The 144,179-nt window shown below is 39.9% G+C and overlaps 1 protein-coding gene and 1 non-coding gene across 2 annotated transcripts; one reads left to right on the forward strand and one right to left on the reverse strand.

Moving 5' to 3' along the window:
• The first annotated feature begins 984 nt into the window (after positions 1-984).
• On the forward strand, positions 985-99,049 carry DCHS2 (dachsous cadherin-related 2). The gene is made up of 20 exons (XM_054382945.1): positions 985-2,793; positions 43,356-43,547; positions 46,915-47,146; positions 58,211-58,447; positions 59,898-60,917; positions 62,167-62,354; positions 62,855-62,954; positions 67,811-67,968; positions 68,936-69,767; positions 70,331-70,570; positions 76,087-76,221; positions 76,462-76,671; positions 77,875-78,732; positions 83,674-83,784; positions 85,510-85,721; positions 87,153-87,304; positions 90,169-90,299; positions 91,835-92,118; positions 94,826-94,964; positions 96,444-99,049. Exons 1-20 carry the CDS (start codon positions 985-987, stop codon positions 99,047-99,049), a joined length of 9,846 nt encoding a protein of 3,281 aa, XP_054238920.1.
• On the reverse strand, positions 92,723-92,829 carry LOC128968752 (U6 spliceosomal RNA). Its single transcript, XR_008489140.1, has one exon. It is a non-coding gene; the product is annotated as a U6 spliceosomal RNA (small nuclear RNA).
• Positions 99,050-144,179: the final 45,130 nt, after the last annotated feature.

Raw genomic sequence — 144,179 nt, forward strand, 5'->3', positions numbered from 1 at the left:
GTCCTGTGACTGGGGAAAGTGGCAAATAGCAAAATGCCTGCCCTCCCAAATGCCCCTTCATAAGGGAGGGATGAACAACTGTTACTTTATTGTTTTAGTCCTGATTTCACTTGTCTGTACTTTTCTCTGACCAACTGCTAGGCTCTTGCCAGAAAGGTGAAATTAAGTTTGGTAAAGGAACAGTGTGAACAGCAAGAAATTGGCAACTCTAAGTATTGCACTTAGCTTTCACAGAAAGATGGTACTTAGTGTTTACATAATGCTGTACATTCTCAGTGTCACTGAGGAACACTAACTCAGCCTTAGCCCATTCCCAGTTAGCTATGGGAGTCAGGGATGGTGAAAAAAGAAAGCAATTCTGGCCTTGGTGAAGCTGATGGAAGTTTCTACTTAGAGCTCATTTCTGGTAAATGCTTCCCTGCTGTGCTGAGCGATGCTAGAACAGCGATCAAGCCTTTTCATGGTGCACGGCGACCAGAATATTAAGGCGAGAAAACTCCTGGCTGAATTCAGCAAACCCGTTTATCCTCGCAGATCTCTCTCTCATTTAATCTCCCCTCCTCCGTGAGCCATGCCTCACCGCTTTTCCCCATCAGCAGCTAACCCAGTTGATTCCCCGAAACATCAATTTCAGCCAAAGACCTCACCGATCCCAGGGCGGCCCCAGAGCAGGGTCGCGCCATACAAACCCTGCACGACGTGTCTGCGGGTGGGAGACGCCAACCCCCCGGGCGCGGGTGGGTGGGCGGCGGCCCGGCTGAGCTGCGAAGGACAGCGGGCCCTGCGGGGCGGGGGCTGTGCGGAGCGGCAGCTGTGCGGGGCGGCAGCTGCCTTCCCCGCCCCTCGCCCAGACTTGTCCTTCCCAGCACCGGCGGGGCCGCATATGGGATTTCCTCCGGCGGCGGCAGGGTGAAGGCACCTGCCAAGCGGCGGCGGGGAGCGTCGCGGAGCCGGCTGCCCTCGATGCTCGCTTAGCGGCGCAGCATGGCGCGACGGCTGAACGGCGGCAGGTGCCGGGGCGGGCGAGGCTGCGGTCCCCCGACGGGGTGGGCGCTGGCGCTGCTGCTGTCGCTGTGGCTATGCACGGCGGACGGCGGGTCGGCGCCGGTATATAACCTTAGTTTGTCAGTGGACGAGGGGCTGCCGGCCGAGACGTTGGTGGGGGACATCCGCGCGGGGCTGCCAGCCGGCGCGGGGCCGCCGGGGGGCTTTCTGCTGTCGGAAGGGAGCGGCGAGTCGGCGGTGCTGGCGGACTTCCACGTCCAGCCGGAGACGGGCATCATCCGCACAGCACGGCAGCTGGACCGGGAGCAGCGGGCCCGTTACAGCTTTGCAGCGGCTACGCTGCGCGGCGAGGTGGTGCATGTGGAGATCGTGGTCACCGACGTGAACGACCATCCGCCGCGCTTCCCGTGGGACTGCTTGCAACTCAACGTTTCCGAGCTCAGTCCGCCCGGCACCGCTTTCCGTCTCCCGGCCGCTAGGGATCCAGACGCCGGCCGCTATGGCACGCAGGGGTACGCGCTGTTGGAGGAAGGCAGCGCGGCAGGTGAGCCACCACTCTTCCAGCTGCGCTACGGGAACCCGGAGCCGCTGGAGCTGGTGCTGCTGCGGCGGCTGGACCGCGAGCGGGAGGAAGCGCACCGGATGGTGGTGGAGGCGTGGGACGGTGGCAGCCCCCGGCGCCGCGGCCGCCTGCAGGTGTCAGTGCGGGTGCTGGACGAAAACGACAACGCGCCCTCTTTCAGCCGCGCCGAGTACCGGGCGCGGCTGCGGGAGGACGCGCCCCCGGGCACTGCCGTCTGCCACCTGCGGGCCACTGACCCCGACCTGGGCCCCAACGGCGAGGTGCGCTATGCCATCAACCGCCGTCAGAGCGACCCCGACGGCTACTTCGCAGTGGAGGAGCGCAGCGGAGTGCTGCGCCTCCGCCGGCCGCTGGACCGCGAGACGCGGTCGCTCCACCGTCTAGTCGTGGAGGCGCGGGACGGCGGCGCCGAGCCCGAGGTCTCCAGCGCCCTGGTCTCCGTGGCCGTGCTGGACGTGAATGACAACCGCCCCACCGTCCGTCTGCTCTACCTCACCGAGAGCGGCGAACCACGGGTGTCCGAAGGGGCACGACCCGGTGACTACGTGGCCCGCGTCTCCGTCTTGGACGCCGACGAGGGCAGCCGCGAGGAGAGCGACGGCATCGCGCTAACCCTGCTGGGCGGCGACGGGGCCTTCGCGCTGCGGCTGGCCGGCGCCGGCATCTTCTTCCTCTTCGTGGCGGGGCCGCTGGATCGCGAGAGCCGCGACCTTTACGAGCTGCGGCTAGTGGCCACGGACGGCGGCGTGCCGCCGCTGTCCTCCGAGGAGTCGCTGCTGTTGCGCGTCGCCGACCTCAACGACGAGGCGCCCGTCTTCCCGCAGCCCCATTACCGCGTCTCCGTCTCCGAGACCGCCTCCCCCGGCACTGCCGTGCTCCGCCTCAGCGCCTCCGACGCCGACGAGCCGGGCTCGCCCAACGCCGAGGTGCGGTACGCGCTGGAGGGCGAGCCGGACGCCCTGTCCCTGCTGCGTATCGACGCGCGGAGTGGCGCCGTCAGCACCCGCGCCCGCCTGGACCGGGAGCGGCAGGCGGCGCTGGAGCTGCGCGTCGTGGCGCGGGACGGCGGGCGCCCGCCGCTTTCCGCCACCTGCCGCCTCAGCGTCCGCGTGGAGGACGCCAACGACAACGAGCCACGGTTCGAGCGGCAGCTCTATGGTGGTCGCATGCCCGAGCACGCCGCCCCTGGCCGCTGCCTCCTCCAGGTGAGCCGCCTCTTCGCCGCGGGAGGGGGCTCGGGCGCCGGAGCAGCGTCGAGTAGTCCCTCTGCTGCGGGAAGCGGTGTCAGTGGCGCTCAGTATCTGCATATTCGTAATACTGTAGTTCTTACCAGTGCCCTTAAAATAGCATTTCTTATCCCGTGAAACTTACAGCGTGGATACTGACAGACGTTCAGATCTTCAGAGAGGATCCGGTGTCGGCTCTCGTTAAATCCCAAGGGGAGCTGAGCTCCAGCAGTACTTTCGAGGGCGTGAGGTCATCCTCACTCAGAGTAAAATTAGTAAGACCCATCTCTGAGGATGAGTGTGACCTGCACGAAAGCAGAGAGAAGGCCAAACGATGTAACGGAATTAAAAAGCGCTCTTGGGACTTTGTAACAATTCCAGAGCGCTCTGCTAAGTTCATTCGGCCTCCACGGAAAGTGACTAATGTCAGTAGTCAAGTGAGGTTAGGTGGTGGCTTTGCAGGGCGAGGAGTTGCAGGTAGTCCTTTTGCCTTTATCTTGGAAGAACATCTCAGAATCGATACCTTTGAATATTCACTGCAGCTGATCCTAGCTAGGCGCAGGTAAAAGCCTTTCACCCTACATGCAGAAACTTACATGAATTTGAGGAAAACGTGCTTAAAGAGGAGACCCAGGGAGAGCTGTAGTGTGTTTTTTTGAAGAAAAATTCTTATCTCAAACTGAAAAGAAAATCCCATCACTGCCCTTTCTTTTGCTATCACCCATGGGGAAGAAAAAGGATATCCTGCAGTGATGGCTGCAGGAAAGCCCAGGGGAAGGTTTATAATGTAATTCTAAAAGTTCACTTTCTCCCGTGAGGAGGGAGGGACCTCATGGCAGCCCTAGACACTGCAGGCGAACTTGGGAGAGGGAGCAGAGGCTGGGTGGGTTGCTGGTGTCCATGGTGTTGAAAGGCAACAGAATAGAAGCCTCTGCCACCACCAGATACCATGGCTGGAGATGATGAATAGTAGTTTTTTGCTTTTGATTTAATCAGGTGGAAGCATCCTGAAGGATTCCTGAAGTGCTTTAAAGAAAATAACCTGTGATTGTGGGTTAGTTTGTTTTCTTGTACATTCTTATATACTAATAGTGCAGATTTTCTACCATGTCAAAGGTGTCAACACACTGCTTATATCATCTGTGGTCTATGTAATTTTGAAAGTGTCACCCCACTGGCATAATCCTCTTTGGAGGGTGTGAAGAAAAATTTCTGTATTGGTGGCTGAATATTAAACCTGGGATATTAAACAAGACTGAGGCTTGTGTTGGAATAGCAGATAAGCATCCCATGGGCTGCCAGCTGGTGTCTCTGCTTGTGGGTTAATCCTAGTCCATCACAGAGATGTCCAAATTTCATGCTAGACTGTATAGTAGGCTTAAGCTTTAAACATACTTACCTTTTAATCTTTAAGTTTATCTGTCTTTTAAAATAATCCTATTTTCCTTCTACTCAACCATTATGAGTAGGAAAAGCTATCATGAAGCAGGCAGCTTCATTTGTTTTGCTCCAGGAGGGGAGCTTGTGACAAGAATGAGAAAAATAGTTTTTATGTTGACCAAGGCTGTTTTTCAGGGTTTGTGGGATGGGTCCTGTGTTTAACTGGGCTCTTGAACTTGAAAGCTACCATGAAAAGGAGGTAACCATGTTATTGCAATGCCTGGAGAACTGGAAGTGAACCAAGACACCTAAGGAGGTGACCCCTGTCAATTTCTTCTACTAAGCAGCCAGGGGGGGCAGCAGAAGAGGACTAGTGTTGTTCATGAAACATTTGTGATAAACATTTGTGCTCATTTGTGGGTCACAATCATAGCAACTGGGAGTCTTCCAATCTTTCCTGTCTTTCCCCTCTGCAAGCGGAGGTGGCTCTTGCAGTAGTACATTACTGAAGTCTTCCTTAGTAACATGTTTGGGAACCAACTGATGATGAACCATCATTTATAGATCATGTGTCTGGGGCTTTCAGCACTAGTGCTTTGCTGTATCTCTGCCCAGCCACTAACTACTGGACAGTTTATTTCCTTGTGTGCTTGACTTTGTTGGTAACAGGAGATTTCTTTCCTTCTGGAAAATCTTTTACTCCTGCTGTGATTTTTATTTAGGTATGTCAGTCTGTCTTGTACTGGTTTCTCCTACTCTGCAGGAGTTTACTGGTTAGAAGAACCAGCTGTGCACTTGGAAGACATAGTTTTCAGCCACTTCTGAAAACACTGCTTTATTTCAAGACTTGTATGGGATTTTCTTTATTGACAATAGGCTCTCCCTCCAGTGCTCATTGACCAGTAAAGGAGAGTATGTGTCCTGAAAAATAAGTGGAGTTTGTTGGCATCAGCTAATACAAGAGAGAATAATTGTCAATATAATGATTGTATCATTGGGGAAAATAGCACACGTGGAGATCAGAAATCTGGGCAGACAAATGTGAGAAAGTCTAAATGAAAAAAGTGAAAATGGGAAAGTATTGGGATGTTGGACATTAGAAAGTTGAGCAAAGGTATGCAGTGAAACAAGTAAGTAAGATTCTTAAGATGTTGACAGCACTTATCATGTTTTTGTCCATTTTTGGATACTGAACTTCTGGTTTACTACCATTTGTTATTTATGCACCTTTGTTAAAAAATATACTGTGCTGGTGGAGTGATTAAAAATAAGCAAAACCAAAAATAATAGAGGCACTGAGAGAAAAAGGTGAATACAACTGTAGACCAAAGCAATTTGCAGTAACAAAAGTAGAAGCATAAGAAGTACTCTGTGTATGACGTTTGAGTAACACTTAGGATTCTGCAGATGTATCAATATCCCTGTTTCTTCATGTAGAGGTACCGTATATTATTTTAGAGTAGTCATTGCCTTATAGGTGGCATTTCTTACTCAGTGTGATGAGCTTTCAGTGTAATGCAAATCTGTTTCCTGAAGATTTTTATTATGACCTAGAAATAGGGTAAGATGGTGGAATGAGTAAGCACCTTGGGCTTTCTCCTGTGTTTCTTACTATAGCTTTCATCCCATTCTCAAGAACCAACCTGATCACAAATGGCCTGTGGACTGTTGGGTGATGGTGATGATTATGTCCTATTTCTGCTCTCCTTGGTACCAGCTTGGCAATCTTAGGTAGATTTAGCATCTGGTGGTGTATACCTCTGTGATGATTTTACCTCAGTGGTCTAAGAATGAGGAGCATGACAAAGTGTCTTTCTTCTAAGCAGTTCTCTTAATCCTATGAATAAATTAGGAAATTTGTCATAGACCTGCCTTGCTAACGTAGGTTTAATTCTGATGACAAAATTTGTTTTCAAGCATACTCACTGTTACAATTTTCTTTAGCACACTGTCTCCAAATCAAAGTACTGAGTTGCCAGGTTTATCAGGATTTTCAATCTTTGAGCCAAAGTGACAATACATTATACTTCTCTTTCTCACCTGGAGCAGGCCAAAACTTGATCTAAAGGGAAATAATTCAGCATATTAGGCTGGCACTAGTTTATCTTACATTTTACCTTTTACCTTGATGAGGTGCAAACACCCCATTCTGTTTTGTATCCTCCAGGGACTCCTGCATAAAAGGATATTTCTTCCTTACTGGGCTATGCAGAGCTTTTAGTTTAAAAAAGATTTGGTGATCATGGCGCCTTTCAGCTGAACTCACATTTTGAATTTAACAAAGGTGTTTATTTTGTGTTATACAGCATAGTACATTCTGTATATGTTTGGGGCTTGTGGGTTAAACTTCCTTCCACTGCCAGGGTATGCTGTAGCTTGTAAGGTACAGCTCTGTGACAGAAACATCACTCTATACTGCACATGCATTCTTAAGAAAAATATAATGAGTTATTTGCCTGCAGTTGCACCTAAGAGATAAAATTACTTGTCATAAATTAGTGACAGTCACGTTACTAGGCTTTTACTAAATTTATTTTCTTTTACAGGTTATTAGAAAAGACATTTGTTTGCTTTAGACCCATCCCTGTCAGAGCAGAAGAAGAGAAAAAACATATGTTACCTGTCAAATGATAAAGATCCGTATGCATTCCACTGTTATGACAACTGGTACTTTTCTGGTCTGTTCAGGAGGCTGTTTTAGCTCACTGACTAGAGCTACTTAGTTCCTTTTATTTAAAAAGAACACACTTTCTGATGCTGAGATTGTAGGGGGTTTGTAAATAAAACGACAGCAAGGAAAGAATTTGTTTAAAGCTCTTAAAGCTAGCCTGGGTATACCAGAAAGTATGGAATAATAAACTTGTCAGGTTTTAGAAAATAATATTTATGGCATATGTAAGAAGGATGCATGTGTTCTGAGGGTTTTAAAAAAAATGCTTAGTATATTTGAGAGAAGTTTTTCTTTTTGAAATACACATTTCCAAGAGGTACTTGCAGAATGAAAGGGGTCTTAAATAAGAAAAAAGCATTTTAATATTAATGCTCCATTCTTTTTCTGCTTTCTGCAAAAGAAAAAATAAAACTAAAAGGACAAAAAGAGATGGAGGATACACTTGCTGTGAAGGATGGAGACTTGGAGACTGTAGTCAGTTGTTGAACTACTGAGCAAGTAGCAGCATCTGCTGCAGACTGTGTTTTATTTCCTTTTCTCTCCCTGAATGTTGAAGCAAGGAGTTAAAAGGACAGTCAGTTCTCTGTTGGCTTTGGGTCTGGATCATTTAGTCCACACTGCAATTACTGAAACCAGAAATGAAGCCAGGAAACTAGGTTCACATAAGTTCCAAGCTATAAAATCCAACTCATCTTAGTTAGAGGTAAGACAAAAACAAGACAGAAGAGATCAGGCCAGGCATTCCTTTGTTGGCTTCTTGAGCTTTCCAGGTCTAATTTTCACTACATCCAATTTAAAGAAGCCAGCTACAGAGAAGATAGATTTTGTTTACTGACTTAGAATGCTACTGTGCTTTAAAATGAATACAACTGATAAGATGACCAACCCCCAGACTGAACTAGAGTGCAAAATTATTTATTTCTTCATTCAATTCATATTATTATCTTACTGACTCTGAAGCAGTTCTGTCATCATCTATCTGCTAGGTAGGTATATGATACTTTAGTAATTATTTCTCTCTAAATTCCCAACAAACATTCCTTTGCACTTCAGAAGCCATTCATTAGATTCTCAGTAGATTATAATAGCTTCGTCTCTAAAAAGCCACTTTTCAAGACTATCCACAACTTTTTCTTATCTATTGATATGTAACTTTAGAAATATGGATAATCTGGGCTCAGAGATCGATAAACGTCTGTGCAGTAGTCTGATTGCAGTGCTGAGCTGATTTCATGGAGGAAAAAATCAGAAAGCAGTATATTATTTTAATAACTTTCAAAGTAACTTTAAATGAATAGGCTTTCCACATACTCTTTTACTTGAGAGTTCTAATTATGGTGTCCTTCTATTTTTTTACAATAGGAAAACCATTCAATTTATTAATATTATTGTTTATAAGAATGAGAGTCTGTTCCTTGATCCTGTCCTTTCAGTGCCAGCATCCAACATGAAACGAATGCTTTGTAGATGTAAGAAGCTATGATCCTAAGAACGCAAGGATGTGAGAAGTGGGAGATGGAAGACTTACTTCTGCTGTTCTTAGTTTATAGTTACTCTTCAATATGACAAATATTAAATTTTTAGTGTCCAACACCCGTAGAAAACGTATCTCTGGAGGTAAGTAATTCTCCTCACCACTGTGCCGTAATGCATTTACAGCTGTTTACTACCTAAACCCACCACTAAGAGAACATATGAAGTACTGTAACATCAAAAACATTGTTATGGAAACATTTGGCTTTTATTTGAGAATTTAAAATTACATGGAAGTTTGAGAACAGAAACGTTTTAAAAATTGCTGCAGGAAAATGACCTGGTTTTCCAGTTCTCAAGGAAGTCTTTTTATTGATGTCATCAAGCTGGGTCCGGAAAAAGGGAAAGTTTGAAGCCTTGTGCATGGCTGAGACTGAGATTCTCTGCATACCTTGCTCTATAGCCATGAGGAGAGAAGAGATATATGATAAAGATATTGTTAAATAAATTAGATGTATCCCTAGCTCTGAGGTAATTGAAGATGAGTAATGATACTAAACAGTCTTAATCATGTCCTTTATATTATAGAAATTATATTTAGCTAAAAGACCACTCAGAGCACCAGTGGCAATGTAGAGTCCTTGAATGCTTCTGGCTACAAAGTTTGTAGAGTTTTGTGTACCATAACGAGTAAACATTCAGTTATGTGTCCAGCAAGTGTTCATTCATAGCCACTGACCTTCTGAAACAAGGATTGTGAACTACTTTTTTAGATGGAAGGCATTCCAACTCAGAAATGTAGTGGTTTTGCTAGCGTTCACCTTTATACAAAGAGCTGACTTCAGCAGTTGCATTATAATACACCTGAGCAAATTAGCAATAAGCTGTAAATGGCTGGGTATAGCTTGTCTGATAATTTATCTAATATTAATGTCAGTTTATCATCCATATAGGTTTTCACAAATTGCTAGATCAGCAGAAGGCTTAGTCTTTCCTGGAAAGTTTCCAAGCATTGGGAAACAAGTTAGTAATCTCTTCAGTTTCAGCTTACTGTGCAAACAGATTGACACACTGCAGAATGAGCCTTTTTATTTCACTTTGCTGCTCAAGTCATTCTTGCAAACTGTTATGAAGTGTAAATTCTCGCCGAAAATAAGCGGCGGAGATATTTATAAAGGCTTAATAAATATTTATTAACACTATATTACAAGTGATATATAATTGGTATTTACAGGTTCTAGTATTCAGTCGGAAAGAATCAATTCTGCAGAATGTATACATATATATATATAGGCACTTTGAATAGTTCGAGGAAATCTGTATGTTTAGAAAGCGAAACTAAATTGGAGTGAGGTAGAGAGAGAGAGGGGGTGAGTGCTTGTCGGGAATCGGCAAGCCCACAAACAGGCAGTTTGCACAAACTGCCCCAGAAACTCTATGAAGAAATGTTCAGTTTACTCACTAACTGAAGAAAGTTCTCGAGGTCCTTTTCTTGATACTGTTTGATAGTCCCGGAAATCGTAGCACGGATGTATCGTAATAACGTAATACAAATGGCGCCGGCCGCGTGGTGCCGTGCCGCGTGGTAGCGGCTTCTCTCGGAACAAAGGGTCCTGAAAGATTACCGGTGATTCGCGGAGGCTTTGCAAGTCAGTTCGCCGTTGTGCTGTGTAAACAAGCTTGCCGCTCCAGGGGAAAACCCTTGTCGATGCGGCCGCAGAATACGGCCAAAAGCGGCTCCTCTGCGAAGCTGGAGCGACCCTTTCCGCGATCTTACGGAGATCGGCTGGGGAGGGTGCTGGTCCTTTGGGCAGAAGCGGCGACCTGCGGCAATGCACTCGAACGCTGGCGGTTCGAGTCCCGGGCAATCCGGATCTCTCGGCGGCAGAAGGCACGAGGCAAACACGGGCACAGGCGCGGGTATCAACACGGAGCACCCAACACGGATACCGGGCACGGAACACGAGTTTACCGAAACAACTCCTATTTAACATTTGCCGCACGGACACTGGTCCAGTGAGCATCCTTGTTAAACAGAGCAATTGACCAATGAACTGGTGTTTCACCCAAATATAATGTGAACATAACTTGTCAACAAAGGGCAATGGGCATGTCGTCGGAGTGCCATTGTCCCAAATGACCCAGGAGATGGTCTACTCAGACAGAGTGGCGCCCAGCCTTCCCCCCCATACTCCAGAGGGGAGAGGGGGTTCCAGCTGAACACGTAGGCCATGTCCCACCACTTTAAGGATATAGCGTTGGGCATAGGCTTCTTTCACCATACAAACATCTAATTGCATGCTGAAGAAAACATGAATGATTTGCAGAGACTAAATTTCTGTTTTAAAATGCATGACTTTGATTTAGAACCTCTCTGGAAGTTTTATGGGCTTCAGTGTGTGTGTTTGGAGAACTTTGTTCTGCAGTGCATTAATGCTAACAAGTCAGAGCAATTCTTACTCTGCGTTCAGTGTAAAATTATGAGTAATAAGAACACAGCTGTAGGGAGGAGTGGGAGTCTCTATCCAACTGATTGTCCGTATCCTGCTGCAGGTGTCAACTGTACAGAGGCACAGACAGCAGCTGACAAAACACTTGGGGGAAAACACCACACAGCCCACTTGGCACAGGTCTTAACACGTAGGAGCCTGTGTGTGTATTGTTTCATACCAATATCCCATCTAGCCCTGTATGTTTTTTCTCACTGATGCTAAAAGCCTATGCCCTGAACAAGTGTAAGAACAGGGCAAACATACATGACTCCCTCCTGGATTTTTGGTGTCCAGCCATTTTCAGCTCAAGGACGTCTCAAACAAGGTAAGAGTTTCTATGTGTTTGTAACCTTGAATGGATTTTTTTTTTTTCTGTGAAACATACCTAGCCCTCAGCTTTTCCTAGTTATCATCATCAGCCATAGTGTACTGTGGCTCGGGGTATGCAGATCAGCTAGCTATTCCATGAGAAATAGCCCATTTACTTTTAAGCTGGAGCTAGGGAAAATGAGTGGTCCAGACTACTCCTATTTCACACATCTGTCACATCTCAGCTCCATCTTATTTCCAGTATTCATTAGCTGGGGAGAAAAAAAACCAAACCAAACAAACCCAACCAAAAAAAAAGGAACCAAAAATTCCAAACCCAACCCAAATTAGTATTTGGCCAGCAGCTACCCTTGAACATTGAATGCTGAATTGTGCCACTGGTGAAAATACTAAATTAAGCCTTGTCTGCAAAGATAATACAGTAGAAGAAAGTTCACATTTTACAGAATTTGATAGAAAGTAGTATCCTTTCTCACAGTGTGTGAAGAAAGTTTGATAATCTGTGTGAAAAGGCGTTTTAGGAGGAGGAATAGATTTTTAAAATACTACTTAGAAATCACGGTTCATTCAGTCTGTTCTAAGATCTTTGAGACTCCTCTGCAAAAGAACCTGTAAAATCTCAGGACTCTTTAATTTCACTGCCACTTAGGTGAAATAATTTTTCTGGTGAATGTTAACTTGCAAGGGATTTACATCATGCCTGGAGAACACGTCCAGTGGTAGTGTTTAGCATTGCAACAGAAGATGTGCAGATACTTCTCACCTTTTCATACTGAACTGCTCCCCTAAATATATTTGTATATATTACAATATTTACAGATGTATAAAAATGTGCAGCACACGAAACAGTTGTATAACAACACCTACGTGGCCAAATGTAGTAGCTGTCAGCATTTACAGTAACTGCTGCTGCACTCTAGTGAAGAAGGGATGCTTGTAAGGACCTGAGTGCTGGTCTGGCTATACTTGGATGTAAAATCTCTGCCAGTTCCTCTTGATGATTACATGAGAGTAGATGCAGGAGCAGGCTAAGATTACTGAATAAATTGGGCTGCATATGAAGTCAGTTTGTGTTCCTCATTCTATCCCATTATCTTAAGGAGTGTAAATAAAGTTTTGACTCATCTTTCTGTAGCAACTGACTGCGAGTTAGCAGTTCATTTTTGAAGGACAGCATTTATATTGCAATGATTTTTGTGCCTCTGTCCTTACTTCCACAAGCTACCCATCGATATGTGGGTTACTCTAGGCGCATCAGTTCTATGGGCTTTGAAATAGTACTTTGTTCAGAAGTAGCTTTTTGTTCTGTAACCAAAAGCACAGCGTTAGAGGTGCAGCTCTAGGTTCTGTCTTTTCCTCTCCTTTGCACTAAATGAAAACAAGCATTACATTTATGCCAGATTTTAATAACTCTGTTTCCTGTTGGATATGACTTCAAATAAAAATCAGGATGTTGTCATGCCTCTTTACTGGTGCTCACAAGCTGTACTGCTTTAAACCTAAAACTGTTTGAGTACCAACAATATTTGCTGTAATAAAAGGAAATGTACAGTCTTGACAGATGTCTCTGTCTCTTGCACTGACCTTGTGTAAATTGTTTTTGTCTCCCCTACCCCTTCCCTGTCCCCAGCTACTTCCCTCATGCAGAGAATTAGGTTGTCATGCCTATGTCTGCTCCACTTCCACTGGCTTATGCCTACATCTGGTACTGGAAAAGGGGTAACAGGAAGGGCAGGTTTTTAGCTAATATCTGACTGAACATATGCGAGACAAACAACTTGTATACATGTTCTGGGTTTTTTTAACATTTATAAACAAACACATATGTTTTAATGCAACGTTCAAGGAACTGGATATATCTTATCAGCCAGAGAAACTGCTGGAGACAACTGTATTCAGCCTCTGGTACATTACCTTATACATGACCTGTTGTTTTCAAATGTGTAAAACTCCATTAAATACAATTTTATACTACATACTCATTTTTTCCAGCTGTATTTTGTAGTTGCTTTGAATTTTGAACTCATGTCCAGACATGCCAGAGTAACAATTTAGCAAATCTTTTTCTCCCAAGGGTCCTTCTGTGGTGTGGCTGCATTGATAATAGACGTGTCCTTCTGTGGTGTGGCTGCATTGATAATAGACGTGTCGCTTGTGCAAAACTCTTTCCTCATAGACTGGTATCAGTCATAGAAACATTGGTATCTTTAGCACTGCTTCCATACACAAATGAGGTTACAGACAGATTATTAATTTTCTAAGATATACCTAGTTTGATTCTGTAAGAAATTCGTAGTGTTTTTATTAGGTAATTTTATGGATACAGTTTAGTTTGGTACTTGATCACTGTGATGCTTAATGACATTTCTGTGAGCTCGACGTACACTTAACGTGCATGGGCTCAATAAAGTGTGTCTGTCATTCTCTTCTGAAAAGATGCTCTCAAATGGAGGAGAATAAGCTCTTTGAAAGCTCTGTGATAATACTTACGTTATACCTTAAACGCATGCTGTATAGACAAGGGTTTTTTTTGGTGTACCCTTAGAAAATGTGGTAATGGCAAGAATGTATCAACATAGAATTTAAACCTTTGCATTTGCAGTTACATTTGGGGGAAGGGGAGCAGTAACCTAAATGTAAGTTGCTCAGTTTTCAACAGGCTGATGCCCATTTTGAGTGTTTTGTGTACTGCAGTGTTACTCTTGCTTCTGAAGGCATCAAACAGAATTTGATTTTACAGCTTTTTGAGAAATTAAATCACTGAAAGATTTCTTGGGCCATGCTGTAATTACTTTAGTGTGGTCATGTGGCTCTAAGGCAGCTTTAAAGCACTATTAGTAGCAAAGGTTAGCTGGTGCTTGGTGCCCTGTAAGGATCCAGTCTCCAGCTCATACTGCAAAACCAGGATGGTGCAAAAATTGCTCAGATTGAAGACTGACTGTTAACTTGGAGGACAAGATTCAGTAATGCTCGGTTTTAATGATGACTGAACCTGGCAATTCCTGCCTGCTTTCTGCTTTTTGTAGGTCTATAAGCAAGAAGTGTAAAATGCTACCATATGGAAATAGTACAGAACAACATTCAGTGACTGAGAGCTGCACAAGTTGTGAAGCAGTGGGGGAATAGGAGGCTCTCCTCAGAAAAGCTGTTGTGCCACAAGCATGCAGGAAACTTAGGAACAGAAGCCACAAGGACATCGGCCACAACTTACTCTTTGTGGACTTTCCAGGTTCTCTGGATTTTGGTGTCTGTGTGTTTCTGAGGGGAAAGAAAACACTGGATACGTGACACTAGGAGTAAGGGGATGAAATAAACTCCCAATACAAATGTGACCTGCTTTCCCAGAGCACAGAACTACTTCTTAATGTAACATATTCTAGAACAATATATATTTCCATCACTAGTAATAGTAGAATAATTGTTTTCTACAAAAGTTTGGTTGGAATACAAAGTCAGAGCTTAGAAAATTATTCCTCCTTTAGATTTATGTCTGTATAATTTTCAAAGGATCTAAGGGAGAGCATTTCATTCTGGTTTCAAAAAGAAGAAAGGCAGACTCCCATATATTTGGCCTCTCTTGTTTGTTTGTTTGTTTGCTCCCCTTTGTTACTACTGAAGTAAAATTCCACGTCCTGGAATTTCTTTATTCTTTTTTTAGCTGTCTTTGAGGTTGCTGTCTTCAGAAATAATTTTGGCAGCGCTGCAGTCATGTAATGATTTGCTCACATACCAGAATGCTTCTATGTTCCTTTTCCATTGGGAAAATCCGAACCTCAAATCTCTTAGGTTTGTAATTTGCAGTTAAAGAAGCAAGGTTTAAATTTTCATTGAACTAACCAGTAATTAAGTTTTAAAAAAATATATTTTAATCTTCCTTTGTGCCTTTGCCTGAAGAATGGGAAAAGACCTGACAGCTGAAGCACACTGCTTTTGATTTTCAGATATGTTTGTCTGAAGGGAGGACCCAAGCCAATATTTGGGAGTTAGACCAGAACATGTGTTACATTTCCAGAACCTTGTGGTTATGGAGCACAGGTTATTGCACAGTTTCTAAAACTGTTGTTGAAACACTGTGTTGAAAAACATTTATGTTTCCTGGGAGGTTTTTAATGGCTGTTGTACTTCATTGGAGGCCACTTAAAGCATACTTTTTGAGACTTTGATTTTACTCTATGGCATTATTGTTATTAAATGCTCATAATGGGAACCATGGCTAGGTCTATGAGCATGCACTAAATTTTGACTATTTTCTTAGAAGGTGACATTGCTTAGAGACATTGCTGGGGATTATCAGGTCCAAATCTCAGTATCCACCATTCCCAAAGGCTCCCGGTAATTACGCCTCCCCTTCTCCACCTCACATTTCTGGGAAGCAGAGCACAACTGCTGTGCCTTCTGAGTTGAAATGAATGGGTAGGAAGATGTTTTTGTCAAGTCTGTGGCTCTAGATGGACTACAAAGCCTCTGCCCCATCATCTATGCTTGGTATTTTACAAATAGGCACTGACAAGTTATTTGCACAGGAATGTTAATGCTCAACTGGTAATATCTCACTTAAATCAGTTTACATTTGTCTTTTTTTTTTTTTTTTTTAACATCTGGACCACTTTGACTCATAATCGTCCATGTTTTGTTTGGGTTTTTTTGTATGCTTGTTTGTTTTGATTTTTTTTTCCTCTTCAGTTCCCGGTGAATAAATTCCCATTTTAGGTGAAAAGAAAAATCAGTTTGTTGGTATGTAACTTCATATTTTTTATTCTGATTCTGTTTTTATTACTTCAGTCTACTAGTTCTTCTGTATAAAGATCATTTTGATCTTCTACATTGACAGCACTTTCTAGTTTCAAGAATTGGTGTTACTGACGTAGTCATATTTTTTTTTTCCTGGTTGATGAATAGCTATCAATACAACCAATACATTTGCTACTTCCCTTCTTCAAGACATCTTGTTTTCATTTCTTCTTTACAGAAGAAATGCAGAGAAATGTGTTTTCCATTGGTGGTTTTATAAAATCCAGATCAACTTACTTGTGTGTCCAGAAAAATCATTTATCAAAAGGACACTGAGGTACTTGGCCAAAAATGTTTCATTTTACCTTCTTTTCTGTCATCTCTTTATTCTTTGAAACTTGTTCTAAAATTTGTATCTGTTTAGGTCTGATAGGATTGTAGTGCCCACATTAAATTGTTCTTAAGTAACTGCAGTCCCTCAATTTGGTCTTTTCAAGAGAGATGGTTTTGTTAAGATCTAGAGTGATTATGGCTGCAAACTTGTAGTTTTATTTGTCAGATGCTTGATAATTCTAGGTTAGGTCTTCCACTTTGAATGATGTTTGAATTTTAACTTTAAGATGCATAACTTGCACTCTTGCATTCTCACTAGTTATGATGGCCACTATCATGGCTGATGTCAGAACTGAGGAAGGTACCCCTTCAGCTCTAGCATAATGGCCAATTTTAATAGCCTACCATCTTCTTTTCTTAGCACATCCATTTCTGCTTCTTTTCTGTCCATGAATACCTATATATTTTTGTAATGATTGAAGTCCAAGGCTTCTGTCACAACCAACCCCCTTTTTTATATCTTTGCTAACTACTCATTTTTAACGCTATGTATTTATCACTGAAAAACTTCAAGATGCAGACTAATTGTTGCTTATTCATCCATTTACTATAAACATAAGATACAAGTACATGATCTGAAATATTGATGTCCAATGGCTTTATTATTTTCATTGATTTGTGAGTCTCTGAGAAGTTATAGCTCCTCATTAAGAAATTACTCCTTGTGATTCTCTTTATTCAAGAGCATTATAATTCTCTCTGTATATCTTCAAATCTAACCCTAGGGCTGAAGAGGCCTGTAGAAGATGCTCAGCTTTATTCCATGAGATGCTGGGGAAATTTGTCCACAGAACAAAATACCCTCTGAACATTAGCTCAACAATTTACAGCTGTTAAATTCTCCTCCCTCTGAGGACCAACCAGCTATGTTTCTTTTCGCTCATAGACTTGGGTGTGAATTCTTTCTGCTTTTTCTGTTTAGTGGGTTTTTTTGTTTGTTTGTTTTTTCCCCTTTAAATAATGTACAGGTTAGCTGCATTTACTAGTAAAGTTCCTCCTCAGGTTGTACATTTCACTGATTGATGTGTTAGGGATTTATTTTGTTATTTTTTTAAGCTCTTGAAATCTGAAACTCTGGGGGGGTCTCTAAGCACCTGCTTGGAGGTATCATATATCTTTCAAGAGATTGGGATTCAGCCCAGCTCCTCTGGGCTTCTGCACTTTCTGATTTTTTTTTTTTTTTTATATCAACAAAGCTTTTATCACATTTTGTTCTCACATTAATCTTACATGTCTCCATTTAAGACTACATCTTCTTTCTTCTCTCTGAAAATTACTAAGATTGCCCACTATTTGAGCCCTTCTTTCAAATCTTTTAAAACTTGTGGTTTGTCTGCTGTTAGTGAATTTTAATTCCCTGGGCTGTGGAAAAACAGGAGAAAACTAATTTAATCAGCCTCATCCCATGAAAGGGTTTTTAATTCTCAATGGCCAGTCTGTCTGTTTGGGGTGGTATGGTTGCAAATGGTATGCTGAAAAAGCAGTATTTATAAAACAATTTCCAAATGTCTGTCAAAGTTCATGAGTCATTTACAGAGAAGGTTCCTGGACTGTCACAGTGAGTGTGGTTCTCACTGTGCTCATCTGGAGCGGAATTGTTAATGAATCCTTCAGAGACCCCAAAAGTCAGACAGTCATCCTACTTCTAAAAATATACCTTGTACTGACTTTGGTATTATTTTGCCTAACACCATTAAATCTGTTTAATTAAATCTGTGTTCATTTCAACTTGTTGGTCTTCTCTCCTTTTCCTGATTTACCTTGTTTGCTGGGGAGGGGTGACAAAGCAACTGCTATAGTTGAGCCCCAGGTATGGTCTTAATGTAGACAGACATTTTCTGTCTTTAGGTGTCTGTGTACCAAGTAGAAGGTAATCTGTCCATTCAAGATTCTTGTCATACTCCCTTGTGAAGTGGTAGTGTTACTTCTTTGAAAGATAATGAAAATGGGATTCAGTAGCATAAGAAAGCATAAGTTGAGCTCTCATTGGATGCTCTTGTTTAAAATGTGAATTTTGAGAGCGCTCTTTCACACGTAATTCCTTTAGAATTACTCAGATTGCTGGGTTAGTGCAGTTAATGTAGACCTTCTTGTAAACTGTAATATAGTACAGAGATTTGGATATTAAGAACATCATGTGTATTTGTGACAATTTTAGGAGGACTTTATATCTGTAGAAAGTTAGTAGGCTGTAAGCATATTAACCTCTTCCAGCTGTGGCATCAATAGTGTAGATGATCCTTATGTGATAAATTATTTGAAAACTTTAAAGATGGTTCAACCAAATTGTTTGGATTTTTCTTCTTTATGTGTTTTGGGATAATTTATCAATTTGCACTAACTCCAGCACCATCAGTCAGAAGTGCTTATGGGTGAATTTTTTTGGATCATCAGTGTGGTTTGACATTCAGACCATCAGCGCAGAATAAGTAGTAGAAAGATTAGGCTGTTATTGATTTATTCTCTGGCTCACATTTCCAGAGCTGTGGCTTCTGTCAGCTCTTTCATCACACTTATACAAGTTCAGTACTTAAGATCTTTTCCCGCCTTATCTGAGCTGAAAAACTAATATAGGCTTTACTTACAATGAATCTGAAATTTGTTTGGTTTGTGTTTTGTTGTTGTTGGTTGGCTGTTTTTTTCAGGTTAAATATGAAATTAACATGGTGTTGCAGGTTGGTTTTTGGTGATGTTGTTGTTTGGGTTTTTTGCTGTTGTGTTTGGTGTGGGTTTTTTTGAACCTTCAAGGAAAGCAAAGAAATTCAAGTAAATGATCTTTCTTTTTCTGTTAGCTCAGTTGCTAATTATCTCATACAGGCACCAGAACTTCTGTTTTCCAGAAGGAGGTGTGTGACAGCTGTGAGAGAAGGCTTTTCCTGATCATTAAAACCAGATGCAATTCAGACTATATCTTGCACAATCAAAGCCCTGTACTTGTGCTTGGAAAACACCTCTAGTCTTGAAGGTGTTCTTAATCATTGCATTATTATCCTGGCTGAGGCACTGTAGCATGTCAGGATGCTTCCCAGGGAACTGATGATAAGAAAACCAAATCATGAAATTCATCTTGCAGAAAGAGGAAAGGGAAGAGAAAAAAAGTCCTGGACAGGAAAGCAAGGTTGTCTTTCATAAAGGAGAGGTTGCTGTGAAATTTCATTTTTCCTTGTTTATACTCCCATACTGTTACTGCTGTTGGTTTATTTCCCACAGAGGACTTTTTTAATACTGAAAGCCTGACTTAATTGTCCAGAATTAAATAGCTCAATATAAAGTGGAGGACACTGAGTATCAGTGGTTGACTTGGGAGGGACCTTTAGTGAGGTTGTAGAAATGGCACAAAAATGTGAAAGCTTTCAGGAACTCCTCTGCAGGAGCACTGGAATTGGTAAGGGGTTACTTCAGAGCCTAATTGCTTTGTGCAGATGTTGGCAGTCTCAAAGGGGACAGTCTTGGCAGCACTCACATGGTGGGATGTAACACTTTAGGCAGTTAATTACCTAACAGGTTTAATTTCTGCAGGAGATTAGTGGATTCTTTCCCATTCTCTTAACATGTCACTTGGAGCATTTATGTACCCCCGCCTTTGCTTGCTAGTGGAGTATTATATCACTGCCCCCTGTGTTGTCAGTCTTTGTTTAGCTAGTGTGTGTTTTAAGCAGGGAGAAGGGATTGTTGGAAATGTAAACCCCGATGTCTCTTGTTCACAAAGCTTGCATTTCGGTAGTTATGTGTGCAGAAAGACTCTAGTGATTTCAGGTGTTTGCAAGTCTCTCAGGCTGTATTTTGCTTCAACACATTTTAGTGAACCCTGCCTTGTCTGTTTTATGTATATTATATATAATACGTAGTATTTCTGCCCTTTGACCATGTGACTAATTTGGTTTTCTTATTTGCTTTACAACTGAAGCTGTCTTGGCTTCCCACATCTGTCTTGTATGTTCTGTCTGGACAGGCATCTTCCTTCCAAAATTACTCACACAAAATGCATCTATGGCTGCACTGTGCTGTAATCCACAAAACTCTTCATATTGTCAGAAGTAGCATAGTAAACTGACAGATACATGAACTGTGAGGAGTGATTTTGATGGAATGTTTCCAACCATATAAAGACATTAGTTACATGGGGTTTATTTCTAGTTGTTCATATTAAATTTTTATAGTAATAATCAGTTCAATAGAATTGTTAGAATTTTTTATAGATGTGCCAGGAGGGTGACTTGCTGTATGTGCTGCTAAAAAAATACTGCTCGTATGAAAAATGTTTTTAATGTAATATAGATGGCAGTAGATTATCGAAGAAGCTTTTGTGTTTGTCAGCAACATTTGTGCTTTAATAGTTAGGAACACTTGGTTACGTCAACATGACAAATGCATAACTTTTAGTCCTGTTACGATGCATTTTTTGGTGCGTGGCAGGATTTCTTGTTTTTTAGTTAAGTCAGCCAAAGACTCTGTTCTGTTTCCTTGTCTTTCTACAGTGTGGTAGGTAAGTCTCAAACAGTCTTAACCAAGATAGTGGTTAGTCTGTTTCATTCCTCCAGAGAAGTGCTGGCATGTATTGCAAACTTCTCCAAACATCAAAGCTTTGTCTAGTAACTGTCATACTTCTGTGGTTCTGTAAATGTTGTTAGAGTTCTATATCAAAAGGTACATTTTTCTCCTGTATTCCTGCCATGATGATTCTTTTACTTCTGGTTCAATAATTGCAGACTTTAGCATATAGTCCTATTTCTGCATTCTTTGTCCACTCAAGTAGAAGGTTTTAATTGGTAAAAATGGGGTGAAACTAAGCACTCAGGGATGGTTTCTCAGTTCCTCTTCCTGCCGTTCTTCATTTTTCTCTTTTAGTACTGGCTGAGTGGAGGAGAAATGAGAACAAATGTCTTAGTCAAAGCTATTGATTACTCTCCTTGGGTAATGCTGTCTAAAGTTTTAAAGTAAAAGTAAAATCTCTCTTTCAGTCTAGTCCTATCCCTGTCAGTGTACTGGGGTTTTGTTAGTGTAAGAAAAAGCTTTTTCTTAAGTGCTTATGTTGAGTAACAATACTGTAAAAATACTTGATGCATCCTTGGGAGGTTTTCATTTAGTAGTTACATAAATTCTTAGCTTGTCGAAATAGCCATATTGAAAACATGTTGTACGTATTACTTCACCTGTAGTGAGTAGTATCTTAAAAAGCATTAAGATCTTCTCAGCTATGTTCGGTGTGGTTTTGAAAATGAAGGAGGTTTTTTGTGTCTGTCAGTAAATACATGGACTTCATAGGTAGACAGGGTAGGGTAAATAGTGTTGAAAAGGTGAGAATTTGCCTCTGTCTCCTCAACATTGTGTCAGATCTCATTCTTCCTCTAACATGTCAGCAACACCTTTTCTTTAGGCTCTGGAAGCTCTTCATAGAGAGAGTGATTTGCCATTGGAATGGGCTGCCCAGGGAGTTGGTGGAGTTGCTGTCCCTGGAGATGTTCAAGAAAAGACTGGATGAGGCACTTAGTGCCATGTTCTAGTTGATTGGATAGGGCTGGGTGATAGGTCAGACTGGATGATCTTGGAGGTCTCTTCCAACCTGGTTGATTCTATGAAATAGCTAGGTTTTTTTTCTTTGTCTGTAAGTCATCTTCAGTGTCTGTTTTTCCCCTCTTCTTGTTGATGTCCCTGAGTGTCCCTTGGACTCTTCGGAATCTCCCAGTGCTTGTGAAAGCCTCCATCCTTGCATTGTGGCACCTGACTGATTTTGTAGATTCTTCCTGCTGAATGGCTACTTTGTGTTTGTTGCTTTGTTGAGAAGGGAAGTTCTGTAATCATCTGGAAGGAATTTTATTTTGGTCAAGGGAAGGGATTAGATGTCTCTTTCAGAAACTAGTGGTGTCCTTGGCTAAGGTGCTGCTTTGCCTAAGGTAACACAACTATGTTTCTGCATTCGTTTGGTGGTGCTGACCAAATGCTGCTTACTTGGGGAGGAAGGGGATTGGTTTAGCTGTTACTGTTAGTTTAGGGAAATTAGTTTTGCCTTCTGTTTTGATAAAGCTGAGTTTTGCTACTTGAAACTGATGGTTCTGTCACTTTAGAAAAGCACTTTCTCACGTAGGCGAACCATTTCCAATGAAGGGGACTAAAAATAAGGATGGGAAGCTTGAATGAATGTTATTTAATGGAAAGTTAGTCAAAGAACAAACTTTGAGATGTGCTGAGTGATTGTGGCTGCTGAGCAATTGCCTTGCTGCTTTTTTACTCTGTTGAAGCCCTTCCAGGCTTTGAAGCCATATCCAGTTATCTGCTCTGTTACAGAAGAGTTGAGACCTAAAGGTGAAAAAAAAAGTGGGATCATTGTGATTAAGTCCAGCTGTTTGGGAATGGGATCCTCAGAGCTGCTCTGTCATTCTTCCCAACCTCTCAGAAGGCCAAATTGAGATGAATACCAGAACAGGTAGCCTAGTGTTCTGTAGGGAGATTAAATTTGATATGGTGGTACTTGAAAGGTGATAGGAGTTTCTAACCACTCTTATATTTCACTTAGGATAGCTTGGGTTCAGACATCCATGTAATATCCACATGCAAATCTTACCAAGGGAATAGTGCTTTTCTGTTTGATAGCAGAGAGGGATGTTAGCAGTATGCAAACCATTTTGTTTAATTTTTCCCCCATATTTTTTTGGAGAGGAAGAGCAAGGATGTTTTATGGTTTCCTGAAAGAGCTCTGAGCCAGCTCAGTGCAAGCCGTGTCACCCCTGCAAGGTGTTTATGGCAGTGACATCCCTAGCCAGGAGGAATCTTGCTTCCTGGCAGTTCCTGCATTGAGTTGGAGGCAATTCTTGTCAAGTCTCTTGTTTGGCTGCCTCAGGAATTAGTGGGGGCTATATTGCAGACAGTAACTAAACAGAGGAGTTGAATAAATTGAGAGCCAAATACAGTGTGCTTCAAAGGAAACCCTTCTCAAAAGAGTCTTAAAAGGGAGTATGACATAACTGAAAAACAAGGAAGAATTTACATTTGTCCTAATCCTACAAACCCAGATTCTTGGGAACAGCTTTGTATCATGTTGCTGATCAATATTCTTAGTCCTCCTTAGCCTTCAGGAATGGGACTGAATGTCTTGGGCTGATTACTGCTACTTCATTTGTCTTTGTCACAGAGACCACTGTGGAAGAAGCTGCTCTTCTTGTCAGCCAAGCAAAACAGTCCAAAAGTGTATGGGTAGTGAAACCTCTATACTAAGGACAGTGAAATCTTTGTGCTCTTGGTTGGTATTGATACACATCACCAAGAGTTTGTCCTGTCAGAGGAGAGAAGTGGTTTCATTTTGGCAGTGTTGTTAATTTGGGGCTTTTATGGGAATATGTTAAGGAAATTATTGAGAGTTTCCTACAAAATTCATCAAGTCTCATTACACTTGTTTGTATTCAGAGGTCCAAATGCAGTTGTTCACATGACATTATCTGGTTGCACACAAAATGACTGCTGTGTGACCTTTCAAGTTTGATAGGAGTAGTTTGCAATTGTGGGCAGGTTAACACAGTAGACAAAATAGTAAGAGTTACTTTACTGAGTGATTAAAGCCCAAAAAAAGAGGGGAAAAGACAACTGTTTAGATATTATTCAGAAAAAAATAAAAAGACCAAGACCTCAGCAGTAGCTGAGATTTACAGGATTCTTGATGCTCACTGAAAAAGGGCTCATATCGACTATATACTGGCTTAAAATTGATTCAACATTTCTAACCTTACATCTATATTGTAAATGTATTATGTATTTAAGCATGCTAGTGTGGGCCAGCTACTACAGCTTTGTACAGAGATGAACTCCACATGAAGAGCCATTTTCACATGCAATAGAGAGAATCTAGGACTATTCATTCTTCAAAGTGTTGCAGAAAAATGCTATTTCACTGCAGAACTTTTACTAAGCAAGCAGGAGGTTGTATCTTGGCTGCAGGTTTTTCTGATTTCCACTGCTTCAAAGTTCAAAACTGTAAATGTTTGTTATCTATAAACCAGCAGAAACTGCTTAATTTCCTATCTACTGTTGGCTACACAGGTAGAGATGAGGAGCTTTTAAGATGATTAAAGTGTTGATCAATGACCAATATAACCATGGGTGAAGTCAGATGATCTTTAAAACTGCTAATTCCTCAAAGAATGCAGAGGGACTGCATATAAAACATACAGGCATACTGCAAACACAATCACAGTAGGATTTGTTCACTGAAGACTGAGTTTCTACAGTTCATCTTTTGACGTGAGTCATTTGCTGTCCTGTAATTCTTGATTTTTTGAATTAATGAGTTTGTTTTCAATGTGAGATAACTCTGAAGGAAATGATTATATGATGAGTAGATATTCATTAAGGGTTTAATTCTTCCACTGAGTCCTGTGCTAATTTTAGTCACTTGAAGAGGCTTTGAACTGCTGTGTTTTGCAATGAGAGACATTTCTCAGCCAGTAATGAAATTATCCTATCCAGTATTGGCATAGCCTCTTTGGTTTTATTGCTGGAAGTCCAGAAATAACTATAGCACTGAGTTTTAGAGGGGGATTTTTTACACTTAATGCATGAATTCTATAGTTTGTTGAATTCGTGGAAAGCATTCCTTTTCCCTGTTGCATTCAATATTTGGGCATTGGTAGCCTGAGCTGCGGACAGGGCTCTTGACTGTAGTATCATCATCCACAGAAGCAATCATGCCTGCCTGAAGTTGCCTGGAAGCGGAGGGCTCGCACAAAGTTGTAGTCCAAAACACCTGGCTGTTCCAGACTTCTTGTCATTTGTCTTTATGCTTTTATTTTGCAAAACATTGTCAATACTCAATAGTAATTTGCTTTTGTTGTCTTTGGGAAAGTTATCTCAATGTGATTGATTTGGGCACAGGTACCAAACAAAGAAGCAAAGTTATGCCTGTGCATGTTTTATCACTGATATTATTGCCATGGAGTGATGTTATTTTCTATACTAGGTGTGAAACAGGCCTTGATAAGGCACAGGGTCTATGTTGCTTTCCCTTTAAATGCCAAGGTGATAATAGCCTAAAGCTAATGATCATTTTTCTGAACATTTCCAGTCTATTGCTAACATATTAAAAAAAAGTGGAATTGTTTACAAGGGAAAGATTATTAAAGGAGGGTAAATATATCGTGGCACAGTTTGCTTTGAATTCTATATTAATTTTTTAGTAATTCCATAATGAGCAAGAAATTGTATGAGTGTTTATTGGTAGGAAAGTTGTAGCTGAAGAATTTTGAAATATTGAAGATGTAATTCTCCTGTAATTGGAGTCTCTGAGGCTGGAGGGAAGCTACAGCAACTAGTAGTTTTTTTTTTCATTATGCTATAAACTTTAGATGGTGGGACAGAAAGGAGAGACTTGCAGAGAGGAGAATAATGCTGAGAGACCCCTTTTCTGCATGCTGGCCTGCATAACGGGCTTTTCTTTTGTCTGGAACCCACAGGTGGTGACAGTGGGGTTAATTTCAAAATGTGTTGGAGTGTAGTCATGGTCAGTTCAGATCAGTCCCTCAGGATTTCGTGCTGTAACAGAGACCACTGCCTATGCTGGGAAACGGATTTTCACATACTTTTTGCAAATGCCTTTAAGTGCTACTATAGTAGCATTATTAGAATCCTGAATTCCTTGTGCTGCAGGACAGTAGGAGTTCACAGAAATGTCTCCATGTTTTTTTTCCCACTTTGGCTTTTTATATGTCTTTATAATTTTATCTCTCTAGTATAGTTTTCTATAATTTTTATAGTAGAATTTTGTGACTTCTTTCCTGTCCTTTCTTAGTGGGTGAAAAATGCTTAACTGTATTTTTTTCTACACTGTCTCATGGCTTTAGAAATTTTGTTTGTTTTGTTTTGTTTTTTTTCTTCAGACTTTCTACAGTTTTCTTCCTGTCCTTGCTTTGGTCTCAGCCTATCCTTTTGCCTTCTTGTATATCATGTCCTTCTGAAAGTATTGGTGTGTGGCCATATATTTACAAAACAAATTGAATTGAATTTGCTCCTGAGATTTTGAGTTTGCTGTGTATGCGGAGCTGCATGTCTTCCTGGAGAAGCTGGGGCAAGCAAGAGCAGTGCATAATGCTGGTGTCAGCATCTTTACATGAAAGTTTGCTCTTCCCTTCAGTTTTTGCTGTGTTTTTTGTTGTTTTTGTTGGGTTTTTTGTTTGGTTGGTTCTTTTGGTTGGTTCTTTAAACATCAGCAAAATGTACATGCAGTTTGCTCTTTCAACTTGTTCTATTATTTTGTTTTAAAATTGTCTTTGTAGTGTAATTTAGATTACTAAATTCTTTCTCTTGAACTGAAGAAGCCTTTTTTCTTCTGCTAGAAGGCTGAGATGGAAGAACCATAATGACTTGAGTATTTTTTCTGTCTCTGAAATGATCTTTGAAATAGATGTTTGGTGTTTTGTTGTTTTTTTTTTTTTCCATAAATGGGTAGATTACTCTAATTGCTAGAAATGGACCAGGGTCAGAAAAGAAAGACCTTTGTACTGTGGACTGTGAAATGCCATAGCCAATGTAATGGTAGTATTGAGAGCAACTTCAGTGTGGAGGACTGTACCACTTGATACCCATGATGTGTATCCATTGCTTTCTCTGAAGGCTGAAGGTGTGGATTTCTCTGATCATCTTGTTTTCCCAGGGGTATGTGCTGAGTATCCCCTTTCCTCCTTTTCTGCTTTTTGTAATGAAATTGCCCAGCATTGTGTTTCATAGTCCTCAGTCTATGGGGTCAATACTCCCATAGCTTGTATTCATTATTACTAACCATAATAATCCAAGTCTTGTTCTGTCCCACAAAGTTTGACTAAGCAGCTCCTGATTTTGATGTATTCCCTAGCTTCTTAAGCAGTGCCTACAGATGGCTATAGAACGTTGTAGAAATAAACTTTTTTACAGAAGAGAAGGTAAAACACACCACAGGATTTTACAGAGGATTAGTTTGAAGTTCTAGCTTTTTGAACTGCCATAAAGAACAGCTTTTCATAATTGTGTAGGAAATTTAAGTAAGAGATTAGAAAATAACCTGGAAGGAAAAAAAAAGACTGTTTTTTGTTGCATTCTGTAGTTTTATGATGATTCTAGATTTTCTTCTGAAAGTAAAAGGAGACATTATTTTGTCTGTTCTTTAGTCATGTCTTGCCAGGCCAGATTTAGTACAGATGTGTGCTGTGATTCTGCTATGATAAAGGAGGGGTGGGAACCACTGATGAACCAAAAATTCCACTGTTATTCTTAGGACAAGACAACTGAACCTTCTCACCATTATTTCTAATTAGAAGAAAGGTCAACTCAGTTTGGTAGAGAACAGGTGAGCTGGCTCTCAGTCCTTGCCTGTGTCATTGTCTGCTCTACCTGCAGCAGTGTGTGGCACATGGTGCAGTAGCAGATTTAAGCTTGACAGACCATTCATGAATGACTATGTACAGCACACTGGTGTTGTCTGCACAACTGGAGTTGTCAGCCAGTGTTATGGACATATTTTAACTGCTGTGGCTAAACACAGAGAAGCAAGCTGAATCCTGCAGAGGAGTGGATGAAAGGGAGGAAGCTGCAGGAAATGAGGCCATACTGACCGTTGGGCAAGTCTCAGAAGGATCAGCAGATGATGCGAAGGCTCTTTTAAGGATAGTTATATTTAACTGTTTTCTTTGGCTTTACTGGAGACCTCTTAAAGAGTTTGCAGGAGTTGATACAGTCAACCTCCAGTAGCTATTATAGCGTGCTCACAGCACGAGTTGATACAGTCAACCTCCAGTAGCTATTATAGTGTGCTCACAGCACGAGTTGATACAGTCAACCTCCAGTAGCTATTATAGCGTGCTCACAGCACAACTAGGCAAAACCTGGGCGCTTCCTTGCCTTAATTCGTCAGCTTGGATTTTATAAAGTATAATACTACTGCTCATGCGTGCATGAAAGTGTATTTATTTGCTTGATATTTTCTCCTGATTTTAGCAATCCTTTGTGAATAAAGAATACTCCAGTTCCTGTGGACAGTTTACAGATACAGAAACCGTTTAAAATTGTCACTAGTGAAAGAAAAGAAATGAAAGTCTTACTGCTCCATCCTACAGTGCCTTTGGAGACTGCCTCTGCAGAGGCAGATGAAGAATGCATTGCAATGCCAAAGAAAGTGTCGCCCCTCAATGAGAATACAAAGTATATTTTTTCCCCTGTAAATCTTTATCTTGCTTAAAAATTCACTTGAGCATATTGCACAGCCCAGCAGTTAATTATTATAATCAATATTTGGCAAACATCCTCTGCAGTGCAGCAATCTTGTTTAGTTCAGCTCCTCTCAAGAAGGAGCATTTTCTTTGTTCAGTGTAAGCTGTTTATGAGTGTTAGTGGTAAAGTGGCTCTGTTAAGAATTATTGAAGATGGCTCACTGTGGCTCTGTTAAGAATTATTGAAGATGGCTCACTGTTCATGAGCTTTGCCTGTTACTAGCATAATCACTGTGCTTAATTTTTTTCTAGATGTACTTCCAATTATTTCTGCCTTTGCTTCAAAACTCACTCATTTTATGTCATCCCACCTGTGCTCCTGGTGCATGCAACATGCACGGTGTTACCAGATGTATGTTCAGACTGGGCTGCTGGAGTAAGCAGCTCAAATGACAGAGTTATGAACTTTAATGGAGCACAGAGAATGGTGACTGTGGAGATCATATTTCTATTTCCTGTCACAAAAATCTGCATCTGCAAAACAGAGCAGTTGACTGCTGCAGTGTGCAGGCTTCTCTAATTCTCTTAAGTGTGCTTGTGTAGAGCTGAATGGCCAGATGGACTAGGCTGACCTTGTGGTAGAGCAGATGCTTTCCCACCAAACCCTGTCACTCTTAGCATAATTAACTCTTTCATACAATTCTGAAATGTATTAACACCTTATGAGAAGAACCACATTTTAAAATGCAATTTTCCTACCTCTTTCTTGTTAAGATTACTCTCCTCTCTTTTCAGTCTTTGTTTTCACCTCTTTGAAAAGTAATTCTTCAATGGTAGCACACATGGTGTTTCATGGTGTTTTTTTTTCCCCTTGGAACAGACTTCTAAAAATGTAAATTTTTTTTTATTGTAACTTGTGTAGTTAAGCCATTGTATCTCCTCTAACTGCATGACACTCGCACCCACCCCACCCTAGGGTTAATTTAGGCTGCACAGGTGCCATGCTTGCTTTAGGTCATGTGTTCTTTCTTTGCTCCCTAATGGCAATTTGTATTCTTCAGCCTGTCAGTTGATTTCAGTCCTGCTCCATGCACCACTATTACATCCTACTATCAAATGTACACACTGAATGCTTCTAGGGCTAAAACAAATGATGTATTTTCAAATTTAAGGCATCTGCCAGTTAAGCAAATTCCATGCTTTGATGAAGTGACTCTGAACACCAGAAGCTGTAGGGGTATGCCACAGTGGTGTGTGGTACCATCATGATAAAGATCTGAAGGTGGCAGACCAACCAGTTCTTCCTTCTTGACCAAGGACTCTGGACCTCGAGGTATGTCCTTCTAAGAGATCTTATTATGCCTTTTCAACTTTTCATGAGTATTTGGTTGTTAGCAAGGATTAATTAGTCATTACCAGTGCTCCTATAGGCTCAAGAGACCTTACTGTAGTCCCTGGGGGCAGATTAATGGATGGATATTAAGGATTAGTAGACTAGCATCAGTGGAGAAAGAGATTGCACTGCACCTCTGTTTTCTAGGACACTGTCAGAGGCTGAGGCTTCCCTTTTCTACAGTGCTGACCAGCACCAGCTTCATAATTGGTCAAAGGGTTGTTTTCTTTTTATTGCTGAATAATGGGATTATGAAGATCCATTAGGCCAGCTTTTCAATGCAAGTTGTGACTGATGTCAAATATTTCCCACCTGAGAAATGGTGAATAGAAAATAAAGATTGTTATGACTTAAGTTGGCCAGAAGCATCACAGTAGAGAAATTCTGAAATAATAGTTCATAGTAGATATTAGGAACTTTCCTAATAGGTTTAGAAACTTTCTCTCATCTAAAAATATATTCAAATTGAAAAGACATAAATAAAAAAAAAAAGAAGAATTATTCCTAAAATTCTAGTTGTGACTTGTGTTGGCGAATAGTCTATCATCTTTGGAGAAAGCTTGGGCACTTAAGCATATAACAAGTAAAGACAGTTCATTCAGAGAAGTTTGGGAAAGAGTAAAACCCAGTCCTTGGGCTACTAACTTATTTAAGTGTTGAATCCTTTGTGGGGAAGGAGAAGAGAATAATTTTATTGACTATAGGGTTCTTGCATCTTACTTTTCAAGCCTTGGCACTGGCTGTTGTTCAGGTACAAGACCTGGTGCTAAAGATTCAAGTCATTCTGCTTGTCTGTAAGTTTTCTATCTTTATAATATTCCTTCAAAAGCTATATAGTTTCATTTGGGAAAGAAGGAGGGAGAAAAATCATACTGTGATGGGAGAAACTAGGAAAGAAGCTGTGATTCTGTACAGTAGAACAAATTCTTGAGGATAAAATATTCTGGTATATTTACAAGCCAAGTGTAAGCCAGTGGTGCAAAATGGAAATAGCACATGCTGTAGCTCATCTATCCCAATCTCTCTACTGTATGGTCTCCAGTGTCTCTTGTGTGGCTGAAATACTATAGTTTTTTTGTGAAATTTTAGCTGCTGTGATTCCCATATGTGTAGTTTAACAGGAGCCAGCTCTGTAAGAAACTGTTTGTTTAAAAAGTTAAATGAAAGGACTGTTGCTAGGTGTCTGCTCTGTAGCTGTTGGGGAGGGGGACCTGCCATTCCTTGTGGAGGTGCTGCAAAGGATGGGACCAAGGCTAGGAATGAAAATGACAGGGAGGAAGTTGAGAAAAACAAGCTGTGTTTTTGGCCAGATGGTGAAAAGTCGGCTGAGATGAACAAGCAGCATGAACAGGTACCAATATGAGAAATGGAAGCAATTGAGAGCAGAATCTCATTACTCAATTGTTCTCTATTCTAGCATATCTTTTTAGTTTCTCCAGAAAATGGGAGGGAAATTACTCAATAATGAAAATTAAAGAGCTAAAAATTTAGCATATAGATGTGACAAACTTGCATAAAAATATCTGGTTTGTTTATAGTTCAAATACCACACTACAAATGGTCTCATCCATTGGTTTGCAAAAAAATGTAATAAGGAAATGGGTTGTCTAAAAGTAGCACATGTGATAAAGTGATTTAGTATTAGAGGCACACTGCCTTAATAGTCAGGGAGGCCTCACTTCTCCCTAAACATATGGATGTACAAATACTTGGACATAAACTTCTTTTTGTAGTTGCTGTGCTTTTTATTTCTGCAGAGCAGGTACTGAAGGGTACCTCTACTTAATAGCATCATCTCACTTTTGCTTTGACCACTGAAGGGGCTACATCCAGAATATTCAGAAGCAGTCCCCAGAACAAAGTATTTCCTTTTCTTAAGAGAAAGGAAAAGACCTCAGTGAATTTTGGCACTGGGCAAATAGACCTAGATATCTGTTTTTCATCATCTCCCACTTCAAACCAACCCTGACTTCCTCAGTGCAAGTAGTATAGGAACATTGTAGGACTCCAGTGTCCTGTTTGTGGGAGAATTTCTTATCAGGAAAAAAAAAAGATGCTTCCGTCTGTATCACTGATGTGGCCAATTTATACCCTGTCAGCCCTTCTTGTTTCCTTCCTGGAATTTAATCCATCTGCTGCTTTTGCTAATTTAAAATTTGCTGCTAGGACACAATGTGCTTTCTTTAGATGCTATACTATAAAACATAGGCACATTCTGTGCTGTAGATGTGCCTGAGCTATTCCCACATACGATGTTCATTTTGTTATATGGTGTATTTTGCAAAGGCTTAAGGTTCATCAGGTATTAGATCATGCTGTTTAAAAGCTCTTTTGCTGCATAAGTTGAGGTATTGATGAATAAAGTGAATGAAGTTTGTAATGCATCAGCTGGGATGTAATGCATGGGATGGGATCTGCTTGTGCTTCAGGTTCATGGCTATAGTATTGGTTATTCTCTCCCCTTCCTCTTTGCTTTGACCCTGTTAGTTGGCTCTGGGCTGTTCTGACCTGGAAAGTTTTATAAACTGGCATTTCTCAGCTTCTGAGCTGTGTAGTGGGTATGGCCCACAGGGTACTCCTGGGTCCCCTCTGATGAAAGGGCCTCTGACATGCTGTCAAATGAAACGTGTATGTAATGCACCATCTGGCTGTGTACCCTGACTTTCATGCTGTAGTTAATGATCTAGATGGTACTGCATTCACTTGAAGATCTGTAGCTTGTGAAAGGATGTGTGCACAACAATTATTTTAATTATTGGTATGTATGGCTTAGTTGGCATGATAGTGCATATCAGGTAAATTTTACTAGCTCTTTACTGAACAAGGGCTTTGTTGTATACATACATGTAATTTTCATAATACTAGTTGGGAATGCTAATTAGGATTTGTAGTTTGGAAGCTCTGATGTAGATATTGGAAGCATTTAAAAGCTCCATCTTTATAACAACTTGTGTTAGCTTTAGAGTGTTGGTGACTGATGCTTCTATATGTTGTTGCTGAAGTATCATGGATCACAGGTGATACCCTTTAACTTTTTGCCATCTCCATATACTCAAAGCTGAGCCATCTGAATCATATTTGTAATATATATAGCTAAATGAAATTGAAGACATTGTTGGTTTAGTTACAAACATAGTGTGTACTCTGTGTTTTGTATTTCAGACCAAATAAAGTACTAAAGGCTTTTTTTTTTTTTTTTTTGTTAGTAGCCCATATTTTGCTTTGTGCCATGCGACTGAAGTTAAGATTTTTGCATGTTCTGTGCCTTTGATTTTTCTGGTGGTTGTTTATTGTTGCACATTTTAGTCTGCTAGTCTCTAAATTGTGTGGGACTTGTATAGAGCAAAAATAGATAGAAAGATATATGTGCAGTGTTGGAGAGTTAAGAAATAAAATTGATGTGTATGAAAAGTTGATTTAGAAGGAAGAATGGGAAAACTGTTTCTATACTTTGTCAGGCTTCATTTCTGCACCAATGATTTGGAGATGTATAGATCCCTTCTTCATTTTGTTTGTCTAGAATGAACAAAATGCAAAACAAAAGATTTCAACTGCTAAGAATACATTATTCAAGCTGTGAGTTTGGCCATGTTTTAAATTTTCCATAAAAGCAGAAATGAACTAAGAGCTCTCATCTGCTTATTTTCAAATATAAATTTGCTGTGATTTATAAGGCTCCAGTTACACAAAATATATGCTTTCTTTAGGGGAGAGTTTATTCCTTTTTGATGCTTAAGGACACAACTTTTTAAAGTAGTGCAGGCCTTATTTCTGAAAGCCAAGCTAAGGAGCTCATTGATGATTAGATGTAATTGTGTGATTTTGCACATAAGCGCATTAACAGATATTCATATGGGGATGGAGAGGCAGGGACTAGCTTTCTGAAGAGAGTCAGATGCCACAACCCTCAGATCCCTGTGAAGTTTGCAACAATCTGTGAGTTCTCTGGGCACACAAAGCCCTTAAGAAGAGGGGGGAAAAAATCAACCAAAAATCCAAAACACAAACCCAAACAAACAAAAAAACCTAAAGCCTGTTTCCTTCCCCTGCCCTGCAAAAAAACCCAAACAAAACCAAAGAAAAAAACCAACAAAAAAAAACCCCACAACCAAAAAAGTCCCCAACAACCTCAAGCCCCTCCAACCATGTGAACCAAACAAAAACCCCATAAACAAAAAACATCAACCCCAAAGTCTCCTGATTCTAAATGACGTTAAACTCATCTACAAAACGGCAGAGCTAGGAGCTGAACATTGTTAAACTCCAGAACACTCAAGGATTTGGTTTTAAGTTATTTTTTTCCCATCTCACATATTAAAATCACAGAATGTCAGGGGCTGGAAGGGACATTGAGAGATCATCTAGTCCAACCCCCCCTGCCAAAGCAGGATCACCTATACCAGGTCACATAGGAATTCATCCAGGCAGGTCTTGAATATCTCCAGAGAGGGAGACTCCACAACCCCCTGGGCAGCCTGTTCCAGTGTTCTGTCACCCTCATAGTGAAAGAATTCTTCCTCCTGTTTCCATGGAACTTCCTATGCCTCAACTTCCACCCATTGCCTCTTGTCCTGTCATTGGGCATCGCTGAGAAGAGCCTGACTCCATCCTCTTGGCACTCACCCTTTATGTATTTATAAATGTTAATGAGGTCACCCCTCAGTCTGCTCTTTTCCAAGCTGAAGAGCCCCAGCTCCCTCAGTCTCTCCTCTTAAGGAAGATGCTCTACTCCCTTAATCATTTTCATGGTTCTGCACTGTGAGGTAATTCAAGGTCATCTTTTATGTCATCCTAACTGCCAGAGGACATAAGATAATCAGGCTCTAGCATGTAATGAGCAGTGTCTGATTACCAGAAGGCGTTTCATATTTGCTAATATTTAGCAGACTGTTTTAAGAACATTCGTATTCAGAGTTTTAGAGATACAGAGTTAGAGAAATCTTTGCCAACCTATGCCAATATGTTGAAAAATCAACATGCAGATCCAAAACAAATTGAGGCAAAAAACCATTTGCTATGGTTGTCATAAAGTCTGATTTTTAATGGATGTAATAAAAGTAACTATTTAAAAAGTGTGTAGGTAAATTCAAACAAATCCATTCTCACTGAAGTCATTGACTCAGCAGACAAAAGGATGAATACTTGAAAAAGAAGTATGGCTAGAAGGAAGCTCACCACTAATTAAAGGAATAAACTGAAGTGGCAGGGCAAAAAGTGATGCCATGAAGACCCACGTGGCTTTGAATAACATGCTTGCTTTCTTTTCTGAGTATACCTTCCTGATTCATGGGAAAGGTGGTGACCAGCCAAGTGTCTGCTTTAACAAGCACCCATGCGCAATGCATAGAATAGCCCCAACTGTGATACAGGCATGGGAAGGACTGAGCTCTGGGTGAAACCTGTTGGAGACCTCTGAGCTTGAGCAAAGAGGTTTTTGGATTTTTGGAAGGAACCTTCTTCTAGGGCACTTTGGGCCAGTAATGATATCTGAAAGGTTGCATCTCTAGTGACAGCAGGTCTCTGGTTGGCCTGTCACCACTTTTACCCTCCCAGAGCAGCAATTTGCAAGTGCATTTGTGAGTGGCTATTTAGATGGCCCATGCATGGTCTTTGTTTACTATAAAGATGCAATAACAAATCCTTGAACAGAAAAATCAATTTCAGAGATTTCTACCTTAGCTACCTCATTGGTGTTACTCTGAAATGAACCAGGAAAATAATTTCTTGAATAATCTGACTAAATACAAATGAATCTTCCTGGGTTTAATTCTGTTTTCTATTATGTTAAATCCAAGAATTAAAATCTGATCCAAGCGATCTTGTTCCCAATGTGGCTTCATAAATAGTTACAGCAGTCTACCTGGGAGTATTGTTTGGGACACTGTGGTTTGTGGTAAGACTTAGCAGCTCAGATTGGTTTAGGGGTTTGGAAAATGCATGCACAAATTTTTAAGAGTGAGTTTCAGCCAAAGCCCATGCCGTTTCTGAAAGGGATTTTAGGTTCCACCTGGACTGCACTTTTCTGTCACCCTCCTACCACTTTCCTTGGGGCTACATGCATCAGGAACTAACTTGACTGGAATCAAGTATTGCACCAATAATGAAGCTTCTATGGTGAGTTTTTACTTGTCATCTCCTTGATCTATACTAGGAGTCCAGTTGCACAAATGTGTGTCAAAAGGAAGAGGCAGTTGGGTGCAAGGTTGCCTATCCACTCAAGCAGTTCTTTCTCTGCTTTGTGGCAGCCTCCTGTAATGTCTCTGTTAGAGGCACTAGTATAGTCAAAAGATCTTTGTATCATTAGTGTTCTGTTTTGAGGTCACACTCAGTGTTCAGGATGTGTAGTTTGATTGTTTAGGCTCAGTTACATATGGCATTGCATTTCATAATTATGTTGATTGATCTAAGCAAAATAAAAGGAATGATTATAATTAAAATAAATGCAATATATGCTGCCAATAAAACATCAATTCATCATTCATAGTAAGGCATTCTAGTGGGGAAAATATCTCCTCAGCAACAGGATAGCCAGTACCTTGGGTTGTGCTTTCTAAACCATCTTCTGTACAAAATATGTCTTTGTGTGAAATATAGTCTAGATTATTAAACCCAGGACTCCTTGCTTTGTGCAATTAACGAGGAATAGGGAAAATTTTGTGCTGTGCTGTTGCTTGGCAGAGATACTGACTAGGAGCTCAGTAGCTTACTAAAGTTGATGAATAAAAATGGATTTGTGCTTAAAGTCTTAATATTGCATAGAAAGGTTTTAGCATGTTATAAAATCTAAAATTATAGCAGAGTATATGAACAGCATTAATAAATGGGTGGAGCTGCTTTTACTGAAAAGCAGGAATCTTGGCTTTAAGGCTTTAATCCTGCAAATATTTGCTAGTCACTATGAAAATGAATTTTGCTTCCTCAGAAGTATATTCTCTTTCCGTTTTTGTTCTTTCAGTTTACACAAGCACTAAAAATAGTGTTCGACTTGTTTATATTTGTACCATAAGAAGGAAGACAAGGTAGACCAAACAGAATGACAGAGTAGATGATACTTTTACACACATTTTTTGGTGCTGGAACCTAAGCTTCCTAATTAAAAAATGCATTTTATAACCACTGCTCGATGATGAAATAATAGGTGTTAGGGGCACCGCTGCTTGCTGTGAATTCATACATCAATGGTCTCGAGTCTACTGGTGTGTTAAGAGGGATAAAGGCATACCTTCCAGGCTGGACCTGCTTCCCATGCTTCTGGATCCCAGCTAGCATCAAAGGGATCTAGCTGCTTGTACTGTTTTGCAGGAAGTACAGCAACAAAACTGAAGGCATATCAGAAACATTTTGGTTAATTAGGAGTAAACTCAGGCTCTGGCTAGCATCAGAGCAGGAAGTGCAGATTACTATACAGACTGAAATGCCTCTTTCTCTCTGGATCTGAACTTGGTTTGCTAGAATGTGTCTGGATTTTCATGAAAGCATGGTGCTGTAATGTTCTTAGGCTATTTTCTCCTCTTTTCATCTTTCTTGCTTTCTATAGACCAACTGAAAACAGCAAATCAAAAGATATGGCAATATTTTTATTGGCACATTTATTAATTGTCATCATTCAACATGCCACCATTGAGCACAGAGAATGTCCACCCTCTTTCTCTGCTTGTTTAGACTCCTGTACTTTCACTTTAGAGGATACTGATCTAATTAATGGAATGTTTCTGATGGGACCTGAATGAAGTAGTTAAGGTTTTGGAAAACTAACGACAGTTTTGAAGTGACCTGGAGAAATGGGCATCTGCTGCAGGAGAGGTTAGCAAGGTCATGTCTGTTGTTCTGCTGTGATAGTCTCCATGCCATAGCAGACTAAAAGAATGCAGAAAGATTGACATTAGTCAGATCCATTGACCTTGCTAGCGCAGTGGAGATATTTTGCTCCAGAGCAAGTATGACTAAGGATTTTGCTATTCCTTGGTTTTTAGAATATGTTCTACCTGTATTGCTTGGCAAAGTGAGTACGAATGACAATTCATCTTAAATTCCAGATTTTATTTTGATTTGTGGCTTTGAAGACAGGTCTCAGTTTGAGGATGAGGAGTGGAGCTTTTTCTATTGTCAGTGCAAGTTGTTGTTCAAGGACAGGCTGTTGAGTATTCAAGCAGACAGTTCCTGTTCTCAAAATCAAGGCTCATGTCTTTAGGACTTCAGCAAGTAGATCTGAAGTTTTTTTCCTGTTTGTGTGCATTAAACCTGCTCTGCCAGCAGTGACCATGCATGTTGAGACAAATAAAAACACAGAGAAGTAATGTATGTATTAAAACCATTCAGCTTTGGTATCAGCATTATTGTTCACACTACCTCAGGCAGCTATGAGTTAAGATTATTGGTTTGTATTTTGTACACTATTTTCTTGCCAACCAGGGTTATGAGTGAGGGCACTGAACTGAAGATGTCTGAGGGTGTTTCCGGCAGCCTGTACTCAAATCTCACAGGTACAGTTACGCTTCTTGTCAATTATAAACTACGAATCATTTCACTGCTGATATTTCTACAATCTCATTTTACAATCTCATTTTACTGACAGCTACAGGCTCTTCTTCTTATTCCATGTGGGCATGGACCTGGCAGGAAAATCTGCTGTAGCAGCTATGTCCACAGTACTGGTGTTCAACCTTTCTGGTGGTGGTTGGGGTTGTCTGTGTTTGGAATTGAAGCGCTTGTCTGGCAAGGGTCTGCCATTAGACATTGCTGCACTGCTACAAACAGGCCTGCTGTTCCTCAGTCCTTTAATGGGAAGGATGCTGGATTTTGTGGTGGTAATGTCTGCAGGACGGGGACTGTTTACATGTTCATCAGCAGCATTGTTGAATGTTGTTGAACCATTTCCTTTCACTTTCCATTCAGTTTCCCTGTGTCTATGTTGATCTGTTTTGTTCAGTCTTGTTACATTTTGATGCTGAATGTTTTGCAGTAGTAGAGTATGTTTTTATTTACCCTAGATTCTAATTTTCCTTAACTGTTGGCAATTAGCTTGCTTTTCACAATATCAATAAAACTGAGAAATTTAAACACACTTTTTATGCACAAAATAAGAATCTGTCTTATGTTCTGACAATTATGAGTCTCCCAAACAGATTTTTATGAATGCTGAAAGCTGTATCTTAGTTAACAGAAATTCAGTAGAGTAAACTTCACAAAATATGTGGTATGGGAGCAATTCTTAAGCCATTAAAAAAATATATTTTTTTTTTAAGTCTGATTTAACTGCTATCAGATGATTGCTGTCATGAGTTACTTGGCCAAACCGTCTGCTCTTTCCAATTGTAGTCTACTTTTGTTCTGTAGGTCTAAAACCGATAAAATTAATTCTGGCTGTCCACATTTGAAATTCAGCATTGCAATGCAGTCAGATCTAAGGCTGCATACTCCAAATCTTACAAATTATATTTATATAGGTCTTGACCCTTTGATCCACATAGTTAATAAGATTGTATTTTCTGATACAGTTTTGTGTAAGTAATTTCTCCAATTTTGCATATGATATTGACTCCACTTTTCAAAATCTATTATGTTTTTTGTGAAACAGGAAATAACACCTAGGAAAGAAAGTAATGGAAATGTGTAGACAGGAACTTTATTTTTAATCTTTTGAAATGGTAGGGTGCCATGGTTAAATGTACGCTTGAGGGTGTTAAAGCGGTGGAAATGAAAATTAAAATAAAATAACGGGTGAGACTTTTAAAATAGCTTGATGTTTAAAAACAATCTGGGCTTTAGGAACTGTAATTCTCTATAATGTTACTATTCATTTATTGGTAACACTGTCATGCTTGTGAAATGTGGAGACATACTGTCTGTTGCTGTGAGTTGTCATTCTACTGAAGTAAATGGAGTCAACAGAGGATTTGCCAAATGTTTGCTTTTTATAAGCAATACCATCTCTCCTTTCTCAGAATAGCACTGAAAAAATATTTCTATTCCCTTCAATTTAACTCTATTGCCAGCATTTTTTTTTTCCTTCAATCAAACCTGCCCATGTGTTACAGGGTTCTTTAGGTGACTGTTGATCCTTAAAACACAGTAGTTCCCTTTATTTTCTTTTGAGATCATCTGCTCTTTTCATATGCAGATAGCTGTTTATTCCAACACTGACTTTCTTTCATTGTCTTCTTACACCCTTTGTCTGCCAGTTTCTACTGGGTATGCTCCTCATGTGCTGGTTTGTTTGAGCATCATATAGATGGAGCAGCTTTTTAAAGTTGTTCTCCTTAATGTTTCTCTAGGTCTCGCTTTTTATCTTTCCTGAGAGGATGTTTATGTTTTGACCATTTGTAATAAAAATTTGCTTTTTTTTTGTCTGCTGGATTTACAGTCTAGACAGCATACAAAAGAGCTAAAGGATGTAGCTACAGAGAACACGAATAACAGAAGTCCAGCCAGTAGCTATCAATATTATGACTTTTGTTGGCTTTTAAAAATGATTCTTGGGGAAATACTTTGTCCTGTAGTTACTTATCCCCAAGTTTACACTTCTTAACGTGTCTTGCACTTAGCATATTGAAAACATACTCAGTGAAAGAACGAGAAAGGCTCTGTTGAGTATAACCTTTCCTTTTACCTTCTATATTTTCTTCTAGATCTCAGTCTAATATTCAGTCTGTCAGGACAGAAGTGTTACAGATTTGGTAGTCTTGCTTCCCACATCTCCAAAGCATATAAATCCTTTCAGCTCTATCACCTCAGTGATACTGCTGACATACAACACTCTTGATCAATTCACTGTGAAAATTCCTACTGCTGCCTTCATTTCCTCCTGTTTGCACTGCTGTAATTCACAGCTATCAGGCACTTAACAGCTGTAATACTCCATAGGATTAGTACTAGCACAGTATATTATCATAACCTGACTTTTTCTGGACTGTGATTACTGTGTGCTTTAATTTCTAAAATCTCTGATGACTTAGTCTCTGAACTGTAGCAGAAAACCTGAATTTGTTAGCATGTTTTCACTGGATTCCTCCTAAATCAGCTTGCATCAACTCAGTGATGTTTCCTAACCTAAATAATTCTATGATAATAGTTAATTGCTCCCCTGACCTCAGGTGTAGTGCTGTTCAACTTCAGCAGCCTGCTACAGTAAATTTTTAATTCACTTTTAATTCCACATTCTTCCTTCTTCAGAATAAAGCTTCTGTGTTGGATGATTAAAAAGAAGGACTATTAAGCAGGCAGAGATTGAATGGATGTGAGGAACTTGAACAGGGAGAAAGAGATTGTGCTTTTATAAATGCAAGAATTGATGCCACTTAATTCTGCTCCTTGTGATGATTAAAGTAATTAAATTTGATCACAGTTAGACCTTCAAATTTATATTGCTTTGAACCGAAGCATTTTTATTTAAATTTGTCATTTGTTCTGCCTTTGCCTGTGCTGCTGAAATTCTGCATCATTTACAAGAACAAACAAGTCACTGAACATAATGGGCTAAATTTCTAACAATACCCTTGAATTTCACACCCGGGATTAATCACACATGCAGACAAATGTTAGAATTTACACATGTAACTGCATGCAGGCACAGGGAAACAGAACCTTTCAGTATTGCACCTGTGTTAGATTTCAAGCAGAAGATACAAATTTAAATACTTTTCTTAAAAGAACCAAGTGAGTTATTGTTCCATAGCATCAGGGTAGGAGAGTCCCAAGAGCACACTAAGTTTAGGGTGTTTTAATTTTTTGTGACAGAAGTAACTAAATATGAGATTTGTGAAATATGTACATTGCAGACTTGATTTGTATACAGCTGTAAAGCATTTTTAGAGACAGGTCTTTGTTCAACTGAATCCAAGTGTGAGTTTTGCCTCTAACTTACCCAGAGTGAGTGGTTGGACTGGAGTCAGGAGTGGCCATGCATTGCACTCTTGCTACAGCTTTGGGATGCAAACTGCAAGGGAAGGGTATGGAGGACTTTATGAGCATAGGGCTCTGCTGGAGGAGCTTTCTGTTTTAAAACACCAGAAACTCTGATATAATGGTCTTTGGAGCTGTGAGAAATTGTTTGGCAGGGGAAAAATGCACTGGCGTATGTGTTGCAATTACAGTCACAGTAATACCTCTTCTGAAATACAGCAAATCCCAAACATCTCATGCAGAAGTGAAGAAATTCGCTTAAACAACCTTTGGTTGTCCTCAAACAAACAAACCACAATGAGAAAAAAATAATTGAAGTAACACATGTATCTTTTGGGCTGTCATTTTAAAATTCTGACAGAAGTAACTGACCTAGAGTAACTTTTTGCTTTTTACATGGTTTCTCTTTCCCCACTTCTGTTTTTCCACCTTCCCAAGCCATGTTTTTGTTCACTTGGCTTTAATTCTGTCCCAGTTCGTTATCTTAATGCCAAACCAGTTCCTCTCTGGGCAAAGAAGGGAGTGTGTTATGAAGGCACTGACTGGTCTTTAAGGCCATGTTTGTACTAGCAGGAGAAGTAAAGTAGAAAATGAAATGAACTGAGGAAGAGAAATCCTTTAACTCCAGTACTGACAAATTAGAGAACTAAAAATACTGGCATTCTTAATGTATACATATTTTACAAATTGTTTTCTTAGATATTTGTAAATTTCAGTGAAAGTTTTCACAATGGAACATACCAAAGAAGAGCTTTTGTAATCAGAGATCTTAGGGCAATAAAAGTAACAATGTACAAAACTACTCTGTTTATCAGATATGTATTTAATCAGTCTACCCCTGGTCCAAAGAACAAGAGCTGCACACTTGGGCATCCAATTGACTTTATGCTTGGTGTCTGGAAAAGCAGCACAGTTGTGTCACCAGTACAAATCCAGCCAGGCAGCTTTTATTCTGTGGCCCTACTGGGGATGTAGGAGTTGGTGGGAGTTGTGTTAGTAGAACTCTAGCTCTTTGGACAGAGGACTGGAGAGTAAAACCCTTCCAGTCATTAACTTGTATGGATCACTGTGCCACCATGCCTTGTTTCTAAATTTAGCTCTGAGGAGCCTTTTAGAAAATAGGTAAGAATGTCTTGCAGCACTTTCCTGATCTATGTGTGAGGTGGGATTTGTAGGACCTACCTCCGCTTCGAAAAACTGCGTGAAGGGAAAGTAGCTTAAGGTATGGCTACTGACATGGCTTAATATGTATGGCTTTTCCAGTCATGGAATGTCCACTTGATTGAGATGACTCACAGATAAACAAGGAATGTTACAGACAGATTTAATCAATCTTATATGCTTGTTGCAGTAATTACACTGTGAGTAGCAGAGTTCCTATTTTATAAACTGCAGATAACTTAGCAGAGTGTGTTTGTATTTATTATATGTATTTAGTATATGTGTTTGCACATTTACTTTTACAATACAAATGGGTAACTTTAAAAAAAGGATCTGGTTTTTGAATGAGTAATAGTTTCACTGGCTTTGTTTTTTTTTGTTGTTGTTTTTGTTTGGGTTTTGTTGGTTGGTTGGGGTTTTTTGTTTGTTTTAAATCTGTTGTTTCTTTGCAGGTCAAGGCAACAGATGCAGATGCTGATCAGTTTGGTGAAATTGAGTATTCTCTTTATGATGGATTTCGTTATTATGAGAAACCCAAAGCCTTCCATATTGACCCACATACTGGTCAGATCTGTGTGTCTCAAGATATTGACAGAGAAGAAAATCCAACCACTTATGATCTCTTAGTAAAAGCTATAGATGGGGTAAGTTTTGAATTTTCATACTGCCAGATTTGTGAATGCATTTGCAAACTTGGATGTGCTGCATACTTCTAAATAAGAACGTAATGAGTATGTAAAAAATGTTGGAATTTGAATAAATTATTATGCTTATAGAGGGCAGAAATTGTTACCGCATGGACCATAAATTTTGACCCAAATTGGTAAAATTGCCTGTAAAATCCCTAATTTCTCCTAAAGTTGTTGAAAACCATTTCTAAGATGCATTGGTCTCTGCTGATTTTCTTCCTCCTGTGGGAACAAGTGGGTTCTAGGTTACCTCTGCTCCCTGCTTTCCAAGATGACTACAGCAGTAATAAAACAGTAACTTGTGCCAGGGCTGTGTAGCTACTGTGAGTGCCAGTGAGCTTCCTGAATAAATTCTGTGTCCTTTCTAGCTAATGATGCCATTGCTGCTGCCGTGGCTGGTTACAGCCTCCCTGCAGCAGTATGTCTTAAAGTTTTCCTGCTTTACAAGATCTGGTGCTTGGAAGTGGATATTCAGAAAATATCAAGCACAGGGAAGTTGTATGTGCCTGAAATAGTCCATTACAGATCTGTTTGGAAAGGAGGATGAGGAGATGTTGATTGTGTGGGAGCACATCAAAATGTCTGGTGTACTCACTTGGCCTACCCAGTGCCATATAACAGAAAATTTTGGTAGTGCAACTTCTGGAAAAGACTAGAAGAAAACAGTTCCTGGATTCATTTGGTTATGAAAGTGTCCAAAGGTGGTGATTTACAGTGAGAAGCCTGTAAACCAAGCAATGCATTTCCTAATGCTGTAGTAGTGAACTGAGGAGACCAAAGGAAAAGGTTGCTGGTAGGCATATCTAAAAACTTTTTAAAATGTAGTTTTGCTAGAATTTTTATTTAAGTTTTGTTGTTGTTTAATTAATGCCTGTGCTTTTTTTTATTATGGTGCTCTGAAGAAACATAGTGAAAGATTTCATCTTTTTACTGAAAGTTAGCACTTTTTAGATCCTGTGGATTTCTCATGTAAAAATATGCACACCTGATACTAAAATACTAGAGCACCAAAAGTCAATATAGGCTTTTCTAAATTTTCCATATTCAGGATTACAGCAGGATACTTTGTCTCCTGCCATTCCACTGTTTTTGATGGCTTGAAGACATTAGGTGTAGAGTTCAAAGTAAAGGCTATGATCAGGGGAGAAAAGATAGAGAGGAAGAATGAAGGGTCAATGTTAACAAAGCAGGAGGAGAGAGATGAAAAGAAAAGAAAATAACATTTAATTAGAAAAGAGGAGGAAAATAAAGTATTTTCCAGGTGGTGCTCAGTTTATCTTACAGCAAAAGTATCCATTTTCTCCACCTGTTCATGCCTACTCCATTACATGGTTTTGGATCTTGTCGGTCATGTCTTTTATGCATTATGTGGAGAGCGTAGTGGGAGAACTGAAATTGCACCCAAGAGCCCATAGAGGGGCAAGTGGAAAACGGATTCTGTTATGCTGGTGTAAATAAACATTCCATGAGAGCCTGTGGAAGCACTCTCACTGATTAAGCTGAGACAAGACTGACCATCTTAGCTTTAGCCTTTTCAGTTGGCAGCATCAGTTGTGGTTCCAAAGTCACTGAGTCCACATACATATTTGGTACTCGTCCTTGAGACGCTTCTGTATGAAAAGGCATCATGTAGCTAGGTTTATAGAAGAATATTTGCACTGAATCCCACATCATCTGCATCTAACTCCCTCTCCTGAGCTGTGGCAGAGTGTAGAGCTGTTCCAGTAGAGAAGGTGACCCTCCTGTGATTGACATGCCAGCTCTTCCTGGAACACCCCGTGTTCAAACTGCACCCTTAATCACAACACCTGCATTTATGCACTTATGATAGATCAGAAACAGTTTCAGTAGGCATTTGGGGACTCTGAATTTACAGGCAGGTGCAAATTTCTTGTAATGGTGTTAAAACTGTATGTTTTTTTTTTTTTTTCTCTCTGGAAAAAAAATTAGATGAATCTCTATTGTTTGGGGAACCTCCACAGGCATTTGAGAGATTTAAATCACACGTACTGTGAAATCTGACAATACTGTCAATTCCAACTTTTTGTTGCATCAAATAGCAAAATAGAGGCTAAAAATTGAACATTTGAGAAAGGGATTTAAAAATTAACTGTGGCTTTCTGTTGCTTGTAACATATTTTGACAAATGTTATTTTTCAGCCAGCAACAGATCTGTTTAAATCAATCTTCATATTTTTCAAGATATGTTATGTCATGCTTGCTTCTGAGTAGATTAAGTGTATCCATGTGGTTAAAAGTAGAAGTATTTTGTTTCTTCTCACTTGGGATTATACTTAAAAAATGCTCATAGCCAAAACAAGAACTGGGCCATAACCAGTTAACATTGTAAGTTAATAAGTTAATACTGTACTTGACTTGTGTGAGGGAAATACACTGCTGCTTCAGGAAAAGAAGATATGTCTCTATTGTAAAATTTGATCTGTCTCCTGAGAGATTGATTCATTCTAAAGTAAATGGCAGAACCTAATTTCCAGAGACTTCTCAGTGTTTATGTAACTCCTTTGGATAAATGCAAATAGGATTGGATTTTTATGTCTGTTTAGCACTAAGGAAACTTGGAAAAAGCAGTTTAATGCAAGTTCTCACGAACTTTTGCAGTTTGGTTTCGTGCTGTTCCAACCATGTTTTTAGATGATTTTAATCCTGACCTCACTTCTTCCTTGTCCCTCTTCCCTTAATATTTCTGATTTCTGTCCTAAAGTACACAAAAGCTGTGGAGCTGCAGAGCATTTTCTGACAGAGTACATGGGTCTTCCCTTTTAGCTCCTGCACAGAGATTTCCTTCCTGTTGAAATCAAGGTATTGGAGAAGGGACTCACCCTGAAGTGGGGTAGGAGTATTGGCAGTGAGCCCAATAGGTCTGCATGTCTCTGCTTCTTCATATTTGCACAGGGTTTCATGGCTGTCTCAGTAGTTTTGAGGCTAATGGCAGCCCAGTACTCGTCACAGTGAAGGAAGGAGTGGTGTGTAGGTACTGCAGTAAAAAACAGGTGAAGTTAGGCTATCAAGGATTTGACATGCATAACACTGGTTAGGATTAACAAAAACAACTCTGTTCAGACTTCACTGTCTGAAGCTGAACTTCTTTGTGTGCTCAGTCATCCCACTAGAGTTGCTCTGAGTGCGTAGTTTGTCTAAACGTGGTATTTTGGGGTATTAATCGAAGTTGATTTTTAACAGACATTTTCATTGCTCGATGTTGTTGCAGCATGTTCCATTTCCTAATGACGGGCTGAAGCCAGATCTGCACTTCTAAAATTTATCTTGCTTTTTATTTTTACCTTTTTGCTTTATCCAACAGGGTGGGCTGAGTGCCCAAGCTTTTGTTCGCATTGAGATAGAAGATATTAATGATAATCAACCTGTTTTTGAACAAGAGGTCTATGTGACGAGCATCAGTAGTCATACACAGCCAGGAGCAGAGATCATCAATGTTGTTGCCACAGACAGAGATTCAGGAATATATGGCATTGTCACATATGAACTGGTCCCGGGAGAATTTTCTTCTTTTTTCACAGTGGATACATCCACAGGTACTGTGAGCCTATGGTTCAAAAAAGCTATAATTATAGAACGTGTCTTTACTTTGACTTTGTTTGTTTGTTTGCTTTTTATTTGGATTCATGTCATACAGTTGAAACTTAGACTCTGCTGGAAAGTAATTTTAGAGGAAGATGGAGGGTTTAGGTTTAACATGGAGCCTTTGCACTCACTGAAATAAACAAGAGAATGGGAAACTGTACATGCAAGTACAATACAGGGCAAGCAGTATGCCACTTGTCCACTGTTTTCAACTGCAAATCTATTCATTATTGTAAGGAAGTAATGAAGATGTTAGTGTTGTCTTTTTACAACAATATCTGAATTTTTCACTCTTGAGAAGCAATAAGAGATCCTTCAAGATACTTGTCCTTTCATTTAATCTCTCTGTTTCTGTACTAATCTTTTTTCTCCATACTATGCTAGGATAAGTCCCCATTCTGCTCATGGCCTTATTATATCCAGCTGCTTCCCTGTTTGATTCAGTGATAAACCTTTTCCTGCCTTTTACATCCTGATGTGACTCTGCATCCTTTTTGTTTTTTGAGAGAGCTTCAGTAAAGGAGTGACAATGAGAGCAAGAAAACAATTATAGAAAAGCAAACCTGGGTGAAGTCTTTTGAAGGCAGATTGAATTGAATTACTGTTCCATGGCCACAAAACAGCCCCTGTTCTGACCTTAAAATAGTTATCAACATCAGCTGGAAATAACATGAGCAGTGTATCTACAAATGTGGTTAACTAACCTGCATCTACTATTTTACTTGAGAACCAGCTCTTGCATATGGATGTATCCTGATCAATGATTTGGCTTTGTAATGGCCTTGGCACTTGGGACTGTTGTATATGTGTGTATATTAGCTGTTTGGAATACAAAATATTTCAAGGCTCTATTCTTTCAAAATATTGCATGTTTTCGCTTTTTTACATGGTCTCCAAAATATTCTGATGAACAGAAGAAACCAACCTTCCTAGGAAGTTGGTCTGCTTGTCTTGGCTATTTCAGAATTTACCTGACTGTGGACTTTTAAGTCTCTGTCAAATCAGAGTCTCTGGGGCATAGCCAATACCAAAAATGTATAAATCAATCAATAATTATGGAGCTGGATCTCCACAGTTAAATAATTGATCATTTGAAAACTGTTGTGATAGACTTGTCAGAGTCCCAGTGGTAGATGTGTTTTCTATATTATGGCGTCTAGATGGCAAATTTGAAAATCTATACATTGGTTTTCTTTACCTCCCTCCCTGCCCCTGATTCCCTTTTGCAGTTTTAAGAGAAATAGATAAAATGAAGTAAAAACCATAACCTGAATTCTTCATTGCTATGGCTACCTTCTGGCTGTTGCCTTGTCAAAGCAATTGTATGCATGTATCAAGAGAGCTTTTAGCTTTGCATAGGAGGCTGTGTTCACAGTTCAAGCTTCTTGAAGGGACTCTATCTTTTGTTTGAAGTACTGTGATATGGCTAATGTATACAGATAAATTCAAGGGGAGTGGGAATGAAGAGCCTTTTATTGAGCAAATAAATATTTCATTTAAAAGTGTTTTAAATTCTAACCAAATCTTTATTAATGATGCTTGTTTTAGCTTTTGGCTATTGTGTTTATTGTTCGTGGTAAGCTCTTATAAAACTTACTGAAGTATTTCTTACTTGATTGATGATAGACTATCCACACAAAAACCCAACAGCATTTAAAGAACTGTGTAATCAGAAAAATGTATGGATAGGGAACTGTACACCAGTTTCTCTGCTGGTTCGTGACTCTCGCTGTTGTTTGTTTCTGGTGTTGATGTAAACAACATCTTGGGTTAATTATGTTTCCTTTTGTAGATATCTGATCCATGCATCATCTATGAACAGCACTCATGAATTTATTAGAACAGAATAAGCTGAAGAGCCCTTCTGGCTAAGAAAGTGTTTGAGCTATGTTTATTGGTTTCCCCATTGATTCCTATAAACTATCCAAAGGATGGTATATTCATAGTTAGAGCTGAGCAGGTAATTAAAAATGTAAGCCACAGTATACAGTCACAAGCATGGCAGAAAACCTGTGGAGTGAATAGTATAGGACATCATTCAGCTAAAACATTCTGTAAGAGATGTAGAGCAGTCTAGTATCATAGTCATCTGGAGAAGAACAAAAAGGAAGAATGCACTGGAAGGACACACAAATTGAAGTGTGCAAGAATTATTAACTTAATCAGACAAAAAACAGGTGTAAGTCCAAGATTTATCACTTTAACAATGCCTGGTAATGGATGCAAAAAGAGGGGTTAAGTGTAGAACTTGTGCAGAACAGTTCCTTCACTGACATATTTTTCTTGTTTTGGTAGTATGTAAATTTAGTGCTGTACTACTTCCATTACAGCACTGTGGCACCATATGTAAATGCAATTTAATGTCAAAGTGACTTAAAATAATTTTTTTAGTTGGTTTAGAAGACCAGAATAGATCCATTACAGTTAAGGATTTTGACAAGCTTTGTTTTATCGAAGAAAATGGAAATGTTATTGTTTTAACAGTCACATCTTAAAAGATTTTCATTACATGAAAGTAGTTTTCTTTAAATTACAATACAGGTTGAAACCAAAAGTTGAAATACAAAAATTTCTTTTTGAGGAACAAAAAAATCCAAACTTTATTTAAATCCACGCATTATATAATGTTAAATCATAGCAGATTGTAATATGCATCAAAGTAAAATGGGGATGCATCCTTTTCTAAAGTAAACAAGGCAATTTTTATGATGATTAATGATGTTTTCCTATAGTGCTGTAGGAAAAATATAGTTTATTTTTAAACTACTTTTGGCATTTTCTTACAGCATGGAGTACATTTGCTCAACACATGAATAAGAGGTTCACATAACATTTTAAATTAGGAGAACTTTATTTTGGAACATTTTGAGGCCACTTGCTTTTTTTAAAACTGCAGTTTCTTCAATTACTGTTTCTCTGATCTTTCATATGAAATTGATAGCATATTCAGAATGCTGCAAATCAGAGGGGCATGTCTAAGACATTGGTCTGAGTTTTCATTTTTGAAGAATTTTGAGTTAAGTCACAAAAGGAAAAAGTAATGGTCTCAGCTGAATAATTTGTGGACATCTACCTTCACTGGAATCTCATATAATGAGAAATCTAATGTAAAGAGTGCAGGAAACGGTATATTCTCCTTGAATCACACACAATTTGCTGTATGAAGTGTGAGAGTGCAGATTCTGGCCTTTAAAGAAAGCTGTGTAGCAGGACAGCATTAAAAATATATCCACAGTGCCAGTTAAAGTGTGTCTTTTCCTTTTATGAATTAAATTCCAACAGAACTGTCCATCTACAAAGAGAAAAAATATTCCCACAACCTATGTGCCAAAAAATCAGCTACATGAAAGTGTGGTGATGTGTGCTTGGGATTCACTGTGGACAACGCAATCCAAACTGTTTACAAAAATATTCTAGCCCACTCCCCTTTCTTCTAGTGAAGTCAGTGTCAGATCTTAGAAACAGAAGAATCCACCAGATGACACAGAGCAAAGTGCCATGGTATTGTACAAATATTGTGGGCTGATAACAAGAATGGAGAAAAGGTAAAAATTACACCCAGACCTCCCATTTTTGAGGAGAGGAATAGTATAAGATTTGTGCAGTGAAGTCCAGTCAACGCTTTTCATTAAGAGAGACTATATGGGTTTAAAGTACAGATGTACTTAAAATACTTCATGTTCTCAGTTAACCTCAAGAAGAGAATAAATTGGCAGGTCACACAGAAAGCCTTGGCAAAATGCCTTCATGCTGTTGGACTGTTCAAGTGAACAAAGTAGGGGAGTCTGTGTAGTAGAAAATCAGTTCATGAAGATTAAGGTGAGCATCTGGAATGTTTCTTAATGCTTTTAATGTAAGAACAGCAAATATATCTAACTGTGCTCATATCAGACTTCATTCTGTACCTGTGCTGGAAACATGCATCTTTTGGTACAGTGCCTTTGAAGAAAAATCATCTCTCTTTACCATGGCAATGATATTTTATTACCAGGTTGTGCACTTTCTTTGGACCTGCAGGCAGCAGGTTCATTGAAAAGGTCTTTGATTAAAAAGATAGTTTGGGGGAACTTCAATAAGATAAGGAAGCAAGGTTTACCTGGTGGGGTGATGTGGCAGTGCTTGACCTGTGTAAGTTGTGTAGGCAAGGCTCTGCCTTTGTCTTTGAATATTGCTCACCAGGCTGGAGTCCTGCAGACTTACTGGTGTGTCCTTTAATTTTTGATGCTTTGTGATTTTGATTTTTTTGTTGTTGTTGTTTTGTTTCTCTTTTTAATTTATGTGGAAATGTTCTCTTTGTATGCAATAAGACAGTAAACGTACTCAGAGTTACTATTACATCTTTTTAAAGGAAACAGCGAATTATGTCTTTTTGTTTATATGCTGTTACTGGCAAATTAGCATTTGGGGTTGTTTTGTTAGGGAAGAATTATTTGGATGTAATAGTACAGTATAGAGAAAGCTACATCAAAGTAATATGTTTTTTTCCCCTATATTAAGTTTAGTTTTGATGTCCTAAGGTGAGACATAAAATGTTTATTGTACTAACTCAGCATTGTACTGAGCAAAAATCCCAAACCCTAGTCCTGTCCTGTAAGGTTCAAATAGTGAGATGGCAATGGATTAACATGACATTTGGTTCAGCATCCCCAGGTTTCTTTTAATATGGACTGTAGAAAATGAGAGTTTTTGAAGAGCTGAATGTTAGATTTGACAGTATTCTGAAGAATATGTAGCAAATATAGAATTGCTGACAATTTGAGGGGGGGTTATGTTGAAATTTTAAATTTTAAATTGGAGGAAAAGATTGAACAAGATATTCCTTTATTTTTAAATGGTCGAGTCAAATGAAAATCAGCCAACACATTGACAAAGTAAGCAAGGAACTGAAAGCCCTAACAGTTTAACAACTGCTGTGGTCACCAGAAAGACCCAGTTGGGTTCTTCCTTTGCTTTGAGCAATATTTAATCTGTTTGCTTTCTGGTAGATGTTGTAATCACCTGATTGAAGTTGGAGTCACTGGATGTTTCTTTACCCTGTTAATATTTCTTCAATCACTTCGGACAAAGTGGAGCACCTTCTCTGCTCAGGAGAGCTGTGTGTACTGGGGACTTCATAGCTAAAGCACTGCTGTTTCTTGGTACCTGGGGAGCACGGAGCCATTCTCCTGCCAGAAGCTTGTTCACTGCCTGGTTTCTAGCTGGAGGGGACTCATTCAGCTTGCTTTATTTGCCCTTTCTTGAGAGCTCATTCAATTAAATACTCATTTTGGAACCAGTATAGGGCTTTGGAAAGCTCTGACTAGGTCTGATCCAGTTCTGTTTGAGACTTTTCTTTGGGCTTTTACTGTTGCATACCTTTTCCTTAGGAATTTGCCCTTTGTGAAATCAGTAGGCCACCAAACCTTTTAGATACAGTAGTATTACAGCTGTTGCTCTAAAAAATTTCCTTTCTTTAAACTCTGGAAAAAAAGCATTACAAATTCTGTTTTATCTGTCCTTTCTCCTGACAGTTATTAAACCAGCCCTTCAAAGGGTATGTATTTTGCAGAGGGTTGTTGTGTTCGCCATCAAAGATGCAACTTCACTAAAAAGGTGCATTTTCAGCACAGATAAACTGCTAAACCTGGAAACTAAATGTTACACTAAGGTTAGAGAACGGTTAGGGAAAGTTATATAGCAACATCAGGCAGAAGCTGTCATTCTTGCCTAGAACAGTGCTGGATTTAAGGTTAGTTTACACCTCCTCACTGCATTCATCTCTCAGAGGATCACCCTGACTATGATCATCTTGAACATTTTCCGGGCACGTAAAAAGCAGTGCTGTACATGTCTTGGCACTGAGAAGCTGGGGTGGTAGGCTGGGTGAGCCGTGCTCTGAGCAGGTCAGGGGGTCAGCACTGACCTACACAGTATCAAACAGCAGGCTCAGTGGCCAGCTTTGAAGGTGAATTGGGGTGGTGACCTATACATATCCTTTTGCCATCTGCTTGCTGTCTGAGCTGTGTCAGCTCATGATGGTCATGCCTGCTGACCCATCCTAGAATATTTGCTCAAGAAATACAGCCATAATTTAAAGTTGTTAGGGTGTTCAGTTTTGTGGTCTTAGAGAGCACTGTTGATAGTTGGTGATTTTATTCCTCTTGCCATGCTCTAAATTTGCTTTTTCATTTCATCAACCATGAGAAAATATCAGAAGCTATTTAAATGAGTACACATTTCAAAGCAATCCAAAGTCTGTCATAGAAGTTAGCACATTCTGATTTATATCTTTGCCTCTGCAGTGGGAAGTGTGGAAAATGTTTTGTTTCTCTGTGAATGACTGTAAATATGAGCTGGGTTTTTTTTTTGTTTTGCTTTCATAAGGACCCTGTGGAAAAGCAGATATGTTTTCCAAGTGGTCACCTTAGAGTAATGTGTGGAAATCCTATTGGGATGTTAGCATTATTCTCCCATACAAGATGTGCTTTGATTTGGTGATCTGTGCTGTTGTAATGTTAGGACTAAATACAGGCTCATGGAGAAAAAATATGTTTTAAAAGAACCATTGTATGTGGGCCTATCACTTGCCTTTAACTCTTGAGAAGCATCATATAGCAGCTAATCTACCTGTGGAACAGAGTACATCTCCATAAATGTAAGAGCAGCAAGATCAAGCCCATGAGAAATTAGGCTATTGAGAGAGAATGGCAGGTGGCATTCTCTGTCACTAATGTGTTTGCATATTCTGTGTGACCATGATCATCACTGGGATCAAGTGGAAAACAAGAACTTCAGAAGTTAGTGCCATCACACGTTTAGTGAGCATGAAAGGATGAAGCAGGTCAGTCGTGATTTCATCCTTCATTAATGCTAGCTCTTACCATATATTGGTTCTTCAGAGCAGTTTTAACTGCTGTGGCCACTAAGTGGCAACTAAGCACAGATAGTTGTGCAACAAAACACCTGTAACACACCCTGTGGCTGTGCTGAACTAACCTGCACCAGTCCAGAACTGTTCCCAAGCTCAAGCCTGTGGTGGCAGTTGCTGTTATGCAACCAGCATTGCAGATTCTGTCTAAAATGTGCATGCAAATCATGATAGGCAGTCTTGGAGTCATGGTTTTGAGTTATAAAGGTTGGAATATGTAGTCGTGAGAGCCATGCTGGTCTTGTCAAGAAAATGAAATTGCCAAGGTGTGATTGAGGCTGGATATTAATGCTTCCTCTGCTGTGTATGTGACTGTTCACCTGTGAAGCAAAATGGGTTTCAGCTCACTGTTCTGCAGAGGGGAGAATAACCAGAGGTAAAATATTCAATGCATTGCAGTAATAGAACCAATAAATCATTAATAATGGGAATTAAATGCTATTAAAGCCAGCAGAAAAGATTGTTCATATATATATGAGGAGCCAAGCTGCAAGAAGGAAGGTGACGTTTTTCATGCAGTGACTTCTTAAAGCAGAACCATGCTAGTCTGTGTGGTTGTGGCAGTTTAGGCTGGGTGCCCCCTGCCACTGCCGCATGAGATACACCTCTGGTGTCCTGGGTGCCCACCCACAGGGGTGGACACAGGAAACGACGTATTTCTACCCATAAGTCCTGCACCCTATAAGGCCATCTGCAAAGTCATTCTCTTCCTCTTTCTTCCCTCTCTGCTCCCATGGGAGATGTCCTCTCTTATCGGGTAATGCCGGGGGAGTATCCTCAAGGCCTCTTAGGCCTGTCTAGGCCTAATGCCAGGAGGAGAATGGAGGGGGGGACAGTCTCAGACCTGGCCAGCCTGAGACTTGCCTAGCAGCGGGAGGGGGAAGAAAGAGCCCTGGGGGGTTTGGGTTTACTCTCAGGTGGGAAGAAGGGAAGGATTGGGAAGCTTTGGGAATTATGTAACGGGTTCTGTATGCTTTGGGATACTCTTTGTCACTATGCTTTGTAGTTTGTAGTTTTTTTTGTAGCTTCACCAATTGCTTTTCCATTTAAACTTTCCATCACTCTCCAATCCGTTTGTGTGAGTCTCATTCTTTTGTCCCTTTCAGGGCAAGAGAGGATCTGTCTGGCCCCAAACCAGCACAGTGGTCCTCTGCTGGGAGCTTTGGTCTCAGTAAAAGCCATCTCACTGTTCCTTTTCCATGGTGAAGTGTTTCTAGAAATTGCTTTTCATAATGGAAGCATATATTCTGTACAACAGTAACCTAATTGCTCTCTGAAGGCACAAACTGCAGGCTGCAAATGACCATGGTAGTAACAATAAGCTACTGTCTTAATTAGAGAACAGGAAGGAAAGGAAAACTGTGACTAGTCTTCAGTGTGTTATTTAGACAGGCATACCTCTGCTGAATTGGCCATGCTGAATGTGGGACTTACATAGCTTGTTCCAACTGCACACTTCTTACAGTTAGCCTGATGTTTCTGCCTTTGCCTTGTAGTACTGGGGGATCTCCTGCCACGTGCTTCAGATCAAATTCACCTAGCCAGCCTGCTCTGAGGTATGATGGCAGCTGCTTTTGATGGCTGTCTGCTGTAGTCACAGTTCAGTGTATTTATCTAAGCCCATAAAAGGGGGATCCCAGATTGCTGCTTGCTTCTAGAGCTTCTTTCCTGTCATATGGTGCAGTTTAGAGCCTAGTATGGCATGTTCACCAACATGGTAGAGATGTCTGAAGCGTCTGTATAGATTATATATTAGCTATAAAGCTAATGTCCCATCCTACAAATGCTGAATGAAACAGAATGTATATAATTAAAGGTTAAACTGGGGTACAAAAATTTCACATACACCTTGAAATATCTGAAACGTGACCAAAATATTTTTGGCCTAGTCAATAGAAAAATATGCAATTGGTCAACTTAGAAAAATGCAGTCTGTTTGATTGCTTTCCTTTTATTTGACAGCAGCAGTGTTTAAAATCTGTGTTTGTGCTTTTAACCTCTGGAAAAAAAGGGTTAAAGCTACGTTTTTTTTCCCCCTTTGAATTACAGCTGCTCAGATTACCTCAGGAAATGCCCAAAGTTGGATCAGTAAAGAATTCAGAATCCATCTGTATATGAGTTTTTACTGTGGTTTGTCACATTGGAACGTGTCCTTTGTTAGTGGAAGGCACTCTTTCTTGGTCCTGAATACCCTTCAAATGCATTTTAAGCATGTCAAGACACAGTTTGTTATTATAATGTCCTGAAAGTATAATTGGCTACTATACCACGTGCACACTCGAATATTTGTAAGGGTTTTATGTATTTTCCATTATTCTGCTTTAAAATGCATTGTAGCAAATTAGTGTTGTGGCTTTGCACTGTATTTTGACAGTATACATTGTAGTTGAATCGTGCACTGATTCTCATAAGGCACTTTGAGTTAAATGTAATTTTTTTACCCTGTGTGACAAATAGTACCCCTAGATGTCTGACTTGAATGCCAAACATCATCCCTACTTAAACCTGTCCTGAGAGCCAGAAAATTACAAAGGTAGCTCAATGTTTAAAGGTGTGGTTTTACTGAGCTGCTAGAGGTATTGTCTCTTTACCAGCTTCTACAAAAAGCACGGATGCTGTCTTAAATATTTGTCAGTATGTAGAGTTTTGTCACTATTAGTTAAATCTCTTGAGTTTACTACAACATTACTACTTTGCTCACTTCAGTTTTAGCATTTAGTTTATGTTTAGTTAAACTCAGTCATAGCCAAGAAGAATGTTGTTGCATTTTGTCACCTCTTGTCTTCATGTTTGTGTTGAAAACTTTACTTTACAAATAGCTCTCCATGTGTTGCAAAATCTGTGCCCACCAAAGGGTCTTAGAATATTGAGTGATTTTTGTCACCTCAGAATAAGTGAAAGTGTTATTCCTTCTGCCCAATGATAGAGAAGATTTTTTAAAAGGTAAGGCAAAGGGGTATTATAATACTCTCTGAAAGGAGGTTTTAGTGAGGTGGGTGTTGGTCTCTTTTCCCTAATTACAAGTGAGAGGATAAAAGGAAACAGCATGAAGTTGCCCCAGGGGAGGATGCATAGATGTGGTGCTGAGGGACATGGATTAGCACCAGATTTGGTAGAGTTGGACTCAATGATCTTGGAGGTCTTTTCTAACCAAAATGATTCTGTGAGTCTGTGATGCCTTATTCCACTTTTTGCCTGGCTGAAAGCACCTGATCTTAGTGTGCTTCAGGCTATAATTTAGTTATACAACTTACGAAGTAACAAACATACTGTAATCGGCTATATTGCTTTACGATTTAGTGTGCTTCCCTAAAATTTTCAGTATTCATGTTCACTTAACTTAGAAAAAACATTCCAGACTACTCTAAAGACTAACGATTTATTTGTGGATTTATATCTTAATTTATAAGTCTCTAATATGCTTACAAAGAACACTGAAATGACTCTCTTAAAGCAGTTAACAAGTAGCAGTTTGGGGTAATTGTTGTGAACCTTCATGAATGTCCTATAGAGAGCTATGGTGTGGATCTAATTCTCATGGCTGAGACTGAAGTCTTCACTAAAAGCTTTCTTTGATGTTCATAAAAGCCTTTTCTGGAGTTTAAGAGGGCTCAGTCTCTTGCCATATTCATTCTTTCTGTCCTTACTACTCTCTTGGGTAATAGTTGTTAAATATGGGTTTCTGTAGTAATACAGAGAGTATTTTAAAATTGGGCATAGTTATCTGGTATTATCAAAGATTTATTTTAGAAGTCAGAAGAGAATGTATTGAGACATCTAATCTTACTTAAGATGATGAAAATGTATTTATCTTGAGGAAGGCACATCCAAAGAGCTGTATTTCTGGATAGATTGTTGCAATTTTTTTTTCCAAAAAATTATTTGTTTCATACAATTATATAAAACATAATTGGTAGGATCTTACAAACTCAACAAACCTTAGAATTTACAATTAACAGATATTCTACCAGGAATTTGTGATCAGGCAGCAGATGCTTGCTTTCCCGGATACTTTATGAAAAGTCCATTACTCTTAAAGTTTGTACTTTGGGGTTTCAACCATGTTTATGTGGCTTTTTTATTTGGACACTTTTCTGTATACTTACAGGAATTATTTACCTGATCTCAGCTCTTGGTCACCTGGTTCATTCTGTGGTCTTCCTGACTGTTTCTGCTCGGGATGGGGGTGGCCTTCCCTCCGCCACCAATGCAACCATCACAGTAAACATCCTTCAGAATGCTTCAGCCCCTGCCATGTTTGAGAGATCTTGGTATGCTTTTTCTGTTCCTGAAGATGTACCTGAAGACAGCCCAGTTGGCACTGTAAAGGCCAGAGAGCCACCAAGTAAGTTGCACAGTCAAAGATTTCACTGTGGTTTTGTTTTGACCATTAACTGGAGTTATCTGCAGATAATAATTATAGGTTTTTTAATACTTTTGTATTATTTATTCAATCTGTCAAGCATTAAAGTGAATTTGCTATGATGTTTACAGCAGCTAGTATAATCATTGCTGTATTGGCATGCTCTCTAAAATAGATGGACATTTGTGGTACTCTCCTTGGTGGTCCATGGGGATTAACAACTGCCTCTATTTTATTCCAGATGGATTGCTGGGAAGCACATTGTGAAATTGTAAAGAAGAGTATGCAGTGGTGTGTCTTATGTTAAAGCTTTAGCCATGAAAGACAGATTCAGAGCAACACTTACAAGCAGACAGTGTTCAGAAGTTTCAGAAAATTTATATGAAGGGTTGCTGCCAAAAAAACCCCAAAGCACCCCGCTCTGAACCTCAAACAAACAAAATCAAACCCCCAAATATTTTCTTGGATTAACTTTTGAAGTCCAGATGAAGGTTTATGGGACTTTATGAAAATTCATTTGATTCATTTGTTGGTTTGGCTTTTTAAAAATCATTGTTAGAGGGAGATGCCCATCTGGCTTTGAACACTTCCAAGGAAGGGGCATCAGTAACTTCTCTGGATGTATGGTTATATATATATAGAGAGAGAGAGAGAGAGAGACAGACAGATGCATATATCCAGTTCCTGTGCAAAGTAGTGGGAGCCATGTGATGGCTTATGATGGATCTGTGTGTGTAAGGTGGTAAAGGCATAAGTTTTGTGTTAAGTTTAATTAGTCTGGTCCTCCCGTTTTCTTCTTCTTGGAAGGACAGTGCATTTACGACTGTCCTCAGGTTAAGGCAGCACCTGTGGAGTGGCCTTGGTAATAGGTCTGAACTTTTGGATAGCTTTTGCTTTAGGTAATATCTGACGTATAAGGGCTATAGCAATGGTCATCCATGAATGGTAAATTCTTTCAGAGAACTGCCATCTGTTTCATTCCTTCCTATAGTGAATGCCTGCACATAATGAAATTACTTCTGTAAAACTAATTTATAGGAGTGTTTTTTTCTATATTTTAGATCAGGGAAATCCAAAAGGTCTCATGCTATTTTCTCTATAGAGTTTTACCATACTGGAGAGATGAAAATTGAACAGTGCATAAATGGTGGACGAACTGTATACAGTCAGATCAAGCCTGTGTGTTTTTTGGTTTTGGTGGGTTTTTTTTTGTTTTGTTTTGTTTTTTTTTTTTTTACTGAAGGGCTCCATGGACAGGAAGAAGGAAGCATAAAAAGCCCAAGAAAGTAAAACATCTATGTAGTTTACGTTTTATTCTGATGAATTTAACAATATTCATTCTTCACAGATGTTCTTACCAACTTTCATGTTACTACTTTTGTTTATGTTTTGTATGTTTGTTTTTACTTTTTTTTTTAATCTCCATTTCTAGATTCTTTAGAAGTGGTTTCTTACAGAATTTCCTCTGGTGATCCACATGGAAAATTCTCTATTGACCCTCGGGTTGGTATCATCCACACCAAAAAACAGCTTGACCATGAAACTCAGTCTGTTGTGGTGCTCACCGTTCAGTCACAGTTGGGTAACCCGCCTGTCTACAGTAGTACCCAGGTCAACATATCTGTGATAGATGTTAATGACAATCCTCCAATGTTTCTTACCAAATCTGACAAGGTAACTATTTCACATACCCAGCCTCCTGGCACTGCTGTCTACATTGCTCATGCAGAAGACAAAGACAGTGGCCTAAATGGGGCACTCAAATACAGTATTGCAAGCATGCAGTCAAATGCATTTAGCATTGATCCAAGCCTTGGAGTGGTAAACCTCACCAGGACAGTGTTTGCAGATAAGCAGCAGGAATATACTCTACACATAGTAGCTGAAGACTGTGGAAGTTCTCCTCTGACTTCTTTGCTGGTGTTGACAGTGATTATTGAAGAGCAGAAGACAGCCCCTACTTTGGTTTTTCAAAACTTGATGTATCAAATAGAAATCAGTGAAGCTACCTCTCCAGGTACCCGAATCCTTCAGGTGCAAGCCCACTCACTCGAACCACACAGTGTTACCTCTAAGCTGACATATTCCTTAGAACCTAGCACAGACTCTGTCGCATTTGGAATCAGCTCTGATACTGGTTGGATTTATCTTCGGAAACCTTTGAACTATGAATATGCACAGATAGTAAGTTTTAGAGCCCTGGTCACCACCTCTAAGGACGAAAACCTCAGACAAAATGCAAGTACAGCAGTGATAGTTAATGTCCTGGATGAAAATGATAATTCTCCCATCTTTAGGCATGAGAGCTACTTCTTTGAAGTGGAAGAAAATCCACTCCCAAGGGGTGTGATTGGCACTATTACAGCAGTTGACAAAGACTCAGGAAGAAATGGGCAACTTTCCTATTTCCTCTTATCTGATGGAAAGTATTTCAAGATGAATTCCAACACAGGTAGTATTTTTTAATTTGTAATATGCCTAATACTGCTTTTGGAAAGCATCCTTCCCTAAGAGAATGGAAGTAAAGTGTAAAGCTTTCAAGAACTTTTGCAAATCTCATGAGCTGATACATGAATATTCCAACTCAGAGCTTCACAGTTTGGGGAATGAAATAAATCTAATACATGTCCATGCAGAATGAACTAACCCTTAGGACTTCATTCTAGTCACTTGGTTGTAAGTTTCAATGTTTGACTGTAACAAATTTAAAATGAGTTTTAAATTATAGCTTTAGTAGCTCATATGAGGAACTTAATTGCCTGTGATCAAATACAGTTGAAAAGTACAGATCAGCCATAAGTAACTGTAAAAGTAACTATGACATTTGGTAGTTACAGTGATTCAAAATTTGTGAAAACTTCTGTTACACCAAAACTGAAGAAATACTGTACATGATACCACAGAAATCACATTTACTGGAAATTTTCACTGCACAGTAGAATGGAATCCTGTAAGGAGCACAGGCACTGTAAATAATCTGGTTTAGCAAAGTGATCTGTAATTAGCAAAGATCTGATGTTTAAAATTCCTGTTCTCAGATGGCTTGTCCTCATGGGGAGTGAATAGACTCTCCTAGAACTTCTCTGTAACAAAGCCAGTTCCTGTTGAGTACATTTATGGAAGTTTAAAGGCAAAGAGAATACTAGGAAATAGTCAAGAAGGACTTTGGTCAACCACAAATCTACAGCTACATTGTGTACGGTTGAGCTGATGGAGAGAAGATTGGATCAAATTTATTCACTGGAATTATTACCAGAATGTGTAGGAGACATAAGGCTTCCTGAACAATGTACAGATGTTATGAGTTTCCTAAAGCAGGGAGACAATAAAGGCAGCTTGTGAGCAGTAAAGGTGCTGTATTCATGTATCATCTCTCCTGAAGTGTGGTGGAGAAAAGGACAGATTGTTACCTTTGAAAGGACAGAATGTTGATTCATACTGTTTTAGTCCTTTGCTCTGGGGCATCCCTTGTACAGTAAAGGATGCAGTAAGGTGCTAAACTGTAAGTGCAAACTGTGCTTGACAATGTTTCCATGGAACAGAGATTGGAAAATGGAGATTTTAATGTCAGTAGTAAGGTGTATCAGAAAACAGATCTCATTGTTACATGTCCAGTTAAGTGTAGCTGCATGTAGTAAGCTGAGTGCTGACATATAGTAAATGTCTAACTCTGTTTCTCCTTCATTTTCATTGTCCATCAGGTGAAATCATAAACTGGGTTGCACTAGACCGTGAAAAACAAAGCCATCATCAGCTGACCGTGCTAGTGACCGACCACGGCTCCCCGCGCCTCAACGCCACCGCAGCAGTGTACGTCGTGGTGAGGGACCTCAATGACAACCAGCCACGCTTCCCGCAGGCGGGGCCTGAGCAGGAGCTGCGCCTCAAGGTGAGTGCTGCTGGTGGGCGCATTGCGTGCTCTGAGCACCACCCTGTGGCAGGAGCCCAAACCCCCTCTCCTGCGAAATACTGACTGTACAGCACTGAAACAGAAACGTCACCTGTTCTTAAGTGGAACTCAGGCATACTTGGGAATTTCAGCATTTATCACATGGTAACACTTCTCCACCGTATACATGGTTCGATGTAAAAGATATACATGCAGGTATAATTTTATTGGTGCATGCAGTAGAATCTCTTAATTTCTGACCTGTGTATCTGCTGAACTAAAGATTTCTGAATCAGCAGCCTATGCAGACCATAACTAAGGATTGCGATTGCTAGAACTGTATTATTTAACCATTTCCTGAAATGCATTTTGCACTGATTTTAAATATTACTGAAATGGAAATCAGAGCAACAGCTAAACTCTTGTGTCATGGCAAGGAATTTAAGACTTGCTGTTATCCCTGTATATTTGCAAATTATTTCTAAACTTCTTGATGACAGGTTTTGGAAGGGCAGCCCTCAGGGACACTTATTACCACCCTCTTTGCAAAAGACTTTGATTCTGGAAACAATGGTGTCGTGCTATATTTGATAGAATCAGGTAAGAATTTAAAGTGCTATTCATAAGAAAAGATACATTGAAAAAACTGAATTCTGCCATGTATAAATAAAGAACATTGTGTCTGTTAGAATAAAGATGTCTGTATGTAAATAGGAACCAATACATCTTACAAAGTATTGAAGGGAATGTAAGCAGTTGCCTCTCCTCCCTTTCTCTGCTGCTTCTTCCCAAGGGTTTGGTTGCTGTGTGGCTTGACAGAATGTTTAAACAGTACTCAGAAAAGATCAGGACTGTGGTCTTGTATTGTACAATTTAGTTTCAGTCAGTTGTTTAGCAAGGGAAAGATGGTCTCCCTTTTCTTAAGACCACTTGAAAGTTTTCCTGCTACAAGAATGGTTCATGACAGTCTGAGACAGTGATTAGAAGGATCATCAGATAATCTGGGCAAACAATGAGGCTTCAAGATTTAGTTTGTGTTTCACCCTTTGTTTAGCACTATGGTAGCCTGATACAGTGTGACTGCTTGAAAACACTTCTTTCTTCCTATGTATAGTGGTTCATTCTGGTTTGGTTTGCAGTGCAATCAGTAACAGGGCAGTCATAAATTAGATCATGAGTGGAACTGGGGCATTAATAGTGGTAAGAGACATAGATGCTGTCTCTGGGTTTGGCACATACCACTTGCTACACTTTTATGCAAAACAGAACTCCATTTTTAACCAGGGAGAAAACAGAAAATAGTGCCTCTGCTGTGCTTCACTATTGGTTCAAAACAGCAAGATGTGCCAAGAATAGAACTATTTCTTCTAATATTTGCTCTATTCTACTAACAAATTAATACCTTTTAAGCCTTGGTAATTTACACACAGAGCCGACAGTTTTATCAGAGCGAGAAAACATTTTCAGTGTTTCCATCCACATGGTGCATTTCCTCAGATGTTCTTTGCTGTAAAGGCAGAGTTCAAATGTGGGCTTGGTTAGTTTAAACTTACTACAGTTGTTTGTCACTGCTGAGTAATGAATGAAATACTGCAAAGCTACATTACTTCTCACTGTAGCCTCTTTTGCTGAGGCTGAAATTACCAAAAGATTTCCGTGGGTTGTGCTATACTGTGTCTGACTGTACCCTTCTGACTTCTGTGGAATAATAGGACTTTAAGATCCAAACTCACAAGGGCCAGATGACTAACGTGCCTCTCTTCCACCAAGAGATGCTTTAAAAAAGAGAAATTTTAAAACTCTGTTGGAAATGTTACAGTTGAAGTATATATAGATAATAAGTAGGCTTATTTTATAAGTTTATAGTCACACTATTAATTCTCTTAATTTGGATAAAAGTGACTGTCTCTTCCAAAATGAAATGGAGAGAATTGTAGACTCCTGCATGGTGGATAATAATATTTTGCATGAAATGCCCCCCACCCCCCCTTAAGAACAGGAATGTATTTATGGGCATACAACCAAGAAATTGTGTATACAACCCTTAGTTTGAAGGGTGATGGCCAGGCAGTAAGGAACATGTTCTTCAGGGGTCTCTGTCTGTCTGTTTATGTAACTATATTCTCTTCTTTCGAACAGCACATTGAATTTTCTTACTGGCTTCCCTGTAGAGCCTCAGAGGGGAGTAAGAACTCAAACTGCAAAAGTGACTAGCACACCAAATGCAACTGTTTTGCAAGTGCTGTCTCTAGAAAGAACAAAAGGATAAAAACAGACTTAAAAAAATCAGAGCCCTCCTAGCCTTGGAACCAGATATTTTTCCTGATAAACAAATCCAGAAACAGCTGAGCTTCTCTGATACTAATTTTTGTTGTTGCTGTTAGTTGGCTCACAGTCTTTAACATCTGGTCTTCTGTTTCATGGTGAAGTTCTTGCCTGATTTATATTTAACATAGAATTTTCTAGTTCTGGGACATTGTTCAAGACTCAAATATGAAGAAGCAATATGATTTGATTTACAGCCAAATTCGTTAAACACAAAGACATCAGGTTAATTGGACGACTGCATGCAGACCAGCGCTCTTTTCAACAGCTGAGGCACAGCCACAAGATTAAGAGCTACCAGTATCAGTGTCAACTGTTAGGAGTTACTGAGTAATTGTTAATATTCTTGAGACCATGAATAAATGCCAAGGTAGCAGCAATAGATTACTCTATGCAGGAAGGCTAATGGCAAATGCCAGTAAATTACATAAGGAAGAATCTGTAAAAGAATTATGAGGTTTACACAGCAGCTGAATTTTAACCTTCAGAGGAGATTTTTTTTTTTCCCAAAATGCCTCTGACTCTTCCCAGAAAATGCAAGCATATCATCCTTAAACATTCATGTGTATGGAAACTCATGATCATATGGCCATACCTCCACTTTTGTGTTATCAAAGAGTAACCTCATTCAGAGCAAGGTAAATCCCAGCTGTGTGTACCACTCCTCAGTGATGCTGGCAATTGTGAAGTGAATTAGCTGGCCGCCTTTGTGACTGTCAGCAGATTATAGAATAGCATTTATAACTAGAAGTAGTCTGTATTTATAATGCATCATAAGCTATTGCTTTGTGTGTTAAGGAATAACTTTTTTGGTAGTTTCTTTTCTGACCAGTTCTCTTTTAATTTATTAAAAAAAATACAAATTCTGACATTTTTTTTCTCCTATCAAACAAACTTTAATCCTTCAAAACCTCTGTGGACTCACCTCTGTTTCAGTTGAGCATAGCTATCTGTTCTGATGCTTGAAATGGAAAATAAGTATTGGTCTTTATGCTATTAAGAGGTACTGACTGTCCTCATCACTGCTGAAACAAGGGTGGATTCTCATAGCCTCATGCTTAGATAGTAGTTATTTACTTGCAATGATTTTGTTCTCTGATTAAAAGTATTTTTTATTCACTTTGGTCCCTAGCTCAAATTTGGTAGAAAAATGAAGGGAATAGTTTCTGTGCACTTCTCTTTACAGGGTGGGTTTTTTTTTTTTCTTGTTAGTTTCTCCCTATCAGTTATTTTATGTCAGTTTTAGCAAAGTGTTATAAATATATGCACGCAATTTATGTTGTGTTCTGTTTGTCATATCTCCTCTGCCTTTTTTTATCTGGGATTTTGTGTTATGAAACTTTATATGGAACAAACCAGCGTATCTGTGAATACAGACATACTGCAGGGACCTAAACCAGGAAAATAAACCAAAAGCTGTGTGTGAGAACAGTAACACAGCATCATTAGTATTGTGAAACTGTTATGAACAATGGAGAGTGTAGGACCGTCTCATTCAATACAGTTACCTCTATGTATTGTTTCCTTCTGTAGGCAATTTCCTTGTTTTGTTCCACACTGCAAGAGTCAACCCAGAAGGGACTCATGGAGCACTAGAAACCTATAGTCAGTCAAAAACATAAGAACAATATTGAATGAAACTCTTATTTGTTGATTGTGGAAACCCTGTTTCTTAGCTAGCCTGCTCAGTGGTTTTTATTTTCTTTTTTTTTTTTTCCAAATTCTACAGGTGCAAATATTTTACAGTTGTCAGTGAGGTGATTGAAAACAAAACTGAACATCTGTATGTGCAGCTGACTAATTTACATGGGCTGATTTGGAGAGCGTAAACAGCTTCATGCTCACTTAGGTGCCTATAGAAATAGAGTTCTTTATGTGTGCTGCATCTGCATTGAATTTACTTTTACCACAATTGCTTATTAGAATGGCAGCTGTTATTCTGCATGACTTTGTTTAGCCCACTTGCACACCTTATTAAAAATTCACATAGCAAAAAGTTGCTTGTATAGTATTCTAAGAGAGAAGTAGTTAAGGCAAATCTGATTTGTCTCACTTTTTGATAAGGTGTACCAAGTAATAGATACTTTCCCAATATTATTAAAAATTTGAGAATAAGTTGTATTACGTTCCATGAAAATGGGGCAGGTGGGAGGTCAGTCTCTTTCCCACGTAACATGCAGTAGAAGAAGAGGAAGCAGCCTCAAGTTGTGCAAGGGAAGTTTAGATGGGAAACATTTCTTCAATAAAAAGGTTGTCAACCATTGGAACAGGTTACCCACAGAACTGGCTGAGTTACTGTCCCTGGAGATATTTAAAAGACATGTAGGCATGGCATTTTGGGACAGGGTTTAAGGGTAAGACCTGGTAGTGTTAGGTCTACAGCTGGTGTTTGTGAATTTGAGGACCTCTAACAACCTAATTGATTCTATGATTGAAAGTCACAAAGAGCTATTTACTCCTCTATGGTAGACTTTTTATTTATAAGTCTAGAAAAATACATATTACAATGTAGTTGCAAGTAGTAATTTTAATTACAACTTGCTTGTTATTAGCATGTGGCCAATCCTTGATGAAGGATATAAGTGTAATTTCCAATATTCACATGTTGTCCTGCAACAGTTTACTGTAAGGTTTTATCTTCCCCCAGTTAGCTTCTGTTTCAGAGCACAGGCAGGATAGGCAGCATCACTGCAGCTATGGAATCTTAGGGCTCTCTGCGAACCCAGAGTCTGCAAAGGACATGAGCCAGCTGTTCACCCTCCATGACCTTGCTTGACCCTTCATGCCACTTCAGAGACCAAGACATGGTCTCTGGCTCTGCTTGCCAACTTGTTTTGGAAGTAGGAGTACCAGTCCTGCTGCTTTCCTGATCAGGCACCACTGGTGTGACTAAAGCAGTTGCTTCAGTACTCCATGGAACTTCTCTCTGTATCTTTCAAAATTCAAAGTGGTTTATAATAATTAGGTACTCTGTGAAGGAAGAATTGAACCAAAAGAACCAGAGATCTAGGTGAATGCAGCAGATTCCCTTTTCTTTGGGTCCTGCTCTTTCTTACTGTTAATTATGATGTTCAGTACTATGGAGGCAAGCTGGAGAGATCTGCAGTAATTCATCCATTTTTTTCCTATAGAAGGGGATATAGGATACTTCCAGATTGATGCTGTCAGTGGGGAGTTAAGAACAACCCAACCTCTATCACATACTGAGAGATCAGAGTACAGAATGATGGTCACAGCCAGGGACCAGGGGATGCCTTCACTTCACGGACATGCTGCTGTTTACATTGAGGTACTTGTTTATGTTGTATGCGTTTAACACTTATGTCAGATACTTAATTTTCTTGAAAAATAATTTTGGGAGAAGCTAGGGAAATGAACAGAGAAAGGAAGAAGTTACAAAATATAAAAACCTTATCCCACAGTAATTTACTTTATCCATTAATTCTGTTGAGAGAAGAAAAGAGAGGGCAGAGTTGTTTTGATTTGTTAAAAACACACAACAGTGTTCTGGGCTGTTTTACAAGTATGTTTGTGTTTTAGCAGGAGGTCATTGTGAACATTGGAAAAGAGAAGGGAAATAATCCAGGTAGGCAGAATGAAAAGCAGATAGCAGGAGGCACTGAAATTGGGGAAGTAATTTTTATTTAATTTTTTTTTCTCCCCTCTGTTACTTTATTTTCTAAATTCTCTCTGTAACCCAGTATAAAGATACCTTCATTTTTGTTGGTTTATACTAGTGTGCTCTTTCCAAATGTGCAGCCCAGCATGTGCTCTTTCCACAACCAGCCACCTGGTATTCATCGAGCTGTGGTGAGGTTACTTTGTCCAGCCTGCCTGTGTGCTCCTTTATCAGAGACTGAACATCACCACAGCTGATATTTTCATGTCACCTAAAAGACAGTTAATTGTGAATAGCTCAGGGGAAAATGCTTCCGTCAAAACAAGGCAAATGCAATTCTCATAGTTGAAGAGATTCTTTCATTTCAAAGCATTAACTTGGAATGCTGCATCAATGAATGAAACCATGTAACAATAACTCTCAAAACAAACCCCAGCTATCTGTTGTGGAATGACTGGACAATGACCACTTGAGCTCTTAAGAGGATGTTGAGTTTTTCTAGCTTTGAGCCATATTTTGAGTAAACACAGTCACAAATATAATAAATTATTAAACTCTAAATTAAGGAAGACCGTTTTTATTACATTATTCATAATAAAAATGGGAAAATACTGCATTCTTTGTGCTTTTGTTGCAGGTAATTGCACTACCCAACACAACATCTGTCTTCTCTCAAGGTGTTCAGCATTTTGTGGTACCTGAAAATTTTAAACCTGCACAAATGTTTAATTCTCTGAAGTGGCCTGATAATCATCCAACAACTAACAGGAAACTGCATTTCAGTATCACTAAAGATAATGATGTTCATTTTGAAATAGACAGCTTGACAGGAAACCTTTTTCTTTCCAAGGAGCTTGACTATGAAACAGCTACCCACTTCCTTCTGCAAGTTATTATAAAGGATTATAATGATACTCCTCCACAGAATAACACTGTCTTCCTAAGTATTGATGTAGAGGATGAGAACGATCATTCTCCATATTTTCAAGATGACTTTGTAGTGATTGGTATAGAGGAAAATGTACCTGTTGGCACTCTGGTGTACACATTTGATGCAAAAGACGGAGATGGCAGTTTTCTGAACAGCAAAATACAGTATTCCCTGAGTAACATGAGTGAAAATCCATTTCTTATTCACCCTTCACATGGCACATTGACTACAGCTTTTCCACTGGACAGGGAGACTACTCCCTCTGTGATCCTTACAGTGTCTGCAGCAGACCAGGCAATAAACCTGACTAATCGCAGGCTTGATTCCCTGGCTGTGAAAATTGTTATTTTAGATATCAATGACAACAGTCCCAGTTTTACATCTTTGCCTCTTTCCTATGTCATGGAGGATGTGGAGGTGGGCTTCCTCGTACACCACATAATTGCAAAGGATCCTGATGAGGGAAGAAATGGACAAGTCACATATCACATTCTTTCAGGCAATGAAAACAAAGTATTTGTATTGGATAAAATCACAGGTACTGTAACTTCTGTTTTTTGGTATTTCTTCAGCCCTCAGAAATTCTCTGGCTCTTGAATGAACTCTGTAGCTGTTATATCATCTGCACACAAATGCAAATCTCGCCCTAGCAGTTGCAATATTTTCTAGTTCTTATTCTGATTTTGAATCCATTATGTGATACGACTGATTTGTAGAGTATCTTCCAACCAGATAACTATGCTGTGCTATGCTATTCTGCTCTGTGCTATTCAGGTATATAACTTACATGTGAAAGAAAACAAATATTTAAGTTAAAAAAAAAAAAGGCCCAAAATTAAATAAAAATTATTATCTGAGCTTCAGTTGAATATTCCATGAACCTGAATTTCCTCTGATGTCAAAACGTATATTTCTGGGCCAGGTAGACTCTGCAGACAATCACAGGTAATGGCTGATTCCAGATGATTGAAGTCTGGAAGCTTTGCAGCAGTGGCACAGCATACATAGTGATGCTACATTGAAGCTGTGAGTGCTGGAACAACTGGGATCCTAACCTGGACCAGAATACTTTTTTTAATACCTTCTTTGTTTTTATAATAGGACTCTTAACTACAGCACAGCTTCTTGACCGTGAGACTCAAGGGTGCTTCAGTTTGACAGTTATGGCTCTTGATGATGGCAGCCCAGCTCTCTCTGCCACACAGGTTCTAACCATCATTGTTCTTGATGTTAATGATGAGACCCCAATATTTCTGAAACAACTTTACAAGACTGCGGTTCATGAAAATCGAGGACCAGGGGAGTTTGTCATAAAGGTGGAAGCTGTGGACAGAGATGCAGGTATTTTGAGTCCTGTTTTCATTCATTTCATTGTGGACTGGAGTAGATTCATAGAGTCATTGAAGCTGGAAGAGACCTTTAAGATCATCAAGTCTGACCATTAACTTAACTACCAAGTCCACTGCTCAACAAGATCCCTAAGCATCATATCTACTTGTCTCTATCACCTCTCTAGTCCTAGTCGCCATGCAATTTCTATTTCTGATAAGCCCAAGATGCTGTTTGCCCTCTTAGCCGCTCTGGCACACTGTTTACAAAGAGCAGGTCCAGAAGGGTGCCTTCCCTCTTTGCTTCCCTCACTGTCTATGTCAGGAAGTTATCTTCCACACACTCCAGGAACCTCCTGGAGTGCTTCCTTTCTGCTATATTGTATTTCCAATAGGCATTTTGTAAACTGAAGTTTCCCATTAGAACAAGGGGAAATGATGGTGATACTTCTTGCATCTGTTTATAGAATATTTTGTCTGCCTTTTCATCCTGGTGGGTGGCCTATACACATCCTACATACATACCCTACATATATACATAATATCTGTCTTGCTGGCCTCCCCTCTGGTTCTTACCCATAAACAGTCAACCCTGTTGTGGCTATCATTACATGCTAGACGTTTGTAACACTCCCTAACATACAGGGCAACACCTCCACCTCTTTCCTTGCCTGTCCCTTCTGTAGAGTTCTTAGCCATCATTGCAGAACTCCAGTTGTATGAGCCATCCCACCACAGGATCAAATCTTGCTATGTGCTCTGGAGCTATTGTCCTTTTCCCGAGGCAATGTTTGAATTTTTAGTTTCAAAACATGTCTACCATTATTCAGGGCTTGGAGGTATTCTGGCCTGCACACTTCAGCTCTGGCTGATACTTGCATGATACTGAGTTGCTCAGTGTACTGTAGCTTCCACGTGAAGACAGCATGCTCTGATTCAACTCAGTCAAAGTTAGGTACTTGAACATTTTGTTCCTCTCAGTCAGAGCATCTTGAATAGTTTTGAATCAGTTCAATAGGCAGGGTTCCTGGTTTTGCAGCAGAACCAGTCACATATGCACTGATCTTTTCTGACCAGAGAGGGGCACTGTCAACCAAGGTTTTCCAGCTAGTTTTTGCATACATAAGAATGTTAGGATTGCTTTTCAAACATAGGCAGAGTGGATGAGTAAGAAGGGGTGGTTCTTATGCTTTTTGAATCACAGGTAAGGACTAACCACGAGAGAGTCTTTGCTAAGCAAGGAAAACTTCCCTCCAGTTCTTCATCTGCTTGCTTTTCTGAAATATCTAAAATGCATATCTTACAGGTAGTCTGTGTGTTAGAGAGAATCTTCTCTTAAGTAATACTACCTGCACAGTGCATACAATTGGTGTAACATGAAACAATTACACAGAGTTTATGGTCTGCAGTAAAGAGAAAATGTGGAAAGAGAATTAAATACCACAGTACTGCTGTAATTGGCCCAAAAATTATCTCAGCTCTGAAAGACTTTCTTTTTACTGTGGATTCATCTTCTGCACATCTTTGGAATTACTTAAGGTTATGGTATCCAAAAAATAGATAAAGCAATAGATCTTCCTAGCAAAATAATTTTCTGTATTCAGTAAGATTTGTCATTTTATTGTGCTGGTTACAGAAGGCTGATGTGAGCTCAGAGGTGCTATGTAGAAGAAACATTTCCCCACAAGTATGTACTTAGATATTAGGGGAAGGATGATAGCCCCTTTTCTACCTCCGTATGTAGCTCTTCCTACTATTTTCTTGCTTTTGTAGATCACACTATTAAAAAATAAAAGGCACTATTTAGAGTTAAAATTTTGCAATAGAGACACGAAGTGGAAATTTGCTTGAATTCCTCTCCCTCCTTTTGCCATCTGTTATTTATTTATTTATTGCCTGCCTTGTGGGAAATATAGCAGAAGGGAAATTTTGGGAGCTGTGAGGGGGAGGGAGCAGGAGTGGCTTGGCAGAGTGAAGAGGAAGGGCATTCCAAGTGTACTGGGTGGCATGGTGTGCGCCTGCCTGTGCAGACACTTTGGGCTGGAGCACTGTTGTGGCTGGATGGTTCTTTCCTGCTTTGTTATAAAGTACATTTTCCAGTAACCACCATCCTTCTATTGTTTTTTTTTCTCATCTTTTCCTGATTTAGCCCTATGTCATGTGATTGTAACAGTAAGTATTGCTCCAAACAAATACTGAAGTGGTGCTCATAATTTTTTGAAAATAGGGTTTATCTAGGAGTCATATAAATATAATGCTACTTACTTCTGCTTTGGGGACAATATTTTTGAATTAGATTACTCTTCTTGTGATGTTCTTTATTTTTTACATCAATTTTTTTTGCTTTGCTTTTATACACTGTATTGTAGTTCACACCCCAGTAATACTTGCGTAGTCTCAGTGAAGGACTTTCCTCCCATCACAGATATAGTTTTATTTTAGGGTTTTTTGGATGCTTCATATGTTCCCTGATTGACCACAGGGAGGAATAATTTTTGCTGACAGTATCAGACATCATCAACCTTTTCTTTGTCTTTCTACTTTACTTGCTGTAAAGGGAGGAGGGAAGAAAGCAACTATTACCTTTTTGTGTTTCACCCAAGCTTTAAGCTTTCTTCTAAAAAGGTCTTTTTGGAAATCACTAAAATTTTTGCTTGTAACCATGAAACACCCAGTTGGGCCAGCCCCCTCCTGCTCATTATGATAGTTGCACTTGCTGCAACTTTATGTTCCCTTGCTTTCTTGAAGTCCTTTACCTTTTGGGAACTCTCCACCTGTCCCAAGGCCAACATCTAACAGTACAACACAAGTAAATGCCAGCATAAAGATGTGTATAATATAGGTAAATGCTGGGGCAAAATGCATTGGAAAGAAAAGATACCCACAGCATATTTAAAATAGCTCAGGTGTTTGTCTTGAGATGTCTTTGCAGAAACTCTGAACTGAACTAGCATTTGTCAAGGTCTGATTTTAAGCTGGTGCACACCTCTATGGTTCAGTACTTCTGTCTGGAGCCTTAGAAAAATCTCAGGTTAACAGAGGCTACTGACTTAGAGACAGAGTTTGCTAACATTCACTAGACATTTTGTTGTGCTCATATTCATGGATTAACATGGTCAGAACAACACTAGCATTATAAATAAGGGACTTGAGCCTAGATTTGGAGCAGGGTGGATATTTGTTCCCATTTCTTCTTCACTGATGTTGGCACTAGATTTATTCAGTGTAATGTCAAAGCTGCTGCTTGTGGGAAGCCGTGAGAGCACAGGGACTACCTGTGCATGGTTGAGGAGTGGGAAAAGGGGTTGAAGCTTTTCCTTGGCTGCAGCTGAGGCACAATGCATCCACCCTGCCATTTGGACTGAAGAGAAAGGAATCCTTGCCAAGGGGCTTAGCTCCTCTTCCAGCTCATAATGCACAGGAAGAATAGTTTGTTTCTCATTTCAGTTTGTAATTTCAGCCCCCAAAGTGTGTCTAGCAGTACTGAATAATTAACTAACAGCTTGGATTAAGTGCAAACATGTCAACTGTTATGATATGTTATGTGAATGTGTAGAGTCCTCACGCTCCTTTCTTAGGCAGAGTGTGCAGCTTTCTCTTACTGCTAGGTATATGCTCCTAGCAAACGAATATGAGAAAGAAGGCAGTAAGTACTTGGTAAATAAATGTAATTCAAGTGTCCTTTCTATCTATGTACTTTAAAAGTATTAAGTTCAACAGTGTGTGAATAGTCAAGTTGGTTGGCTGTTGGATTTTGGACACTGTTTGTAAATAATGTCTGTTGTGAAATCTGCCAGGCACTGGGTTGCAGCAGTTCAGTTGTAAGAGAACCAATATCTAATAGTTAATATCAGCCCTGCAGCATCATGCTTCTGTTTTTTCCATCTGTAACATATTGGTGATTAAGGGTAAAAAAAAATGCAGTCAGAGCTGTGAGTGTCTTTTTTTAAATGAGATTGAAAGTTATCTAATGTGGGGGCAGATCAGATAGTGCATGTTGGTAACCTTAAACTTTCAACGCATTCTCTTTGATTGTCCTCCCTGCTCTGATCACTTTTCTTTCTTCTGGAATGCTAGAGGGATTTCTGTAAATTTTTTTTCTGCTGTATGAGTAGATCCGTCCCTTGACTTAGTTTAGGTGCAAATACAGTTGCAGTAATAGTTCTCTTAAATTTCAGTAGCATTGTCAACTATATAGCAAAGCTATTCAAAGGCAAACAAAAGATATCACAGATGGTAAAAACCCTGTAGGCTCTGTTTTTTCTTGCACTGGTGTTTCTCCGCCAACTCCAGTGCAGATTGTCCTGCTTCAACTGCAGCAGAAGAGAACAGGCAGGCAGTGTTTGAACAGCATTTTTCATATGACTAGGAGTGCTGTAGTTTTCCAGGTGCACCAACTGTCCCTATGCTGCTAAAAGACTGATTGTTGGTTGGAAAAACACAGAATGATGGAATGAAACTTAGAAAAATTTGGAAAAAAATAAAGTAGGATCAATAGGACAAGGCCTTCAAGTTTCATGTAGGATTAAACTAATTTCATTTAATAATGTAAGTACGATGGGCATAACATTATACTTTCCTCAGGAGGGTATGAAACTAGAAGAAATAAGAAACAAACTATTTTATTACCATGATAGTTTCAACTCAGACAGGCAAATTTGAAAGAGATTTCTAAAAGCTCACACAGTTTTAGTCTGTTTCCCTGAGAAAGAGAGGAAGACTAATATCCATGTACTACATACAAGTCTAATTAGGAACTGCAAGAAATTTGCATTCAGGAAAAGCTGTAGGTAAGGAAACTATTTAACCTTCCCTTTTGCAAATCCTGTATGACTTCATAAAACCAGGCAGTATCATTTCAGAGACTGGCTACAAGGTGGAGCAGTCTAAAAGGCCTGACACTTGCTGTGGGAATGTCCACCAAATTGGCTTTTCTGTTCAAGACAATCAGGAGATGGCTGCCTTTTGATCCCTGATGGGACCTGCCTGCTCAGTATTGTGAATATTTAGAACTGGTGGGCATGCCAAGAACTAGATGCTATCTTTGAATGTTTATAGTATTCAGTGTTATACTGTATAGAGACACTTGCATTAGCTTTCACTCAAGTTAAGTGGAGAACCAGATCTGTCACAGCAGCCTGATACGTTGCTTGACACCCTGTTGAGAAATAAACTACCTGCTCAGGGAGGGCAGAAGACAAATATATGGATTCCACTGTCTAAGTTAATGCTTTTTGGCACTATGCTGATGTATCAGCTTGTTTGGAGACATGCCCTGAGTCCCTAGACACGTGGTTGGGATCGCTTTGAATGGCTGGAAAACTTAGACACAAAGCAGCATCTGGACAAGGATTTTGAAGATCCAAATTTGAAATTTGGATCTCTTGTGCTGGTGAAGAAGCAGTTACTGCATGAAAAATAATTTCATCCATAACCTGTTTCCCAGAGGGGGCAGAAGAGAGAGACAAATATGACATGAACGTGAGGAGAGTGGCTGTGTTTTACTAAGACTTCCATTCTGCTTTTAAGGACTGAATTCCTTGCTTCAGTATGAAATCTTACCAGGAACTGGTTTTGAGAAATTCAGGATCAACTCAAGCAGTGGAGAGCTTGTAACAGCTGCATCACTGGACAGGGAAACCCAGGAGGTCTTCAGTATTAAAGGTAACAGTGTGACTGTATAACTGAGTGTAAAATGGGAAGTGAGAATGAGTGTGGTGTTACTATCAGTGTCACCTTTCTTTGTGCCATCTGAATTAGATGGAAGCAGTAAGATTTCCAGGTACAGAGGAGCATGAGCTTTTTGCATAGCACAAATGACTCCTATTCTACTGTTATTAAGGAACATCTATTGTTGCACCCACAAACATTGTATGAAATTTGCTTTCTTTTTATTAATCTTAGTTTTGGTTCGAGATAGTGGAGCCCTATCGCTGTCAAGCATGGTGACAGTTGTCTGCACAGTGCTAGATGAAAATGATCACACTCCCACGTTTCTTCTTCCCACCCCTGAGATCCAAATTCCAGAGAACCAACAGCCTTCCATCATTTACGTTACGCAGGCTGTAGATATGGATGCTGGCAGTAATGGAGCTCTAAGATACAAAATAATTGGTAAGTTACACTCCATCGTTTTTGTTAGTATAAATCAGGAAGCACATAAACAGCAGTATGCAAGTTTTAGACTAGTCTTGATTTTACCAGGCCTCTCTAGCTCCCATCTTATCCACATGCTTATTTCATGTGGGGGGAAAAAAAAATCTTTCACCCTTTTGTCAGTATTAATAAGCACTGTCCAGGCATACATTCAGTCTGCTTTCTACATTTGAAATAGTACAGAAAAGAAAAACAAAACTAACAAATGCTAGAAGGAGGCATTAATCACAAAACCATAATTTTGTCCTTTTTGTTACAGTTATGTAAGTTCTGAATATAAATATATCTCTGCAAATAACTGCAATATTTAATTTTACTTATTCTATCTTGAGAGCTTCTTTCATCCAGCAATTAACAATGTCATACTTGGTTTTTATTCTGCTAAACTCTCCCTGTTTCCACTATGCCAATATAAGCTTCACAGCTGTTCAAATCCTCCTTTAGTATCTTTGCACAAATACAAGTTTGCTCTGCTTACTTTGATTTGTGGCTCTCAGCAATAGATCAAATGTAGGCAGATAGCTACTGTGGTAGCAGCCAACACTTTTATCTTTGAAGAAATGGTTAAGAATCCCTTTGTTTTCTTGGTTTTAATTTCACAGTGTTTTGTGATGTTTAATTACCCTTGGTCTTTCTACATGTTGTAATGTGTGTATTCACTGTTACTAAAAACACTGACTTTTCTGTCGACTGCCTCGTATTTACCTCCCCATGCCCTCCAAATCAAGACCTTGCATAACTACTTGCTTCCAAATGACAGGTTTGTACAAGAGAACAAGGTACAAGTAATTACAATTGTCAGCGATGCTTTTTAGGTTTCTGGAATTTGTAAGAAGGGTTGGGAAGAGGTCACTTCATCCAGCAGTGTAGTTGCAGGGGATTTTATAAGGTGTGCTGCTTTGGGAAGAAAGACATGCATCTGGCAAAATAGCCACTCTGTAAATTGATATGACATTCTGTATTTACTGTCATTGCCACCCACTGTTTTAAATGAAATGCAGATTTTAATTTGTGTAAGAGGAACAAAACACGTGAAAGGCGCATGAGTGCACCAGCTGTAGGAGCAATTGGATCTTGTTATTGCAATTATAACAGTAATCACAAGGGGTTCTTTAAAAAACAGTTGTTTGTGGTAATTTTATTTTTTTATCTGTTTGAAAGGTGGAAATGGTGGAGAATACTTTGCACTAAATAGCACTTCAGGAGCACTGAGGGTCACTCGTAGCTTAGACAGAGAAGATGTCAGCAACTTCACTCTTGTAATTGAGTGCCGTGACCGAGGCAATCCTTCAAGAAGCTCCACTGCACAGCTCTATTTGACTGTCTTGGATGAGAATGACCACAACCCATTGTTTGCAAAGACCCAGTATCAAATCTCTGTGAGAGAAGACCTAGAGGAAGGCTCAATCATCCTGGACCTCCTTGCTTCTGATGAAGATGAGGGCCTGAATGGTGAAGTTATGTACTCCCTCATTGACGACACCTTTGGAGTGTTTGCTATCGACACTGTAACAGGGTCTATACTTACTACAAAGGCACTGGACCGAGAGACCAAGTGCCAGTATACTTTTAGGGCTGTGGCAAGTGACTGTAGCAGCCATTTGCCAAGAAGCACCACTGTCAGTGTTGTGGTGTATGTTGATGATGTTAATGACAATGATCCAGTTTTTTTGCAGAATCCCATCAGGGCCTTTGTACCTGCTGAAACTTCTGTGAATGAGATAGTAGCCACTGTAAGAGCAGAGGACATGGATCTGGGATCAAATGGAGCTGTTGTTTATAGTTTAATGGTAGCAGATACTGTATTTCAGATCAATGCAAAGACAGGAGACATCACTCTTCAGAAGCCCTTGACTTCAAAAGACTTCACTAATCAGCTGCTAGTGATGGCTTCAGATCAAGGTATCTCACCTCGAACAGCCACAGCTGTTGTCATTATCTTGACAGAGGAAAAGGAGGAAGAGATTTTATTCAGCCATAGCCTGTATGAAGCAAGCGTGCCTGAGAACAGTGCACCAGGTGGGCATCGAATCCCAGTTCGTGTTCTTGCATTTGCCAATATCCCCTCTTTTTGGAATGGTAATTGTAATAAATCTTGTAGGGAAACCTTGTTTCCCCTCACAGAGCAGGGAAAAGTTAATTTGGATGTAGCAAATGGCAGCCTGCCCTTTTCCAGTGCACCAGGATGAAAAAGAAGCATGGTCTGTTAGAGGCTTGTTTGGCTCTTGGGTTTGCCAAAGACAACAGTGATGCCCACATTAATCAGCCAGTTCCCTTGTCAAAGGTGGTATGTTTCCATCAGTTAGCCTGGGAAGCTCTGAGCATCAGTGGATTCAGTCTTTTAACAGAATGACTTTGAGTGGACAGCATTTACTTGTTTCACTTGTCAGTGCATGCATGCTCAGGTAAGTGCTGTGTACCAGAAACAATGTGACATTTGTTGTTTTTGAAAAACCCTTCCTGGGCCTTAAAGTGTCTCTGAAAGCTACTAAAACCTTACTGAAGTTTTGGGCTTTCCAGAAGAAGAGTAGGGTTGAGTGAAGGGGAGGTAAACGTTTATCTTTGGGTAGAGCCTGCGCTATTGAATAGCTACCTGCAGACAAACGAGCTTCAGTCACAACGTGTGTATTGACATGCTCAGATATCTGGCCTGCACTATAGTCTTGATTCAAACACTGCCTCATCAGGTTCATTCTGCAGAAGGTCATTTATCCTCTTCATAGATCAGATTTCCCTCAGTATTTGAAAATAGTCCTTTAAATCCTAAGTGTATTGTGATACTAGTGAATTTTTACATTTTGAGTAACAGCCTATATATTTGATTAGTAACTGGTGAAAAAGAAATGTGTCAATAATTCTGGAAAACCAATCAATACTCCGGGATCATCACAAACAGAGTGAAGAATGAAGGGTACAGATTGCTGTTGCAGTAATTATTGATGTGGTTGCTCAGTCAGTCCTTCCTCTGTTCCTATTTGGGATTAAAAGTCAAATTTTCAGCAGTGTAATTTAAGATAAATGTAATAATATGAATATTGCTGATGTTTCAGTTAACAGATCAAAAGGAGGCCAGAAGATGAATTTTATTTTTTTAAGTAACTTTTTTTTTAAACCATAGATGAAATATTTTGGTTTCATGCTATTTAAAAAAATTGTGATGAGTGATCAAACCACTAAGTTAAAATATCCTTCTAGCTCTCTCACTGTACATGGGAAAGAACATGGGATTTTGGAACAAGTAGAAAGCTTCCAACAGGAAAGAGTGAAGCATGCAGTAGCCTTGGTGGTTAAAACACTTTCCTGAAATATGAAGGGTCTCCTCGGGTAAAGGAGCATTTATTTCCCTTTCACTCCATACTGAGCACCTAGAGCACAGAACCTGTTGGATAAGAATTTTTTTTTGTTGTGTTTTTTTTTTTTTTTAAACTAGTGCTTCATTTATTGCTTCTATTACAAGCAAAAAGCCCCCAACCAACAAAAAAAAAAAAAGGCAAACCAACAAAAAACCCCAGTAAAACCCCCAAACCTAAACACGTTTGTCATGACATTTAAAAAAATACTCTTTATTCCATGTATTTGACAAAGGTTTAAAAGTTGTTTTAGATACCCTAAAATCAATCTTTTCTGTGAATGTGAGTCACAGATACCCAAAGCCTGCAAGCCCTGTTTCACCAGAGTCAGCACTGACCAGTCATTAATTGCATGTCACTTTGCACAGGAGAATCTGTCCTGAGGGAATTGCTTCTTCCTGAAGATACAGTTAGAGAGCCATGTGTGCTAATCTTTCATTTTCTGTCTTTTCATTGATCTACCTATTAAGAGTCAATCGTGATGTATGGAGGTTCTCTATCCTAGGTGTTCAGAAAGAGGAGAGACCAGAGTGTTGCCAGAGACAAGCTCTGGGCTCTCAGTTTTGTCTCCCTCTTGCACCAGGCCTGTATTTTTAGAATGTGTCCTGAGAACCTGTTTGTCAGGCCAAGGCCCTGGGATTTCTTTTCTTTTCTTTTTTTCTTTTCCTTTTTTGGAGAGATGGGATTGACCTCTATTAATCCTGCCTTAACATTTCTTTTTAGTTAAGAAAAAACAATGAACGAGAACAAGATAGGTTTCATTAGGTTTAAAGGAAGCAATCTGTATGGCTTTGTGGCAATAGATTAACTGATCTGATCCTAAATTTTCCTAAATGTAGATACATTCTTGGGTCAAACTAGACAATCTAGCTCAAAATTACGGAAATGCCCCAAGGAGCTGTGGTCAGAGAATGCCATAGTCGCATAGATAATACCAATAAAATTCTATTTATGTTGCTCTGATTAAAAGAAATTTCAGAGTTTCAGGCTAAACTGGAGGTTTTCATCCCAAAATGTTAGTTTGTATAGTAAATAAAAGTCTGTTTGCTTAGATGATCAAATTCTTCTAAGAATATGAGAGATTTAACCAAACAGTAATACTGTTTTGGCTCTGCCTGTAGTATTTTCTCATTTATGTAAACATAAATAAATATCAAATGCTTTACATATCAGAGGGGAAAAAAGCATGTCTATAATTATAAACTTCATAGAAGTTAGTTTACAGGAGATCTGTGGTCCTGGGACCCTTACAAATACACATGGTACCAGTGTATGCCATCCAGGGGATATTTACATTGCATACTGATTATTACAGAACTCTTAAGTGGTTTTTCCTCCTAATTTAATTTTTACCTAAATTAATAGAGTGGGAAAACTCTTATTTTTTTAAAAGAATGAAAAATCAGAGTAGTGCATATGACAAAAGCCAAAGCCAAGGGTTCTTAGTTTTAATGTAGTCTTAACTTGTCAACTCGGTCAGTACACCAGGAATTGGTCCTTGTGGTCAGATTTTCTTTAAGTGTTCCAAGTGCTCCAAGTGTGATGACCTTCAGAAAACACCATTCTTTTTGTTTCATACTGACTATTTAATGTCTTTAAATATTATAAATTGCATTACAACAGGTACTTGAAAGCCAGTCAATAAATTCTCAATTCACAGTGGTCTCCAGAGAGTAAGAAACTTTCATTATTCATCAAGCTTTCAGTTGAATGGTTGTTTGCATAGAACTTCCTTGGAGACAGATTCACCAGTAAAACTTGTTGACTGTTCTATATTTTTCCTAAAAGACATAAAATATGTAGCCTCTTACTCTGTAAATCATCTGTTGCTCTTTGTGCTCAGTTAGCTTTTCCTGTCATAAGCAATTAAGAGGTCTTGAGAAACGACAAATATGACCCAGGGTTAGGTGACAAAGGGGGGGAAAGAGAGACTACTGTAATGACAGCTGAAGAGAGAAAAAATGATGTAGTGATACAGTAGCTCAGTTCTGGTCTATATGTTATGTCCAAACATAGGGTAGATAATGTTTTGAGCCTATGTGGCCAGGAAGGTAAATACTGTTCGCACTCCCATCTTTCAGTTTAAAGTCATCAGGTATAATGTAAAGGTTGGTAAGTAGGCTGTTTAAAGCAGTTTGAGATACTTTCAAATGCAATCAGATTGTCTATGATTGAACTGAAAAACTATAAAATTCTCTCCATTTTGCTTAATATTCTGAACTGATTCAGAAGTTGATTGTACATCATTTCAACCAACAGAAAGATAACTGCTTTCTGCTACTAGCTTGATCTCCCTCCTTCCTTGCACTAGCTTCAGTGTTGATCTTATCCTCATCCCGCCATTACAGTGTGCTTTGCAGCCAGAAATCTACCTTTCTTTTAATTTGCTCCAGGTTAAGTGTTACAAACAGACTGCTGATAGCATTAAAAGATAAATAGTGCCATTTTTTGGACCTTGATTTATTTTTTTTTTTCTTATCTTTAATGCTGCTCTGAGGATGCTGTGAATGATTACTCTTGCAGACTTTTGTGGTAAATCAAAGTTGCTCAACAATGAAAATTCAAACTGCAACCCCTTATTTTAGTTCCTAAAAAAGCCTAGTGCAATGTTCATTTCAGTCTTGATTGGATTTTGCTTCTGTATCTTTTTTGATAAATGTCTTATGAATATACTGGCAGAAAATTACAGCTGTCAAAATCAACAAATTTTTGCTTTTGACAGTCAGATTTCAGGAGCAAATGACAAACCACTTAAGAAAAGATTTCCTGTTTAAAGAAAAAAAAAAAGGAACAACACTAAAAAAAAAAAAAGGTAACAGTTGTAAGAGCAACATTTCCTTTCATTTTTGCACCAAAAATAAGGTCCTTTCCTCCCACATCCAGGATACTGAGTGTGAACAGCATGCTTTTTATAATGTAATAAAATAGCTAGTTGTCTGTAATCATGTTTGGAGGAGTTCAGGTTGCACGGTAACCTTACTCCATCACAACTATATGGGATCAATTACAATTAAATAATTAATCCATTGAAATAAATTCCCATATATACTAAACAATTTCATAACTCTTTTGAAAAGAATAGTTATTTTGGAATCATGATAATGCTTTTAAAACTTGCTATATTTTTGTTAAATGTGATGATTCTGAGCACTATAATGTATTCAGTTCCACATTTTTCTTCTAATGCCGTCTCAAACAGCATTTTTATTTCATGTGTCTTGCATTCTATATTCAGTTATTGGTCTTTTCATGGATTGTGAATTCTGCTTGAATTGACACATGGGTATGCATGTAGTTTCATCTTTTCAATACTTCTATTGAAAGATGGCTAGCTAAAATTTTTAAGAATATTTCTTTTAAAGCACTGTTCAAAAATCCAAATTGAATTCAGATAACGGAAAAAAAACCTCTTTGTGGTGATTCAGGAGTAACATGCATTCTTATGATACACAAAAAGAGGACTAATTTTCTTACTATAATTAATGCAAAGGTGAGATTTAAATGACCAAAGATAGTGTAACCTCAATAAAAGGTCTGCTGTTCACATTAATATAAAAGAGAATAAAACCTTTTAAGTATACATGATGAAAATGTCTTATTGCTTCCATAGGTACACCAGTCCTAACTGTGGAAGCTTATGAAAGGATTTTTACAGGAGAAAGCATAAAATACAGCATCTTCGGTGACAAGGAAAGCATATTCTCCATACACCCCATTACAGGTAATTTTTTATAAATATGTGGGTTTTTTTCAGTGGTCTGTGTAGCATAAAGAACATAGTCTCCAAGCATCAGGTGGAATACTCTTGTAACAAGCCATGCTGAGAAATGATTACATGATGGGTTTTTTATGAGTTTCTTAAGCACACTCTTCACAAACAGTGGTGGAATTTCTATAGCAGTGGAAGTTAGAGGTCTTACTGTGAGATTTATGAGCCATTGTGGTTTCTTCTGTTTCTTAGTAAACAATAAGTGAAGTGCAGCCTTTCAGGACCCTTAAAAGCAATTCTTACTTCAGCATTAATTCTGGTACCAGTGACTCTCTAACCGTTGTTTCTACAGCAGAAGTATTTTGAGCTATATTGATGCCCTTTCTATCTTAGGTATTCTAAACAGCCAAAGGTCTGTTCTACTTGTCTTTTCAAGTACTGATGTTAGTTGACCTCACTATGGAGAAGACTTTTGCCTCTTCTAAGGGAATTATTATGTCACAGAGTCAAATAAAGTATAGTAGGGAGTGATGACTCAAAGACATGAACTAGTCTATATTCTGACACAGAAGGGGAATCAACCATTCCAAAATATGACAGAAGTTTTATCAGCTGTGTTCTTAAACTCCCAGTGATGGTAATTCTGTAAGCCCTCAGTCTGTACAAGTCTTGGCAGTTGGCAAGTTTTTGTTACTTATGTGAACGTTTACTGAAATGATTTAAACATTGCTTCTTAACCTAGTAACAAGACAGAGGAAGAGAACCCCGTTCTTTACTACTTGAAGGCTGTTAACTTTGTTTCATCTTCTTGTGGGCTAGAATGAACAGCTCAGTTCCTTCACTTGTTCCTACTAGGTGTTGTACCTCAAACTTGATTTTTTGCTCCACTCTTGCAGTTATTCTGTCATCTTGAAGTGCATTCCTTCTGTCACTGTCTTTTTCTGTATACAGAATGTGATCATTTTTAAATGTCGTGCTGAAGACAGACCACCTGCCAACTTTAAAATCTTTATTCCAAATTTCAATTCTTGAACACTCACAGATCCATAAACAATATCCAGTCATTGCTGCTTAGCTTAGAAAATAAAAATTAAAAAATACTAGTTTGGAGAGCCACAGCAGATGTGTTTTTATGCTATCACAGGATTGGGATATAGATATTCATGGCATCGTTACTGAAAAATTCGTGTAAAACTGAATTTAAGTTCTAAAGAAATTAACACACAAATTAACTGTTTGATGTATGGGTGTAATTAATATGTTCAATTATAATGCTGTATTACCCAGAGTATTGAAACAATGACCACCAATTTCTAAAGACATCAGGAGTGGGTGTTTTCACTGTATCTCAGTCAGATACAGAAACCGACACATCTGTTGCCTGGTTTGGATACATATAGAGGGCTAGATGTAGCCATTCTCAGATATCACATGTCCAGGAGCACACATTGTGAAGCCACTTTATTCCTTTGTCCCTCTGTCAGTAAATGGACTTTGTTTAGAAAATTGCCAACATGATGGTTGATCAGTGAAAACTTAGCTGTCTAAGCTTTGTACAGTAACTAGCATGTGGGAAGTGCTAGGTAGAGGAAGGACACAGTGGGAAGCTTGCTGGAGTTCTGTCATGTGTCTGGTGAAGGAGGCTATATATGTTAGGAGCTTCATAACTGCATTTGTGCATATTTTTCCTTGATTAGGTTTGTCACATCTTGATACTACTTTATTTTAATAAACCAGGTGTGATCACAGTGAAAGAGCCAAAGTTTCTTGATCATGAAGCTAGGAATAAAATATATCTTTCAATTTTGGCTGAAAATAGTTTGAATTCAGCACTCTGTGGAGTAACAGTTTTGATACAAGATGCGAATGACAATGTACCTAAATTTGAGCAAAGCTATTACAAAGCATCAGTATGGGAAGGCCAGAGCCCTAAAACAGACATCATACAGGTAAGTGGAAATATATTTTTCAAAGCTCAGTGATATAGTTAAAACCAATTTTGGCTGGTGTGTTCAGTCCTGTCTGTTCTGGATCACTGTCTCTTGGGGTTCTTGGTATTGCTACTACTGTGCTTTGAATATCTAAAATATTAAATGATTTATTGTTTTTTTCCTGGACTACATTTCAAATCTTTTATATATGTTTAAATTGAAAAAGAATTCTTTATCTTCTTAACAGTTGTGCAGATGGACTTTAAATTATTTTTAACAACATTTCTGTTTTTCTCTTCAAGTAGTGGAAAAAATACCATTCAAATCTGTGGTTCTGGTAACAATATAGACTGAGCCTTGCATTAATGCATCTACTGAAAGGGCTCTAGCAATAAAAAGAATACTTTCAACTCATCAGACTAGTTGAGTCAAACCCGAGTGTTCAATTTAAAATCTGATGCCTAGAGAGCAGCTTGTCTTAATTTAAATGTGCAAACACTTCTTCCTATGAATGGATCCATTCTCCAAAAGTGTTTCCAGCTGGCCATGTTAGAGCAAAAGAAGACATCAGTTGGACTAGAAGAACGCATAATTTCCTCAATATATGTTCTTACATTGCAAGTCAGGTCACAGTGAGGGTCATGTTAGGTACTAAAGATATTTCTCCTCTAGAGAATAAATGGAAAGCTACAAATGCCTCCAGGGCAAAGTGATTAGAAACTGATGGACATTTTATTTAGAGAAACATACGTCTAGGAATGCTGAAAAATCAGAAGGCAGTCAACCCAGATGTGTAGTCAGAATTTTATAACAGAATAGATTCTTTTTCCTTTATTCAGTCTGCTCTGTTTTGGATCCCATACTCACTAAAATGCTTGTTCAGCACCCAGAAGAATACAAAGACGACTCTTTAAAGTCAGAGGAGTCCTTGAGAAACCAGTTCACTGGTTTTGAATGATATTTTTTCTGTTGGTTTTACAGCTTGCCTTTATCTTTCTTTATATTTGCTGGTTCATCTTTTAAAAAGGAATTAATGAACCATTCCATGAAAGCTCCAAAGCCAAATTAATTTCATTATTTTATCCTTTTTCTTATGGCAGTAATACTTTAATGGTCAGTCCTGAACGCCTGAGAAATTATATTTTTATGCACTAAACAGAGACAGCATTCTAACAGCAGCCTTAATAGAAGCAATGTGAAATTATTAGATTCAGCCCTAGCACTTTATGTAGCTGAATTTCAGATTGCTTGAGGAAAGAACTCATGTGCATCCTATTGTAATACATGAGCAGATTTTGTGAACTTACATGACACTCATGTTGGTGACCCATGATTATTTGCTTAAATCTGTGCAGTCAAAAGGAAAGAAATGTATGGCTGTAGTGTAAGGTTTTTCTTTCTGAAATATTCTGCCATTCTGAATTAAGCCTCAGTTTGGATCCCAAACAGGTATTTGCAACTGACCCTGACAGTGGGCTGAATGGAAAAACTGAATACTCAATTTTATCTGGTAATGAAAACGCAGCCTTTCTAATTGATTCAGCACGAGGGATTATAGCAACTAATACAGTCCTGGATCATGAAAATGCTTCATCTCACAGGTTTGTATGTAAGGTTCTTATAAAAATATATTGTTCTTTTTGTTCATATTGGCTTGATATTGTTTGTTATATATTTTATAGCTTTCTGTTGGTATTCATTACCCATAGAACCTGGGCATGAGCCAGATAGCCTAGAGAACAGCCCTAAAGCTGCCCATTTGTACCATGGGTTCTTGTGTACTCAAATTTAGGGGAAGAAATGCAAAATTGTGTACTCAATGACAACACTTAGAGATGTGAGTGTTATTCACTATGCAAATGGTGACAGTTCCTGGATTTTAATTTGAGAACTCTACAGCCATTCCCTCTCAGGAATCACTTTTTATACATACGTGAAGACAAAGAGAAAACACTCAAACCAAATACAAGAAATAGGTACATATTCCATTCTTCAGTTAGAATATAGTTCAAATTTTCTTCTCCCTAATATGATACCATGTTCCTATAGGCTGTTTCCATCTATAAGCTGTCATGTACTAAGTATTTTTTTCTTCCTGTTCCCCAAGAAAGTGTGAGTAAGTGTGATCAAGGACACATGACAATTTTTCTTTACAGATCACACCATAATTGGAATTAGAATGCAAATGAACCATGCATTGAAGAGAAATTATGACAGTGCAGACTCATTAATACACACTTTCAACGTACTGCAATCACTACAAAAAGTAAATTTCTGTGTATGTGTCAGTCTAAATCAACTTTTTGTTCCATATGGTTGTGGCATCAGTTAAATTTTCTTATCCTCTGAGGCCTCAAAATTGTAAGCAGAAATCAAAATTCAGAATCAGAATTTTTATGAACCAGAATAACTTTTAGAAAACCCCATCAAAAAGATCAACAGAGCATTATTTTTTTAAATAAAAATCAACATAGTTTGTCAATAACATCCTAAAGGAAATACTTTGGTTTAACTTAGTATACACAACACATCATTTGGAGTTTATTTTTCACATTTTCACTGAATCAAAAATATCGGTTCTGATTTTTAGTCATTTAAATAGAGTAATACATTTGTAATACATTTTATTTGTAACTAGTACTTTAAAAGAAAACCTTTAATAAATCCTCCGATGGAAGGACGTTTAATGGTGATGAAGCACTGAAGGTGTGCATATAATAATTCTCATATCTGTCTTTAACTGGCAGCCTGATTTATTTCAGTGTTTATGTTGGAATTCTTAAACTGACAATTTGTTCATGGAATCTGAAACTTCATGTTCCCTCCTCTGTATTAATGCACTATTAGTAGGTATGTTAGATGAAAAGTGAATAGCAAAAGGTTTCAAAATTGTTTTCCTGTTTAATTTTGAAATGTTACTATTCTTCCAGATTTGCCAGGAGTTGTTTATTTTATCTAAATTTGAACATTTTGATCCCCAGAAGTTTGAAGTACCTTATATTAGGAGTTCTAATGAAAGTGTTGACAGAATCTTAATTTTAGTGCCTTGAATGTGATGTTTTATGACATTTTTTTCTGAAACCATAGAAAGTGATTATTTTTAGTAAAATATTTCCATATGTATACTTTACCAATATTAATTCTAGAAAAAGTATGCTTTCTCTGTGGAGTTATACATGGTCACTGATTGAATTCTAGCCTACAATTCAAGATATTTGTTATCTTGCTCTCAAAAATCACAAGAATACCAGAGCAGAGCTCTGTTTTGGTTCAGGAATGGAAGTGATGCAATCCACAGCTTGAGTTGCAGCTTTGGTACTCCATATTGTCATGTGAACTCATAGTAAATAGTATCTATTTGACACTTTAAACAAAACCTGTGACTTAGAAGAAAGAGGGAGAAATAAAGCATTCAGAAGATCTGCAGGGAGACCCAGAAAATGTTATGTGACATGCAAACGGTTACGAGTACACAGAGCACTTAACTGAGACGCCTGGCTCTGACTTGTGTATTCTTTTGCATAGATTGATGTAGTCTTCTCAATTTCGTCTGTTCTTGGGGTTTTTTTTAGAGCAGCTATTAAGTAAGAGTTAATTTTTAAATTTTCTTCTGGTCAATTTTTAATACTTGGGAGTGGTGAAGTCTTCTTTGCTTAAAATAAATATTTGCTCTTTATTGTTCAGAAGCTAGTTTCCACAGAAAGTAAGCATCCTTTTATCCATGTTTTTCAGGTTGTCACTTACCGTTTTCTTTGCTACATTGTTTGTAGACATCAAAAGGTTGTTAATAGAATCTACTACCCATCCTTATGCAGGTGTAAAATGGAAGCATACAGGCAACTTCTGTTAATTGGACAGTAAGATTTTTGTCCCACTAAAATCAGTGAGAGAACTTTGCCATTGTCAAATGGTGTTCAGGCTTTCAATTTTTCACTTATATTCATAAATAAAATATAGAGGCTATTCATTATCTCTGCAGACATTTTGGCTGAATATTACTGTGAGTGTTTTCATATTACCAAATTTACACATTCCTGTTGTCTCATTAAAAACAATGAGGAGAGTCAGGCTCCTCCAAAGGACAATTTGGTGCATAAAGTTTAATTACTGCTCTGAACTACCAACTGGAAAAATATGTCTCATTGGATAGATTCTTCCAAGCTTGTCTAACCACCTGCATTTGGTATGAAATTGGTTGAAATGAATACAGATGAATACTTCCTTTTCTTTGTATGATTTTATGTTTTCGTCACCTAGAATCTCCTGGATATTTTTCCTGCAAGATACCAAAGAAAAAACCCTAAAACTCCAGATAGTCAGCCTTACAGAATGACAGAGGTTAAGAGGTGCAATGAGAAGCAGAAACAGTTAATCATTTAGTTCATTTTTTTTCCTTTGCTTATAACATTGGTGGATAATTTGATTTCTGACCGGTGTTGACAATTACTGCTTCCTTTAATTGTAGGCTGGTTGTACAAGCTGCTGACAAAGGAAATCCCAGCCTTTCTGCTACAAGTCTTGTGAGCATACAAGTGTTAGATATTAATGACAATGCTCCGATTGTCCAACCTCTAGATGAAGTGGAGATCCTGGAAGGTAAGTGTGATGGTAACAGCTAAGTTTTTGTTAAGACTGGGATTTGTCAGACAATGGTAGTGCTTTTGGTGACTTGTGTAACTAAGCAACTGTAGTAAAAAGGATAATGAATCATATTAAAATGGAAATATTAAGTAAAATGTGATCTGTTTTTCTTCTGAGAGGCATGATTCTTAATCTTTAGACATTGTGTTTTTAAGATTGGAACAAAACCCATAGGCAATTCTGAAAGAGGAAAACAAATGCTGCAGAAATACATCTGTAATCTGTTCATTTTGGGCTGCACTGTCATTCTTCAGATGTCTTCAATTTCTGCTCTCTCCAGTAAAAATACTTGGTGTTAAAACCAGCATCGTTATAAATGAGACGTTTTTAACTTAACTGTGATGAAAGAAATAATTTCTGTAAATTTGAAGGAGATGTTAAAATACTCTACAGCTTGATCCAGTTGATCATGAAGAGGAGGACCCTGGACTTCTTGAATTCTGATCTCATCACAGATCTGTTACTTTGTGTAACATTGGCTCAGCATTTACAGACATTGAGTCTTAAGCCCATCATTTTCAAATACGGACATCATACACGTTGCACTAAGATACACATCAGAAAGTTTATAAAGATTCAGGTGCTGAAATTCCAGTACCTATCTTAAAAGATACAGACTGTCTTTCTTGTGATATTTTTTGCCCTTTTCTAAATTTACTTCCCACTCATAATGACAGATACAGGAGTCATGGATGCACAGCAGCTGTAAACTACCTGGTAGTTATTTAGGGTTTTGTATTCCATTTATGAGCACTTGCTTTAGGACATTGCATGGAAATTTTTGAGGCTTAATGCCCCAGGCATCTAAATGGGAAACTGTTTAGTTTCTCTTAACTTCAGACTTTGTTAGATGATCACTAAGAGGTTTAGTTTGCAATCCCTGGTACTATAAACTTGACACATGACAAAAGCTGTCTGTATCCTGTTTCCTGATCCTCTAGGACTGTATCTTGAGATCTCAAGATTTTTCTGCCATGTAGGTCTGTCTGGAGGTCTCGTTTTCCTTTAGTGGCCTTCTCCTTTGTAAAAGCTTAAAAATTGTATTCACTGGTGGTACACAGACCAGGGGACTCTGCCTCAGTTAAATATACTTATGGTGTATGGTAAATATACTTTGTGTATATTTATAATATAATATAAGTAAATTTACTTATGGTAAATATACTTTGTGACACTTCAAAAAATTAATGGCACCTAAACACTTGTGGAAAACCATGGAACTTCCTGTTACTGGTGAAGAAACAGTTACAACTACAGAAAAGAAAACCTCAATTAAAATTGGGATAAAGCAATTGCAGTTGAAGAAATCCACTGCTGTTTCTGTAGCATTTCTGAATACTGTTCTTGTTGTAAAACGCAAAGTCTAACCACCAAAAGCTGATACACAAAGATTACATATATTTAAGATTCAATATTACAAAACTGGCAAAATTGTCAGAAATTGTAACATCATTTTCAGCTATGACTTATTCTGGAAATTGTTATTTCAGATGCCCTGCCCGGTTTTATAGTGACTCAGGTATCAGCAAGTGATGCAGACTCCAGGCCAGCACTTCAGTTTGGTTTTATTTGTAATAGTCCTGGAAGGAAATTTGCCATCAATCAACACACTGGCGTGATCATATTGGTGGAACCACTAGATTTTGAAGAAACTGCTGTGTATAAGCTGAGAATCATAGTTTCAGATTCTGTACATCAAACAGAAGCAGAACTCACCATCACTGTTTTGGATGTCAATGATAACCCACCAGTGTTTACTCAGGATTTGTATCAGGTGGGAATGTAGCAAATAGAAAAAAATTGTGATGTCTTTCTGTCTGTGATGATAGGTAGTGTAAGTGCATGTTTATATTTGTCTTTAAAATGCTTTTAAGCACTGAGAAGGAAGGTCTCTGCAAACTAGTGCTGAGTATAAACAGAGCAGAACTTTTCTGGGAAGCACTAGCCACTTCCTAGGAATTCTGTTAAGAGGACTGAGGGAATTGTTCAGGTTTCATGTTTGTGGTTTCTGACTTCAGAAGAAAAGTGGTGTGAATGGTAGCTCTACTCCATACACTGTGTGTTTATCCCTGGGAGTTGCAGGATATAATCCAAACCGATTTGAGGATATGAGAGTCCAGTGTTCAGAGCTTCCTTCTGAGAGAATCGTAAAGAAGTTGGTAGATTTATTCTGGCCCCATTACTGTGCTATGAATTTCTTCATTTTCAGTTACAGAGCTCCACAGAGGTGTAGAAAATGCCCATGCTAGTCCTATGAGCTAGACCAGCTAGTTATACCATGTTGCACCCTAGGCTATGGAGTACTGTCTTGGCTGCCAGGACTCACTATTGACTCATATTGGGCATGGTGTCTACCAGCATCCCTAGACCCTTAATAAAAAGTAGTGAAATGTTTCATGAATACACATGTCATCGTTGCACAGGGGCCATGCAAAGCTCCTCTGTATCACTCTACATTTATTATATGTACTACCAATGTGAGCGCAATATCATACGAGTTGGCTGCTAAAAGGGTTTTGCCCTCACTTCATTGGTCCTAAGGTTGTGGGGCTTTGGCACATGCATGTGGGCTCAGTGCATGTAATGGACTTAGGGTTAGGGGTGGAAGGAGGGACAAAGCCTAGAGCTCCAGGTGGAGTTAGGCTGCAGTAAGGCTTCCACAGGAGAGATGAGGCTGGCACAGGAGTTGCTTTGTTAGGACTTGTTTGTGTGAAACTATGCTGTGCAGCTTGTTCTGAGACCTGAGAGAGTCTAGAGCATGGATCATACAGCCTGGAAGAGGGAAGGCTTAAGGAGGATCTGTGTGTGCCAGTATGTGTAAGGAGAGTAAAAAACACAGAGCCAGAGTCTCTTCTGTGGTCTCCAGTGACAGAATGAGAGGCAGTGGGCACAAACTGAAATACAGGAAATCACGTTTAATCATCAGGAAAAACTCTTTAAAACACTGACAGTGACTGAGTAATGGCACAGTTTGCCCAAAGAGGTTGTGGAGCCTTCATCCCAGCAGATATTCAAAACTCCACTGTGCTCGTGGGCCCCTTGCTCTAGGTGATGCTGCTCTCAGCCAAAGGTGGGACCAGATGACCTCTGGAGGTGTTTTGCTAGCCTCAGCCATTCTGTGATTCTGTGAACTGAGTTGTTTACTTCACTTGGTTCTTTTTGTGTGTGATGGATGTGCTAACAGCCAAAAATATGAAGCACTACAGAAGGCTTGGATTGAAAAATGCTTTGTGTTTATAAATCTCAGCCAGGTTTAATGAAGAAATAAGCCTAAATGTTTGATGTAGTAAAGAAATTTCATCTTCTGAGCATGTGCAGGCACAGCAATTTAATTTCTCGGATAACTATGAGACAGGGTGTAGGCACCTGTGAAACTTTCAGGTGCCTGAGTTGTCAGGATTTGTGTAAATTGCCTACTTAAAACTCATCAGTCAAAATTCTGAAAAAGAAATTTTGTCAACCCCCATACATGTCTGATTTTAGAGAATAGTTTGGGCAAGTACTTGCTTGGGCAAGTGCTAGGAATTTTTTTTGTCCATTGGAGCAGACGTTACAGGCAAGGTTCTTAACTAAGGCAAAGCAGTGTAGCTCCGTTGACTCATAAATAGCTGAGCTTCTCTCTTCACAATCCTGATGTTTTGGTGTATTGCTAGGGCAGTGAGATGCACTGCTTCTTTCTGGTCAGTGGTATGTATGAATTCCCTAATCATTATCCTGTAATTTTTACCCTTTTATTGTCCTTTCATATGTTTTCATATATATGCTTTCCTTATACAGTTTCCCATATATAGCCATTATATACATATAATCTCTCTGTACAGTTATTTGAATCTAACACTTGAAGTTATGATCAAGGTTGCTGCTACATCGTACTGTTAATCTGAAATTGCATTTATAGTGTGGAAGCAAACTTTGGTCACAAAAGTCACAAAACTGTATTTGGACTTCAAATAATGGCAGCTCTTAAGAAGGGAAACAACAACTTTCTTGTTTTCCTAGGTTGTATGAAGAAAAAGGGAAGGGTAATCCAGTAATGATTAAGTGCTCTGGTTCTGGAATCTTCAGGGTACATAGGTTGTTTTTTTATTAATAGACAATCCTGTACTCCAGAGGGGGAGTGCAAACTGTATTCCAAGTACAGAAATCAAAATGTTTCTGAAAGCAGGGAGAAAGATCCATTGTAGGTATACCTTCCACTACTGAAAAAAAGAAATTCAGTAAATCTCTGAACTCATTGTCATAATGGAACAAAGCTAGATTGATATAATCACTCTTTAAAGTTTATGATAGATTTTGGCTATACTGTATGTGGTTTCAGTATCTCAACTCTTTTTATAGTTTTGTTCCAGAAGAAAATGAGTAGGTAAAACTTTCCAAAGCTGGTAACTTTCAATAAGATCATTTGAAGGCAAGTGTATTTTTTTATGTTAAAGATATTTTATTGAGTTCAATCAAAACTGGAATTTTGCTTTATATGTCAGGTGAGATTGCCAGAGCTCATTTCTATGGATGCCACTGTTCTGACAGTCTCTGCTGTGGATGGGGATTCGGAGCATAATGGAATGATTTCCTACAAAATCCTCTCTTCCTCTGAGGGATTTTCCATTGATCACAAGAATGGTGAGTCTGTAAGCATGGTGTATTACTTCAGCTTTTTCAGTGTGAATTGAAGAGTTCTATTGCATTTCCTCACCCACTGCCAGTGATCACTTGGGTTCTGGAAATATTTGGTCACCTGAGTTCGCCATGCATTTTTGTTAAATCTAGTGTTATCTATTGCTGAGAAACTTGGCACGTCAAAGACTGGCAATCTCAGGTTGTCCCAGGACCATGCATGAGACAGATAGTTATGGCATCCTATGGGTGCTATTCTTCTGATTTTTATTTGTTAGAAAAGTTGCTGTGTGGTTTTCGTTGATTCATAACATTTCAGATCATATATTAGATTTCACTCGAGTTCATGTTTTTTCAGTATAAGTTGAACCTATCATAATGGAGCTTCTTTAACAGCTTGGGCAGTATGTTTTTCAGATTGCTTCTTCCAAAGCTTATGTTATCCTGTAATACTAAATGTAATTTAAACATTTTCTAAATTGAGGACATTCTTTCCAAAACCCATAATTTTCTTCAACAGTTAGGAGATGTACAAACTTAAATTTCCTAGCCTGATGTTGTTAAAACTCTAGAAAGTGGGAAAATCTCTCTCTGTCTCTCTCTTTCCTTAGGCATGTGTACCTAAGGTTTTTGGGAATATCAGATTCAGAGATTACTAGGATGTGCAACTGTTGTTCAGTGAGCAGGTTCTTATCACTTCTTGTTCCCAGGGGTTTACATACATGAGCTGAATATTTGAACGCAATGTTTGTTGAGTGATGGTGACTGCAAACACTGAATATACAGTTGTCTCACCCAGTTACAGCTGCTTTCTTTTTATCCATTTGTTACTTTGTATTCAACGAACTGTCTTTGTTTGGCTAGTGGCTGTTTTCAGCTATGATCAGAAAACAGTCATGCATTCTGGGCCCATCTTTCTTTTCAGCCCTCTTTAAGTATTGAAAGGCCACAGTAAGGTCCCCCAAAGCCTTCTCTTCCGCAGACCAAACAACCCCAACATTCTCAGTTCCAGCCCTCTGATCATCTTTGTCGCCCTCCTCTGGATTTGCTTCAAGTTGCACCCCAACCCAGGAGCCGGGACGGTGCCCTTGCCATTGTTGAACCTCATAGAGTTCACATGGGCCCATTTCTTGAGTGCTTGTCTAGATCCCTCTGGACAGTGACCCAGCCCTCTGGTGTGTCAACTGCACCACTCAGCTTGGTGTCATCTTGCCTGCTGAGGGTGCCTCAATGCCACTGTCTGTGTCACTGGTGTTATTAAACAGTACTGGTCCAATTATAGACCACTGAGGCTTACCACTCTTCACTGATCTCCATCCAGACATTGAGCTGTTGAGGCACTACTCTCAGGATGCCAGAGAGTTACTCTAGGGTGTGCAGCCATTACAGTAACTTTCAAATATGATTAGATTTGTCTTTTGAAATCATTTACTTGCCTTAGTGAGTGTGAAGTGTGAGGTTTTGTTAATTCTGGTTTATTTTCAGGTTCAGTGTTCACTGTGGGACCAGTGACACAACTGGAAAACGTTTCCTGTATTCGACTCCTGATAGAAGCCACAGATGGTGGCAGTCCCACTTTGAGTGCAATTACCTCCGTAGAAGTGCACATAGAAGATGTCAATAACTATGCCCCTCAGTTCACAAGGGTTCTGTTCAATCTCAGTGTGAGTGAGGATGCCTCAGTTGGAGAAAGTATCCTCACATTTTCTGCTATCGACCATGACTGGGCACATGAAAACACCTATGTTGAATACTCCATTATTGATGGCAATGCTGCGAATTTATTCTCTGTGGAAACAAACGTGGTGGAGTCAGAAACATCCTACAAACTCGTTGGCAGTCTTGTTTTAAGCAATATTCTTGACAGGGAAATGGCAGCTTCACACAGTTTGGTCCTCCTTGCCTCTAATCGTGGAACACCCTCCTTAAATTCAACTGCTACTGTCCTAATAACTGTACTGGATGTCAATGATAATCCTCCAGTATTTAGTAGCCCAGAATACCACATTCACATCAAAGAAAGCATCCCTGTAGGTAGCCATATCACAGAAGTTACAGCAAACGACTGTGATGCAGGCACTAACGCGGAGATCACTTATGCTATCATCTCTGGAAATGACAGGGGACATTTTCGCATGGATGGGAGAATGGGAGCGGTGGCTTTGATGAAAACGCTGGATTATGAGGATGCCACGACATTCACTTTGGTCATCCAAGCCACAGATGGAGGAGCTGATGTAAAAAATGTGGCTTTTTCTGTTGTTCTTATTAGCATCCTGGATGACAATGATTATGCCCCGCTGTTTCTGTTTCCCAGCCTGAGCTGCACTGTCAGTGAAAATCTGCCTACCTTTTCTTCTGTGTGTGCTGTTAATGCACTGGATTTTGATAAAGGCTCCTATGGACATCTTACCTACTCCATCCAGTCTTCATGTTTGGCTCATCGTGAAGCTCCTAGAGACCATGACATGTTCGTCATCGATCATTTGACAGGAGATATTCTTACAAAGCAAATGTTTGACTATGAAAGTCAGAATAGGTACTGTCTCATCATCCAAGCAAAAGACAAAGGTGATTTGCTGGCTACTGTTACAGTCCAGGTGGATATTGAGGGGACAGATGAATTTGACCCAGTCTTTACACAAGATCAGTATTTCTTTAATCTGCCTGAGAGGAATGAAGCAGGCCAGTTGCTTGGCAGAGTGACAGCATCAGATAGCGATGGTGGACTGGATGGAGTTGTTCATTACTCCCTGCTAAAAACATCTCCATTCTTTTCTGTGAATCAAACTACTGGTAATATTTATTTGACTCAGAGTGTTCACAGAAAGAAAAATAGCAGCAAAAGGAGTGATGACTCCCTGGAATTGTTGGTAAGGGCTCACAGCCCCAAAATTGAGTCAAAGTTCACAATATGCACCGTTCTGGTGAATATCTCCAATTCTGCTGAGTGTTATCCCATACTGTCAGCATACAGACTGACCATTAGCTTTTCAGTCTCCTTGGTAGTGTTCCTACTGCTTGTGGTCGGTCTTGTCGTGCTTATTTTGAGACGTAAGCAGAAAGACTTGATGAACTCTTGTGTGAAAAAAGAAGCTGAAGCCTCCTTAGCTACTGATGTGAATTCAGACTGTGAAGATAAGAACTGCCATAAAATCCAGAGTACTGAGAGCAGTATGCTTCCCATGGGTGCTATAGCAGAATGGTTGAACCTAGCAGGAATCAGAGAAGGGAAGGATGATGCTGGCCCCTGCAGGCATTCAGACTCCAGTGGCCATGGTTCTACTGAAGGAGAAACTGCAGAGGATGAGGAAATCAAAAGGATCAATGATCATCCTTGCAGAAAGAGTACTGACTCAATGCTTAGTGAGTGTGGCTCACGGGTGCCAGATTCGGGGATCCCGAGAGAGTCTGATCAGCTTTCCTGTGAATCTGGTGAATTGGATTACATGGCCACCACACAAAGCATGGAGAGTGTGCAGGCCATTAAAGGAGAGGGCAGAGAAGAAGCCTGTGAGACAGCCTATGCATATAAAATGCTGTCTCAAATGCTGAAGAAAATGGGAATAAAAGAGAAAGACGTAATGACAGACCTGACAAGAGAATATATCTTGATGCCAGAGAGGCAGGACTCTGGGTACGATTCACTTGCAACTCTTAGCACCTCTGATGAGGATTTTGGAGGTGGCTATAACTGGGAACCCAGATTTCAACCTTTTGCCTTGGTGTTTAATGATATTGCAAAACTGAAAGATGAGAATGTACACATTCATAGCTTCCCTAAGGAGAAGTCTTCTGTTTTCCCTCCTCCCTTGATAACATCAGTAGCTCAGCCTGGTGTAAGGACAGTGCCACCACGAATGCCAAATACAGTATCAGGACAAACATTTAAAAAACATCCTCGTTCTCCCCTTATGCATAGTCCTGAATACCCTCCACCAACCATGACTCCCAGTTTTTCTCCCTCTCTCTCTTTACTTACTATACAGCCACCTACTGCTCCTTCAGTAATGTCTGATAGGAAAATGATAGGAATGTGTCTTATTGATCCAAGCCATGAACTTGCAACAGAGGAAGAAATTCAGGTTTAGTTTATTAACTGACAGTTTACAGTAAAAATAATTTTAAAAAAAGGCTTAAAGGGTATTTTGTTACTGTTTATCAAGAAGAATATGCCTGTCAGAGCTATCTCACCAGTATCCTTTCTCTCTTTATAAGCTGAACAAGTTGAAGTATAAAAATAGCCACAAAGGTGCTAACTATCCATGTTGTTCTTCCCAGAATATACTGTAAGGCCACGAGGCTTCTCTTTCAGCTCCCAACTGTGGTTTTCTATGTAAATAGCACAGCAAAATGCCTGATGACCAGCTTAACCAATTTTACTGGGTTTATCATAAAACATGTCAACAACAAAACAAACCATAAAAAAGGTATTGAGTCTCTACTGTGGAAAAGCTTTATTAGCATGCTGGTAGATTCTGACTGCTTCTGTGATGGTATTAGAAGAGGGTACCTGAGGGATGTGCATGTACAGCAAGATTTGGGCTTGAGTGTAGGTCTGTTCTCCCAAGTAGCAAGTGACAGGATGAGAGGAAATGGCCTCAAGGTTTTCTAAGGGAGATTTAGATTGGATATTAAAAGAAATGTCTTCATTGGAATGTGCTCCCCAGGGAGGTGGTTGAATCTGCATCCCTGGAGGAGACACGGAGATGTGGTGCTAAGGGACATGGTTTAGCACCAGGCTTGGTCGAGTTGGACTTGATCCTGAAGGTCTTTTCCAACTGAAACAGTTCTGTGATCCTATGCTGCTATGCAAGAATGCTCTTTTTAAAGCTGGCATTTTTTCTTTGTACTGCTATGGATTATGAAACAGGACTTAGCTTAGGAATTTATTGGGTAGACAAATGTTACTAATAAAGGAGACAGGATGATAAGTTTTATAGTCAGATAAAAGCCTGTGCCAGGGAGAGGAAAGCAAAGAAGAGGAGTCATTCCCAGTTCTTATCTGAACATGGAGTACCAGTTTAAGCCCATTATTTCAAAATTAGTGTTATTTTCCACCTGTTAAACAGGCTGTAGAAAGCATAATGTTGACTCTTAGGTCTTAACTTGCAATTTCTAATACAATGAGAAGTGTTCTTTGTGGTGTTCAATTCTGTGCAGTTAGTTTCAGGAGGCACACGTGGCTCAGGAGTACCTTTTCTATATAGTCAACAGCTTAGCTGATGTCATTTTGGTTCCAGATGGTAATGGTCAAGTGGGAGCTATTGCTTTGAGGAACAATGAACACATACTGTGCTGACAGGGAGTCATTTTTCCAGTAGGTTATCAGTGGAAGAATAAATGCTGTACACAGCAAAACTGTCTGATCTTTCACATTGATGGATATGAAGTGGTAGCTGTGGCCTCATTTCATGTATAGAGTCTAGGCTCATGGAAAAGTAGCATTTTCTTCACTATTATTATTGTGAAAAATGCAATGTTGTTAACATGAGAAATCATTAGAAAACATTCAGTCCTATTTAACACAAGATTTGAACAGTTCTACTTAAAGTTTCTGAAAGGCTTGTTCCTGTTTGTGCTCTTTTTTTTCTCCTGTGAATGCAGGTTGGTTTTGATGCCTTTCTGAAAAATTAGATAATGTTTTACATTGTATTTATCAAGGACATGGTATAGACAGTGCATACTTTGTGCACCTCTTGAGTGTTACAGCAATCTTTTCCTTGTCTCTTACCTATCTGCTCATTCTGTATCAAAGGGGAAGTGACAGCCTGATACATTGTTGTTTCATGTATAATCAGACTTAAAAATATGTCCGTTGAAACAAGTGTCCACAATAAATCATGAGTAATTCTTTTAGCTTCACTGTTTTCTTTTTCCTTAAGTAAACAGTATAACTTTTATAATTTATCAGCAGTTTAATACCAGCTTGCCTCAAAGAGGCTGTGTTGCTTTGCAGTTCTGCACACTAGTTTTAGCACTTTGGAGAAGGTACAGAACTTGTTAGTGGAAAATCATATTAAGCTCAAAATGCATAAGCTATAAAATAAAAGACAGCTATCTCTTCTGGAATTTTGGCTGCCTGCCTTCTGGATTTGCTTGTTGGCAGCCTTGAAAACACTGGTGTAAATCACTACCAAATGGATATCAAAATTCCATCTACCAGTAGTAATCATCAAATTGACATTCAGATTCCTGTGCAGAGAGGAAAGGCCTTCATATTTTTAGTGAATATATAATTTGCAGATTATTAAAATATATACCTGTTTTCTAAAATTCTACTAAAACCACTGGTTACCTACACAAGTCCTTATTCAGTTTGTATTTTATCTTCAGCTGAAGACAGGAATGGTTCCTAAAGTAGTTTCAGATATAACCAGTCCAAATGAAAGTGAACCCTTGTTGCAAAGTCTCTTGCACTGATGATTCCTACCATATTTTATATTTGATTGCTGTCATTTCTATGTGCTATATAGTCACTTGTTTTCTTCAACTGACATGTAGTTTCCTGAAGAACTGTGTTTACCTCTTCTCTTTGTGAGATCTCTAAGCCAAAAAGTGCTACCTTGTGTGGCAGTTTAGGCTGGGTGCCCCCTGCCACTGCCGCATGAGATACACCTCTGGTGTCCTGGGTGCCCACCCACAGGGGTGGACACAGGAAACGACGTATTTCTACCCATAAGTCCTGCACCCTATAAGGCCATCTGCAAAGTCATTCTCTTCCTCTTTCTTCCCTCTCTGCTCCCACGGGAGATGTCCTCTCTTATCGGGTAATGCTGGGGGAGTATCCTCAAGGCCTCTTAGGCCTGTCTAGGCCTAATGCCAGGAGGAGAATGGAGGGGGGGCAGTCTCAGACCTGGCCAGCCTGAGACTTGCCTAGCAGTGGGAGGGGGAAGAAAGAGCCCTGGGGGGTTTGGGTTTACCCTCAGGTGGGAAGAAGGGAAGGATTGGGAAGCTTTGGGAATTTTGTGAGGGGTTCTGTACGCTTTGGGATACTCTTTGTCACTATGCTTTGTAGTTTGTAGGTTTTTTTTTTGTAGCTTCACCAATTGCTTTTCCATTTAAACTTTCCATCACTCTCCAATCTGTTTGTGTGAGTCTCATTCTTTTGTCCCTTTCGGGGCAAGAGACGATCTGTCTGGCCCCAAACCAGCACAGATTTTTAGGTAGCAGAGGATGGTTCCGATCCATCGACCTCTGGGTTATGGGCCCAGCATGCTTCCGCTGCTTGACAAAAATTTTTACTAGAACATCAGCTAGCACCAGACTGTGCCAGCATGGCTTCATACTTTGAAAATTCCACTGTAAATGCAACATTTTTTTAAATGCTGGAAATATTGTGGATGCCTAAGCAAAAGAAAAGAGGTCTTAGAGAAAGGAAAACTGAGGATCTAAAACTTTCTGGTTTAGGCTTGCACTTGAAATTGCTATTAGGGCTATTCCTCATAAAAAGACAGATGCTTTTCTTCTAAAATATATTAAATATAATGGAGCATCTGTAAGGAATACAGACAGGCATCAGGGTAGGCTGGAGCTGCAGAATGGCTCAGTTTCTCGACACAGGTATAACTTGAGCAATGTAGAAAATATAAAATTCTTTAGCTGATGATAATCACAAAAATAAGAATTGCTGCTCTGTTACTGTGTAAATATTTGGCTGACCCAAACAAGTCCTGTGCCCACTGAATCATTTGATGCCAAATCATAGGCCTGAAAATGCAGGTACAATGGTGAAGGACTGAACTGATCCAGCATGGTGTTCAAAATGTCAGCTGAAAATGTTTTCAATATTATGTTCAAACCATACTACAAACTACACTCAAAACTGATGTCTACATCACATTATCCACTTGAAAATAATGTTACATTTAACACTTCTTTTTATAGCTTAGACTATTTAACACAGTCCTGGACTTTCCTCTCCTTCCCTAAGGCTGCTTATTAGCTGCCTTAGAAAACAGAAGTTGAGCTGTTGATTGTGAGAGCCTAACCTAGAGAAATACTTTGCTGCAACTTATGTGTGCCTACAGCATTTAGCTGAACATTTTCAAATGGGAAATGCAGAAGTTTCTAAAATGCTCTTACTGGTGCTATAACCATAAAAAATGAGTAGCAAGTCAAGCTTGCTTGAATTGACCTCAGAAATTTCTTCCTCAAGCCCTATCTGGCTGGGTGTAGACTCATTTCCAGCATCTCCCTTTTAACAAACTGTAGGGTTCATTTCATTTTGAAAGGTTTGAATGTACTGGGTTCTGATCCAAGACTCCAAGACTTCTTCCACTGATTTCTGTGGGACTTGAATAAAAAATGCACCTGAAAGAAATGGACAACATGTGTGCCTCCCTGGTACTGTAACAAGAGTCCCTGGCAGCAGAGAACTGGCTCCCTGGCATGCAGGGCTGTAAACCAGCAGGAAGGAGCATTAAAAGAAGGGAAATCAAGAGTCTGGAAAAGAGACTAGAACCAGCATGAGGCAGGGGTGGGCTGATTTGGAGGTTCCTTTATGCTTCACTGATGCAAGCCTTGCTTTTTATGCTTATTTTGGAGTGACTTTTAGAGAAGTCTGAGAAGGTCTATAAGACAAAGGTCATATACTGTTTCCTTGTTCTACAGTCTGCTGCTCCATTTATTACTGCATTTACTGAATGCACAGAATAATCATGCCTTCAGACAGCAATTTCTCTGCTTGTCTTTGTCTTGTGAACACTTTGCCTGAGGTCAAGCGCTGGGTAGAATTAGTCTTCAAAATGATCCTAATAACTGTTAACATTAAGGTATCCAGGAAAGATCTGGGGGTTATTGAGTGGTTGTTGGAGTTTTTAGGTTTGGTCAGGGGTTGCAGGGAGAGGGTGTGGGGTTTTTGAGAGAGGCACATTGTATTTTTTCAAATTTAAGCTGAACCCCAGAGTCATATAGCTGTTACACTTTGAATTTTGGCTTCTGTCACATTAGTGGAGCATCTTGTGCCATTAATCATACATTCACTAGGCAGAAACTGACGAGTTTCAGCAGTCTTCTCTATTCTCTAACTGCAGAAAATTACCTATAGCTTTGTTGCCTGTGCTTGATCAGTGATACCTTTGAACATAACCAATTTTCCTCCAGAATTTTTCAATGTCCAGCTAAAATGTTCCAGTGTTTCATCCCTTGTAGGTTTCTTGTAACTTTTAATAATTGAAGACTGGGGGTTCTGATCCCTAATTGGTTAAGGTGTGAAGCCAAGATGTGAATGTTCTGTATTAAAATAATGTGGTATGTTCCATCCTTGTAATTAAATATAAATGAGGGTTTAGTAACACATGCCTGTCTTACCAGAAGTTTCTGGATGGGTTTTAATGAGGTATTTTGTGACTTAAATTGAGTTAAGTAGTGATATTTATACCATAGAAACAAAAAGCAACAAGGAAATTCGATTACTGCTAGAAATGATGGAGCACGGAGGACATCTCAATAACTGAATTTTAAAGCATGACACCCAGTAAAAGGCACACCCTGTTCATCTGCTTGCTTGAGACATGACCTGCATAGGAAGATCCTGCAGCAGTTAAGACTGCTTGGTAGTGCTTTGGGGAGGACAGCTGTCAGTCCTTGGTTACAGCTCTTTTGGTTTGTAGCAACGACAGTGCTTACATGTATAAACAGAAGTGTCTAGTATTGTATCCCATGGCAGAATCTGTGGCTCTGTGGCAGTAGTGGGAGCCAGTGGAATACTGTCTAACCCATCACCTGCTGAGCTGCTTAATTTACAAAAAAACCTGCCTCAAATAATAACAAAAGGGTATTCCTCCTAAAAGAGAGTCATTATGAATGAGCAGAATCCAGTGACTGCTGCTTACATGCCTTTGAAATGTGTGTACATTTGTCTACTGTGTCTAACCAGAGATGTTGTATCAGCAATGAACGTTTGTGACCAGCGAGGTAAGATGGACTGAAGTGTGTGCAGTTGAAAGGAAGAGCAAAGATACAAACAGACATGGAGCAGATGTCTTAGTGAGGACTTTCTGTTAAGTAGAACTGAGGGCCTGCAAGCTCAGCTGGTCCAGAAAACAGTACTGTGCTGCCTGCCAGGGACAGAATTACCGTTGAAGATATGATAATGTGAAATAACTTCTGAGGAATAAAAAAAAAAACGCTTCCTTTGCTCACTTGTGGTCTCAATACAAAAGGAACTCTCTGCAGGAGTCTGTAAAGGATAATGGTGAGAAGTTGATGCTTCAAGACCTTGCAGACTAGATGATCCTCTGCAGAGTTCTGACAGTCTCTCAAGAAGAAGTAAAGGGTAGGGGAAGGCAGTGCAAAGAAAGTCAGGGAGGAAGGAAAAATCAGGTGAGTGGGGAAGGGATAAGGGAGAAATCACAGAGACAAGAGCTTTGAAGGTTTACTAAACTAAACAGAGCCCTGATCAAATTCATATAACTTTGAAACTTGTGCTGCTTTGAGCAGGAGGTTGAATTACAAACTTCAAGAGGTCTTTTCTGACCTAAATTATTCTGCAACACTGATTGTAACAAAGAATGTTGCAATGAGGAACAGTGATCAGGTAGATGATGCAGTAATGAAAGGTCAGGTATGAACACTGAATGAAACTGAACAGTTACAGCTGAAGTTCGTGTATGGTCCTCAAAAAGATTCTTTGCAGCATGGTGAAATTTCCACTGCTCAAGCAAGTATAATAGTTATAATTAGAACACAAGTGTCAAACAAATGCGTGCAGTCCAGGAGAGCAGAACTAAAGGCAAAAGGTGATGTGGTATCACCATATATTGCTAATGTGATAGTCTGTAATGAAGTGGGAAAGGACAGGAAAAATACAGCTGGTTTGGGTTACTGTCACTTTGGAAGAGGCTAATAAAAAAACCCTCCTTTTAGTTTTGGTTGGTTACAAAACTTGCTGTGTTCTCGAAGGTTGGCTTAGACACAGGGATTTATGTACACATCAGATTTCCTGTAATTGTACTGCTAGGATGGTTCTCTGTAATAATATACATGTGGCTGGTGGACAGATACTAGTCATGCTAGGACCATCTAGAGCTAACAGGTTTATTCACACAGTTAATAGGAAATGGTGATCTATTTTAATTTTTATTTTGATAAGTAATTGACATGTCAAGGAAGACAAGGCTGTAGAAAACAAGCTTGTATCTGTAAGCAAAAATGTCTTCTTTAAAATATGAAAAAAAACCCACAAACAAACACCAATGCCCAGAACCTCTTCAGATGGAGAAATAGGTAACTAAGAATTATATCACTCAGCCATATGAACTAGATTAGGTCTAAGCAGACTGATTTGAATATCTGAAGCTGTACAGCCACATACTTTGCTCCAGCTGATAAATTCAAAGTGTATTAGGTCAAGTGAAACATCACACTGGCACAGTTACACTACCCAAGACAGCTTTGATCATATTCTTTTGTGTCATGTAAGCTAAATTCTAGGATTACTGACTTCAAAGAGTAAAGTTTCATAAATACAGAAGTGATGACATTGGGATCCAGTAGTCTGAATGTTGTGAAAGGTTGGAATTGTATCAAGTTAAAGATGTGAACATTAGCAGGAACTGTCTGAAAGACTATCAAGGGCACAGAAAACAGGGTACAGACTGTGCAGTAAGCAATGCTTGGGTTTTAAAGGGGACAGAATGTAAGGATTGCAAAAAGTCAGACTTAAGAAAATTGCAAAGACCGAAGGTTCTTTGCTCATAAAAAGGGAGAAAATAGGTAGGAACCCTGAAAAATGAGATATTAAAAATAACCTCTCCTTGTTTTGCTCTAGACTGTGTAATTGTCATTGTCACTAAATAATGTTGGAAGTTCTTTATGTTCTTCAGTAGTACAAACTGGAAAGGTATACTGAACACTTCTGAATTAACAGTGCTTCACATAGTTGTATTTGAATAAAGAAATTACTTTGATTTGCACAGAGTAAGTAAATACTATTGTTTGGAAAAGTTCCATAAAACATGACTGCAAATACAGGGGAGAATATGCTGAGATGATGGTATCCAGGATTGTTAGTATTGGCATGGACTTCAGTGCTCTTAAAGGCACCATAACTTAAGAGAGCTCTGTTTAATCCATTAGGCTATCTGGAACTGCCACTTCTCAACGTGAAATTTGAATCAATAGAGTTGTTTCAAAGTCTGCCCAAGAATTCTAATATTTTAAAAAGTATTTTGCTTGAATTTTCATTGTGGTATTTTGAAATGTAATAAAGATGATAATATTTGATGAATAACGAATGAAAATTCAAAGACAGAGACATTTAAACTCCCATTTTCACAAATCTGCCTCTTTGTCCTATTCTGTTTCCCTGTCTTGCATTGCTGAATCATCTCACTGCATTTTAGAGATGTGAAAGTAAGAAAGATATGTATATGGGATATATAGACAGATTGTAACATTTTCAGAATGGGGTCTGAAAATGTTCTTGGAAAGATGCACTTTTTCTGACTAAAGATGCTGTGAGCGAGTTATGTAGGTCATCTCCAAGAAACAACAATAAGGCCTTCAGAGTATTTCACACCACAGTGTGCTCCAGGGATGCCTGATGTTTCACAGTATCTTATTTGTAAAATATTTTAGTAAGTTTTAAAGTTTTATTGTTTCTATTTCTATCTCTGCCTGTAAAGCCAAGCTCCATTAATGCCACAAACCCAACTCTAAAGGATTCTGGGAGAGGAGAGGAACTATAAATAATACATTTAGGAACCTCTAAAAATGATTTGAAGAATGTTTTTGGCACGCTTCTTAGCAGGGAATATCTCATGATCAGCCACAGATATTTTTAACCATGGACAGTTAGGTAGGAAGAGCTTCCTGGCTTTTTAATGGAATTAAATCTCATTTGCAGCCTAGGAGGGTCATTAAGCTTATCAGTAGTTTTTGTTTGGAGCAGGCTGATTTCCCTGGGAAGATTTGTAGTTTATTTTGGGGAAGACAAGGAAAGTGTTACCCTGCTTGCGGGGGTCTGCATCCAAGGCCCCTGTGCAAATGGAAGTACTGCAGCTGGATCCCGAGTTCATGGCTGCAGAAAGGCTGCAAAATGTCCTTATGTGGCTGAAGGGCTGGATCAGTTACCGGATGTTATGCATTAGAGACCAGAATCTGCATGGTTTTCTGTGGAAATTTTGGAGTAAACACCCCAAATAGTAGTATTTTCTCACCAGGAACTTGCCCAGCAGGTTTGTTGTTGTTTTAAGTGATTGTTGGTGTTTTAATTAACTGGGTTTTCCTATCAATACTTCTCCTGGTCAAAATGCTGTAATACAAACACAATGCAAACAGTTCTCTTCCCCAAATGGCTTCTAAGCCAGAGGCTCCTTTCTGTGAAAGGATACAGGAGAAAGAAATCCCAGTCCCACTTTTTTTTTTTTTTTCCCAGTTCTCTCTAATATCTTTCCTGCTTCTTGGCATCATCCTCAAGGTTTCTTTCTTTTCAATATCTCTAAGTATAAAACTGTAACTTAGCCACCTGGGAATAATACATTTGAATCCAGTTCTCCTCCAGGGCTTTAGTGGGTTCTCTTAGATAGATGGAAGAGTGCTCACAACATGAAAATCACATCATTTTATGCTTCCCTCCACAATAAATACACCATTTTATGATTTTCACAAAGCTCTGCTCAGAACCCAAATTTATGAGTGAGAAACAACTTTAATGAAGACACTGTAGACCTAGAGAAACAAGAAAAGAAGTAGCCTTTCTGTGGGAGCAGAAATGGCCAGTGGTTGAGACGCCTTTGGAAGCATGTACTTAAATCCTGTGCAGTTTCACATTCAGATATAGAAGATGTGCCTCCATGTAGCTTGAAGAATTTCTATAATTCTCTGCTGGCTTTCACTAAAGGGAAAAAAAAATCTTCAGCTCCCTTTATTCAGCTTCTTTTATTTGAGACATTTTAAATGCTTTTCTTGCTTTTTCGTCTTCTGATTTCCTCAGTTTTGGTGTATTTCAACACTGTAAAAGCATCCTCGGTATTTAAGCTGCTCTAAGGACTGCAGAGCCAGATTCTTTTCTTTGTTACGCTCCCTTAAATGTTAAACAGTTCCTGTCATTTGCACAAGGTAAAGGCAAACCAGATTCTAGTTCAAGGAATAACTCTTTGCTTGACAGTGGCTGCTGAAGAACAAACCTTCTTGAAGAGGAAAGCTGGAAGCTGGGCAAACAGATAAAAAGGGAAGTGAACTGAATGCTCTCTCAAATCCTGTGGTTGTCAGATGTCTTGGCACAAGTGTCAGGTTCCTTTTTTTTTTTTTTTTTTTTTTTTTTTTTGGTGGAGTCCCTGAATTGCAGCTCTAAGTTTTAAGCCAGGTCCTGCAGTTTGTGTCTTTGAAATGTGCTTTGTTCTCTGGTGTGTTCCTGAGGTGATCCATCCATGGCTAGGACGGACTTTAAAGTTGTAATCCAGTTTTTGTGGGGGAAAAAAGGTAACCCATCAAAATAAGAGGAACTCTTGAGGATAAATTCCTTAATCTGTGTCTTGCTTCCTGTAGTCCTGCCCACTTACTGTAAAACTATTTAGCACACAATCAAAGTCTTTCTATGGCAAGTGACAAAAACTGAGAACTCAACTAGAGGAGTTGGGAGCCCATAAAAGAAAAGGTAATTTAGGGCTTCTTACAGAAACAACTATGTTTTGTTGCCAGATTTCAAAGCTGACTCTTTGGTTGGATCTGACTTGGTTCTTGCTTGCTTATGCCAAGATGGTTCAGAATATTTCAGCCCTTCCTGCCCTGGTTATTAGAGGTTGATTAACCTAACAGTAAAATACATTTTGACTGTTTGGGAAAGAATACAGGAGTTGTTTTTTGTACCAGATGCTTATTATATTTTAATCTAGAATACTGCTGAAATTAATATTGAAAGGAATTCTGCATTTTGAAAGAAATAGGAATTGTCATGGACTTTATTTGTGTTTCCAGGTTTTATTCAGTTATAGCTGCATCTTTACAAAAGGTTGAAACTTGCAAAGCAGTCAAAGCCTAAGATTTTGGAGAATTTAAGAAATTGTCTTTTCTTCCTAACTGAATTTCCCCCAGGTCATCCATTATAGTGTTTTTAATATTGAACATGATTCCAGTGCCATGTTCTTGCATTGTCTGTGTGACACCTGGCTAACCCTTTTTGTGCACTTAGTTTTCTCAAGGGCTCAGAATTTGGCGTTGTGCACTTTGATGAAGGACAGAATAGGTAAATATACTAAACTAGAAACACAGATAAGCTTTTGAGGGAAAAGAGAAATGTACAATAAGTGAAAATCATATAAATAACTTCTAGGGGCCCATGTTTTAGTATTGCCTGATAGATAACAATATTTCCTGGTGATGCATAAATTCAAGGTAGTAATCTGTCATGCGTTGTCCAAATGTCATACACTTTAAAAGCAGGGGGAAAGCACAATAGCAATTTTCAGATGAGTAAGATTGGTGTTGCCTTTCTTTATTCTTGTATTTATAGATTGTGTCAAAAAAAAAAAAAGGTTGCTTTTGCAATTAGTTGTCCAAGGAAATGATTCCCAGAAGAGGAATCTTATTTTAAAGAGCTATAAATTGACATGGTGGGAATAGCTTCATAAGAATTTCTTTGAAGATTAATGCAAGTAGTGAAACCTTTCAGGTATTGTGGGCACCAAGTAAACAAAGATGTGCAAATGAGTGGCACCTAGGTATAAGGAAATACTTCAGGAAACCTCTCAGAAAATGTCATTGTGTGAAGCTGGGGCTATATTTTGGTTTTTTCTTTGCTTGATGCTGTCTTATACAATTTCTTACATTGTTTCAAGTCCAGCTGAGCTTTAAAAACAATCAGATGCGGCCACTATCAAAAGAAATGCTCACTCCAAAAAGCAGAGAGGGAAGTTCAAGTAGCCTAGCTTGGTCACTGACCGTATCAATTTCCTAAGCATTTGGCCCTACTAAGGTTCTTGCCTAGTCTGATTTGTATACTCAGTCAGTGTACTCCTTACAGACACAGCAGGTGCCTCTGGAGACGTGCTGCTAAGCAATCAGCTGTTTAACTTTGTTGACTCCATAAAGGAACATTTAAAGATGATTGAACCACTGTCAGCGTAGCATGGAGTTCACAGTGAACAGCAGGAATCTCAGATTGCCTCTGTTCACCAGGACTCATCTTGTTCCCTGGCTGCAAAGGAGTTAAAGCACTCATCCAAGAAATAGATTGATCAGGAAGACCTATCACTTATCACCACCGTTTTTAGCTCAGGGGAGTCACTGACCACCAGGGGCCACTGGATTTTCTGAGGGAGGACTCTCCCTTTCCCCCAGAAGCTGAGCTTCTGCAAGGTTTTGCTTCCCAGGAGAAAAGAGTGAAAAGCTGATTCTTTTGGATTCAATAGTGCCCTTAGAAAAGATAGTTGTTTTATTGATTTCCTCCCTTTAACCTCTGCCTACCCTATTCCCACAGTTTGAGCATGCACAGAGCTCTCACACCTGATGGATGTTGGAAGAGGTTCAAAGGCTGCACTAGCTCAGATCTTGTGAAAAGCAAGCCCTGGATGATTTTTTGGGGTTTTTTTTTTTTTGTTTTTTTCTTTTTTTTTAAAATATTATACCGATAAAAGAGAATTGTTCTTCTGCATGGTGATTTCAGTGACTGGCAGGTTTTGCATGAACATAGAGTCTCTTTGAAATCTCTATGTGTGCTCACAGACCCCTGCATTATGACCACCTGCAGACAACATCTTAGCCATCAGTATCCAGGAAACTTCTTTTGAAAAGCTATAACTTGGCTAAATTAAAGGCAATTCCTTTCAAAGCATGCAAGAGCACTAATTTTCATTGATTTCTCAGTCTTGTCTAAGTTTCAAATTTCATTTGTTTTTGCAGTAGTTCTTCTGGAAAAAGTTTGGTTAGAATCACTCTCCCATAACCTAAAAATGGTTTCAGGGATTTTGCTTTGACTTTAAGGGGATAAGAAAAAAGCTTCTGTCTTTAGGCATGGAAAACTTCAGCCTGAACAATGAATGATTCAGAAGACTGTGGTTGTGAGAGAAATGGGCTTCTAATTGGATTCATTTTACTTACGTAACCATTTAGCCCCTATCAAGCAGTTGACCTATTTTACTTATCAATGAGCTAATGCTCTGAACTAATACATCTATAGCAACAAAAGTGTGCTACATATATATGCCTGAGTTTGTATGCAAAGTTTAAAAAGTTCCCACAGAAGTCTGTGGATGAAAAGTCCTCCCAGAGGTCTTAGCAGAGAGACATTGCTTCTGGCTCAGGCAATCTCAGCTGCAACTGACTGGAGCTTGGAAATGAATTCTGGAAAAACTAGATTTGATTTAGATGAACCTTTGATCCAGTACACTCAAACCTGGGTGAACAAAACAACAGCAGTGTGAAGAGAAACTTCCTGTGAGAAGATTGGATGTTTACTGCTTTATTCTGAGTTCCACAGGAGAAGCACAGACTTGGCCCTCCCACTGCGTCTGCTGTAATTGCAAATATCCTGAGTGCTTTTAGCACCCTGCTTTGGCATTAGATGCACATGCTGAGTTTGTTCTCAGTGAGCTCCTGCACAGGAGGGTTGGAGAGAGGTCTTGCCTTCTTGTGGCTGTATGATGATAAGGAGCTGGGGGTTAGTTCTTGGGTTTGCAGCTGACTTTGCTGCTCAAGCAAGTGATGCTTTTATGCTGGCTGATAGTGAAATGCCTTACACTGATAAGTAGGTTAAACTTACTAGATCATAGGAGTTCCTAACAAGCTACCTGAAAAGGGACTAGTTCTCAAGTCCAGTCCCCCACAACCTGGGAAGATCATGTAAATGCAAATATTAAGTTGTGTGTTTAAATGGAGGCTGTTGGGAGTGATTTCTGTGAACTTGTCAGCTGGACTGAACTCTAGAAAGGCTGAGGTGTGCCTCAAGAGGGAATTCAACAGCAGTAAAATACATAATGCCAGTCCACAAAGACTGAGACAAACTCTTCAGGTGAGCGAAAAAAGAATTACCAATTTAATTTGATAGGCAGTGAATTTACATGCTAATGACTGCTGCACTGATGTGAGATTCCTGGTATTGTGCTTGGTTTACCTTGCTGTGTTTTGGTTTTGACACAAGAGTAAAAAATCTGTATGACCTAGTCAGTAAAAGGAACAGGATCAGATCTTGGACCAATGCAGTTAGAATCATAGAATGGTTTGTGTTTAAAGTGGCCTAAAAGGCCATCTAGTTCCAACCTTGGTGCCATGGGCCAGGGACACCTTCTGATAGATGAGGTTGCTCAAAGCCCCATCCAGCTCAGCCTTGAAAATTTCCAGGGAGGCAGCATCCACAACCTCTCTGGGCAGCATGTCCCAGTGCCTCACCACACTCATAGTGAAGAACTTCTATGCACTAATATTAGGAAATCTGCCCTTTTTTAGTTTAAAACCATTACCTCTTGTTCTACCTATCTATCTGTCCTTGTAATATGTCTCTCTCTGGCTTTCCTAGAGGCCTCCTTTAATACTGGAAAGCTACTATAAGGTCTCCCTGGAGCCTTCTCTTCTCCACGCTGAACATCCCAAGTGTCTCAGCTTGTCCTCACAGAAAAGGTACTCTCATCATCTTCATGGCCCTCCTCTGGACTCAACTTCAACAAATCTATGTCCTTCTTATGTTAGGGGCTCCAGAGCTAGATGGAGTACTCCAGGTAGGGTGTCATGAGAGCAGAGTAGAAGGGGAAAATCACCTCCCTTGACCAGCAACCCCAAAGTCCTCCTCCTCAGGGCTGCTCTCAATCTGTTCTCTGTCCAGCTCCTATTTGTGTTCGGGATTGCACCAACCCAGATACAAGGCCTGGCACCTGGCCTTGTTGAACTTCATGAAGTTTACATAGGCCCACCTCCCAAGCTTGTCAAGTTCCTCCTGAATGATTTCCTACTTGTTTTACTGAAAATGTAAGTTGCAGTTAACCTACATAGATACCAGTGAATGAAAAGTAGTCAAGGGACATGTTACGGCGAAAGGGGCTCAGGCAGGTACTTTCTGCTCTAGTATGGCACTGCACTCTGTCTTGGCACAATGTTGGCCGCTTTTGTAGACTGCTCAGCAAACCAAGGAAAGAATTGGGAATTCTGGTAGCTGATAGATTAACTCAGGTTCCCTGTACTGTCCTCTAGCTAAAAAAAGTGAGCTGAGCCTTCAGCTTTGCATCTGTAATCAGGGAGATACTATGTGGTGTGGGAACTTTTTCATGTTTTCCCTTGGCACAGTGACTGCTGTGCAAACTCTCTCCTTTCCTGGCATTCATTGTTCAAGAATGCGTTGAAGATGGGTTAGATTTAAAGGTGAGCCACAGAAGCACTAACAACATTAAGTGACATTCATTTCCCTTTGCTGAAGTTGTGCCACTGAGCACCAAGTAAATACAGATTCAGTCAGATGAAAAAGGCCTTGTAAGAGTGAGCCTGACCCTCTAAACTGCTGATTAGAGCCTTTATCTCCAAGGTAGCTGCTGACTTTAAGACACTGAAGCTCTAGAAGGCAGTAGCATGACTCTTACTACACGAGTGAGAGGCTGCCTCTTCTGGCATGAGAAGTAGAGCCAAAGAGGGCTCTCATGCTTGTGTATGTGATATTTAATGAAAGAAGCTCTAGACAGTCAAACAGTCTCATTTAGGTAAAAATGAACCCAGATCTAGGAAAACGTAAGTAATTGTGCATCCAAGTTTGGAGCATATTGCTCATGCAGTTGTCATAAGCTCCCTGAATGTTGTGAGCACTGGCAGTTTGCCTACAAACTCTCTCGTAGATCAGCTGGATTAGGGAGTGTTAATACTTTGCAGCAGTACATCTCACTAGGAAGGCATTTCTGAAGTGCACTAAGCAGGACAAATAGTTATCCCTGACTGCCTGAACATCAGAGATACTAAGACAGCCCCCAAAATTGGAAGAAGGGATGAAGAAGGTTTAGTAAACTGAGTCATGGTAGAATCATCACATTAAAAGGCACAGTTTGTGTGCCACCACTGCGGCTGAGACACTGCAGACCAGCACACCTGCTGCATTGTGGAATGGCTTAGTCACAAGAGCCTGGAAGAGATCTGGCAAGCGTTGAGTGCTTGAGGAAACACAGAAAAACTGCCATCTTTCCTGCCATTAGAATTGCCATTCAAAAAACTTCCCTTCAAGCCACTGCTTGTTCCCTTCCAGTGATTCCCTCCCTGCAGCCCTTCTCAAGCAGGTTTTCCTAGAAAAAGAAAGAAGTCAGAGGTTGTAGAAAGGCCCTGGTGGACTTTAGTAGTTTAAATAACCTCTGCTCAGATTTATGTTTTAATGATGGACAGCATTAGAAAACTCAGTTTGGATAGACTATGAAGAAACATTCGGGGAAATGGAGAGGAAATTAAAACATATTTCTAAAGATGACATTTTTATTGTGTTTATTTTGTTTCCTTTTTATTATATATAGGTAAAAGAGGTGGTAGAGTCCAATTTTTGGCATTTCAAGCTGAAGGTATTTAGATTAAGAAGGAAAAGCAGAAAAGAAATACTGCATCTTCAGTCTGCTGTTTCTTAAGATGTGGCCTCAGTCTGAGCAGAGAGGCATCTCTTAAGGAACTGCCAAATACATCAATATCCCTGTAAAAATGAACAAAATGAAACTGTCAGTTATTAAAAGTGTAGATGCAGCAATGAGTTGAGCAGTTTGCTGTGTCTGGCATTCCTTGTGAAGAAGTGTGCCAGAAATTTATTGGCAAAGCAATTCAGTTAAGTGATCTCAGATGAAAAAATGACAGTTTCTGCTAATGAACAGTCAGTGCTGTGAGCATAAACATTCATCAATAGTCCCAGAGTGGAGGAACTGTGGTAGTATCTGGCTTTGCAATGACTCTCCTTTTCACTGCACCCATGTGCATATTTAGCTCAGTCTTACCCTGTGATGGTACTGGAGTTGGAATGTGTACCACCAGAAGAAAGAGCAAAGGGCACGTGCTCCAAGGGCACAACTCAGACGCCCTGGTGGTCTCATCCCAGAATGTCAGCTTTGCTCCAGAGGCAGGAAGGCTAGCTGTATCCTCAGCTCCCAGGGAAGGCAGTGAAGATCACGGGAACCATCCCACATCCTGCCACAGCTATGGCCAGCAGTAGATGCCTGGGAGAAGAATACCAAACCTGACACAGTATGGTCCACTGGGAGATGTAAGCTGCAAGGTAAGCTGCAAGCTGTATGGGCAAAATTGTGTTCGAGAGCCACTGCATAAACCTATTTTCTGTCAGCTGCCTTAATCTCTTTTTTTTAAGCCCTTTAAACTTCTGGTTTCCCTAAGGTAAGGATGATGCATTTCACCATTTAATTATGCACTGTGTGAAAAGAGGCCTAGCATTCAGAGTGAATTGGTTTGGGTGTTGTGTATGTTTGGAAATATTTCTGTGCAACTGCAAATGAATTGCTAACATCAATTTGATTTAAAACCTAAAGCATTAGATCAGCAGTTTATGCACTGCAGACACTAACAAACACGTTAAAGTGTTTTATAGTCAAAATCTTAAAAAGAAAAAAGGCAGCTGTGGATATGATGCTAAAGGTTTAGTGTCTTAATTTGTGGAAAGCCCGTGTTAACTGGCACAAATAACATCCTAACATTGCCAAAAGGGGCCTTTGCAATGCATTCCCCTCACCTCTAGATGACAAACACAGAGATGTGTACAGAGTTTCCAAACTGAATACGAGCTTGGACGGGATTTGGTATTTGCAGTAGGATTTTCTACAGCATTTGAGGAGAAGAACTAGGAATTCTGCACATCATCTTGAAATAAGAAAGCTTGCAAAAATGTCTAGTCTCTGAGAAAGTACTGGCTGTGGTGGCCAGTCATGTCGTGGGGTAGTGATGCTTCAGAAAGTTGTTGAGGTTCTTAGCGAGGATAACTGGGACTGCACCTCCCATGTGCCCCACCTAGGACTTCCTTAGGATGTCTAATGGGTGATCCTTTGGGCATGGAGGAAAGCATATTCAAAATCATGGGTTGGGGTCAATTGAAAAGTGTAAAATCAAGGAAAGACATTTAATTCTTTCCTTAAAAGAACAGATTAACCCAGTAAAGCTTATCACACATGCTAAGGATGTGTAGCCAGACAGCTGAAAGAATTAATGCTGGTGGCAAAAAAATTCCATGCCCTCTCATGTAGTTTACTTTTACTGCAAAATCTGTGTTCTCATTTTAAACAGGTCTTGTTGCTCAGTATAATCCCCCTGCTAGAAGTAACTATAGCTAAACAGGAATAGGATGTATCTAATTTAGTTAGACAGTTTCAACAACTTACTTTATATAAGTAAATATTATCTGCTTCATATTAGCCTTTGGGGTTTTATTGAACTCCTACAGTACTTTACATGTCACTTTGCAGGCAGGAGGTATGGATTTACCCAATTTGCCACAAAGTGCTTTTTTGGATAGGTAACTATTCACCTCTGTTGTGTTCAATCCACTGCTTGGGAGGAAATGTTAGTAAAGAAGAAAACTGTACAGCCATCTATCTATCTATACACATATAATCCATATAAAAATGTCAGGACAGCAATGTCAAAACCTTGCTTCTCCTGTGTATTTTTAAACAAAAAACTGAACTAGACTTCCTGTAATTTTGGTGACTGAGGCCAGAGAAACCAGAGCAAGGCAGAAGTATGAACTGAAAAAGGTTAAACACGACAACAAACCACTGAGATTTGTTGTCTCAGGGCACAGCACATTCACAATTGCAAACATGAGGGGTGCCACAGAAAGACACTCATATCAGCATAATACAGACAGCACCAGATCACCCCAGCATGTAAAACACAACCAAGTACAATTGCCAACAGCAGTAGATTTACTGTTTTTGACAGCTGTTCTAAGTATTTCAAGGGGAACAGCAGGTCCAAGTGAGAGCAAAAGGCACAGTAGTGGTTGGTTGTGTCATCAGTCGTAAGTTTAATTTGTTAGTAAGACATAATTAATAGCCTTTGCAGTATCCAGAGTGGCCAATAAACATAATTCATGGCATAGTGCTCTTGATCTAACTTATCAGTTGTAATTTCTGAGTGACCCCAGCCTTCGAGCCAGCCACTGAGTGCAAAATAAGCTGAAGTAAGGGTGAGAAGCCTCACCCTCTGCCCACAGCCTAACACAAAGCCTGTACTGCAGGGTGTCAGCCTCAGTGTCCCTGTATGGAGGCACCAGTAAGTATCATCCTTCTATGTGTCTCATTTCTGTTGCTTCAGCAAGTGTGGTGGTTATTAGCATATCTTCTCTGGTGTAGAGATGTCTATTATACCATGGATGGACAGTTTCCTCTGGCTCAGGTCAAACCAAGAATATTTTCCTATTTCAGAGAGTTCAAGCTTTCTCCAACTGTTTCTTTTTTCCAAGCAACTCCTCTGACTTTAATATCCCACATGTGACATCCACAGCCACCCTCTCTGAAGACTGGGAAAACACCCTTTTCTACAGAAGCTTGGCAGGGAGTCCTCTAGTCCTATCTGCAAATTGAACTGTCTGGTATTTTCTTTCGGGGAGACTCTGAGCAAAATCACAGCCAGTGAATATAGGCAAAAAGCCGCATTAAAACAACTACAAAACACCTCCCTCCAAATGCAGCAGCACACCTGAAGAGTGAGTTTTCTTCATGAGAATTGGGCTCACACACCTGCCAATCAGGTGTGCACCATAAAATACACAGTCTTCGAATTAATAAATAATGTTACCAGTCTCATATGCTCTTTTGTCTACTGATGTTTATATAAAAATGTTTTATAATTCTTGCTAGATTTCTGGCTTTATTTGTTCACCACCATCTGTTCTTTGTCCTTTTCCTCTTTTTCCAAGGTTTGCTTCCCCTCCTCCTGCTTGTTTATCTTTCAGGGCAGCTCTGTCCCAACTACTCCCATGCTCCTCCCAGTGAGTTTTCTTCCATTGCTTTGCTGAGCTGTGATATTCTTTCCCAGGCATATTTCGCATCTGTGGGTGTACTTAAACTGCAACCTCTTCTTTCTTATTCTGCAAATGTAGTTGTTACTTTGCAGGCATCAGATAATTGGTTCATCTCAGTGGATTTTGCATCTTTTTTGCACTCTCTTGCAGTCTACTGGTGTAATTACTCTAGTGCAGGGTGCAGAGCGGCTGTGCGAGGATCCTTGGGCTAGTGCTAGGCAGTCATCAAACAAGGAGTGTGATGGTGTTCCTCCCTGTCTCTTGTGGGAGAGAGAAGGTCAGGGAGACAAGCAGAAGTAGCTTGAAGTCACTCAGCTGTCAGATGTCAGCAGGAATAGGAGTGGGGCTTCCACCTACTTCCACCTACCTCTGAAAATATTATGAACTGTTACTCTCGCTATAGTGTCCTTTAGGCACCTTTAGATATGGGCTGAGCCTGGTATGTAGGGGAAAGTTGCCTGAGGAAGCCACCAAACATTGTGATCAATCTGTCAGGGTGTTAAATACAGACATTTCTACCCTATATGGCAAAAGGAGGCTGTAGCCAATTTTCGTTGCTTCAATCACTTGCAAAGCTGTGTTTTCTAAACAAATGCTAAACACAAAAGGATTGATCTGAGGTGTCTGAGGTGATCCATTGCACTTTTTCTGTAGCTATCAATTAATAGCAAGAAAATTATTGTTTGCTGTCTTGCAGCTAACTAAGTAATAAAACTAATTTGCCATATTTAAGACAGCTACTCCCAACTTGTGAAAATTTTGGGAAAATCACTAGGAGGAAGAAAAATAGGAGTTGAGTGTTATTGAAAATAAATCTAGGCTTTAAGACAATGAAAACATTTTATTCTCTAGGTTAAAACAGCATGTATGCAGTCTGTTTCGAATTCTCATTGTCCGTGAAATTGAAGCAATGTATCCATCTTGACTTTCATGCTTGTTATCCCTAGTAAAAAATTCTCTGCATCAAATGCTCCTTATTTGCTGATGTTGTTTACTGTTAAGTTTATGTCTGATTGCAAATTAAATGAGTGCATTTAGACTTCATCATCTAACACATGGCCACTATTCATATCTGGCAAGGCCTGTTTTTCAAATTGAGCACTGAGAAACCTCAGATATAGGATTTTCCTTGATACTGAAAAAGTGCTGTGCTTCAAATCTTCTGCTGGACAGAAAGTACAGGAAATGAGCAGGGTTTTTAATATAAAAGCAAGCTACTTTATACCTAAAATAATAATAATAATTAAACCTGTTCTATGCTAGCAATTGAATGTTAACATTAGCTTAGCAAGAGGTAAGAAATAATGATCTCATCAATGGCTATATGGACAAATACCTAGTAGAATCTGATTCTTTAATTATGACTACATCAAATTTGTATTAGAATGATTTCAAGGTTATACAAATATATATATATTTATAAACTGTTACTTTAGGGGTCAAATTTCTTGTGCCCCTAGACTGAATAACTTTGGAAAATATTAATAAAGCTGGTTGACGCTTTATGAAGATCTGACACCGTTGGAATGTCTCACATTGAACACCTAAGATGTGACACACTCGGTACTGTTAATTTTTAGGTTTGGCCAGTTTTGTTCACCAAAAAAAAATCTTTAGAAAATCATTAGACTTATCAGAGGAGAAAAAGTCTTTTCCTCACCACCACTTTTGCTTGATGTCAAGCCATGCAAGGACATGAAGACCAGGTTGATCTCTTCAAGGCCATATTTTTGGAAGCTTGCAACTTGGCCAGGAGATGCTCCTGGTACAGTGTTTGGCTAGTGGTGGAGGTTGGTTCTGCTGGCCATGGATGTTTCACGTGGCTGAAAACATCTCCTAAAGGGACACGACAAGTGCTTCACATGGACTATTGCTGCGTGCTGTATGAGAGCTCCCTGGCTGTTTTTCTTTTCTTCACCTCCAACTGCTACAACTCATCTATTGTGGTAATTGATTTCTTTCTGTCGGTTAAAGACCTTCATCTGGTCTCTCTGATTCAGAGCCTGATCTTACAAGAGTCAGGGAAGCTGTAGCCTACAGGTGCCTATGATGGATAATGCAGTAAAAATGAAGGATGATGTACTGCCACCCTCAAACAAAGCTCTCTGCCTGTCATGCTGCTGTCTGTGATTCCTTCATATTTCCTTTCTGCTTCTGTCTCTTTTGGAAGGGTGAAGAGCTGTGGTGCTGGAAGCCAGCCGTTATGAAGGCAGCTTTCAAATTGTTACCGGCCGAGGAAAGGAGAAGCTGCAGCCTCCAGTTTGAAAATTACACGACAGCATCGCAACATCGGTGGTGCTGCTTACCCCAAGCACTGAATCTTCCTATTCCTGGTGGCCTGCCAGTGGGCTGTGTGACAGGCTGATCATTAGCAGGATCAGCAGAGTGAATGGTGTTGAGTCATCATCATGACCTACAGCCATCAGCATGTGAAATCACGGCAGGCGGGCCTCCACCGCTGGGTAGATGAAAGCTGTGCAATCTGTGAATGGTATGTGACAAGCTGCTGGGGAAGAAGGGGCTGACAGCAAAATGGAGAGTCGTGAGTTTCCACATGGCAGCACGCAGTGATAAAATAGCATTGGGATTTATGTGCCAGGACCTGACTTATCACTGGCCAAGGAGAAATATTTCGTGGAACAAATAGCAGTATTGAAAGAGCATGCATATGCAAATTCTATTTTTGAGGGACCCAAGAATGCCAGTGTGATGTAAGAGTTGATATCAAACTATGAGTTTTTAGCTCTTCATAAGTTTATCTTGGTCTCATCCCTACACAATTCAACCCTCGACTGGCACTGCCAGCTGTTCCTCGGTGGCTCCAGCTGCAGCCAGGATGCACCAACCTGCAGATTTTTTGGTGACACTTGGGCACAGTCCAGTATATTAAATTAAAGCACTAGTGAAAGCAAGAGAGGGAGACTTTTCAATTCATCCTAAAGAAGATCTGCTCTCAATTAATTAAAACTAAAAATACAGATAGTTCCATTCATCAGCTTATTTCCTATTGTGGTAAGCTGATGAGAAGATGGACATAGTATGCTGATATGCCAGCAGTGGATATCAAATCTCACTTCAGAGAAAGCACTCAGTCCTACAAATAAAAAAACATTATTTGCTAATTTCTACAAAATATGATTGCTTGCTGTGTTTTTCACACTGGCACAGAGCAAAATGTATTTTAAAGTTTCACCTCTCTTCCCCAGCTCTGGGTAAGGTGATGGTTTGGGGTCTAAGGAGAAAGGCTCCAGGCACAGGAATGAGACAACATGTTCTTGTGATCATTGATTTGGCTTGCCACCAACTCGAGGGGAGGCAGGCATAGCTCTTCTGAAGGCACTGTCAGCACTGAGATTGCAGGCAAAATGCACAGGGGGGAAAGTCCCAGCATGAAGAACCTGTTTTCATGTGGAGAAATCCCATGGCAGAGTGTAAAGCAAACCCAGCAGTGCCGTTACTTCCGAGGTACACAGAGATGTCTGAGTGCACCTTAACACCACATCACTGGTACACCCTAATACTTCTGCAGCCCATATGGCACAGATGCACAGGCACCTACTTAGGCAGGGGCAGGTAAGAGACCTCCTGTCTGCTTGGAGCAGTGTGCAGGCAGTGAAAAAGGCAATGCTTCCCATCACAGGTGGCAGGGAGAGGCTGCCCACCACCTGGCATGCCCTAAAGCATGTGCTCCACAGCCAAGAGACACTTTGTGCCCTGGAGTATGCGCTCTGCAGACAGTGTTTTTCCTGATGCAAAAGCAAATTATCCATGCTTCAGCCCCATGGGGGAAATTCCCCAGAATGAGAGCGCTGGAGGGCAAAAATTAAAATTACATACTTCCCCTTCCAAAGAAAACAGTCCTCCTCCCAAACCCTTCATTAAAATGCAAAGGTTTAATATGCAAACAGCAGAAGGCTTAATCGTCATGACTCAGCTCACAGGAAAGACATCCAGCATTTCAACTGAGCAGCAGCACATCACTGGCTTCCTGTGAGGAGAGACTACTGTTCGTTTTTCCCTGGAAAATGCCTGATGTTTTCATTGTTGGGGAGGTAAGCAATGGCCTGTCGTGTCTCACTTGGAAGGGAAGCAAATTGTGGTGAAAGAGGTGAGGACAGCCAGGAGAGCAATCCTGGAGTCAGAACTGAAGTGGAGGTTGGACTCATAGACCACCCAGATGCTCTTTCCTGCAAATTCAGCTGCCCCTAAATCTTTTCCAACAGGCACTTCTCAGATCTGATCTTGAGTGTCTCCATCCTCCACACTCAGGCTTGGACAGTGTTTAACTATCTGCACTTCTTGGTCTCTAACCTAACCATCCACAGGTGCGTGTCTGTCCCATTCATCTAGTGCCACTTGGGCAAAAAGAGCTTTGATTCCCTTTGCAGCCTTACCCTTGTCTCTCATGAATCTTGCCCTCTACTTGCCTTTACCTAGGTCCAATTTTGTCACTCATCTTAGGCATTATATATTTTCGAGTAAACTAGGGATGTTAGGCACCTTATAGCATGCATGTGTGTCTATGTGTGTGCATATATGTATTTATGTGTTTTCATGTGTGTATATGTGTATAGATACATATATATAAATTTAGCACCAATTTGTTATTTTTATATCATCTGTATGGTATAATATGGAGTTAATCACGTAGATAAAATGAAAACATTGAGGCAAGTAAATTTACTTGCAAATTCATATAAAACTCCATGAATGCTTATGGTCAGAAAAAGAAGGAAAAACAAATTAAAAAGAACACCTTTTTTTCAACATTTGCTAAATAATTTTTTAAAAAATTAATAGTTTTTCACCTGAATCTTAGTTTGTCCTAGAAGTTTTGAATCATGTAGAATGTTTTAGTCAACTGGAAGTAACACTGAAAAGGGAAGTATTCTGCTGATGAAACAAATACATGCAGTTTGAATTTCAGATCAGTCTGAAACCTTTTCCCTTCTGTCTCTCCCAGGTTGGCTGGTGAATTGAGGAGAACTAATTGCATGGCTTCCACTGCCCCTCAACGTAGAGGTGCAGGAATCCTTCTGCGTTGGATTTGTGACCACAGGAGCCTCTGAATCACAAAAGAACGTGTAAGCACAATGTTCTGACTACAAATGAAAATGTATCTTTGTGGAAATCTAATGAGAAGATAATTCACAGGCATGTTTATTAGTAGGAAGCCATTGCATAAAATGTATGGGTAAGGCAAAACATGGATTAAAATACCACCCAGGTAAATCAGTTTCCAAGGCAAAATATGGAGATTGCTGCCATTTAACCGATCTGAGGCAGCCAGCAAAAATGCTAGAGCAGCCTGCCAAACAGCTAGATGTTGCTGATGGAAAAAATTAGCCTCAGTACATTGGCATCTGGAATCTGTGACTACCATCCAAATAGAAAAGGGACTGGTGCTGTGGAATATGGTAATTGCACTCTAGAAGCCTACCACAAGTCTGCTGTGGCTTTGTAAAAAAAAAAAAAAAAGTTTTTAATTAAAAAATAAGGCTTTGAAAGTAAGATGTAAGACATGCAATTAACTGGGTAAAAGGAATCTCCGTTTCTGTGTGTGTCTGAGTAAAACACAGACATACATGCATATGTGTACATGTGCCAATTAGTATTTCTGAGCATTTGTTTCTGTGTTAACTCTATGTCCATTTCACAAAGAATTATACACTCCATTTACTTGAAATTCCAATGTATATTACTTAGGGGGGAAAAGCAATTTCTGAGTACAACCCATGTTTTAGCAATTGTATTTCTTTCTCTCTCCCTCCACTCCATCTCTTCATATTTGTTTTTTATTTGGGGGGGGAGCTGTCAGATACAGGCAATCACCCCCTGTTGTGATCCCCAGAGTGGGGGTGTAGCTGAAGCAACAAGAGAGGAGCAGCCAGTAGAGAAATAACCAGCTCTTAATCTGAAAGATTGCTTATTCATAGGAGAAATTGACAGGATTTATCATAACTTAATGCAAACCCTTTTGTTCTCTGAATGGTCAGTTTATGTTACTGCTGATGCCCAGGGAAATCACCCTTCTTATGTGTCCACATAGCACTTTCTATTGAGAAGTCCTTCCCTCCAAAAGCTCAGTGGCCATACTGCTTATAGGTGAAATTTTAAGGAAAATCTACTTAGGCTTTTTCTTATTATATTAAAAATGGCTGTGTTTCTTGTAAAGACTGTCTGAGATTTAAAACCTCAGGCCTAGTGGACACCTAGTCCTGAGAGAGAAATATACTCAGTGCCAAGTTCCCTGTTTCTAAGAATTCAAGAGGTTATCAATGATAGAAAACTGCATGACATGAACATAAGATACTCTTTTGCCTATTATTCCAAATATGCATGGATCTGGTATAATCTGATCTCTCCTCTTCCCTAGCCACTGCAGAGGCATTGAGAGGAAGCATGTTATTTGACACAGACATTGAGTTTGAAGAGCACATGGCCTAAAGGACCTTGCATCCTGCACCAGGTACACTTGACCAGGATGAGTGGGGGATGCAAAGCAATTGCAATGTAACTCAGACTTTTCTGGATGTCTTTTTTGGCCTTCAGTGCTATTTATGTATGTCTGTGACAGTAAACCAACAAATAAGAGGTGGTTCCTACACCACAGTGGAATACCCACCGAACAAGACAAGGACTTCTGCCTGCCACAGCCTTTCCACACCACAACCCAATGTGTGGAAATAGTGGGGAAAAAATAAGTAGTGGTCACTATTGGGTGAAAATATCCATTGACAAGAGGTGTTGTAAGAGTGGTACTTTTTTATAGGGATATAGATATATCTCAATAGATATATTGAGATTGTTACTTTTTAGAGTTCTTGTATGCTTTATTAATGGCAGGTAAGAAACATTAGTGATAAATATTTGGAAATTTTCCTGCCATTTTGGGAAAGCTCTTTTTCCTTAAGATCAAATGAAGCAGAGACAAAATATATTCACTAGTAGGAAGGCAAGACAAAGGTTATTACTGGAAAAAAACATATTAACTAAAACACAACCCTATGTAGCAGAGCACTTAAGCAGGTACTTAAGACTGAGAATATACCTAACTGCTTTCCTGAGTCAAAGCCATGATTACAGGACGTTTCATTTGCTCTTTGTAGTGTCCTCAAGTTCAGAGATCTTTTTGCTTTCACAAAGAAATCACTGTAGTCAATCAAAAGACATGAGCATTCCCACCACTAGGATTATGAATGCCATTTCCCTCATCTCCAGCTCTTTCAAGAGCCCTAAAAGTTTTATTTCAGCTTTCAAACTTGCACTGAGGGCTCTGGCTAGGAGTTAGTGCTTCTGGCTCTCTTGAGCTAATTTGGCAAGTAATTTTAAAACAACTTCTATTGTATGTAAAGTTGCAGGGTTTGAACTATTGCTCAGTCAGATCTTATTTCATGAATGGTTTGTTTGATTGGGTGCCCAGGTGAAACACAATCAGAGGAACCTGGTGAGCTGTTAGCCTTCAGCAGGGACGAGGAAATGAAGTGAGTTTGCTTGCTCCTTCACAGAGCATTACAGCCTCTGAACTGTTCTGCAAAGGGGTAGTGCCTCCCTCTTTCAAGAGCATTGCTGCTGCATTTTGTGAAGATTCCTGACAACACCTATTAGGAATGCCCTTGGGTATTTACTGGAGCAACCCTCTAAGGGGGTCTCCTCAGTGGGCCTTGATTTGGCTTAAAGTTGATGAGCTGCCAAGGCTTGGAGTAGGTCCTGGTGTGGGCAGGACAACCATGCTCAGCTCTTATCAATAGAACATTCAGGATTAATATTTTCGGGTACATCAGATGCCTCCTGAGCATGAGCTGTCAGGATTTGTGTTTTGGATTTAACCTTCTAAACTCGATCTGAGCCTTACTTTTTGTATCTTGGGCTTTCACCTCTGAGCTTCCTAAAAGCTGTTTTGGTCAGGATGGACTTAACAGCATCCATACAGCAATAAAGCTGAGCTGGGAGAAAGGGCCCTGGTTTAATCAGGATGTTCAGGGTCTCACCCATTTCATGCTGGTCATGGTGAGCCCATATCAGGGACACAAGTCTTCAGGCTTCAGGTAGATTTTAGGACATGCAGAAGAGTGAATGCAGGCAACATCCTCCATATCCTGCTGCTGCTGCAGCTGCTGTGGAGAGCCTGGCTCACCAGCTCTGCAAGGCTGACGAGTCCCAAAATCATTGACAGAAATCACACCAATAAAGAATTTACATCCAGCAAAGAATTAATATAAAGTATAACATGAGCTGTAGAAAGGAAGAAAAGCAAAGCAAACCAAAAACCCCCAGAGCATTTGTTTCCAAACTCTTAGCAAAGCAAGACATGCTGTATCCCAAAGACAGAACAAGAAACCAGGCTGGGTTTATGTAAAGCTGCATGTGGAAACCTCTCTGGTAACAAAATGAGCAATAAAAATCAAATATCAATAAGAATCCAAATATTCATCTTTAAAATCACTGAGCAGTAAATTACACATCACAGACCTCTTCAGGCATCTGGCAAAAGCTGCACAATGGAAACTCCTGAATGCAAATGAAAACCAATGTATTGTTTAATTTTATAGCCAGAGTAAGTCTGCACAAGCTTTTTCTAAATAAGGGGGGGTGTCACCTGGGTCGAGGATTTTTTTTTTTCCTAGTACAACCTACAAAGTGTTTAATTAGTCCTCTTTGTAAGATTAAAATGGCAAATTCCTTCCTGCCTTGCCTGAAAGCGAGGAGACAGGCATGTTTCCGAGGACAGTTTGAAAAGATTTGTTGGTCATTCTTTACTGATACCAATCATCTAATTAATCCAAAGGAACCAGGTGGGTTTGGTGTTCGCTCTCTGTCTGGAAATTCTGTTTGTTTTCACCCAGGGCTGGATCACATCTTGGTGTCATGGGAGATGGCTTAGTGGTGTGGAGAGTGAGTTGCTGATGTCGTCTTCTAGAGCAAGAGAAAGAGGAGGCTTGTGCTGCCCTGGGAGGTGGAAGGAAGAAATGGACATGGCGTTTGGGGGATAGCTTGAGCCCATCTTTTGCCAGTAAGCCAAAGCTGTCCTAGCTTATGTCTAATCCTTCAGACTCACATTTCAGCTTAAAGCCTCACTCTGAAGAATTATCTCCTTTACAGGTAAGGACCATTTCAAACAAGCTAATGCTCCATTCCCCATTTTTCCCACCTTGCAAGTCAACAGCAAGCTCAAGTGAATGCAGATGTTCAATCAGCTTCTACTCAGTGTGGGAGGCTGTAGAGTCTGGCTGCTAAGAAGCAGGGCTCTTCTCATACAGAGATTGATGGAATGTGGGTCTTTCATACCACTTTATTCCTATCACGATGTGACAGGCCCATGGACCTGCTACTCCAGAGGTGCTCTGTCTCAATGCTTTATTTGGTGGTGGTGGCAAAGTCTCCACCGCCTGAACTAAGCACAGAGAAAAGAACAGTGCCTTTACGAACCACTAATCATATCAGGAAGACCTTCATGTAGCTCATTATTATTTTTATTGATTGGAAATTAAGTGATATACCACCTGATATTTTAAGAAGTAATGCACACTTTTAACATGAGGAGCAGCAGAATAGGCTTGCAAACCCTTAAAAGCTGTTTTATCAGTTTTCTTTCCTAAACTATTTTAGGGTGACCAGCCCATAAAGCTATAGGGATGATTATTTGGATCTTCTCCTATGGTGAGCTGTGGTGAAACCATGTGAAATGCCCATTTTTGGTATTTAAATAATTGTGGATGTCTGCACAAGACATTTTAAAGCTTCAGTGATAGATTATGACCCTTTCTTTTAAAAATGCCATTACAATTTCCCATTATATTGTTGCTGTGGACTGAACATAGCAGCAAACCAAATCCTAAATCCATAAAAGCAGTAAATTAAATGTGGCTCCAGTGGTTTTGGAGCTTGACCAACAAGTTATCTTTATTAATGCATTCAGGGAAAAGGTCTCATTTTATTACATTATTTTTTTAATGATAAAGGCAGTAATGGAATACTCAGCAGAACGTACCAAAGGAGTCTTAGTTTGCTGGCAGTTGGGTCAAATTTTTGTCTGTGTGTGCTTGGTACCGGGTTAAGACTTGGCAGTGTCCTGCTCACTGACTTCTGTCTTGAAAAGCACAGTCTTTTGCTGCTTCTCAGTACTTGCTAGTTGACATTTTCTTGGATTCAAATGAAATTTTGACACATAAATCCCACATGTCAAATGATATTGTAAAACAAGCATCCAAGTGTCAGCGCATAGCCCAATAGTCTAGGGAGTAAAGAATAGAATAAGGAACACCTTTATGCAGTCTTTCATCTACATCCAGCCATCTGCAAGTAATTTGAAACCAGTTTCAAATGAAGCTAGGTTGTTTGGGCTGTTAACACACAGAAAGCCAAAGCAGAAGTTTGGAGGCTTCATGGCTTTTATTGACTTGCTAATAAGTAGATAAAGCATTTATTTTCCAAAACTGTTCTTTTCTCAGACAGCCCATTCCAAAGAAAGCCTAATTGAAATTACAGAAGTCTCTTGCAGGGTGCCACAAATCCCATTTTTAAATAGCCAGCTGATACTGAAAGACTTCAGGACGAGCCTTTCACTTGCAAAGTAGGGCTGGTGGGTTACCCAGTGATGAGCTGTTTTGCTGGACTTGGGGAAACACTAATGGTACCAGGTTCCTACAACACAACACCAAGAAGTGTGAATTTACATGATGATGGGCTGGCTGCCGGTTCATCACTAAAAATGCTGCAGCAAGTCTCTTGTAGCTGCCAATTGCAGTGGGTGCTTTGCCATGTCTACTTCTTTGCTGTGTAGTATCACTGGAAAAGCAGAATTACAAGTAAGCCATGATTTCACAGGGGTTTCAGGGGCCTTCAGCGGTGTCAAACTGGTATTCAGTAAAAATAAATTGCACATTCAAATGGTATTTTAGATATGAGGCCAGTTATGAATTTCAGATAACACAGAAACATGGGACTTAAAAAACAAACCAACAGGATTTAGCTGTGTTCCCAAGACAAAAGGTCCTGTGAACCAAAATGTGCAGGCAGACATTGAGCCTGGAGAAGTGTGAAAATGGATGCTATGATATGCACTGAAGTTTGTGAACAGGACACGATCAGTGTGAAGTAGGTTGCAGATGTAAAGAACCAGGAGATTGGTGGGAGTACTATCTTAATTAATGGCAATTACTTATAGCTGTCAATCTATCAAATATGAAATATACATATGTGTGTGTATGTACACATATATATCCAGATATATAATTCCTAGGGAAAACAAAATCAATCTGTCTTTAGGCAAGGTCTGTTAGGTCAGACTGAAAAAAGGATACTGTGGAGGCTTAACCTTAAATTGCTGTTAGAGATGACTACAGGCCAAGCATTTGATACCGATATGATTTTACTGGGCGTTATCTGCTATGACTGGTTCTACCTCACTTGCACCATCCTGCTGGGGATGGCACGCTGAAGTTTGGCAGAAGCTGACCCTGCAGCTGTGATGTTTAGACTGAGTGTGCACTGAGGACAAGTCCAGGTGGCTTCTGACTGTCCCTGCCTGTGGCTCACCAAAGGTCACTGCTCAAGGCTGCTCCTGCAGGAAGCTGCCATCAAAGAATGAGTAGATCCAGCTACTGCCCTGCAACAAGGGGGCAAAAGGGGATTGTGTGCAGCCAGGCTCATCCAGTCTGAGGGGAGTGATTTTGTAAATCCTGGGCCTGGTGTAGGAAGAGCTTGGCCTCCTTCACTGGATGTTGCTAACTGTGTATTTAGTTGTGTAACTGGGCTCAGGGATTTTACCCTTTTGCCTAGCACACTGACTTGGCCCTGGACTGTACAAAACCCAGTAACCAAAAACTGTCTATCTAACAGAGAGTGTCTGGAGCAGATGACCCACACCCACGTCATTAAGCGTATCCAGTCCATTAGTTAAGTTCTTAGCTAGATAAACAGATAGTCTTTACAGTTGTGGTTAAACCTGAAAAGAAACCAGTGGAGGCTGACAAGACAAATCTATATGGACAGGAACTGGGTAGTGGTTCTGGCTGTTTAACAGCCCACTGAGGCCTTTCAGCTGTGTTTGGTGTTTCCATGCTTGGAAAAGTGCCAGGACTGAACAGCTCAGCTCAGCTGGGGGTGCAGATGTAGCTGAGCCTCTCCCATGTAATCGAAATGGTTATTTGGACTTCAGCTAGGGCTGGAAATGCCTTCAATTTGTGCTTATTGTTTTTAAGGGCAAAAAAGCTCCCACTCACAGCCAACATATACGGTGGAGCAAAACAAAAGATGCTGATTTTGACAAGCAAATTGTCATGGTAGGAGGCTAGAGTTGAAAGAAACTTTCGTGAGCTACTCATATGGCAGGCGTTTAAAGATCCCAGTCCTGTTTGGTCTGATTCTTGATTCTGTGTTTTGTGCTGTCTTTTGACTTCTTGGGATTCAGCATGTGTGAACAAGTGGGGAATCAGATGTTGCAATCAAAGGAGGTTTCATCCTGTTGCTGTGGTCCTTAGCCTTCCAATGATGGTGGCCATGTGCTCAGGAGCTGCATCTCCCTCTGGTGTCCTTTGACTCCCTAGCAGAGGGTGACACTAGTACAATCCCCTGTCTAGGATCTCTGAGGGGAATGCAGTCCTGGGGTGTTTGCACAGGTCATTTTGCATTGAAACATGCAGCTCTCACTCCTCAGCACCTGCAAAATCTGTTAAGGAAGCTGCCAAGTGTGGTGAGGTGAGCAGGCAGAGCTACTGGGTGCACAGACAAAAAACAGTTCTCTGCCCTGTTTCACAGAATTCCACTTTTCCAAGTGCATCCAAAGCGTGACCAGAGTGCAATGAACATGGGAGGAATCTAAGGTCCTCTTCTCCAGATCTCAGGCTCTTTTTTACAAAACTAGTTGGTGCAGTGACAGAGTCATTATGGGAGCAGTTAAAGCAAGTACACATCTCTTGGAAGATGCATGCTGGTAAATAGAGGTCCACCAAGGACAACGTAGATATAGGAATCCCTCACTGCTGTGCCTAGGAACTGTTTAGGAGAACATGTAGGGACTGCTCCAAAGGTGTTTCCTGGCACTGCTTAGTTGTAGCCTATGGGAGCCTTATCTGTTAACTCTGTAGAAATGTAGCCATTATTGTAGGATTAGATTCTAAGCATCTCTTTTTATCAGAATTTGTCCTGCTGTCTTATTTCAGAAACACCTAAACATATTTAGATGACTTGAAAGTAATAACAGCTTTGCCTTCCCAATGCCCAGTGTTGCCAAGGCCTTGTAATATAATGCACTGTATGGCATCCCTCTTTGCTCAGCTGTGCAGCATGGAAATGCAATATAACAGATATTTCTATGAGAACTTGTGTAGAAGTATTTACTCTGTTACTTTATTTAGCATCTGGTGACTCTCTGCTTCTGGCCAACTGTTTGATACTTTCTTGGTGTAACTCCCTTAAGATCCATGCAGCTCCTGTTATGGAATACTTTTATTCACACAAATTTATTTCACAGTCCCCAGGTGTTTTACATTCATGAATTATGAATTTAAGACTCTCAATTTTAGCATGAAGATGAGTTCACTGATCATACAGAAAAATTACAGGACCAAGTGTAAGATGTGGAATTTAAGATGTGTAGAGCTCAATCCATTTTTGAGGATGACATAATCACACCAAAAATGAATTTGTTCCATTTTATCATTTTATGTAGAGATCTCATTCAACAGACAGCAGATTTGCAAGTGTCCTTTCAGTGACAAACTCCCCATTTTTTCCAGTGAGCGGAAATGGATTTTTTCCAGCACACTCAGTTTCTCCAGCTCACAAGGCTACACCAGAAACTAGATTTGTTTCATACTTATGTGCAGCCAGCAAAACATACCAACACACTTAAACAGTTTATTGATCTTGGCTGTTAACAATGGCATCACTAAACCAGTGATGTAAATTGCATTTTTTGGCATTTCAAAATTCTGTTCTTCCATGGTTTTAAACAATATGCCTAAGAGGAAGGGGAAGGAGCTAGCAGAAAGGTGTATTTCTGCAATGACTGTGTGTTAGGCCAACACCAGCTGCAGTTTTATGAAGTTTAACTAGCTTCACTTATTCTGTAGTTAACAATTTCATCGATGTAGCAGAGAGAATGTGTGGTGTCTTTGGCTTATTTTCTTTGTAGTCCGAATAGGAGAATAACACTATCTCAAGGCATAAGCTTCTGTTACAAAGTTTACAGTCAGTGCTTTTCCCCACAGTTGACTGTGTACCCTTTATAATGCCAGGACACAGGCAATGGTAACATACAGAGTGATATTTTTTTTTTTTCCCCAAAACTTAGTCTTCTTTCATAGTACTGAAATGTATAGCAAGCTGCCTGCTATGCTTTCAGGAAATTGTTCATCATCTGAGCTTTCCTTATCTGGAAAAATAAATGTCCCCAAGTTGTGTACAGGCATAAAAAAGAAGCTTTCTTATATTGCCATCTTGACAGTTACAGAGTTTGTCCACATTTTACTTCTTTACATCTACACGTAGATGAACATAATAGACTGAAGAAACTTCCTACCATTCCTTTTTCTTACACATCAGTAGCATTGTATAGTGAATTATCTGAAGAGTATGAGCAGATCAGCTTCATGCAACATGTTCACCTATCTCATCCACTGGGTTAATCTACCTCTGTGATATTCAGGGCATTGAAAAACCCTTTGTGTTTACATCAATGCTTTCTTTTTTTTTCTCTTCAATTTTTTTTCCACTCACCACCAAACATACTTTAAAATGTGGATTAAAATTTAACCCTCAACCAGAGATACATTTGAGACATACATAGGATTCTGCATGCATTGTAAAATCCAGAGGTGAAGTATATGTCTTTCTTTCAGGTTTATATCCCAACACATGAGAGTGTAAGTTGGTATGAGTTACACACTGACACCTAAAATACAGGTCAGAAAGACTTGATCTAAAAGAGGCCTGAGTATTTGAATCTTTTTGTTGTTTGGCTGCAGAATTTTTCCTATCTTGCTGGTCTGTGTCATCTTTTTTTTTTTTTTCTGTTATCCCTTTGAATGAGTGAAAAATGCAAAAATAATGAACTTTTAAGTCTTCTGAGGGAATGCTTCTACTGATCTGCTGCATCTATATAAACACATACACCACTCTCAGGAGATGTCTGAAATAATAAGAAACTTTCTTTAATATCCCCAAAGGCACAGTGCTGAAAAGATACTTTCACTGCTAACACCGTGACTAAACAGGCAAATAAAATACAAAAAGATAACAGCTGAATTGAAAACTTTTCCATATTTGCATGATTTCTATTAAGTACACTGATGCTATTGACAGGGATTTGGAAACATTTGAAATTTAGTCTTGCATTCAGTCTACTATCTTTCCTTGAAAATTTCCTTGCTTTCCCCTTCCTCCCACATCTAATGATTGACCATGGGAATTCTCAGTTTTGCACAGACAAAGAATCTTTATTGTCTGCTCTAACACGGCAAATTTTCTGTCTGCCAGTTGGAGGCTAAAATGGCTTCTGAGTTTTTCTAACCAGATTTAGCTTATAACATTGAAAATATGTACAGGAATAACACATAACGGTACAACTGGACCATAAAATGTTAGGAGACTGAGGTAAGGCAGACTAAACTTCATCTCCACAGTGGGGAAAAAGATGTTTAAGAGGCTACAGTAGTAATTTGGTGTAATTTCTGCCTAAATTTAAACCTGTAATTCTGAACATCCACTTTCATCTACTCCATAACTTCATCCATAGCTTCTCTTCTATTCTTCAGACACCCAAGTTGTGCCTCTGAGAGGACAGATGCATTTCCTCCTGGGAAGGCTACACCAGGGAGGCATCAGTTTGCTCCCAGGAGACTAAGATTTACAAAACTGGATTTCAACATCTACTCCCACACACTGGAACAAGGTCAGTTATACTTTCCTCATTCTTGATAAAAGCTTTACATGGTCACAGGATATTAGGGATTGGAAGGGACCTCTGGAGATGTTCAAGTCCAACCCCCTGCCAGAGCAGGATCATATAATCTAGCATAGGTGGCACAGGAATGCATCCAGATGGGTCTTGGAAGTCTCCAGAGAAGGAGACTCCACAACCTCTCTGGGAACCCTGTTCCAATTCTCTGTGACTCTTACAGTGAAGTTTTTCCTCATGTTGAGGTGGAACCTCCATTGCCCCTTGTCCTGTCACAGGGCACAAGTGAGAGTGGTCCTGGCCCTAGAGACCCCATAGACAACTCAACGTAGTACTGTGCTATCTGTTCTATTGGAAGGTCTCAAAAATGTCAAATCTGAACCTTTTTCGTGGTAAGCTGAGCCCTCCACACCTTGTCTTATTCCCAGGGACACAGAGAACAATGTCATCCTTGCAGCATGAAAGGGTAGTTACTTTCCTCTTTCTTGGTCTTTGTGTCTCAAGAGTATCCTGAGTGGTCTCAGGTTTCTTGACCCATTCTTGGGGGTCACATTTTTGAGATCATTCCTGCTGGTTTCTCCTCTGCACTCTCTCTAGAGTTTGTGTATTTTATCCAGTGACTATTAAATATAAAATGTGGCCATGCAAAAAGTTGCTTTTGGCACCTGTGGATGCTCCAAGTTATGGAGACATCCACATGAGCCAGGATTTCTCCACAGCTGTCTGGGCCATTCTGTCCTCTGTGGAATGCTTGTGGCAAGAAATCTGTACATGAACTGAGCTCACGGCAGCTCCTGTGGGGAAGGGGAACATATGTGAATGTCCTTTGACAGTTGAAAAGTCAGACAGTGGAAGGATGCTTTACAGGGAGAGCACTTACGGTAACATGCTGAGAAAAAATAAACATATTTCATTCTCCTGGCAGCCAACCAGCCTTGCAAAAGTCTATTCCCTCCTGCTCAGAGAAGGCCTCAGGCAAGGTCAGTGGTACCCAGAAAGCAGAAAATGTTTAGTTTGGGAAAACAAGCATGCTGTAAGCAGTGGCTGGTTTTGCTGAGAAGTTCACCTCTCCAGCAGCAGCTGCAAGACTTCCTGTGCTCGGGTCATGGGGATGTGAGAGTGTGGGAGATGTGCAGCCCTATGGGGCTGCTGGCTTAGGCCTATGCCACTGTGCCCCCCACCTGACTGAGTTTCCCAGGCAGCTCCAAGGCTGTGGCTGGCAAGGCTTAGACTCCTGTTCTTGCAGCCTCCTGGGCTCCTGCTGCTCTTTGGAGGAGGAAGAAGCCCACACTCCTTCTAACTGCATTCTCCCAGGGGATGCTGCCCTACAGGGAAGTGGGAGTGAGGATCCCTGGCCAGCACACCTCCTGAGGGCAATAAGAAGTGGTGCCCAGTGTTGTGTGGGAGCAACCAAAATGTGCAACGCCCTGATGCAAGCAGGCAGCAGAGATGATGCCAGCAGATGGTGCTCCAGCCCACGCTGCCTTGCTTTTAGGGTTGCACAGGTTATTACTGTAAGTTATCATCTTGTTTTGAGGAGCACTTGCTTCCTCTGCCCTCTGGCTTGGAGTGTGGAGCTCTTTACATCACATGACTTAAAGGATGGAGTCAGCTGGGGAGGACATGCTGAATTTTGGGTACCATCTGTGGTCAGTGGTCAATGACTAGTCTGCAGAATTAAAGGAGATTTATAAGAACTGTGTCAATTTTGATGGACAAAACAATAGAGGAAAACAGAATGCTCTTGTCAGAATACAGGTGACAGACAGGGAACAAAATTAATTCTTAAAAAACAGGCATACTCTGATTTACTTTCCTAACTCAAAGGAGACCTCAGGAAGTCTTGTGTATTTTTTTCTTCCACCTTTACACTGTAATAGCTCATATAAGCTGAGATTAAAAACATTCCCCCACAAGCAGGGGAGTAGTACAATAATGAAACATATACTGTTAACAACATCGTGTTATTCTCTCCTTTTATGTCTAACATAACTTAATGCTAGCCTTATGACAAGAGGACAGTAACTCTAGGCAAATCTACCTATGCATTGATCCACTGGTCTGCAGTGGTTACCATAGAGTTAAAGTGTGCAATTTTTAGGTGCTCTGAGTATAGCAAACAAAAAGAAACTGCATGTTTAACTCATTTACTTACTAAAAAAAAATGATCAACATAGACAATACATCCATAGTTGCCTAGTCAGTTGTTTTGAAACATTGTGATTGAAAACTAAAGGTACATCCAGTATGTCCATATGGTAAACCAGTACAGTCAACAAGGCAAAGGCGACAGACACTGCCCAGAAACAATTTCTATGTCTCTTCTTTCTTTCTGGCATTGCTTGTACTTTACTCTGTACCTGTTACTCTATCTGAACCAAGTTAATAATGTTAGTCTGTTCACTTAAAACCAGAAAGTGAAATAAGAAAAAACTGGTTTTACTCAGGCTATTCCAACCTCTGGCTTTTAAGCTGCAGGGTCAGTTCCATATTTTGCATCCCCTCCAAACCGCACACAGAGAGGCTTTGAGTAAGATCTGGTATGGGTCCCATGGTAGTCCAAAGTGGAAATGGAGATGCACAGGTTATGATGTTTAGTGTCACTGTGTCCCATATTATAGTGGTGGGATTGGATCAAGCTGACAGATCTTGTTCACCAGACAACTGTAGGGTCATGGCTTTCAAGGACAGTTTTTTTCAATACAGTTTTGGCTTGCAGAAAGCTTATACATAGCATTTTTTTCAATATCTTCATCAATGAACTATATGAGGGGATTGAGTGTATCCTCAGCATGTTCACTGATGATACGAAAACAGGGGTGTGGCTGACACACTGGTTGCCTCTGCTGCCATCCAACAAGATCTAGACAGGCTAGAGAGCTGGGCAAAAGTGAACCTCATGAAGTTCAATAAGGACAGCTGCAGAGCCCTGCATCTGGGAAGGAGTAACATCAGTACAGATTAGGGGTCATCCTGCACAGAGAAAGACCTTGCAGTCCTAGTGGACTGCAAATTATCAATGGGATCTCAATGTGCCTGTGTAACCAAGAGGGCCAACGGCATCCTGGTGTGCATTAAGAAAAGTGTGTTCCACAGGTTTAGGGAGGTTTTCCTCTCACTCTGGTCTGCCCTGGTGAGACTACACTTGGAATACTGTGTCCAGTTTTGGGCTCCCCAGTTCAAGAGGGACAGGGATCTGCTGGACAGAGTCCAACAGAGAGCTACAAGGATAATTGCAGGACTTGAACATCTCTTCTGTGAAGAAAGACTGAGAGAACTGGGGGTGTTTAGTCTTGAGAAGAGAAGACTGAGGGGATCTCATCAACATCTATAAATATCTGAGTGGTGGGAGTCAAGATGAAGGTGTCAGTCTCACTTCAGTGTTGCCCAGTGATGGGACAAGGAACAGGTACAAGCTAGAACACAGGATGTGCCACCTCAGCATGAGGTGAAGGTGATGGACCATAGGAACAGGCTGCCCAGAGAGGTTGTGGAGTCTCCTTCTCTGGAGACTTTCAAAACCCACCTGGATGTGTTCCTGTGTGGCCTGCCCTAGGTGATCCTGCCTTGGCAGGGGATTTGGACTTGGCAATCTCTATAGGCCCCTTCCAACCCCTAACATTCAGTGACTCTGTGTTTCTGTGATTTCCCCAAACTGCTCCTGCAATTTTTGTTATTTATTATTTGCACTAGGACCTGTGGGTTTAGGGGGCTTTGCCTGGCTATGTCATAAAAATGTTTTTTGTCTCTGAAACCTCATAATTTTTGATATCTCTGAAGGAATTTGATGCGTGAAATAATTTGGTGCTGTTGCTCTGTTTAACTAGTGACTTAATTCTATGAGTGATGTACGTAAAATGTCTCTGTGAAAGAGACAGCGGGCATGACTCCCGATGACCCACCCCATAATATTTCCCAGGTTTAGATCTGGCAACGCAGGCAAGGTTCAGGGCACTTGTGGCAGGGCATTTTCAGTGGAAGGTTCTCCATTCTGGAAGCATTAGGTTTTAATTATCTACCTGCAAAGGTGTCCTTATCTAACACATTAGGTGAACAGTTGTGCAAATTCTTCCCCTCCAGATATAGCTTAAAAGCCTAAAATCAAACCAAAGCTCAGCCAAACGCTCATTTTCATTTTATCTATCTCTAGTCCAGAGTAGTCACATGAAAGACCAAATGAATGAGCTATAAGAAATTCACACCATGCAAGATTACTATAAACAATAAATCTCTTGCAGTAAAGGAATTCATATAGAAATAATAAAAGTATCAGATGCTAAGAAGAAATAAAACCAGCTGTGTGATATAAAAGAAAATCTTTATCCTCTTCTCACTGGTGAAAACTAATTCAAACAAAATCCAATACATAAAGCATACACTTTGAAATTATTTACATAAAAACATATGGAGAGAGTTCCTGCTGCAATAATGATGTTTTAGTAAAGTATGTCTTCCACAGAACAGCCAGCTTTCTGCCAGCAACAGGTTTATTCTACTGTCACCAGGGGTGTAAATCTCCAACAGCTCACCTGGCTTCCCTGAAGGCTCAGGTACAAGGCAGGACAGAGCCTGATCTCATTGCTGGAGCATCCTGTGAGTTCCATGGTTACAGCCTGCAGAAATGTTAGGGTCTACAGGGAGGCAGTTTTTGCATGCTTCTCACCTTCTGGAGTCAGTGCAGCACGTGCTGGCAGTTCTCACAGCCCAAAGGAGCACGTGCTCTGCTAAGCATTACCCAACTTTCCTACTAGTTAGCCCAGCATGCTTCTATGTGTTTACCCATTCATTAATTTATTTCCCCCCATGCTGGTAAGATGTCAGCCCAAAGGCTTTCTTTGTGGACAGAGAGATGGGAATGTGTCCCTCTGGAATACTGTTATCTGTCTCAGAGTGCATCACAGTTTTTCAGCTGGACTTTTCATAGAATCATAGAATCAAGAAGGTTGGAAGAGACCTCAAAGATCATCGAGTCCAACCTGTCACCCTAAACCTCATGACTATCTAAACCATGGCACCAAGTGCCACGTCCAATCCCCTCTTGAACACCTCCAGGGATGGTGACTCCACCACCTCCCTGGGCAGCCCATTCCAATGGCCAACCACTCTCTCTGTGAAGAACTTTCTCCTCACCTCCAGCCTAAACCTCCCCTGGCGCAGCTTGAGACTGTGCCCTCTTGTTCTGGTGCTGGTTACCTGGGAGAAGAGACCAACCCCCTCCTGGCTACAACCTCCCTTCAGGTAGTTGTAGACAGCAATGAGGTCTCCCCTGAGCCTCCTCTTCTCCAGGCTAAACAGTCCCAGCTCCCTCAGCCTCTCCTCATAGGGCTTGTGCTCAAGGCCTCTCACCAGCCTCGTTGCCCTTCTCTGGACATGCTCCAGCAATTCAACATCTTTCCTAAACTGAGGGGCCCAGAACTGGACACAGTACTCAAGGTGTGGCCTAACCAGTGCTGTGTACAGGGGCACAATGACCTCCCTGCTCCTGCTGGCCACACTATTTCTGATGCAGGCCAGGATGCCATTGGCCTTCTTGGCCACCTGGGCACACTGCTGGCTCATGTTCAGCTGCTGTCAACCAGTACCCCCAGGTCCCTTTCTGCCTGGATGCTCTCCAGCCACTCTGACCCCAGCCTGTAGCTCTGCATGGGGTTGTTGTGGCCAAAGTGCAGCACCTGGCACTTGGACTTGTTGAATGCCATCCTGTTGGACTCTGCCCATCTGTCTAGATGGTCAAGGTCCCTCTGCAGAGCCCTTCTGCCTTCTAACAGATCAACACCTGCTCCCAGCTTGGTGTCATCTGCAAATTTACTGATGATGGACTCAATCCCCTCATCCAGATCATCAATAAAGATATTGAACAGGATGGGGCCCAGCACTGATCCCTGGGGGACATCACTAGTGACAGGCTGCCAGCTGGATGTGGCACCATTCACCACCACTCTCTTTTACCAGTGTGTGCAGGATGTGCCCTTGCCTCCCTCTTTAAAACTTTTCTGCTCCTCTCAATTTCTCTTATTTTAAAACATAAAAAAGAGTAATTGTTATTTCTACTATGGTTTGTGGTGCTTCTCCCACCAAAACAAGAGTCCCCTGCAGCAACTAATGCCACAGCTCCTGTGCTGTTTCTTCAGCTGCCATCAAAACCTGCTGCATGTTAGAAATGTATTATTCCTGTCAAAATAACATTTCTTCCATATGATGGAAATATATGCCATCCCTTTAAAAATGTATCAGGAAAATGAATGTTCATAAAATATGAGTCAAGTTTCCATATACCTTAATCAAATTCTAGAGGGTCTCTGGGGGACAGCAGTTATACTGCAGCTGTGCAATGTGAAGATTGTTCCTGTACTGACTGAAAATATTTTTGTGCTTCCTTCATTTTTGCCAGTGAAAACCCCAAGGCACTCTCTGCAGGCTGAAGGCGCCGTTATTTGGGGTGACAGTGATGGGTCACAGAGAACTTACTAGCAGATTGGAAACTAGCAGAGTCCCCAAACCAATTGTCAGCCTTGAAACCTTCAGAATAAAATGTGCCTGTCTTTCTCATTCCCTAGTTTTATTCTGCAGGGAAACAGACAGGCACAGGTTTGCATGAGCTAGAGAGAGTGTCTGTAGAAGCAATAATGTGATTGGGTGTCATAGTTTTTAACATGTTTTCTTTCCAATGAACAGTAGGGTGTCTGGACTTGCTCGATGTGCTTTTCCCCTTTCCTCAATCGCTTTCCTCAGCAGCAACCATCACCCAGTCTATCAGGTTGCTGTAGTACAGCCATGGCAATACTCATAGTTTGCCCAAACTGTTTGGTTTCTTCCCAGTCTGAATATTTCGACCCAACCCCAAATTTTCCATTAGGAAGCACATTACCTTTGCGGTCTCTTCCCTTTTGTGGTGTTCCCAGGAAGCATGTCTCTTTGCTAACCAGGAAGCTTCCTCCCTTTGCCAACACAGGACCATCTAAGGTTCAGGGCAGCTGTGGCAGGGCATTTTCAGTGGAAGGTTCTCCATTCTGGAAGCATTAGATTTTAATTACCTACATGCAAAGGTGTCCTTATCTAACACATTAGGTGAACAGTTGTGCAAATTCTTCAGCTCCGATAAGAGTTTAAAAGCCTAAAATCAAATCAAAGCTCAGCTGAAAATTCTGGAATTCAGAAGCAGCAAAGGCCATTTCAATCCTTTAAGAAATCTGACCATGAAGCTCTGAATTTTTTGCTGTTGTGCTGCATATGTGGTAACAGCCTGCGTGATGTGGAGGTAACCAGTGCACACTGAGGCTGATGAATGCTGCATCCTGCTTGTTAGCCAGGTTGCCAGGTGCCAGGGCTGGGAACAGCGAGACGAGTCCACATGGACTGAATATGTTCCTTGTGCCTTCCCAGTCACCTTCAGATGTGACTGATCTAGCAGTTTGAAGCCTTGGCACCATCACTTCCCAAATGACACTGGTTGGCTTTTTGCTGAATGACAGAAATCAGAAATCTGCCAGTGGAAGGTAGGTCTTCACTCATGGTGTATTTTCCACTGTTTTCTCCAATCCAGTTTCAAATGATTCAAGCAATTAAGCTTCTCTCTATCATGTCCTAGGAGTGGGTATACCACAGAGTAGTAGACCTCACTATTAGGACATATTTTCCTAATATTCCACCTAAAATTCTCTTTATTATTTTGCTATTCCAGGAAAACATTTCAGTCCTATGTCACTGTCAAGTAAAAGAGAAAGTCTGCACTGTTGGCAGCTAGAATAGCCATCTCCCTAACGGTTAAACTGATGTTCATTTTGCTATTCAGAAGATTTGTCGGGCTGCTTCACCATACTTCTCTAGGCATGACTTTATTTTTATGAGCTACCAAACCCATCTATTTATTATTACTGGCAACAAGTAAGTTCCATCAGTTCCTGAGGATGTGAAAAATGATCCAACTCTGGACATCACCTGAGCAAAGACACTTAATACATGAATGAAAACCACAGTTAGAATCCCCACATTTCTCTTCAGCCTGCCAGAGATTTGCAAAATGAGGAATTTTGTGAAAAATGAACTGCATAATGATGTCAATTTTTTGTTATTATATTTCAAGGTTGTTGGTGATGCCCCTTTTTCTTGGTCAAAATTCCAGCCACAGCTGCTTTAAACTTTGACTCAGAAAACCTTTGCTTGGAAGCCCACATTTGCTCATTCCCTTTCTGGAGCATCCTTCCTGGACTTGTTCATTCAGATCTGTGAAAGTCAGACTATAGCCTCCACATTAATTGGCAAATGGAACTTGTGTTCAGATTGAATACTGAATCAAAAGATATATCACTGGGAAATATTTAATGCATTGTCTACCTTTTTTTGAAGTAAAGAGCTGCAGTTCCCATTTAATAACTTAATTTTATGCTCACTAAGGATGGTGATTCTCACTCTTTCAAACATACTTTTGGTTGGATTGCGGAAGGAAATGAGAATATTAATCTCTGGTTTTCCAGAAAAGCGTACAGACCCAACTTGTAAGATTTGTATTTGTTTATAGACTATGAGCGAAGCTTACAAAGATGCTGAAAGTGTGTGAACCATGTACATTCTTCCCATAAAAGTAATTATATCCAGATGCAGAATAAAAATGGCTACTACAAAATGTCACTGTGCAGACCTTTTCCACCTCTGTCAACGACTGAGCATAAAGTCCATTTTTTCCAAGTTTGAAATGTCTGCTCTGAAAATATTCCAGGTGTCCTTTCTCAAGGTACTTTGGAAGAAGATGAAGAAACCGAAGGTGTGCTTACCTGTGTCTGAAATTTGAATTCCCCTTGAAGTTCTCCCTGTGGAATTTTGTTAACAGCAAGGGATGCCAGGGCTGGAGATGATTTTTAAGACTCAGAGCCAAAGATGGAAAGGGATGCTGAAATGAGAGAAAGGACTGGGCCTTTTGTAGGCATTGCTGAAGGGTTTAATGTGGTTTGCATAGTATGTTTAGTGTTCATCACTGTATAAGAGCCTCCAAAGGCTTTTTAATTTCCTGTGCACCTACAGCACAAAGTTTCACAGCAATTTTCAAGTATCTTTTGGATCTTTGGCCTGAATCTTGTATCTTGCAAATGTTCAGAAGGCATCTTGCTTAATGCCATCTACTGCTTGGAGTATTACCTATAGAGAAGAGCTGGACCTTCCCATTTGGTAGAGAAACCTGCTTTGATGCAAAAGGCAGGATAAGCTGGCTTGTTCCCCTCAGCACCCCATGTGACACATTGTTTTTAAAAAGCTAATAGTATCTCAAAAAAAAAAAAATCCTATCACCTTTGTGGATGTACAATAAGAGATACATGATAAACAAAGTTGGAAATAAAGTGAGCCAGCATGTTGAGAGGGAAGGAAGACTGAATGTTTCTGTGTTAGCAGTGCTGGTCTCCCAAGAATC

This window comes from Indicator indicator, chromosome 8 (genome assembly GCF_027791375.1).
Source record: "Indicator indicator isolate 239-I01 chromosome 8, UM_Iind_1.1, whole genome shotgun sequence".
In the NCBI taxonomy this organism is placed as follows: domain Eukaryota; kingdom Metazoa; phylum Chordata; class Aves; order Piciformes; family Indicatoridae; genus Indicator; species Indicator indicator.

What these genes read in the sequence shown, in the direction of transcription:
- DCHS2 (XM_054382945.1), top strand. Translation starts at nt 985, where the DNA reads ATGGCGCGACGGCTGAACGGCGGCAGGTGCCGGGGCGGGCGAGGCTGC. An exon ending in GCCTGAGAACAGTGCACCAG is followed by an intron (nt 78,733 to 83,673) that starts GTGGGCATCGAA and finishes TTGCTTCCATAG; the next exon opens with GTACACCAGTCCTAACTGTG. An exon ending in TGAAGTGGAGATCCTGGAAG is followed by an intron (nt 90,300 to 91,834) that starts GTAAGTGTGATG and finishes TTGTTATTTCAG; the next exon opens with ATGCCCTGCCCGGTTTTATA.